Source organism: Scomber scombrus, chromosome 17 (assembly GCF_963691925.1).
Source record: "Scomber scombrus chromosome 17, fScoSco1.1, whole genome shotgun sequence".
NCBI lineage: Eukaryota > Metazoa > Chordata > Actinopteri > Scombriformes > Scombridae > Scomber > Scomber scombrus.
The window spans coordinates 18,363,396-18,477,325 of NC_084986.1; the positions used below are offsets into that span (position 1 = coordinate 18,363,396).

A 113,930-nucleotide genomic window follows, 5' to 3' on the forward strand; every position below is an offset into this window, starting at 1 on the left:
GAGACCAACAATTCTAATTAATGTCCTTGGGTGAATATCATCAATGATTCATGGGTTCAATAAATCCTCACAGTGTGCAGCTGTGTTTTATCATAAAACATGTGCTGAGGATGCTTCTCAGACAAACAAGCTGAGGGATAAAACTAGACAGTTAAGACAAAAATACAGACAAGATTACAACTCAGGTGTCATGAGGGCAGCATGTGTCATGTTGTCTCCGTGGATACAGTATTAATCCACCAGCACGGTGATAATTTATCGACCCTTTACTGCATGGTAGAGGGACAAGCAGCATTGTAATTCTCAATAAGGCCACTTTCTAAAAGGTCAAGCTGATGCAGACTGTTGTCACTGAGAACACCAGAGGTTCACCTCGAACTGTAATCCCAACCTTTATGTGAAAATAAGATTTGGATTGACTAAAAAATACCAATGCAAACAAGGACAGTAAAGCATTCGACCACCTGGGACCATTCACCTTTTCTTTCTGTGGTTTGTCTAAATTCTGTTTCCATGGTTATATTCGGCAAGACCTGTTTATTCATGTATGCAGGGGTATTCATGATTGGGGATATGAGGATGCATAAAAACAACACATCCGGAATAAAATATTGCAGCATAACAACTGTGAGATGGGGAACTACGTGCATGTAGTGTGCTGGTGAAGCAAAGGGAAACATGGGTGTGTTTGTAAGCAAAAAAGGTTATTACATTTACAAAGAAAATGTGTGTGTACATGTGTATACTGATTTTTTTTTAAGTTAATAAAGGCTCGTGGTGGCTGACTTTCTTTAACAAATAGGAGGAGAAAATATCTGTGTAAAGACACAAATGTATTGGCAATTTACACAAGCATGAATAAAATCTCTCTGATAACATCAAACATTTGCAGTATTAACCATCTAAAAAACTATTTCATAAGATGTGTGAAAGCAGGTCACCTTTGATGTGTACCTTTGTGTGAAAAAAATAGACAAAGAATCAGAACAAAAGAGAGAAAGAATACTGTTTTGTTTAATACACTTAAAAAATATTAGGAATAAAAATAAAAAAAAAGGTCTGAGGAAGAAACTGGCAAAAAAACCCTGAGCTAATCTTTTACAATATGTATCTGGTAAAGTGTGAGTGGGAGGGACAGAAAGAGAGATGTGCGGGGGCAGGGAGGAAGAAAGAATGGAAAAAGTATGACACATAGAAAGAAAAACTATTTCCAGCTATACTATGTAAGCTGCTTTGCTAATACCTGCCGTTGAATGCATAACAATTCTCCCGAATAACACTCCTGCACTCCCTTGTGTTACATCTAATGAATTTATCAGAGAGAGAGAGAGACTTATTATCCCCCCTTCTCGCTCATTCAATTACTGAAATCCCATCGCTCATGTGTTATTAGCACCAGATTCTTATCTGGCGAAGAACAAATGAGAGCAGTCTGAATTTGGATGAGGTCTTTTCTTTACACCAACGCCCTTATTTCTCATAATTGTCACGAGGCTGTAATTTCCTACAGTTTCATGAATCGCAGTGTAACATGAGAGGCAGGCAGGTTAGAGAGTCAGCCAGTGACATAAAACTCGTAACAGTGTCACTCAGGCTTATGGATGGAAAAGAAATCAATTTAAACAGACGCAGGACACATTAAAAGAGTTTATTTCCTATGTCTGTTCTCTTATCGATACACATACAATGGGCAGAGTGTTTCCATTCAAGTTTGAATTACTGGAAGATGTCAAAATGCTGTCATATCCTTCCTGTTTTATACTAATAAGAAATTCATACTATTCTATGTGCTTTACTATTTAATTCCAGTTTGTTTCATTGTTTTTTTTGTGCTCAAAGAAGCAAAAAATGGTCAAATCTGCATTTCATGCAGACAAAACATGTCTCTTGATTAAAGACTTCCAGTTCCATATTATACGTTTTGTAAGCAGATTTCAAACAATCAAGTTTATTTGTCACACACAATCATTCAGGCACACACACACACAGTGTTCCTTCAGATTGTATCATAAAAATAGGGTTAGGGTTAGATAAACAGGAATTAAGGAATTAAATAAGCAGGAATGTTCTGACTAAAAAAGTGACAACATGTCAGTATGTTCAAAGCAGTTAGGATGCACAGGAAACACTGTCAATTTTTTAACACTATTCTTGCACAATTCAATAAAGAAAGGAAATAGAGGAAAAGCTCCAGAAAGCTTTTTTGGAAAGAACTTTAAAAACTTAAAATTCCAAAGTCGCAGTTTGATTGACATGCATCAGAGCACGTAATAATTGATTCCCTGTTAATATGAATCAACAGAGTGTATTATATTCATGTGTAATTTTTGTACTAATGGCTAATACTGTATGACAGCTGGTATGTACTACATACTGTATAGAATCAGTATGCAGTATGGGTTTGGTAAGCTGTACTTATGCTGTGTTTGCTTTGACAGATGAGATGAGACTTGCGAGCATTCACCTCAAGTGAGGAAGGTTGTATGATAACTGAGTCTGGTCATATGTGTTCAAAATTACATAATATCCATTCAATTTGATGTGAGGCATCCATGTTTGCTTGGTTTTCAGGCAGAGAAAAATCCCAGTTTCTCAGTCACAACTCTGACTTTGAGGTTGGCAGGAACGATATTTACAAGCGGGAGACCTGTAATTATGGTAACTCCAATATAGCATGAATGCAGCATTAGGCACAGCAGAGCTTTGAGCTAACATAAGTGTGTTAAAAATAACAGTGCCAACTTGCTTATGATTAACAGGTGGAGCATGAATATTGACCATGTTCCCCATCTTAGTTAAAAGCTGAATGTCATTAGTTTTGCAGGTAGTGATAAATACTTAGAGTTTTAGACAAACTGTTTTTAATTTAAAAAGGTAAACATCTTTTAAAAATATGTCTTAAAAAAGAGAAATGGCTTTTTATTTGATTTTAAAAGAACTGAAAAACACACACAAGCTACAGCACAGCACGATACTATGCTGATTTATACATCTTTGTAATAAGATTGTGAACATTATGCTGCATAAGTGACCTGCTGGATTAAAGTGAAGTTCATTTCTGAGAATCTATTGCCATTATCTGCTGATTGTGTTTAACTGGGCTATGGTATAAATCAAACACTGCCCTACAGGCCAGACTGTAGTCCTTCCGCTCGAACATACAACAGGATGAGGAAGCGTCAGCAACCTCCTAAACTCTGGGTCACATGGACTTTTCCAGGACAGCTCAGTGTGCAGGCTGAGCTGGAGCAGACATAAATATGGGCGTTGCTATTTATTCCCCCAACACACGAACCCACAAGAAAACCAGAAGATTCCAGGCTGGAAGACGGAAAAGTGTCACTCTGATGTTTCAAGCTGTTCTTAGCCCAAATAAAGAGATCACTTCCAAGAAGAAATGGTTGTAATCTGGGGGTAAAAAAAAAGCGAAACTTTGTGTATTTTGGCAAAGAGATTGTTAGTTAAAATTATACAAACACACTTGTAGATTATGAGTCACACAGAGTTTTACAGATTCAATTGAACTCTGAAATATGCTCATTAATCCTATAACTTCACTGGATTCTCCGGATAAAGTACCAGCTGCAGTTACAGCTTATTCTATATTCATGTATACATTATTTACTGACTTACTTTTTAGTCAGTAAACAGAGAGAAAGTAGGATGATCTTGGAGCATTTGATCAAGCAGATTTCTGGGAAATAAATTGCAGCAAAGAAAACGTTTTAATTGACGGCTTGCCTCTGTGGCTCACTTTGTTGCTGGTGCAGAGACTGTTACTGACCTCACAACTACAGCTGTACGTTATTCTTTTTGTGCTCATAAAATGTGATATCTATATATGCACACAGGCCTGCGTTTGAGACGTCACGGGATGTTTTTTATGTTTTCGCAATGGGGGATTTTGAAATGTGGCCAGAAATAACCTCTGACATCTGTATGACCTATTTTAGCTGAGAGAGTTATACACTCCTCCTTTAACTGCTGGAGTTTCGGAAAGTTCGTAAACTGAACGCTATCGGGGAGCGTGTTCTTGATACACAACAGCCTCTCCAGATTGCCACTGTGTTTGCAATTCCCCTCGATTACACAGCACAACAGTCTGTCTCCATGTCCCCAACCCCCATAGCCATCGCTGCCTGCGCTGTATGGTCCACTTTTTCCAGTGGGTTCCCCGCCTAATGAGTCTGTTTCACATAGTGCAGCATGCATCCCCACCCCAAGGCTATAGTAGGGGTTCCTATAAACTTCTGACCAGGCAAGTTTCACTGCTCTTTGCCAAAATAGGCCCACCTCATTTCCTGGGTAATGGCTTGTCACAACAAATGAAAGCTTTATTTATTTCCCAGATGCTCGTTACTTCATCTAGAGCAAAGGACAAATTCCACAGACAGTCAGATGTAGAGAGATGAAGGGCGTGTGTGCAGTCACATACACGCAAATGAGGGGAGTTGGGTCGCCAAACTCCCAGCAGTACATCCATAAAGAAAACAAACAGCTGACAGAGAAAATGATGCTCCAGACAGAGCGTTAGTGAGTGTAGGAAACACAACATGACTTATGTCAATGTTTACATTTCAAGAGGGAACCTATATTCTTCTCTGTTGCAAACAATCTAAACAGAGCTTCTTCTTCTTCTTTTTTTATCAGTTGGATAATTTCCAAATGTTCTCCTAAAATAGAGTTGGCTCTACACTTCATGATGTCAGAGATCATAAGGAACAGTTCCCATCGTTAACCCTGTATAAACACAACGGATACAATATTTTTCATGCTGTCTGTATCGTGCCTCTTTGAATGGAATGTAAATCAAACAAATTGATATGGGTCGGCGCACAGAAAGAAAGCAGACTTCCCATTTTATTGTTGCACAGCAGCCTGAAGTGCTGCGTTCTGGTAGCTACTGTAAGACAGCATCAGGACGGCGAGGAGTTAATTGGTCCGATGTGAGAGAAGACGAAGAAAGAGAAAATGAGGTCTTCGCTTATTCTCGCTCTGAGCGCTGCTTCATGACAGTCTCTCTGAACTAGTGTCAGAGAAAATCATGCAGTGGATCAGGATGAAGTCCCCTGACACACCAGTAGTCAAGGCAACAGGATAGTAGTGCTAAAGCTTATGAGAGGGAGGCAGTGTAACTATCAATCTGGGGCACACGCAGGGCAGGAGATATATCGAGAAACAAGAACATTTTGTGCGTGTGTGTGTATGTGTGTGTGTGTGTGTATTTCTCAAATTAAAACCTTATTTCCATCCATCATCCACAATGACTTCATAAATCATTACTTTATATTTTTCAGCATACATGTTGTACTTTTATATTCTAAATGTGGGTGTTTGTGAGCAAAAGTTTACAACCAAAACAAATCATTGTTTATTTACATTTAGCAGCAGGTTTTTGCAACAGATTGGTTGGTTTATTAATTAATTGATTTTTTTATTGGAAGCACATGTTGGCTTTGGTCTTGTTACTAGAAAGTGTGTATTTTTAGGGATGCACTGTCGCACCAGAAAGAGAAGAGCTTGACATACATTTAACTTTAGATATATGTATCTTATTTACAGCACAGTGATTACTATATTGTAATTAAAAATGACAAAAAACAGTTATTGAAGTCTTTCCACATATGATGGATTTGGTCACAACACAGGTCTATTTTTTTTTTTTTTTTACACCTGATTATGCATACTTATTTTCTATATCATGATGTATAGTATAATATAATACTATTATATTTACAATTGTATCACCCAGTCCGTCTTTGTCTCAGACTAATAATATAAAACTTGGATAAATATGAATAACATTTGTTCAGAATTTGTTAACAGTTTGTTTAAAGCTACTTGCAAACTAACTTGAAAAAAAAATTATATATATATATTTATTTATTTTTTTATTTTATTTTTTTTCCTACTTTGAGACACTCATAGAAACATCTTCTCAAGTGTAGGTGAGATGTAGGCTGGTCTTGTTTGGGTGTAACCCCTTTAACAACCTCTTCTGTCTTAAAGAAACTGACACAGAAGTCCAGGGCAGACTTACCAATGGTGTATTCTTCTAACAGAGTCATGTAAACGTACCTGTTTTAGGAGTTGTTTATGCGTCTTTCGGGTGAAATGTCCACTTTGGTTAAGCCCACTTTCCCTCTTGATGTCGTCTCTAGCAGCCTAACTTCACCGTTAACTTAGCCTCACCTAACACCTCCTCCTAAGAAAACTCAATAAAGTCCAACACGACAATTTTAGATGCTGGGGCGAGTTTAACAGCCGTCAAACACTTTCAGAGAAGGAGAAAAAAGATACGGGGTTTGGTAAATACAATTTAAAATGTTTTTTTTTCAGAGCTAACGTAGTGGTCCTGCCTCCAGTTCCCGATGTAGCGACTTTATCATGCAGTGGAAGATGTGGCACAGAGCTCGGCTTTCATCCGACTCTTCCAAGTTACCTTTAAAGGGGTTCTTTTCTCTTTTAGGGCGGTTAAACGTACTTTGTCCGAGTAGTGTGGTGCATCGTAATAATTCAGAATGTGAATAAGTGTCGTAAATACATGTAACCTCAATTTAAAACGTCTTTACTATGATTGCCTGACTTTTAGTTTATAGTTCGTACTTCCAACCCCCCTACACACCGATTAGATCATTCCACACTCGCTGCTTCCATCGTAGAAACGTTTGCAGCAGCGTCCTGTGGAAAATTATCACTGGAGACTATTATTAGCCCCATATCTTAAATAAACGGTTCGTGTTCGAGGCAAAAATCTTGAAACCTGTAGAAGCACCAAGCAAATGAACCCAAAAAACATAACAGCCTGCAAAAAAAGAATTTACAAAGCCACTACTGTCGTAATTATATACCAAACTTGTGAATTAACTCAATTTATATAACATTCAATAAAAGATGATTTTCAAAAAATACTATTACTATTACGATGCCAAAAAATACCAAAAAAGTGGTTTCAAGAGATCAACCGAACGAAATCACTGCAAGCTCAACACTCAAAGGAAAAGACCATTTAAACCAATTTATTTAAGTGTATGTTACATTTAATTTCAATTTATAACCACCAGCATAATTATGTATGATATGTAAAAAAATAAAAAAATAAATGTAAGCTATTTAATTCATCACAAGTCCCTCAGATGTTGAAGTACAAGCTGCACTGGAAAGCAGTTGTATTACATAATCAAGTTATTTTCATCTTTTTTTCCAGTATGACTTCTCTCTCAGCCTCTTTTAAGACATATACTCGCCTCTCAGCACCTGTGACAGTAACTTCTCTTGTGTGTAGGCTTAAGTGACACAGCAGGCAGGGTGGTGTGTATGTCAGCATTTCAGTGAGTGGATAAATAATTAACTATGTGTGTGTGTGTGTGTGTGTGTGTGTGTGTGTGTGTGTGTGTGTGTGTGTGTGTGTGTGTGTGTGTGTGTGTGTGTGTGTGTGTGTGTGTGTGTGTGTGTGTGTGTGTGTGTGTGTGTCTTCCTGAAGCCTGACACCTGTTTCTATAAGCACATGAAGTGTTTATCTCTACCTAAGAGTGAGTACAATGAAGACTGGGGGTGGGGGGGTTTCGAGGCAGTGATAAAGTAGTCTGAGGTTGCTTCAATTGCCGTTACCAGTTTGCAACTTAATACTGTCACAAGCCTACATTGCTGAAGTAATGCAGATGAAAACATTGTTGTGATTCTCTTTAAGAAAAAGAACTACAGTCCCTTTAATATATTTTGACTTTATCGTATCATGTCACCACTCCATGTCGAATCATTCCAACTATGCAGTAGATAAAGTTAAACATGTTTGTCCAATAAGTCATACTATAAATCTGTATATCTGTGTTGTTATCAGGGCATCACAAGTACAAATCTAACATGATTAAGAGATTTCACAACATAGACTTCAATTTTAGCCTAGAAACAATTGCACAACAAAATAAACTAAAAATCCTAACTAAATCTTAACTCTTCACTTACTAGCTTTTTTCCCAAAGCATTTTCTCAGATGAATACTGTGAGATGCAGTCAATATCTCTGGCAAAAGCCAGACCTTGATGTTCTATGTGTTGATTGTTACCATTTTTCACACTCAATGGCATAAAATGTTACACTAAACAGTGAGTTATTGTAGTAATGAAAGTTACATTTGGAAATAGTGAATTTTGACACAAAACAACTGAGCAAACTCCATCTGTGGAAGAAGACTCTGAGATTTGGTTGAAAGCTCCAGAAAAAAGGGAGATGAATGAGTTTTTCTAATAGTTACTATTTTCCTCCAACAGAGGCACTGTTGCACTACACAAACTACATCTATTTTGTAATAGAAAGTTCACCAAGGAAATGCAGAAATAATGGATACTGGACCAATAACATAAACAACATATATATTAAATCAATTAACATCATATCTTATTAAATTAAATATTAAATTAAATTCACAGTTCAATATGCAGTTCAGGATGGATCAGGATGATGACTTAATCCAAGACAGATGTTTAAATCACGTGAGTAAGGATTATATTTCTTACATATTGCTCAATGACACCACAACAGAATGCAATGACTGTTGTGATTGAAGCTGAGACACTGTAGTTATGTAGGAATACTTTATGAAGCAGAGGGACGACCTCTGTGTTATCCTGCAGAAATGTATTAATCCACTAGAGGCCGCTAACAGCCCTCCAGTTTTCTGGTGCAGTATCGATGGTTGGGATTGAGCAGGCAGGCCTGTGCTAAAAGTTGAACTCTAAAGCTTTATTTGGCTCAGGAGAAAATTTAATGGAGTGAGACAGGCTTTTTTATTTGTGTTAGGGGGGTTTACGGGCACAGTCCTCTTCCAACCAATAACTAAAGAGAATTCTGTATTTGAAAGTAACATGCCATGTTATGTCATCTCTCCTTGCTGCCATGGTACATTACAGTGTATTGTTGTGCCCCCCAAAACATGTATCATACTTTTATCTACACAGACATGTTCATGCAAATACAAACACACTTACACACACTTAAATAGTCTTATACTGTTTTGAAAATGTTGTTAAAAATTATGCATCTTTCCTTAGATTCCTTAGATTAGATTTGTGTCAACCAGAATAAATCAGTCTGATTCTTATCTATTCTCCAACAAGAGTAAATGAAATGTTACTAGTCACAAATTTGTCATGTTCCCCTTAAACAAACATCAACAGGCCATGTTTTGTAAATTACCGCTGTTATGACTTAAGGCCTCACCGCCTATTTATTGGGTTTGTGCTAAAAACTTCAAAACTAATTTAAAAATACCTTAAACAAGCCAAGATTTTATCATGAGCATGGAAACACTTCAAATTCATGGGAATCTGCAAGCCTATGAACTGAGGTTATCTCTGAGTTTATCAAGTTCATTTCCCTATTAGGTGGATTAACAGGTCTGCACAGCATGTCTTCACAGGAAAAACATCACACACTATTTTTACTTCATACATCATTTTCTGGTTACTTGATTTCCATATCGACCATAATGGAAGTGACAAGTGTTATAATAGGTGAGATTTCATACTGCAAAGACGTGAAAAGATGAGATTAACAGAGGTTCAAGTCTATACATGTTGCAAAATAGCAGCACACATGGCTCAAATATTGATCTGTCTGCCTTTACATTCAACAGAGTGAGGGGCAATGATCCCTCTATAGTCCCCTGTCAATATTTAGGGAACACACAATACAGAAATCAAGGTTTAACTTGCAATAACATGCCCTTTAAATTATTTTCAATATTTGCCAAGCGTGTGTATTTTCAGTATGTTTCAGTTCACTTTATCTCTCTGGCACAAATCACACAGCAGCTGTACTACTGAGTCCTGGATATATATATAATTATGGTATTTTTATAGACTTTGTAAACACTGTTGCTTTTGGTCGTAAATCAGATGTTTTCCTTCTATTTTAAATAACTCTTTCAGATCACAGCACTTCTAATCCAATGAAAAATTCAAAACATAATTTGCATCCAAGGAAGATATCCTATAAAGTAGCCTCAACTTGACCAGTGACAAGACTTTTCTATGAGAGTGAGTCCAATGTGAGTAAGAGGACCTCTCTATCTGTCTGCCTGCCTGCCTCTCTTTCACAGTTCTGTCAGGCTGCTCTGACACCAACACACACAAAAGAAGTCAGGAACCAGCTTCTTTTATCACAAATAGTTAATATCATTAAGCTGCACTTCCAATATAAGGTTGTCAGTAGGAGAGAAATCTAGTTACATATCTGCTACTATCTAGCCACAGTCAAAAGGGCCCAGCAGCAACTTTTTTTCATAGGTGGCCTAAAAAAGGATGACTGAGCTGTTAAAATTGTTGAAACTGCAGAGGGAATTATTGGCCCTCATCTGCCCTCTGTAGAGACTCTGACCACTGTAGGAAGAAAGCACAGGCCATCCTCATATACCCCCATCACCCAGGACACTCTCTCTTCAGATGTGAAAACACAGGCTACAACCTGAGTTGCCACAGACCAAGAGAGTATCAGCTAAAACTGAACCACATTCAGCAACAGCTTCTTCCCAGCAGCAATCAGACACACACACACACACACACACACACACACACACACACACACACACACACACACACACACACACACACACACACACACACACACACACACACACACTGGACTGCGATGTGAATTACCCACATTTGGCACTCGAGGACTTTACTTGTTTATCTATGCTCATTCATTCAAAACCCTTATTTATGTACTGCTATAACATGCTGCTATACTGTGCTATTATGTTCTCACTGTGGGATATTTGTGCGATACCTCCTTCCATCTACTGCTTCCTGATTACCCATGTAACCTGGTTTCTCTAAGTAACATGATTATTTAGGTGCATGTAAATGCACTGACTATTAGGGATTTTAAACTGAAGAGATTTCTGTCCTGGATTTAGCTTCTGCCTGCATTCTTTTACATTTTTAATTATTTAAAAGAATATCAATAGTGGAGCGATAACAGGAAATGAGGGAGATTCAGATGCTCAGATTCGAACTGATGACATCACAGTCAGTAAGTTAACCCCTAACAGGGGCAACCCCTGTAGCTTCCTATCCTAATCCTATTTGTTTATGACAATTACAGCAGCATTTAAAAATAATCAATTTTAAATATTTAAACATGCAGGTTTTTAGAATGTGCTGGAACTTAAAGGACACGCTCTTGGCTGTCAACAGTAGGATTATATAAATACACTGATATACTGATAAGCCACATGTGCTGTAAAACCTAATACCTGCTTATCATATTTGCACTACTTTACCTTTTATTGTGCTGTGTTGATAGTAGCAATGCCGAGTAGACATTCCTAGAAGTTTCTGGATGTTGAGTGACTGTAAAATGGCACGGACATTAGGGTGGGCTGTTTTGTGTTTTTGAGCCAAGTGTCAGTAATGTTTCTCTTGAGAAGCAATAACCAACATGGGTAGAATTACCATGTTTCTTGTAGATAAGTAGATAATCATGTCCTAGCATTTATTAAAATGCTGACTGGACCTTTACTCCATGTTATGTCATACTATAGATTTAGTCTTATAGATTGAATCCAACACCAGTAAGCCCCTATCAATTTGTCAGAACATGTTATTGACTCTAGTTATCAGCATTTAAAAAGTAACAGTACAGTACACGCTGCTCTGAGTTGACAATATTGAACATGATGACACTTCTTGACAAGTCTTTGCAATAGATGCTGTGAGACATATCTAGCAGCATAAAAATAATATATTACTGATACATCATGTCTACATTTTGTGTGTAGAAAGGAGCAGGTCTGTTTGTTGACATGAGCATGTAGTAGCACTCGTTTCCTTTAGAATTCAAATCACACAAAAAAAGATATAAATGTACCTTTACCAATCATGTACTAGCAGTGCTTTATATTGTCATGCCTACATAGTTACTGTGGCAGCATATAGTCTGTTTCAGATATAGAACAAAGGTTGTATCCAACACATTTTTTTCAATCAAAGTCCAAACATGTGGTGTGTATATGCATATATGTCTTCTGGAAGGGAACCAAATGTGCAGTGTATATGCGTTCAGGTTCAGTATACTGCACATTCTGTACTTGTGGTGTGCTCTGTTGCAAGAATACAGTCATGTGATATGAGAGGAACTTTCAACGTTCAGCATGGTGATTAGACTACTGTATGTAAGGTCTGCAACTAATAGTTATTTTCATTAGCAATTATTCTGTGGATTCCCCCCCATCAATTCATTTTTGGATCTATAAACTATCTGAAAGATGGTGAAAAATGTAAATCATTGCATGTTTCCCAAATCCCAGTGTGACGATGGTGTCCTCACCAGCAGTCGGCAACATGAAGATATACTATTTATTTTTATAGGAGAATAAATAAACCAGAAAATATTTGCATTTGCAATCAGCAAATATTTTTCATAAAAAATATTTTAAAATTTGAATTATCAAAATAATTGGCGATTAATTGTCTAATCATTGCAGATCTAGAGTGTGTTTGTGTGTGTGTGTGTGTGTGTGTGTGTGTGTGTGTGTGTGTGTGTGTGTGTGTGTGTGTGTGTGTGTGTGCGTGTGTGCATGTGTGTGTGTGTGTTTATGTATACACATGTTGCACAGGTATTTATATGTGTGTATTAGAAACACACACACACACACACACACACACACACACACACACACACACACACACACACACACACACAGGGTGGGATATTTTGTGCTTTTGAGCCAAGTGTCAGTAATGTTTCTATCGTGAAGCAATACCCAACATGGGTGGAATGACCATGTTTCTTGTAGTTAAGTAGATAATCATGTCCTATTGTTTATTAAAATGCGGACTGGACCTTTACTCCTACTATGTTATGTCATACTATAGATTTAGTCTTATAGATTTGCAATGATTACACTGTGGATCTGCAATGATTACTAGTATTTAATATATTAGTATTAGTAATTGCAATATATTTTTAATACTTCTGAACTTAAATGAAACACATCCATACATTCTTATCACTGTATATGTCTAATGTGGTAGGCTTTTGCCTAAGTGCACCATACAAAACAATATCAGAAGTCCATTTTGTATTTTTTTGTTTGTTTTTTATGGCTGGGAAGTTTAATACACTGACCCTTTAGTAATTGTGACTCTATGCCTTGTTTTGTCATCTCAGTCAAATAGGTTACAAAAATTAAACATTGTTTATTTGACCTACTGTGAAAAAATATCTCAAAAACTAATGGGCTGAATAGAATGAGCATTGCTGTTCAGTTTTTACAGGGAGACCATGATCCAAAATATATATTTCATCTGATCATACCTCATTACCTATCACAGACACAAAACTTGGTATACATATTAATGCACAGTGCATACTACTGTATGTAGTATGATGTTGTTGTGATGTTGAGTCTGTTTTTCTTAATGTATATTGCTATTTGCAGGATGAAAACAATACAATAAATACATGCGAAACATGTAATGCAGTAACTCTCCGGTAAATTCTACCATGCTTCAATTGTATCAAAGATTTACTTGTGTCTGATATATTCTCAAAAAAATGTGTTAACCTAGTTGGATGAATGCTGATTAAATGAAAAATATAAATAAAATACAATAGTTTGACTGACTTGTTGGTCCTTAGACTCAATATTTGAACATCAGGATGTTTTTTATGGAAATGGTAGGGTACATTGTATGCTGTGCAGATTGTAAAGTCCCCTGATAAATGTGTGATTTGTGAGCTATATAAATAAAAATTGACTAGACTTGACTTCATAATTCATAAATGTAAGGATTCCTGTAAATGTGAATCTTGTAAGTGTGCATGCATGCATGTATTCTCTATGCTGTGCAGTGTGTCATAAACTTTAATCTATCTACATAGAAGGATTACATCAGTAAGGTTATTACGAGGTTGGTCTAAAGTGCTATGTGTCAGTACCTGATAAAGCTGAAGAACAATATGACTTTGAGTGGACATGGTGGTTTATGACAGTGATAACCTGTGCATGACTTCATTGTGTCTGGACTTTCAGCCAATATTTCCTCAATCAGATTGACGAATAGGTCAGTAAACTGTAGGATTACATGCAATTGCATACTGTATTTTGCAGTTAACAATGTTGCAGGTTAATGCATTAACTTGGGGTAACACGATCCAATCCAAGTATCAAAAACTGGAGTGCGTGTTAATAAATACATATTAACACATGAACAGAATGAATGAAAAGAATAGATGAATAGACAATAATATTGTTGGTTTTTTTTGGAGCATATAATAATTCTGTATTATTTAAATTAATACAGCTTTCTAAAGGGACAAGCTATGCAAAAGATAAATTGAGAACAAACTCATGAAAACTAAGTTACTGAAATTTGTATTTTACCAAAATAATGACAGTAGAAACAGACAGGACACTGAGAGAAAGAAAGGGGTGGCCACACTGCTTTTCAGTGCAAACTGCAGAGCTGACAGTAACTGTGGCCAATCACATCAGCTCCTCTCATCCATTTTAAAACAAAGGCTCTGCCCATCAGGACATGATGACAGCTTGGTTTCAACAGAAAAATATATATGACAGCACAAAAAACCTAAAGTCTGGTTATTATGTCGGTGTATGCTAATGTGTTGTCTTACTGAAGTAAAATTAAAACAAACAACAGACTTATTTGAATTGTGATTTGACAGGATACACATCTTTTAATGTGTGAACTACTCAGCACCACAATCCGCACTGTAGAGATGTGAAATGTGATTAAGAAGTCTCCAGATAAGTAGAGATCACACAGAGCAAAGCATACAGTAGATATATGCACTGTTGTCTTGTACTTCTCACGTGCCACTGTTGCACAGTTTGAGCATACACCACAACCTTTATGGACTTTTAGATTACATTTTAACAATGGCTGAATAAATCAAAGTATAAAATTGAACAGTAACTTACAAAATACCATCAGTGGTCTTGTTGCATTAAACAGTTGACCTTTACCCTGAATGATTGATTAGGCAACTGAGCCAACAGTTGCTCTGCCGCGGGAGAAGACTGCACATGTCTGTCTCCTGTGATAACAGAGTTTATAATCATGGGGGTCATCAGGTGGACAGCAATAATCATTTACTCTTCTTTGATTTGATCATGAGATGAGCGTGGTCTGTTGTGTTTGGTCACCTTCCTTTCCTTTTCTGACTACTTCTTCTTCATTTTCTTCTTTTATTCATCAGCTGATGGAATAAGGAGATGGAATAAGAATAGGATGGCTATTTATAAGATTCCCAGGGAAATGGTGCAGTTGGCTGCAGCCCACAACAACCCTCACACAGTCACAACAAAATAACTCTGAATAAAGACTAAGCTAGGTGGGGAAAAAACAGTTTACTGAAAATACACAAATGGTTACAGAATAAGGCGTTTTTACAAATCAACAATATCTACCATACTGTACTAAGTTTTTTTCAGCACAACTGAACTGGCTCACATCTACCATTGATCTCTTTTAAGTACACAGTACATCAAGAGTTAGATGTTTGATGATTTAGATTGACTTGTAAGCCCATTGTAAGTCATATAAATGAGTGTGTTAACAACAATTATGGCTATTTTACATCAAAGTATCTTCTCCCCTTTAGACCCTCTGAGATCATTGAGAGCATGCAGATGAATTGATTATATTTGAAAGCTGTTGGATGTCGGTGAGGCTTGGAGGGGGTAAACCTCAGTAAACTGGACTCTGCACAGATAGCTTACATCACCATTTAGAGGACTACAGGGATTTAACTAGTATATACATAATTATTTTGATTGTATTCTATTGTAAATAGCACATGAAAAATAATGTATTAAAATAAGACACGATGGATTAGAATGTCAGCAAAATGTCTAAAATCCAAATGAAGCATAAAGTGTTCAGAGTCTCAAGCCCCCTTTGGACTCTATCTGTGTACATGTCTGTCAGTGCAAACACTGAATATCAGACAAACCTCTAAAAAGGTGCCGATGGGGATCTATTGCAACAGGCCATTACACAATGTTCAGATGCGGTTGTGTGATTAATGTACAAAAAAAGATGGATTTTTTTCTTAAAATTTCATTCGCTCTCAAACATTGCATAGTTAATGAAGCACATTTAGAATACAACCAAATATAAGAAAAGGCTTTTGCCAGTCCAAGGTTATCAAATGTTTATTTATTTTTGTATGCGCTGTAGCTGCCATGAACTGGACCGCAGTCCCAAATTAAACATAAAATATTACACTGCATGGACCTTTGAATCTTTGTTGATCAAAGTTCATCATCTAACCTATATTGAAGTTTGGCAAATGTTTTCTCTGTTTTCATTTTGGCTTTGTGGCAGGTGAAGCAGAACAACAAGCATCTAACTTTGTTACAAGGTAATATACTGTAAGTACTAAAATTATTTTAACAGCCACATTCACATGTAAAACATTGACTACAATATAAGTGAATAGTATTATGTTTAATAAATATTTATTTCTAATATGTATTTAAATTATGTGTGTGTCCACAATTGTAACTAAAATGACCAAATCAACGTTTAGTGACTCATTCAGCATTTACATAACAGAAGACATTCTTGAAAGGTGTCGGTTTGTTTTGTGGTTGATATCATCAATGCGTAAAAGCTGATAAGTTTATCATCTTTTGTACCTCTGGGGGGACTTTGTGTTTGGAGCATGCCTTGATCACTCAGTGTTCCTTAATGAGTGCCTTTCTAGTCATATCAGTGACCTAATTTACACTGGAGCTTTTAAATGACTGACTTTGCATTTTTACAGCAGAAGTTCAAGAATATTACCGATTATGGAACAGAGCTTTGAAAATGTTGGACCTTTAATGTTTTTATTGTATTGAATAGGTCATCAGGTCTAACCATGAATCCAGTGACAGACAAACCCACTTAAACCTCTCATTCTCACATCATGAGAAATGTTTTACCCAAATTTTCAAGTCAAACCAGTACATCACAATAAATGGTTTATTTAATGAACTGCAACTTCTTTTACTGAAAAGAGTCTCCACCAAGAAAAAAGCCTAGATATGACTGAAAATGTATTGTAAACATTTTACCCACACAAATGCTCATGGATATATGAATAAATTGGAGGAAATCAAGTATTATAAGCCAAATGATATTTGTAAAGGCTGAACTTAACTTTAATAAAATAAAAATTAATTAAATTATAAAAAGTATCCTATCCAATCAAATATCCCTAATATACATTTAAAAGAAAGACATTTTGAACATTTTTGCAATATTGATCACTTTTGTAAGCGTGTGCTCTGGACAATGAGTATCTTTTTAAACCTTTTGCCTTTGTCCCTCCACACAGGAGGGTGGGGTGGACTTTGAGCATTCAAAGCACTGTCCATGCCTCCTAGTCATCTGATAGAGCCCAGCTGAGGGTATAAAAGTCTCAAGCTGAATCTGAGAAGTCAGTCTCCACTGAGTACTCGCCAACCCCAAAGGAGAGAGCTTCAACGAACCCACCATGGGGGACTCAAAGCTCTGCCTTTTGCTGCTCCTGAGCACATCTGCCTTGGCTTGTGAGTAACTCTACAGTTTGTTCATCTATGATAGCTCATTGTTTTGCTGCACATTATTTTATCAAGGATTTCCTAAATTGCATTATTTCTTCTGTTTCTTTCTACTTCTTCTACTTTTTTTAATTACAAATCCTTAGAGTATATTCCAATAACAATCTGGAATAATATGTTTGTTTGCCACCCATTATGGGAGCCATACTACAATAACTGTGTACTAAGACCTATGGATTAGTGTAGTGATTTTACAGTTTATTTTATTTTATTTCACACACATTCTGATTAATGTCAGTTACATTAGATTTACTAAATAATAAATGATCTCACTTTTGTGTTCACAGTTGCCCAAGATGAAGATCAGCCAACCTGCCTGCGTAAGTTACACCACACTACTTGCTATGATAATCTAACTGTGCAGAAACCCAGACCATACAGTTACATTCATGTTGTGGCACTAACAAAATCACTATTACATGCAAAATCTCCTCTCCACCTTGATTTTCTCTTCTAGTGGCCAAAAGATACAAGACTCTGCACAAGTATGAATACCAATATGAAGCGGAATCTCTGAATACTATCAACGGAGCCTCACAGCTCAAGAACGGACCCAAGGCCTCTTGCACGGTACAAGCAAGCTCTTTTACAAACATCCCCAGTTATCCGATTTTTCTTTCCATTTAAAAAAAGACTGTCAGACATAAGAAAAATGTATTTATCTTCTCTCACAGGTTGAAATTGAAGTGCCCCAGACTTGCAGCTTCATTGTCCGCACCACTGGCTGTAGCCTGAGCGAGGTTGTTGACATGGACACAGACAGCAACCCTGTGTTCAGTCCTGCTCCCGGCTCTGATGCCTTTGCTGCTGAAATGGAGAGGTAAGTTACTCCATGTCTGATATCTCTGATATCAAACTGCCACAACAATATCTACTTTGAAACTTCAAAACCAACTGACCACTTTTAAGATTGTGCACTGATAATTGAATTTAAATAAAATCTCTCATTTTCTTTTAGATATCCTCTGAAGGTTATGGTTGAGGGTGTGTATGATGTGAAATTGTACCCTGAGGATGGTGAGACAACAACCATCCTGAACATCAAGAGGGGTATCATCTCTGCCCTGGCTGTGCCTCTGCTGGAAGAAGACAAGAACAAGAACATGGTACACTGATTTCTCATGAAAATGGCCTGAAAAGCAAAATGTTTTAGTAGCACTTTCCAAAGACTACATTGTTTCTGATAATTAGAGAATGGCTGTCTATTATACAATCTAAATCTATATTGTTTCCTGTAATCATTCATTTAAGCCCACCATCCACGGCATGTGCAAGACCTATTACACCATCAATGCTAGAGAGGACATTGCAACTGACATCAGTCTCAACAGGGATCTGTCCAGATGTGACAAATTTGTCCCAATGAGAGATCACACCAGCCCTCTGGCGCTCATCTCTGGCATGGTAAGACATCCTACAAACAGTGGCAAGTTACAGATTTTGTGACAGCTTTTACACAAGCAACATTTGCTGTCCATCTTGATTTTCAAATGAAAAATCTCCTGGTGCACATAAAGTCATTTTATATTTGTGAGAACAGCAAAAGTCATTTGTGTAAATTAAAAACAATGGGCACTAATGTTAAGTTATAATAATAGCAATGTTAAAAGTACAAGAAAAAGCACATTTAAGCTTTATGCACAGAAATTTGACTAAAAGTACTTAACTGCAGTACAAAAACACTTTGGCAGTTAACCTCTTTAAAGTCAAACAATCCTCAACATTTACATGATGATTTGTCTACTTTCAGCACTACCCTCTTTCCCAGCTGGTCAGAAGCTCCCAGACCTGCAACTACAAGTTTGACAATGAGAAGAAACACATGACCTCTGGCTCCTGCACCGAGAACCACATCCTCATTCCCTTCTCACACAAGTAAGTCCAACCTTACATTGCACTCTATGCCAATCTATACTGATATTTGGTGCGTCTTATCCAAGTGTTATTCAGTACTTTTTAACCAGTAGTGTTTTCTTCCAACAGGGGAGAGTATGGTGTTACCAACACTGGAAAGCAAGCGCTGACCCTGGTTCAGGTTTCTCCTCACAACGACAGAGTCTTTGACCGAAGTAAGCCCACTTTTTTTAATTTTGGTTGTTTTCATTTGTGGTTAATTGTCAAGATTGTCACTAAAGATAAAATGAACTCACTACAACAATGCCGCTTGTGTATCACAGGTGACATTGCCATGGGTCTTCACATGGAAGCTGTTGAGGACAAGACTTTTGTCCAGGATACAACCGCTTGTCTGGACCTCCTGAGAGAACTGGCCACTCTGCCTGAGACCGAGGGTGAGAGGAGGGCCCACCTCTTCCACAAGATTGTCACCATGGTCCGCGGAATGAAGACTGAGACCCTGAGTCCTGCCATTCCTGAGGCTCTTGCAGTGTCCCGTGTCCTGACCTACCAGGTTCTGGCTCAGTGTGGAACTCCTGAGTGCAGCAGTGCCATCATGCAGATCCTCAGGACCTTTGACAGCTCATCTCTGGAGGTTGATGCCACTGTTTTCGCTATGGGACTTGTGTCCAATCCCTCTGCCCTCCTGATCAATGACATGCTTGAGATGGCCAAATACAAGATCAGCAAGCCCATCATGTATGCCCTGAGCAATGTTGTCAAGAGGTGAGTGAAGTTAACCATACGTCAATCAAGGTAGAGACTTACCTGAATTTTTGAGCTGTTGTTTCTAAAATCAGATACCCAGGCTTTGGATTTAAGTATCAATTTTCTCTATAACAGGTTTTACAAAACTGAAGGGAAACTGATCCCTGAGATTTACTCTGTTGCTGAGTTCATGGCAGCCCAGTTGGGAGACTGTTCTGGTGACAAAGACAACACTTTTATGACACTGAGGGTATGTATCTCACCCAAAAATATATATATTTTTAAATGACAGGCTTCATAAGCAGAAATGTAGATATCTACTATATTCAGTTTTGTGTAATTTTGTCCCCACGCATTTCCTTTAATGAATAAATCTTAAATAATTAAAAACAAGATGCATTGTATAAGAGCTTATCTTGAACTGTTTTTAAGGGGACATACATTGAAATCTAGTATAAAAGCATGTTTAAAAGTATATAATAAGAATGACAGATGTCTTATATACATTATCTTTGGAATTACTGCATTCTGAAACTGGAATCAACCATTTTGTACAATAGCAAGAAAATGAGCAAAGTAGTTTTTGATTTAAAAAAAGACTTCCATAGACCTACAAAATGGCACTGTGAAATAACACTGGTAAAAAATGATGCTCAAAGGAGCATACAATAAAGTATATTAAAATGCAGGAAGAATATTAACATTAGAAAGGATTCACATTAAATAAAAGATTCTAACCTTAGTTTAAAGGATGTATCTGACTCTTAAATAACAAGGTTGTCTGAATTTACACTCTGCTCAGTGAAGAGAATGATTATTTTTGTTTATTCTAGGTTATTGGAAACATGGCTCCAGCTGTGGTGCCAGCTAGTCCTGCACTCAGAGCTGCAGTGATCCAATGTGTGAACCAACCTGCAGCTTCCCTCGCTGTGCAGCAGGCCGCCATCCAAGTATACAGGCTGACTCCCGTGCCTGAAGAGGCAAGTCAAATTCGTTGGTTTGAAAGATTATTGTCATATATATTTTTACTATAGGCTCATTTTATTGATCTCTTTTGGTCACAGGGCAGAGAGGTTCTCATGCAGGTTGTCTTGGACAGTGCTAGCCCCATGCAAAAGCGTATTGCTGCATATCTGGTACTTATGAAGGACCCCCAGCCAAGTGAACTGGCTCAACTGACTGTTGCCTTGCCCAATGAACAAGATACACAAGTCAGGAGCTTTGTGATCTCCCACATTACCAACATTTTGTCCTCAACTCAGCCTGAAACCCAAGAGTAAGTGAAGAGCTGATGCAGCCTTATATTGTTTAAATTTGTGTTTTCACCTACCTGGTGAGTAGAATTTCTAATTTGACCACTATCACTAGGATAACTATTATATTTTGTCTTTCGTTCATGAAGGCTGAGACAGAAGATTCGTGATGCTCTGCAAGGTAATGAGATTGGACCTATCATGGACCCCACCAAGTTCTCTCGCAATTACAAGGTTGGATCTGTGGAAGGCAACATGATCTTTGAGGGCTCCAGTTACCTGCCCAAGGAAGTCATGCTTGAAATGACTCTTAAGGCATTTGGCTTTGACATTGACATGATGGAGGTAAACAATTTGGACTATTTTAAAACATGTCGTGATTGAGGTCACCTTTCAGTGAGTTAAATTGTGAATGTCACCTTTACAGATTGGTATGGAGGGCAAAGGATTTGAGCCAACTGTTGATGCCCTGTTTGGAGAGAATGGATTCTTCCCCGACACTGCCCTGAAGACAATGTACTTTGTGTCTGACAACATGCCACTCAGAGTCAATGAGATCCTGCAGAACATGCTGCCAGCTCTGAAGAAGTACAGCATGAACAGAATGGTACTAAGAGTAATCAGTCTTATGTGTGTTATATACATATATGTATAATGCATATATATCAGACTGAAAACCACTGTACTCATAAGGTAAATTGTTTTTACATAAAGGGCTATAAAGTGTGTGCACTTCTGTTTAGGCTAAACAGAACCTGATGAGGGAAGTCGGACGCAACCTCAACAAACTGGTAAAGGAACTGAGCAATGCACAGTCTCCAGAGGCCATGGTGTATTTGAGACTCTTAGGAAATGAGCTTGGATATTTGAAGACCAATGAAATGGAGGAGATGGCTTACTCTGCTGCCATGATGATTGACAGCATGTTCAAGATGGTCCCTACAGATGTAAGTGCAAGCAATTATATGAATTAATAATAACAACAGAATTGATTACATATTTATTATTTGTTTGTTTATCATTTAAATTTCACTGTTTTTTGTGTATTTTTATCTGTCAAAGCTAATGAAGGAACTGATGACTAAGGCTGACAACACAATCTTTGCCCACTACATCTTCATGGACAATGAATTCTTCCTCCCTACTGTCACTGGTGTGCCTCTGAGGGTTGCACTGTCTGGTACATTCACCCCTGGTATCAAGGGAGGACTTAAGATTGCTCGCCAGATGGTAATTGTTCAAAACATATTTTAATGTCACCTGTCATTTTTCTATTATACAGTATCAACAAAACCATTCACATTTCCTTCTATTTTTCCACACAGAGCGAAGTTGCCTTCATGCCCTCTGCTGGCATTGAGTTTGTAACTCAAATTGGCTCCCACATCCCTGAATATGTCAACTCTGGATTAGAGATGCACACCAACATTTTCCACGAGAGTGGGCTCACTGCCAAAATCTCCATGGGACAGGACCAAATCAAGTTGACTATCCCTGCTCCAATGACCCCTACCAAGCTCATCAAAATGACGTAAGCCTAAATTGAACTTCCAAATATTATGCTATTTTCTCCATCTTAAATCCAGGAAACAGGAAGCAGTATCACTAGTTAGAACAAAGCAACATGCAGAAGATGCTTTGCACTCCTTGTTGTAATGCACTTTGTTAATCTAAAAAACCTGAAATATAAAGGGAATAATGTTATTGTCAAAAAAAAGTTGAAGAAAGCAATTTAATTATTTTTTTTTTAAATAATTAAATAATTGAGGGGATTTTATGTCTGTGATTATGGCCATTTTAACTTCAAAATAATGAAAACAAAACAAAACACTCATAGCTCAATTTTAACTCATTCACAATTTATTTCAAATTTAGAAACAACCTGGTGGCAGTGACTGGATCAGAGGTGAAAACAATCCCTCCCATTGTGATGGACAAGGTTGATGTTAGTGAGTGTACTCCCTTCTTCACTGGAATGAAATACTGTACTGCTCTGAAGTACACTGATGCTTTCTCTCAAGAGACAGCCCCATACTTCCCCTTCACCGGAGACAGCAAGTAAGCAAACCATCAACAAATAATTGCCCTTCTAAAATAATTTACCTAAGAAATACTGGCTAATTTATTGAATTGTCTTCATAGATTTGCTGTGGAGCTCCACCCTACTGGTGAAGTCACTGAGTACACAGCCACCGTTGCCTATGAGCTCCTCAGGGAGGGAGAAGAAGGCAGGCAGAAGGTTGACTCTGTGAAGTTTGTTCTGAGGGCTGAAGGTAATGTACAGTACTTGAAATTCCTTAAACCTCATCACTGGCTCAATCTAGAGAAGCTTTGAAATGTAATACTACTGTCCCGGTTGGTCGGCAACAGGTGTGGAGCCCACAGAAGCCAGAGCAATCATGAAATATAACAGAAGGAAGAATGTCATCACAGCTGACTTCCAGATCCCCGACTACGATGTGGAAGCTGGATTCAGACTGGGTGTTGTTGACGGAAACACCAAGGGCAAAGGAACTCACTCCATCTCTCTTGACTTGCTTAACAAGAACATCCCTCAGCTCTCCTTGGTTGGCCGTGCCAGGTAAGAAATTAGCCATGTATCCACACAAACAACATAAATGTCACACTTATGATTTAGATTATGCTGACTCACTGGTAAATGTTTCAGTCTGAAGGCCATGAAGGAAGGTATGCTGCAAGTCCAACTTCTTGTCCCCTCAATCAAAACTGATGCCACTTTCACCGCTAACCTGAAGCGTGAAGAAGAACTGGAATTGGAGCTTGAGAGTGACATCAAGGTCATGGATGCCAAGTCTGAGCAGAAAATTGCAATGAAATATGGTAATGTAATTTTCCAGTTACTCATTTTTTCAAAATATTAATTAACAGTTCACTTAGTGGCTGCCTACTCCTCAAACAGGGGAATATGATGTTTTTAAATTACCGAATCTGGGACACAGAAGCTGGCTATAATGCTGATTAGGACCAGGAGATTCCACTACATGAATCTATAAAAAACGAATTACATGATGTTATTGATTATTTAAAGGTGTCACTCACCCGATTTCAGGGCAATCAATGAGATAGAATAAAAACAGATTTGAAACATGCCATTTTGCCTGAGGGGATAATGCCAAATTTTGTTTACAGTAAGAGTAAGTTTACCCTTAACTCTAACCTGGATTTTAAAAGGATATTTGCACATCTCTGATGATTCATTGCTCTCTATTCTTACAGATGCCAGCAAGATTGAGGTTGAGATCAAGTCTGATGTGAATACTGAGACTACCATCTTGCCAAATGCTGATGTGTTTGAGAAGTATGGCAACCAACTTCTTGACACACAGGTGGGCCAGACCGACATGAAAGTCCGTCACATCTTTAAGAAGTTTGTGGAGGTATGACTCTTAAATGCAGTAATTATTCTGATTTTCATGGATAAAATGTGAAACAAGCATAAAACAAGAATTGTCTATTTCTTAGGCCGCAAACACCTACATGGACAAGTATGGTGCTGACATCCCTTACATTCAGAACTTCAGAGTACCTGATATGCCTGAGATTTCTCTGCCGGAGAAATTGTTTATGAATACGTAAGTGTAAACAAGTTCATGGTAATTCTTTAAATTATCTCATTTTATTTCCAAAAATATTAATGCATTTTACATCTGTGATTTTAACAGTGAGGCAAAGGCTGTCTACTACTTCAACAATGAGCGCTTCACCATTACTATCCCTCTCCCACTTGGAGGAAAGTCAACAGAAGAGCTCAACTTCCCACCAGCTTTAACCACACCTCACGTGTCTCTGCCCCAGTTTGGACTGGAGATCACGTCCATGGAGATTCCAATCCCAGAGCTTTTTGTCCCTGAGAGCCTTACTCTGTCTGTTCCTCTTTTTGGCAAAGCTGAGCTTTCAACTCTGATGAAGAGCAACCTATATGACATGGAGGCCTCAATGGCTGCCGGCAAAGATGTAGTGGAAACACCTAGCTACTCAGCTAAGTTTGATGTGAAAGGAACTTCCCCAGTTGACATTCTGTCAATAAAGATTGAAGGTATTTCGCAGTAAATTTCGTAGTGTTTCACTGAGAGTTATATAGATAAACTGTTTGTGTTTTGTAATATAATTCTGCTATTGATGCAATAATCAGTTATCTTTTCTTCTTGTGTGTTTTATTTAGGCTCTGGAATGTTAGCCACCACTGATTCCATCAAGGCCCACGTGAAAAGCTCTTTGGCCCATAAATTTATTGAAGCCAGTTTTAGTATTGTTGAAGATGCAACCATCACAGACAAAATCAATTTGAGATCAAGCAGCAAGGTTGAAGCCACAAGTCCTTTCGGTCTCAACATTGCACTGGAGCACACTGGTATGACTGTAGTCAACACTGAAGAAATCTTTGCCAATAGCAAATTTGATGGAATGTTCAATGCAGGGCCCCTCTATGGCAAGACCATTTCAACCCAATCGTTTAACATCCTCCCATTCAGGCCAGAAGCAAAGATCGATTCTTCTGTTCAGTTTGACTCCACGATGGTTAAGGCCGAGAACACAATTGCAGCAACCCTTGTTAATGGTGAATTCTCAGTTGTGTCCAACACCAATGCCTTTGATAACACCTTGACCCATGTTGTTGACCTTTCCTTCAAAGACAGCAAGCTGTCACTGAAATGTGATGCCAGTGCTCTTGCTCTTGGTATGACAATCCGCAACCAGGCTGAAGCCTCTGCTGGTGCTGGTGAAGTTGTCCTTAGAATGGAGACAAATGCAGACCACTCTGAAAACCGTGTTTACTCTCTGCTGACTGCCTCTCTTGATGTCAATGGTCTGGCTGTAAACAGTGATGCCACTGTGAAGCTCCTTGAGAATGAGGGTACTCACAAGATAACTCTGACAATGAACAAGGATGGTTTGACCACAAGTGGAACAACCACCCTCCAGAGCCCCCTGTCCCTGGAAAACACCTTCAGTGCTGGGCTTGATGCTTCAAGGGCTACTCTATCCATTAACAACAAGGCTGCAATGCGTGACATCAAGGTTGATAATGCCAACACTCTGATAATTACTCTCTCTAGCCTTGACTTCAACTCAAAGGCTGAAGCCACTGCTAGTGAGTATGCCTCTTACACTCATGATATCAACATCGACCTGAAACCTTACACTGCTTCTGCCAATGTTAATAACAACTTTAAACTTCTGGCTGCCCACTTCATGAATGAGGCTCAACTGCAGGCAGAGCTTTACAAGATGGACCTGACTGGAAGCCTGAAAGCCATCTATGGTGAGGAAGAGATCAAGCACACCTATCAGGTTAACTATGCTGATATGACTGCTAACGCAAAGTGCAGCACCACTGGAAAACTCTTTGGCACCCACATGAGCCACAACACTGAGCTTGAAATTATTGGTCTTGCTGCCAGGATCACTAACGATGCCCGCTTCAACTCTCAGCCAATGCGCTTTGACCATACCATCCGTTGCAGCATTGTTCCTTTTGATTTCAACCTTGATGCCATCTTCAATGGTGATGGAGACATGACCATGTATGGAAAGCACAGTGCCCAGCTCTATGGCAAGTTCCTCGTCAAAGCACAACCCCTGGCTTTTGCTAGCTCACATGAATGCAGAGCATCAGTCACCCAGCAGCTAGATAGCGGATTTTCCCTGGAGACCACATTTGTCAACAAGATGGATACTGTTCTGTCACTTCAAGAGCAGAAGACTAGTTTTACAGTGAAGTCTAAAATGAATGAGCATGCCTTTAATCAGGACATGAGTGTTTACAACACTGATGAAAGAATTGGAATGGAAATGTCTAACACCATCCTCACAAACATTCTCAACACAGACTCCATAGACAACCAGGAATTCACCATCTCTGGCTTCCTTAAGTATGACAAGAGTACAAGCAGTCACATAATCCGCTTCCCTATAATTAAAAATTATCCTGTCATCTTGGAAACCATCAAGGATGTTGTTGTGCATATTGCAGAGGCACTGCACAACTACATCAACAAGGAGGAGATAAGGGCTAAACTTGAGGCTTTTCCCCAGTATATAAGTGAATTTGTTTCTCAATTGAATATAGATAGCAAGGTCATACAGCTTAAGCAGTATTTCAATGATTTTACCCAACAATATGTCATCTCCATGGAGGATGTAGAAGCCTCTTTGAGAAACCTGAATGCTGTTGTTGCAAAAATGCTCACTGATATCTCTATTTACATCCAAGAATTTGCTGATATGATGAAGGAGATTATTGCTCGTGGTGGCCTGCCTGAATCCCTTGATTTTGACATCAAACCTATGGTATTATATGTGATTGATACAATGATGGAGATGATCCAGCAGATTGACCTGAAGGGCTCTAGCATTACATATCTGCGTAATATTGACAACAACTACGAAATCATGTTTAAACTGCAGATGTTCCTGAAAGAGATGAAGAGCTTCATTGAGACCTTTGACATGTCCACACACATTGCTCAGCTGAAAAGTTACATTGACAAACTGGTGAGTCAGATTCCCACAGATTTATTCAGTGACACAGCAAATTATATTACCAAAACAATTCAGGACCTTGACATTGTAGACAAGATCAACACATTCTATGCCAAGATGAGAGACTTGATTGTAAAGTTTGAGGCTGACAAGAAGGTTCAAGCTTTGCTGGAAAAGGTTGTAGGGGTCATCAAGCAGTTCAAAATTGATGAAACTACTAGAGCTGTAGCCAAGATGGTGAAAGACGCAGAGATCCCTACTATATTCACAGAAGTCCTCGAGAGTACTATCTCTTATTTGAAAGGAACCAATGTGAGGGATATGATTGAACAACTGAACAACGGTATTGAATTCATTGTGGAGGAGCTGAAGTCATTGGATTATAATACATTTGTGGATTTGGCCAATCGATTTATTGCTAAGTACACAACATACATAAATGAGCTAATCAGGTCTCTTGAAATCCCTCAGAAACTAGAGGCAACAAGAGATTTAGCCAACTTTGTCCTATCCTCTGCTAGAGGCTTCATGGATCACCTGAGAGAAATCAAAGTTGCAGAAATGATGAAATCAGTAAAGGAGATGATTGACAAGGTTGTGTTTGATGACCTTAAGAAATTTGTCTCAAATCTGGATGTCAAACGTGACATTGCCGCTTATCTGGAGGTGGTGAGCATATACTACACACAGCTCATGACCACTGTCACCAATACGTTGAATTATATTGTTGACATAATTAAGAGGGTCGCACCTGAGCAAAAGTTCATCAGCGAAATTCATCAGATCTTTGATGTTCTCATTACTGAACTGAATAATGCTGAGCTGAACACACCATCCTTCATTGTTCCTCTCACTGATCTCATTGTACCTTCCATAAAGTTCAGGATGGATGAGCTTCAGCAGTTTGAAATTCCAACACAACTGGACATCCCTGAGTTCACCATCCTGGGCTTCCACACTGTGAAATCCACCACAATTTCCTATGATGACATGAAGCAGAGAATCATTGAAATAATTGATTTCATTGTAAACTTTGAGATCAAAATGGTTGATGTGGAAGCTTTCTTTGGAGACCTAACACTGAACTACCTACCTTCCTTGCCTGAAATAAACCTCCCAGAGATCACTCTTTCTGACATCTCATTCCCTACCATTCCCGAATTTCCTGTAGAAAAGTTAGTTAAGTCTCTTCAGGTTCCTGAGCTCAAACTGCCAACTATTCCAACTGAGATCACAGTCCCATGCTTTGGTAAACTCTATGGTGAGATTAATTTCCAAACTCCCATCTACACTGTCAAGGCATCTGCTGAGTTCCAAAACTCTACTGAGAACGAAATGACACCTAAGTTCACTGGATTCATTACTTCCCAGGGCATCTCCACATCTCCAAGTTTGGAAATTCTGAATTACAAACTTGACTCCACTGCTCACATTGCACTCCCCAAAATGAGCCGTGTTGTTCTTGCAGAGACTCTAAACTTCAACCATCTTGCTATTGGAGTTAAACATCGGGCATCTGTTACTCTCTATGGCCCATCAGCCCAGGCAAATGCCGAGACTGCAATCAAGGTCACCACTAAAAGTGTCACTGCTGACTTCAAGAACACAGCCTTTATTGCTATTGAAGGGGGGGTATCTGCCACTCTCGATACAACTTACCATCATTTACTTGACCTCCCATGGGACATTAGAAATGAGGCCACTCTAACCCAGAAAGTAATGGCTCGCCAAGTTGGCTACACCCTCACACTAACAGTTGACAACATAGTCAAAGTTGATAGTGACGAAAGCAACCACAAGAGCAACCTAAATTTGTCATTCACTCCTACCATTGTGACACTAACTTTCTCTAGTGACACAGACTCTACAATCTTGAAGATGAAACAGCAAATTAATGCTGAATCTGGCATCCTTACCTACTTCAAGTTTAACATCCGCAATGAGGCAGAGGCACCAATCATAAAGAACAGTCTTGTTGTGGCATCTGGACATGCTAATCTTTTCGATATGAAGGTTGAGCTGAAGGCAAACCATGATACAGAATTGTATGGTGCAGTAACTGGAGTCCTGTCCAATGAAATCAACATTGTAGTCCAACCTATCGAGTTTATCTTTGAATTCCAAAACAAAGGAAATGGCAAGGTCAATTATTTCGAAACTCTGACTGCTAAGATAGATCTGCAGAATGATTATTCAGCCATCTTCAAACCCGACAGCCAGCAGATGAACACTGTAGCTCTGGCTCGTCTTAATCAGTACAAAATGTTCTACAACTTAACTGTTGGTAATAACGAAAATGAAGCTGGTGTCTTTGTTGCCATGGAAAGTGAAGCCAACCTTGACTTCCTGAAATCCCCCATCAGCCTTCCTGAGTTTGATCTGCCTTTTATTGACTTCCATACTCCAGCTATCACTGACCTGAATTTGTATGAGCAGACCGGATTGAAGCACCTTTTGACTACCACTGAACAGACTGTTGATCTGGATGCCAAGATAGTTTACCAGAAAATAAAGGCTGCCCCCATTGTTGATATAATGGGTCTGATCCAGATTGCCCCTATGAGTAACATGATCACAGAGCTGTCCTTGAAGTCTGCCATCATTAATCTGAATGTCAATGCTGGACTGTATGCTGAGGATGATCTGGTATTCCGTCTGGGAGCTACCACCACTTCTGTATTCGAGAGCCTAAAAGCCAAACTCGATGGTACCACCAGTCTGACCACCAAGAGAGGAATCAAGTTGGCCAATTCCCTGTCCCTGGAAAATCGTCACATTGAAGGCACTCATGACAGCACGGTCAGTATGAGCACTGAAACTTTTGAAACTGCTGTCTCTGTGACTACTGTTGCGAAGATTGCCCTCCCTATACTCAACCTGGAAGCAAACCAAAATCTGGTTGCAGACACTACAACCAAAGCAAATGTTGTTTCCACCTTGACAATGAAGGGTGATTTCAACATCCCTGTGATCAAAGCTGTTGGAAATGCAGAGGCAGACCACAATCTGAAGCTGGAGGGAACAATTGAAGATGTTTCCATGGAGTCAACAACTAAGGCAAAGATGGATGGCACAGTGCTTGAAGACTACGTAGTTTTGGGAGTCCTGGGTAATGATGTCAACCTGTTCCTGAATTATGATGGCCTACGTTCCACCTCCAAGATCATTGCTGATGCCAAACTTAGCCATGCCACCATCCCAGTCATCGCCATGGATATAATGGAGAATCTTGCTGTTGAAGCCTCCCTGAGCCGTGTATATGCAGTGCTGAAGTATGCTGGCAACAATGAAGTAAACCTGTTCAATTTCAACACCAGGGGGAAGCATGTGGCCCAGGCTACCATTGATCTTGCACCAGTGTCTTCCTTGACTGCTGATATTGAAATTGATATGTCTCAGCCAAGTGACCTGGGTGATCTCACCATCTATGAGAAAACTGTTGCTGAAGTGACAGCCGCCAAGCAGAAGATCTCTACAATTACCAAGTTTATCAGCCCACTGTACACCACAAGCCAGATAGCAGAAGTTGAAGGCAATGCTCCAGTCTTCAAAGTCACCTTCAAGTCCTCTGCCACATCTGTCATTGTGTTCTTGGAATATGACATGGATGGTGAGCTGTTTAAATTATTTTACCATATTTAACTGTTTATGTTGCAAGCATTTCTGAGAACAAAATCTTACAAAAACAATTTCTTTCAAAAGCTTTTACCACAGTAAACTTTGAGAATGAAGCTCTGAGCATGAATAGCAAGGTTGTCCTGACACACGCTGACCTGACCATGGATGTCAATCATGTCATTGCCCAAGCCTTGAGGTAACATTCTGTGTTTGTTTACCAATACATTTTAAGAAATTGCCTCTCATTTTTAACGTTTAAAGTAATTGTCAATTTTTTCAAATTTTAGGAGAAAGCGCCAAGTTGATGACAGGTAAATATTTAATCTTTTTTTTCTAAATTTTCCATTTTCGATAATTTATTTAAGCATATAAATCAGATTACTTGATGTTAAATCACATATCAATAATTAATTGATAATTTAAAAAAAAATGTAATGTGTGAAATGTTCTTTCTCTCTCTCAGTGTCTCTCGGCAAACATTGAATGTGGACATCACCAGTCCAACTTTCACTGATATGAATCTTCGTTACGCTGCTCGCAGAGATGGTATCAGCGCTTCAGTATCTACTCCATCCACTGGCTTCCTCGGCCTTCAGTTCAATGGCAGAATCCCATCTCAGATGAGTGCAAGATTCTATGGTCGTTATCCTGTGAGTATCATTAACATGACCATTTTAATGGCATTACAAAGTAGATACTAAAATCCTAATCACACTAAACAACATTTTCTTGTGTCCTATTCAACAGTCTGCCCCAGAGGTTGATGTTGACATCTTGGTCATCAGATCATCTTCTAAGGATGCTGATAAGATGAACCTACAGATTTCCTACAACATGGAAGCACCCAAAGTGATTCTCTATGAACTGAAGACAAGATTCCTTTACATCATCTCTACATTCAGAGTGTTTGCTGACAAATACCAGATCACAGGGAACATGGAGGAGTTGATGAACTCTTTTGTTAACCGCATTCATGAGGTCTATAATGATGCCATCAACTATGACCTTCAAATGAGCCAGCTGTCAATTTTCTTCAGGAACATCATTGTCCAGTACCAGAAAACTGTCCAGGTCTTCCTGGATGCTGTAATCAAGATGTTGAGGGAGACCCAGTTTAAAATGCTAGGGTCTGAAGAAATGACCACTCTCCCTGAGGTCCTGAAGAAGCTGACCAGCAGCATTGCTGCTATGCTAGATAAAACTATCAAGATTATTGCTGAGAATACAGAGTTCTATTATACCTCCTTTATTGAGAATATCAGCAATGTGAAATTCCGCATGCCAGTTGGTGATGCAATTAATGGAGTCCAGATCATAGATCAGGTGAAAATAGCTTTCAAGAACACCTTTGATGAACTGGTGAACTTTGTGCAAAATATGGAGAGTCTTGATACAATGCTAGTGAAGATAGGTGACACTCTGAAGGCTATTGTTGAGAAATCTGGGGAGTTTGTTGATTCAGTTAAGTCTGACTATTTAGATGCAGTGTTCATCAACATCAATGTCCTCTATCGTAACCTTATCATAACCATAAAAAATGTTGTTGACGAGATCTCTGCCCTAAATATGGAGCAACTCAACAATGCATATGAGTACATTATTGACATGTTCATCTATGTGGTGGACCAGTTCAATAACACTGTTTATGGTTTCCTTCAGCTAGCTTCAGAGGAGGCTCAAGCCTACGTGAAAGTTAGTGATGGAAGGCTTGAGATTGACCTTCCATTTCCCTTCCAACAGTGAAGAACCCTCACAGACTGAAGCATAAGTCAATATGAAACACTACCACCTGTTCAAAATACATGCTTGGAAGGAGTATGGACAATTAACTCTTTAACCATATTTATACCAACAAGTATAACAAAGACACCTGTTGTATCTTTTTAATTTAGATATTTTATTGTGTACATACATGGAAAATGTCATCTTTTGCTAAGATTCGCCTTTCTGCAAAGAATGAAAAGCATCAATAAAATACATTAATACTATCTATAAACGTCTGATTTCCTTATTCATGTTTTTTCGAATTCAGATCCACTCAGTCTTTTATCCAAGTTAGTGGACTGTTTCCATGAATTTCCTGATTTCTTTAAGCCATAATTGTTTTGGTACCGTATCATTTAGATAATAATCTGCAGAATTGATTGAGCTGATTCAACTAGACAGTAAAGTCATTAATAAAAAGTTAATATTAATAAAGAAAATGTATATTTTTTCATCTAAATATTCAGTGGGGCATGTCAGTGCAGGAACTCCCATGTGCCAAAGACCTTTCACTGTACATATACATTGTAAAATAAGGTTTACCTAATAAGTTTGGACACATCTTCCCATTCTCTTTACTTTGAAAATGCATCCAAATATTTGACTGATACTGGACATACAAACAGTCGGGTAGGTTGCCAGTTATTCAAAGCACAAACATATGTATAAATAAACTGTAATTCATTATTATCAGGCTGTCCTAACAAGCCTCTAAAGACTCTCCAACTGGTCCATAATGCAGCTGCATGTGTACTGACAAAAACTGGAAAGAGATCATCATATCTTAAAGAGATCATAGTACCCTGTGAACCTACAAGAACACTGCACTCCCAGAATGAAGGCTTACTTGTTGGTCCTAGTATCTCCAAAAGTAGAATCGGATGCAGAATCTCCGTTATCAGGCTCCTCCCCTGTGGAACCATCTTCCAGATTCAGTCCGGGGGGCAGACACTCTCTCTATGTTGAAGAGTAGGCTAAAAATGTTCCTTCTTGATAAAGCTTATATTAAGGGCCGGCCAGGCCTGCCTTGAACCAGCTGCCTAGACTGCCAGGGGACTTCCCATGATACACTGAGCTCCTCTCTCCTTCTCCCTCTCTCTATCCATTTACATTAATGTACTATTAATTAGGGGTGTGACGAGATCTTGTGTCACGAGATCTCATGAGATTAAAATGTGACAATATTTCTCATCGAGGTAAATGCTGTCTTGCGAAGCAGTATTCAGGGGGCGGCATGAGATGCGCATGCCAACAAAAAAAAAAAGCCTTGTTGCAGTGGGCGCTCTCGGTCTAGTTTATGAACTAACAGCTTCTACCTGCTGAGATAATTGATATGATATATGATAATTCATACTTAGCAAGTAGAACTGAGGTGCCATTCATTACAAGATGATTCATTTAAACATTTCAGAATGCAGCTGCATTGTTTTGCATTTTGTGACTTTCAGTTAAATAAAGGACTATTTGTCATTGAAGTTTTCTTAAAAATAGTGTTATTATTAATAGTGTGCTGATCCCCGAAGTTCTCTGTGCTCTCTTGTCTCACAGGTAGCCTAGGGGCATCAAGACCTCGGGATGTCTGGATGTCTGATTGATATCACCACTCCTATCATTTTTAGTGTTGATTGATTGTTTTATCAATGTGCCTCTCTCTTCTCCCTCCCTCTTCTCCCTCTCTATCCCTCTCCTCTTTATTTCTCCTTGTCTCCCTCTATGTGAAAAGTGCCTTGAGAAGACTGTTGTTGTGATTTGGTGCTACATAAATAAATACTGATTGATTGATTGATTTATTGATTGATTGATTGATTGATTGATTGATTGATTGATTGATTGGTTGATTGATTGATTGATTGATTGATTGATTGATTGAAAATCCTTTACAAATGTAATACTTGGAGCCGATAACACATTAATATACTAATACTATTTCAAATTGCTATACTGGATGCAGAACTCCACCTTTCCCAGCCAGCCCAGCTTCTGCCTGCCAGCTCTCTGTACTGCCACGTAACGTGCAGTGAGGTCCATGGCTGGGTAGGCAGGATCAGCCAGAGCTTAAATCGCATACAAAAATATATATTATGTAGAACTCAATATTAAAACCACTGCAAAGTCAGTCAAAATGCTGCTGTCAAAAATGTAACTAGTTACTGACATCAGCGGATTATAGCACGCACACAATAACTGCCAATTAATTTTCTGAGACATACATTCACCTGCATTTCTACAGGATTTACAGCATAGGAGCACCCAAAGACAAGAGCACAACAAGAAATCACCTGTATCTCAACAACAGCGGTGACAACAGCATCGCGAGACCTTGGGGGGGTTCGGGAGGCCAACCCACTGTGGAGGCAGCATGGGAGCCAGAGAAGCGTTGTGCTTCAAGATGATGCCCATTGAAGACAGCGTGAGAACAGACTATGCATGCGCGAACCTCCTAAACTGTTTGCGTTCATTTCACACAAGGCAGAGAGGCAGAGGTTGAGTCTGCCTCAGCCCCCTGTATTCACATACGCCAGCTTTGAAAACAAGCTCACCTGAGTAATGGCATTCCTTATATCGTTTAAAGACTGTGTAAAGTGAATTCAGACATTTTCTTCTAAACACATTAAATAGGTCATAAATGTATTTCTAAAAAAGGTGTAAAAAGCATTTCAACCATTTAGATTTGAATTGTGGAGCTAGGCTTCACAAACTGTGTTTCAAGATTTCTGTGTCTGGATTTAATGGGCCGGTCTGAAAATCTCAGCCGGTTTACGTAACCCGGCGATTACGTAACCGGTGACCAATAGCACGGTTACACACCGGAGCATAAACCCGCCCCTGCTGCTGTAGAGGTATAAATACATTCAGTGCACACTACTACTACTACAGTCTACAGTTAGCCAGTTAGCTGAGTTAGCCGCCGAGTTAGCCACCGAGCTAGCCGCCGAGTTAGCCACCGAGCGAGCTAGCCGCCGAGTTATCAGCTGAGTTAGCCGCCGAGCTAGCAGCTGAGTTAGCAGCAGAAAGCTCTCAGGCCTAGCGTCCATGTTTCTGTTAGAGGTGGTGACTTTGATTGACAGGTGACACTTGGTAGGGGGCGGGGTTTCAGCTGACTCGGCGGGCACTCCCACAGCATTTGGGACAAGAGAAATAGGCAGACTTTTACACAACTCTGAAGCCTAATTTCATATATTTGGCGATTTTTTTAATCATTCAAATTTTGCAACACATTTTTCTGTGGCATGTCAAACTCAGAACACATTTATTTTCACTTTACACAGACTTTAAACAACACATTTCAGGTTTTCATTTTTTATTTTTACAACAATAAATCAACAATCAAAACAAAATTATAAAAAAAATATAAAAATATTTAAAAAAAATGTTAATTATAATTTGTATTTAATTTTCCTTTTTCTCATTAGCCTAGTCGAGGCACTGCCTACTCTGCCTCACCTGACTGCACACCACCGTATTCCCCCATCCATGGAACCAACTCCAGAGAATTATTTCACTCCCTGCTCAGCCACATACTGCCCCAGCTAATCTGATTATTATTCACTCAAGGACTAGTTTCTGAGTCTTGTGTCTGCATTGTGGGTTCAGTATACTACACCCTTTGTGACAACACTTTGCATTGTCTCATGTTGCCTTACAAGGACTGGAGACAACAGCCGACCAAATTCAAAAACTATATGCTCTAATCCTTCTCAGAAGAACAAACTAGGCAGTAGACTGTGTAACAATAAATAACCACTAAATGTGGAATTCAGCCTAATTCATTTTCTATGGAAGTAAACAATTCACTTTGCAAGGCATTGTGGGATTCTAAACAACACGAGACTGACCAGTGATGTAAGGTTGAAAAATTAACACTTAATGGAAATGAGGACAAAATTTGCCTGGGTATTCCATAGTGATTTGCCAAAAGTAGTGGTGGGAAGCTTAATGTTTACTTGCTGTTAATCATTTTCTGTAGAGGAGTAGATGATTGCTTTAACCTGCTATGTAGTTTATATAATTTATATTCTAAAATGTCGTTGTCAGTAAAAAGTATAAATGTTCCAACTGAAACTAACAAACTTTCATTTAGGTTAAGACTTAAGCAGAGACAGTGGTTGCAGAGTTGAGGTTCTGAGAAGTCATCCAATTGTTCAGTTTTCAAATTTCCTTTACTTAAGATATTTCAGTCGGGATCAAAGAAATGGACTGACAGACCGATCAACAGACAGACTGATCAACATACTGACATCGGCATCCATAGAGCCAGCATCTGTTTACTGTAAAAACATTCTTGCAAGGAGTGTGAGCAGTCAGCTGTTTTACCTTACAACAGCTGGTTTAACATAAACATCTTGAACACTACATAATACAAGTCTTGTTCTAGATTATCTCCAATGCTTTCATCACCATAGACAACAGAAGACGGAATAAAAAAAGCATTTAAAGTGACCAGTTGATACAATTAAGAGATTTTTGTTTGCATATCTTTGCAATCTCTGTAGTGGAAGAGGGACTGAACAGTAGAAATTAAATGTACATTTTTTTCTTGTACAGTTGCTTTTCACTTGACCACATCCAGTATGCTATGTTTGCTACAGAACTGTCCTTTGATGGTCCTTGTCCATCCTCAACACCAATTTACATAAAGGGAAGTGTAGTGTAAAATTTGATGATAATTACTAACAATGAGCAATGTTGTATCTGCTAAAAGGGTACTTGATTGTTGACTATTATTTGCTGAAGATGTTCAAATTTGAAGGCATTATGTTAAACGAAGAAGGTGTATGTGATTCTGCATTTAGTGAGTGAATAAGTACCTCATAATTGAATAAGTATGAGAAACCACAATATATGTGATTATATATACCATACTTTTATATTATTAGTATTAGTATTAGTACTATAGAAAAGAATGCAGTAATAAGAGTAATTGTGTAACATTGTACTCAAAGAAATCTGTGATGAACATTGCCCACACAGTTAATACCAGCGGAGGAAGATAGGGGGCAGCACTTAGTAAATGGAAAAGTACAGGAACTGGAGGCGGAGAATGATGTAATCCGAAATCTCCTATAGCAAAACACCTGCCAGCATAGAAACGGAAGGAAGAGCCATAAAAGGTGTTTTAGGGCGTCTTTAGGATAGGCGCCAAGAACGTGAGTTCAAGTTGAGGTGAAAGAGGGTGCGAAGAACGTGAGTACGGGTTGGGGGGAGAAAGAGGCGGATTGGTTGAAACTCACTCCACCGAGGGAGGGGGTCGAAACTTTTCTGCAAGGGTCAGCAATATAGAACAGGATAAAAGAGGCCCCGAGTTTTAGCTCTTGGTGTCATGTATGCATAGATTCTGTCTGTGTATGCTGGCTCCGGGTTTTTCTGTCGACAATAAAACTCTTAACTGCATTTCAGCTGGACGACTCCTGGTGACTTTTTGATTGAGTTTTTTTTGGAACTCCTGACTTTCTCCGAAGACGAAGTACTCAGAATGATTTAGATTTGTCAGAAGCAAGTGCACTCTGTTGTGGTTAGAGGATCCAATCAAAGGAACTTTACTGAACCATTCAAAAATTTTCTGCGATGTATAATGTGGTAAAAGTCATTCAGACTATCTGCAAGCTGCTTATCTGAATTAAAAGTACTGTGACTGGAGGGCCCCATAGCCAAGTGGTTACAGTGCATGCCACATACCTGCAATGTCTCTGTCTGGCAAGGGACCTTTGTTGCATGTCATACCCATCTCTCTCTCCCCTTGTTTCATGCTGGCTTCTATGCAACTGACTGTCTAATAAAAAAAAGAAATAAAGGATTTAAAAAGTATCTAGACTGATTGTTATCTTCTCATTGGTGTATCATGAAGAGAGCTCTGTGCTGAACGGAGAAGTTGAAAGAAGTTGAGTTATGAGAGATGACCCCAAAAATCGGAAGAATTTCACAACAGCAGAAATTGAAATAATTGTCGGAGGAAGAAGCCAGAAAAGGCTCTGACATTTTCTGTAACATGTAAAAAAGAAAAAAAAAGAAGCCTGGACTGCAATAGGAGGCCTGCGTGGTGAATACTGTGTTCCCTGAGGTTCAGACGGTGGCACAAGTAAAAATCAAAGTTGATGCCAAAACACGAATCACAGACCAGAAAAAAATAGGAAAAATGAGAAGGACAAGGAGCACCAGATCTGGCAGCCCAGAATGAGAGACTGGAAGCATTATCAGACAGTTATTATTAAGGAAATTTGTTCAAGGAATGAGGGAGAAAGTGCTGACATCACCAAGAGCCATCACCCAGAGGTCATTTACGGTATGTCATAATTGTTGAGATGACACTGGTTATTTCTTGTGTCTTTTGTAATGAATAAGTGCAATTCAATCAGAACAAAATTTTATTTAAATGAAAATAGCATTGCTGCTTGCAAAAGTGAATTAACTTGGCTCGGAATATAATTTGTAGTCACGGATGATGCAATAGAAAACATGAATGAAACCCTTAAACAGTTATTGGAAGTCCTCGCAAATAAATAAGTGGAATTTAAACTCAGCATCATTAAAGATGCTGCATTAAGGTCTAGAGCACTGCAACCCTGTCATCATTTGTGCATACCCATGGTCTGAGAAAGTTCAAAATTTGTTCGTAGATTACAAACAAATTTAGGAAAGGACATATTGATCAATATCATCTCTTGCCAGTCAGTCTCTCAGTTCCTTTTTGGGTTTCCTCTTTGGATTAATCACCTTAGGGTGTCTGTGGATCAGGAGGTACAGTGGTCATCCACTAATAAGAAGATTGGTGGTTTGATTCCCAGCTCCTCCTATCCAAATGTCAATGTGTCCTTGGGAAAGATGCTTAACCCCAAATTGCTAACGATGGCTGTGCCAATAGTGTGTGAATGTGTGAGTGAATGTTAGTCCCTTCCTGATGAGCAGGTTGGAAACCTGTGTGGTAGCCCCTGCCATCAGTTTCTGAATGTTTGTGTAATTGTGACATGTAGTGTAAAAGTGGTCAAAAAGACCAAAAAAAAGTGCTATATAAATACAGTCCATTTACCATTTTCCTTCCTTCCAGATGTTCATAGATCGTTAAATCAGGCTCTTGTTTTTAAGATATTGTTCATTAGGAAAAAAAGCAAACCTCTTTCAAAGCAGGGAGGGATGAAAATATGGGAGAAATACAATGAATTGTTAATTAATTAAATTATTTACATCAATTGCCTCCCAAGTGGTCTGTTGCTCTACGAAAATAGAGCAAGCACAAATAGATCACTGATCATTGTTTTCCATATAGTGGTGTAAACTGAGATTTATATGCCAAACTCCAATCATCCAAACATTATAAATGGGCTCATAAATAATAAAAAGCTAATGCAGTTTGACAGCCCTATTAGATTAGATAATGACATTTTCACAACTACAAGGCTAATCAGAAACTGATTATCTTCTCTTAAAGCAGTCAAATCAATCTTATGTGTATGTAGCTTTGGATAAAAACGTCTCCTAAATCAAAATGTAACACTGTAACATCTTAATTCAATCATTTTCTTCAACTGATAGTATTAATATAAACTAGGAGTATCACTCATATAGCCCCTAAAAACTTGGTTTCAAATCTCAGGTATTTATCAATAACATGAAATATTAATGACTACATAAATAACATCAAAGTTGAAGTTCTGGAGAAAAAAAATCGGAGCTATCGTTTATTAAGAGTTTAATATTTACGTCATCAGTTAATCTGTTTCATCAGTATTGGATGGGTGTTGTTTGATCAGTTTTGATTGACATATTGTGTGACATAAGTGGCTCTGCAACACAAGCAAACAACCCACATCTGTCAGCACATTTTAATTCAAATCGGTGCACAGAGATACATGACATCACCTTTTTCCAACTGAGCCCTGCCCACTTGATAGCAGAAGGAAAGTTGCAGACCAAACAAATATACATATATATACAGTACATACAGCAAAAACAACCAAAACTGATGCAACTTTGGCAAGACTGTGGTGTTCTTGTAGGACCATATCATTCAAACTAAGAATATGAGAAAATATGTTCACCAGGCCTTTAAAGTTCTGTATTATTTGGCTCAAGTTTTATATATTACAGATATCTCTTCAACAGCTGTTATGATAAGATTATTTTTAAGCAAAGGGGAAAGTCCAATGCCCCTTTGACAAGATGCTTGATAACAACCTGTTCACGTTTAGTGTTACAACTCCTTATCAATGGTTAGGGGGCAAAACCCCACAGTCTGACTTGTACTTTTGAATAAGCATTTTGACTGTAGGATTATGCAATATTCCTACATTTCACACTTTCCCATTCATTGAATGAGACAATTTTGAATGGTACTGTACATTTTAATATATTACATATATAAAAATGTAAACCAACTGAAATTCTAAATCTTCTGATTTAGTGGTCAATTTAAAATGTACTGGTATCTGGTATGTCTGCAGAGACATTTTTGACATAAACCTATAAAAAAATGTATTTTGCATTCACTATGATGAGACATTTGGAAAGAAGGTATTAAGAGGCTCTACAATTACAAATGCATGTGTCATCTGAGAAGCTAAAACAGGATATTCCTCATGTCACATTACAATCTGATATCACAACCACTGACTGGTTCAAGCCTAGTGATTAAATCATCAATATCTCAGTGTCTTAAAAACGGGATTCTTCATATGTGTTCAAATTTATAATAAATCGTGATTGTTATATGCTAAATCTAGTGACTTTAACTCTGTAATGATACCTATCAGATGTGATGTGGAATATATGAATTGCACTGCTGGTTATTTGTAACTTGGGATGGGTTCACACATTTCAACCTATTTATCTTTGAATCAAAATTCATGGAAAGCTTTACGAAACCAGTTGCCTTTGTCCCTCCACACATAGAGTGGACTTTGGAGCTGGGACAGTACTGTATGTAATTCCCACCCCCTTCGTATGGAACAGCATCGCTATAAAAAGCCTATGGGGAGAATAAGTTCTCAGTCTCACCTGAGTACTCACCAAAGGAGTCCAAAGAAGACAGTTTCAGCGAGCCCATGATGTGGGACTCAAAGCTCTTCCTTTCTGTACTCCTAATCACTCTTGCCTTGGCTTGTAAGTATGTTTTAATTTCCATCATGCTGCTTTTGATTAGGGACACCATGAATATGATAATAAAATTGAAGCAAAAACCACTGAACTCTCTTTGAAGTAAAAAGAGAGTAAAAAGAGTAAAAAGTTTTGCATCTAATTTTCTTATGATCTCTTCTACAGATGCACAGGAGGAGCATGCATCCTGCCTGTGTAAGTTCAATATGTAAATATTACACAGCCTATATGCAATGTAAATGTTATTAACTGCAACTAAATAAATTGACAACCACCAATATTTTTTAAAAGTCCAGTCATAAACTGAACTTTGGTGCTAGCACATACGTGTTCTCACATTTTGCATATGAACACTACATGACTGCATTGCATTGTCTAACTGTTCTTGTAGCATATATAACTCTAATTCAAAATAAACATATTTTCTACTAGTAAGCCAAAGATACAAAGCCTACCACAAGTATGAATACCTGTACGAAGCTGAGTCCTTGAATGCGGTCAATGGTGCTTCACATCTCAAGAATGGACCGAAGGCCACATGCAAGGTATAGTACAGGCCACTCTCTTGACAGCTAAATATCACCATTGAACATGATAATATAGGTTTTTATTCCTGCACTATATGTGGCAAGGAAAATCTAAAATAATCTTTTAAAACAGGTTGAAATTGAAGTACCTCAGGCTTGTAGTTTCAACGTTCGCACCACTGGCTGTAGCCTGAGTGAGGTGGTTGACATGGACACACAAGGCAACCCTGTGTTCAGTCCTGCGCCCAGCTCTGATGCCTTTGCCGCTGAAATGGAGAGGTAAGTTATTCCATGTCTGATATCTCTGATATCAAACTGCCATTAAGTGACAGTTTTATGAAAGAACTTATATATAGTTTCAAGATTCAAGATTCAAGATTCAAGATTCAAGAACTTTATTTAGCCATTTGTGTTTGCACACATAGGAATTTTTGTGCGGTTTGTTCAGAGAGTCAAGACAAAATTTTAAAAGACACACAAGAAAGACACATTCATAAAACACATACACATACTATAGACATAAAAAAGTGCATAAAACCCCTGTGTAAAGGGAAAGTTAGAGCATTGTTGTAAGCATAGGTATATTGCACAGGCCCAGAAGACAATATAATATAATAAAATAAATATGGTATAATATAATGTGAGGTAGTTCATTTTGTTTTGGCCAAGAGTCTCACTGTGGCCGGGAAGAAGCTGTTAAAAAAGTGTGTTCTGTTTGTGATGATGCTGTCCGCTCGTCTGTGTCTGAGGTTGTATGTGCAGTGTTTGTGTTTGAGTGTTATGTAACTGAAAACATTTAAGAAATGCCGTGGAATATATGGACAATATCCCCACTTTTCTTTTTAGATATCCTCTGAAGGTTATGGTTAAGGGTGTGTATGATGTGAAATTGTATCCTGAGGATGGCGAGACAACAACCATCCTGAACATAAAGAGGGGTATCATCTCTGCCCTGGCTGTGCCTCTGCTGGAAGAAGACAAGAACAAGAACATGGTAAATGTTCTTATTTAATACTGTAGAATTAACTTTTCACAAACACAATGAAAGATTCATATCAATATCTATGTTCATGCCGTTTTAGCCCACTATCCATGGCATGTGTAAGACCCATTACTCCATCAATGCTAGAGAGGATATTGCAACTGACGTCAGTCTCAACAGGGATCTGTCCAGATGTGACAAATTTGTCCCAATGAGAGATCACACCAGCCCTCTGGCGCTCATCTCTGGCATGGTAAGACATCCTACAAACAGTGGCAAGTTACAGATTTTGTGACAGCTTTTACACAAGCAACATTTGCTGTCCATCTTGATTTTCAAATGAAAAATCTCCTGGTGCACATAAAGTCATTTTATATTTGTGAGAACAGCAAAAGTCATTTGTGTAAATTAAAAACAATGGGCACTAATGTTAAGTTATAATAATAGAAATGTTAAAAGTACAAGAAAAAGCACATTTAAGCTTTATGCACAGAAATTTGAGTAAAAGTACTTAACTGCAGTACAAAAACACTTTGGCAGTTAACCTCTTTAAAGTCAAACAATCCTCAACATTTACATGATGATTTGTCTACTTTCAGCACTACCCTCTTTCCCAGCTGGTCAGAAGCTCCCAGACCTGCAACTACAAGTTTGACAATGAGAATAAACACATGACCTCTGGCTCCTGCACTGAGAACCACATCCTCATTCCCTTCTCACACAAGTAAGTCCAACCTTACATTGCACTCTATGTCATTCTCTACTGATATTTGGTGCGTCTTATCCAAGTGTTCTTCAGTACTTTTTAACCTGTAGTGTTTTCTTCCAACAGGGGAGAGTACGGTGTTACCAACACTGGAAAGCAAGAGCTGACCCTGGTTCAGGTTTCTCCTCACAACGACAGAGTCTTTGACCGAAGTAAGCCCACTTTTTTATTTTTGTTGTTTTCATTTGTGGTTAATTGTCAAGATTGTCACTAAAGATAAAATGAACTCACTACAACATTGCCGCTTGTGTATCACAGGTGACATTGCCATGGGTCTTCACATGGAAGCTGTTGAGGACAAGACTTTTGTCCAGGATACAACCGCTTGTCTGGACCTCCTGAGAGAACTGGCCACTCTGCCTGAGACCGAGGGTGAGAGGAGGGCCCACCTCTTCCACAAGATTGTCACCATGGTCCGCGGAATGAAGACTGAGACCCTGAGCCCTGCCATTCCTGAGGCTCTTGCAGTGTCCCGTGTCCTGACCTACCAGGTTCTGGCTCAGTGTGGAACTCCTGAGTGCAGCAGTGCCATCATGCAGATCCTCAGGACCTTTGACAGCTCATCTCTGGAGGTTGATGCCACTGTTTTCGCTATGGGACTTGTGTCCAATCCCTCTGCCCTCCTGATCAATGACATGCTTGAGATGGCCAAATACAAGATCAGCAAGCCCATCATGTATGCCCTGAGCAATGTTGTCAAGAGGTGAGTGAAGTTAACCATACGTCAATCAAGGTAGAGACTTACCTGAATTTTTGAGCTGTTGTTTCTAAAATCAGATACCCAGGCTTTGGATTTAAGTATCAATTTTCTCTATAACAGGTTTTACAAAACTGAAGGGAAACTGATCCCTGAGATTTATTCTGTTGCTGAGTTCATGGCAGCCCAGTTGGGAGACTGTTCTGGTGACAAAGACAACACTTTTATGACACTGAGGGTATGTATCTCACCCAAAAATATATATTTTTTTTAAATGACAGGCTTCATAAGCAGAAATGTAGATATCTACTATATTCGGTTTTCTGTCATTTTGTCCCCACGCATTTCCTTTAATGAAAATAATCTTAAATAATTAAAAACAAGATGCATTGTATAAGAGCTTATCTTGAGCTGTTTTTAAGGGGACATACATTGAAATCTAGTATAAAAGCATGTTTAAAAGTATATAATAAGAATGACAGATGTCTTATATACATTATCTTTGGAATTACTGCATTCTGAAACTGGAATCAACCATTTTGTACAATAGCAGGAAAATGAGCAAAGTAGTTTTTGATTTAAAAAAAGACTTCCATAGACCTACAAAATGGCACTGTGAAATAACACTGGTAAAAAATGATGCTCAAAGGAGCATACAATAAAATATATTAAAATGCAGGAAAAATATTAACATTTGAAAGGATTCACATTAAATAAAAGATTCTAACCTTAGTTTAAAGGATGTATCTGACTCTTAAATAACAAAGTTGTCTGAATTTACACTCTGCTCAGTGAAGAGAATGATTATTTTTGTTTATTCTAGGTTATTGGAAACATGGCTCCAGCTGTGGTGCCAGCTAGTCCTGCACTCAGAGCTGCAGTGATCCAATGTGTGAACCAACCTGCAGCTTCCCTCGCTGTGCAGCAGGCCGCCATCCAAGTGTACAGGCTGACTCCCGTGCCTGAAGAGGCAAGTCAAATTCGTTGGTTTGAAAGATTATTGGCATATATATTTCTACTATAGGCTCATTTTATTGATCTCTTTTGGTCACAGGGCAGAGAGGTTCTCATGCAGGTTGTCTTGGACAGTGCTAGCCCCATGCAAAAGCGTATTGCTGCATATCTGGTACTTATGAAGGACCCTCAGCCAAGTGAACTGGCTCAGCTGACTGTTGCCTTGCCCAATGAACAAGAGACACAAGTCAGGAGCTTTGTGATCTCCCACATTACCAACATTTTGTCCTCAACTGAGCTTGAAACCCAAGAGTAAGTGAAGAGCCTTATATTGTTTAAATTTGTGTTTTCACCTACCTGGTGAGTAGAATTTCTAATTTGACCACTATCACTAGGATAACTATGATATTTTGTCTTTCTTTCATGAAGGCTGAGACAGAAGATTCGTGATGCTCTGCAAGGTAATGAGATTGGACCTATCATGGACCCCACCAAGTTCTCTCGCAACTACAAGGCTGGATCTGTGGAAGGCAACATGATCTTTGAGGGCTCCAGTTACCTGCCCAAGGAAGTCATGCTTGAAATGACTCTTAAGGCATTTGGCTTTGACATTGACATGATGGAGGTAAACAATTTGGACTATTTTAAAACATGTCGTGATTGAGGTCACCTTTCAGTGAGTTAAATTGTGAATGTCACCTTTACAGATTGGTATGGAGGGCAAAGGATTTGAGCCAACTGTTGATGCCCTGTTTGGAGAGAATGGATTCTTCCCCGACACTGCCCTGAAGACAATGTACTTTGTGTCTGACAACATGCCACTCAGAGTCAATGAGATCCTGCAGAACATGCTGCCAGCTCTGAAGAAGTACAGCATGAACAGACAGGTACTAAGAGTAATCAGAAGATTCAAGACAATTTTATTAATCCCTTGGAGGGCAATTCATTTGACAGCTCGCACCACAACATACTCGTACACATAAATAACAAGATAAAAAACACAGAAGAAAGAAGAAGAGTTGGCAGCTGTGTGCAAAATTGCAAATGCAAAAGTGCAAAAATCAGTGTGCAAAGTCAGCAGGCCCTAGTCCAATGAATAGTTCATCGAGAGGTAGCCTATACAAGCGTCAAACGATAAAAAATAAAAAATGCACCACAGTATCCAGCTGCACACTGCAATAACAAACAGATACAACTGGACCTCATAAAGATTTGTTCAGCAGTCGGACAGCAGAGGGGATAAAGGACTTGGAAAGTCGGTTACCCTTACATGCGGGTTGGGCATAGCGACGCCCTGAAGGCAATAATGAAAATTCCCTTCTTAAGATATGCCCGGAAGTACTCAAAATATTGTGTGACTTCCTCATGACCTGTAGTTCCCATAAGGAACTTAGGTCTCTCTGCTTAAGTCCAATGATCTTGGAGCAGGTTCTCACGATACTGTTGAGACTGTGTCTGTCCTTGAGTGACAGATTGTTGAACCAACAGATAAAAGAGTAAGTTAAAAGACTTTCAATAAATGACTGAGACAGAGACGACAGAGAATCACTGGACTGACAGAAAAGGAGTTCAACATCCGAAGGAGATGAATCCTCTGCTGTCCACGTTTGACCAACACATATATGTTATATACATATATGTATAATGTATATATATCAGACTGAAAACCACTCTACTCATAAGGTACATTTTTTTCACATAAGGGGTTATTTTTTTAATAAAGTTTCTACACTTCTGTTTAGGCTTCACAGAACCTGATGAGGGAAGTCGGACGCAACCTCAACAAACTGGTAAAGGAACTGAGCAGTGCACAGTCTCCAGAGGCCATGGTGTATTTGAGACTCTTAGGAAATGAGCTTGGATATTTGAAAACCAATGAAATGGAGGAGATGGCTTACTCTGCTGCCATGATGATTGACAGCATGTTCAAGATGGTCCCTACAGATGTAAGTGCAAGCAATTTTATGAATTAATAATAACAACAGAATTGATTACATATTTATTATTTGTATGTTTATCATCTAAATTTCACTGTTTTTTGTGTATTTTTATCTGTCAAAGCTAATGAAGGAACTGATGACTAAGGCCGACAACACAATCTTTGCCCACTACATCTTCATGGACAATGAATTCTTCCTCCCTACTGTCACTGGTGTGCCTCTGAGGGTTGCACTGTCTGGTACATTCACCCCTGGTATCAAGGGAGGACTTAAGATTGCTCGCCACATGGTAATTGTTCAAAACATATTTTAATGTCACCTGTCATTTTTCTATTATACAGTATCAACAAAACCATTCATATTTCTTCTATTTTTCCACACAGAGCGAAGTTGCCTTCATGCCCTCTGCTGGCATTGAGTTTGTAACTCAAGTTGGCTCCCACATCCCTGAATATGTCAACTCTGGATTAGAGATGCACACCAACATTTTCCACGAGAGTGGGCTCACTGCCAAAATCTCCATGGGACAGGACCAAATCAAGTTGACTATCCCTGCTCCAATGACCCCTACCAAGCTCATCAAAATGACGTAAGCCTAAGTTGAACTTCCAAATATTATGCTATTTTCTCCATCTTAAATCCAGGAAACAGGAAGCAGTATCACTAGTTAGAACAAAGCAACATGCAGAAGATGCTTTGCACTCCTTGTTGTAATGCACTTTGTTAATCTAAAAAACCTGAAATATAAAGGGAATAATGTTATTGTCAAAAAAAAGTTGAAGAAAGCAATTTAATTTTTTTTTTTTTAAATAATTAAATAATTGAGGGGATTTTATGTCTGTGATTATGGCCATTTTAACGTCATAATAATGAAAACAAAACAAAACACTCATAGCTCAATTTTAACTCATTCACAATTCATTTCAAATTTAGAAACAACCTGGTGGCAGTGACTGGATCAGAGGTGAAAACAATCCCTCCCATGGTGATGGACAAGGTTGATGTTAGTGAGTGTACTCCCTTCTTCACTGGAATGAAATACTGCACTGCTCTGAAGTACACTGATGCTTTCTCTCAAGAGACAGCCCCATACTTCCCCTTCACCGGAGACAGCAAGTAAGCAAACCATCAACAAATAATTGCCCTTCTAAAATAAATTACCTAAGAAATACTGGCTAATTTATTGAATTGTCTTCATAGATTTGCTGTGGAGCTCCACCCTACCGGTGAAGTCACTGAGTACACAGCCACCGTTGCCTATGAGCTCCTCAGGGAGGGAGAAGAAGGCAGGCAGAAGGTTGACTCTGTGAAGTTTGTTCTGAGGGCTGAAGGTAATGTACAGTATTTGAAATTCTTTAAACCTCATCACTGGCTCAATCTAGAGAAGCTTTGAAATGTAATACTACTGTCCCGGTTGGTCGGCAACAGGTGTGGAGCCCACAGAAGCCAGAGCAATCATGAAATATAACAGAAGGAAGAATGTCATCACAGCTGACTTCCAGATCCCCGACTACGATGTGGAAGCTGGATTCAGACTGGGTGTTGTTGACGGAAACACCAAGGGCAAAGGAACTCACTCCATCTCTCTTGACTTGCTTAACAAGAACATCCCTCAGCTCTCCTTGGTTGGCCGTGCCAGGTAAGAAATTAGCCATGTATCCACGCAAACAACATAAATGTCACACTTATGATTTAGATTATGCTGACTCACTGGTAAATGTTTCAGTCTGAAGGCCATGAAGGAAGGTATGCTGCAAGTCCAACTTCTTGTCCCCTCAATCAAAACTGATGCCACTTTCACCGCTAACCTGAAGCGTGAAGAAGAACTGGAATTGGAGCTTGAGAGTGACATCAAGGTCATGGATGCCAAGTCTGAGCAGAAAATTGCAATGAAATATGGTAATGTAATTTTCCAGTTACTCATTTTTTCAAAATATTAATTAACAGTTCACTTAGTGGTTGCCTACTGATGTTGTTGTTCTTTAATTACCAAATCTGGGTCACAGCAGCTGGCTATACTGCTGATCCTTAATATTTTTTGACAATTTTGGACCAGGAGATGCCACTACATAAATCTATGTGTTATTGATTATTTAAAGGTCTCACTCACCCAATTTCAGGGCAATCAATGAGACAGAACTAAAATATTGATCACATCTAAGCAAATCAAAGGCTATCAAAGCTAAACATATTTTGGCTGATAACATGCCATTTTGCCTGGAGAAAAAAATGCAAATTTTGTTTAGAGTAAGTTTACCCTTAACTCTAACCTGGATTTTAAAAGGATATTTGCACATGTCTGATTATTCATTGCTCTCTATTGTTACAGATGCCAGCAAGATTGAGGTTGAGATCAAGTCTGATGTGAATACTGAGACTACCATCTTGCCAAATGCTGATGTGTTTGAGAAGTATGGCAACCAACTTCTTGACACACAGGTGGGCCAGACTGACATGAAAGTCCGTCACATCTTTAAGAAGTTTGTGGAGGTATGACTCTTAAATGCAGTAATTATTCTTATTTTCATGGGTAAAATGTGAAACAAACATAAAACAAGGATTGTCTATTTTTTAGGCTGCAAACAACTACATGGACAAGTATGGTGATGATATCCCTTACATTCAAAACTTCAGAGTACCTGATATGTCTGAGATTTCCCTGCCAGGGACATTGTTCATGAATACGTAAGTGTAAACAAGTTAATGGTAATTCTTTAAATTATCTCATTTTATTCCCAAAATATTAATGCATTTTACTTCTGTCATTTTAACAGTGCGGCAAAGGCTGTCTACTACTTCAACAATGAGCGCTTCACCATTACTATCCCTCTCCCTCTTGGAGGAAAGTCAACAGAAGAGCTCAACTTCCCACCAGCTTTAACCACACCTCACGTGTCTCTGCCCCAGTTTGGACTGGAGATCACGTCCATGGAGATTCCAATCCCAGAGCTTTTTGTCCCTGAGAGCCTTACTCTGTCTGTTCCTCTTTTTGGCAAAGCTGAGCTTTCAACACTGATGAAGAGCAACCTATATGACATGGAGGCCTCAATGGCTGCCGGCAAAGATGTAGTGGAAACACCTAGCTACTCAGCTAAGTTTGATGTGAAAGGAACTTCCCCAGTTGACATTCTGTCAATAAAGATTGAAGGTATTTCGCAGTAAATTTCGTAGTGTTTCACTGAGAGTTATATAGATAAACTGTTTGTGTTTTGTAATATAATTCTGCTATTGATGCAATAATCAGTTATCTTTTCTTCTTGTGTGTTTTCTTTAGGCTCTGGAATGTTAGCCACCACTGATTCCATCAAGGCCCACGTGAAAAGCTCTTTGGCCCATAAATTTATTGAAGCCAGTTTTAGTATTGTTGAAGATGCAACCATCACAGACAAAATCAATTTGAGATCAAGCAGCAAGGTTGAAGCCACAAGTCTTTTCGGTCTCAACATTGCACTGGAGCACACTGGTATAACCGTAGTCAACACTGAAGAAATCTCTGCCAATAGCAAATTTGATGGAATGTTCAATGCAGGGCCCCTCTATGGCAAGACCATTTCAACCCAATCTTTTAACATCCTCCCATTCACGCCAGAAGCAAAGATCGATTCTTCTGTTCAGTTTGACTCCACTATTGTTAAGGCCGAGAACACAATTGCAGCAACCCTTGTTAATGGGGAATTCTCAGTTGTGTCCAACACCAATGCCTTTGATAACACCTTGAACCATGTTGTTGACCTTTCCTTCAAAGACAGCAAGCTGTCACTGAAATGTGATGCCAGTGCTCTTGCTCTTGGTATGACAATCCGCAACCAGGCTGAAGCCTCTGCTGGTGCTGGTGAAGTTGTCCTAAGAATGGAGACAAATGCAGACCACTCTGAAAACCGTGTTTACTCTCTGCTGACTGCCTCTCTTGATGTCAATGGTCTGGCTGTAAACAGCGATGCCACTGTGAAGCTCCTTGAGAATGAGGGTACTCACAAGATAACTCTGACAATGAACAAGGATGGTTTGACCACAAGTGGAACAACCACCCTCCAGAGCCCCCTGTCCCTGGAAAACACCTTCAGTGCTGGGCTTGATGCTTCAAGGGCTACTCTATCCATTACCAACAAGGCTGCAATGCGTGACATCAAGGTTGATAATGCCAACACGCTGATGATTACTCTCTCTAGCCTTGACTTCAACTCAAAGGCTGAAGCCACTGCTAGTGAGTATGCCTCTTACACTCATGATATCACCATCGACATGAAACCTTACACTGCGTCTGCCAATGTTAATAACAACTTGAAACTTCTGGCTGCCCACTTCATGAATGAGGCTAAACTGCAGGCAGAGCTTTACAAGATGGACCTGACTGGAAGCCTGAACGCCATCTATGGAGAGGAAGAGATCAAGCACACCTATCAGGTTAACTATGCTGATATGACTGCTAACGCAAAGTGCAGCACCACTGGAAAACTCTTTGGAACCCACATGAGCCACAACACTGAGCTTGAAATTATTGGTCTTGCTGCCAAGATCACTAACGATGCCCGCTTCAACTCTCAGCCAATTCGCTTTGACCATACCATCCGTTGCAGCATTGTTCCTTTTGATTTCAACCTTGATGCCATCTTCAATGGTGATGGAGACATGACCATGTATGGAAAGCACAGTGCCCAGCTCTACGGCAAGTTCCTCCTCAAAGCACAACCCCTGGCTTTTGCTAGCTCACATGAATGCAGGGCATCTGCGACCCAGCAGTTTGATAATGGTTTTTCCCTTGAGACAATGATTGACAACAACTTGGATACCATTCTTTCACTCCAAGAGCAGAAGACCAATTTTAGAATGAAGTCTAAAATGAATGAGCACATCTTCCAGCAGGACATGAGTGTTTACAACACTGATGAAAGAATTGGAATGGAAATTTCTAGCACTGTCCTCACAAACATCATCAACACTGACTCTACAGAGAACCAGGAATTCACCATCTCTAGCTTTCTCAAGTATGACAAGAGTACAAGTAGTCACATAATCCAGTTCCCTCTAACTGAAAATCTTTCAGTTGTCTTAGAAAGCATCAGGGTTTGTGTTGTGCAGTTTGCAGAGACACTGAAGGACTACATTAACAATGCAGAGATAAGGGCTAAGCTTGAGGCTGTTACTCAGTATGTAGGTGACTTTGTTGCTCAATTAGATATAGAAAACAAGGCAATCCAATTGAAGCAGCACTTAAATTATTTTAGCCAAAATTATGTCATCTCCATGAATGATGTGGAAGCCTCTTTGAGGAATCTGAAGGTTTCTGTTGAGAAACTGATGGCTGATCTAACTGTTTATATCCAACACTTTGCTGGTGTGATTACGGACATTTTCGTCGATGGCACCCTCCCTGAAACCTTAATTCAGGATATCCAGTATAAGCTTAGTGTTATAAATGAAGAGTATGGTGTCAAGACTATGGTTGTGTCTATGATTGATTCCATAAAGGAGATGATAGAGGCGATTGACCTGGAAAAGCTGAGGGGCAGCAGCATTGCATTCCTGTATGATATTGATGCCAAGTATGAAATCAAATCTAAACTACATACAATAATTAGTGATATGAAACAAATAAGTGAAAACTTTGAAGTGCAGAATTTTGCCTCTGAGCTGAAAAGGTACATTTCATCCATCAATGTCAAAGCTCACATTGAACATCTAGTGAGTCAGATTCCCACAGAGATTTTAAGTGAAATGGCAGATTACTTTAGGGAAATAATGCAGGACTTTGACATTGTTGGTAGACTCAACACATTTAATGCCAAGATGAGAGTGTTGATTGTACAGTTAGAGGCCGACAAGAAGGTTCAAGCCATCCTGGAAAAAGTTGTAGAGCTCATCAAGCAATTCCGAATTGAGGAAACCATCAGGGCTGTAGCCAAATTAGTGAAGGATGCAGGTATCCCCTCCAAATTCACGCAAGCCTTCCAGGATGCTATCAGCTACATGAAAGCAACTGAGATTAGAGGAATAATTACACAACTGAATGTATATCTTGGCGTCATTGAATATAAACTGAATTCATTTGATTATAATGACTTTGTGGATCATGCCAATCGAATGATTGCTAATGTGAATGAACTCATCAGGTCTCTTGAAATCCCCCAGAAACTTGAGGCAACAAGAGATTTTGCTAACTTTGTGTTTTCCTCTATTAGAGGATCTCTGGAACAACTAAGAGAAATCAAAATTGTAGAATTTATGAGAAATGTAAGGGATATTGTTGACAATGTTGTGTTTAATAATCTGGAAGGATTGGTTGAAAATATAAAGCAGGGAATTACAAAACTGGATGTCAGAGCTGAAATAAACTCCTATCTGCAGTTGGCAAGCAAGTGCTACACAAAGTTCATTAGCATCATCTCTGATATCTTTACTAATATGGTTGAGATGATTAAGAGGGTCGCTCCTGAGCAAAAGATCATCAGTGAGATTAAGCAGATCATTGAGGGGCTCTTTGCTGGGCTGAAGAAAACTGAGCTCAACACACCATCATTCACCATCCCTCTCACTGATCTTGTTGTGCCTCCCATGAAGATCAGCATGGATGAGCTTCAACAGTTTGAAATTCCAACACAGCTGGACATCCCTGAGTTCACCATTTTGGGCTTCCACACAGTGCAAGCCAGCACCATCTCAGTTGATGATATTAAACAGATCATCATCGACTTGATTGATTTAATTATTAATATTGAGGTGAAACTGTTTGATATAGGTGCTTCATTTGGGGACCTGAGTATGACCTACCTTGCTGCACTGCCTGAGGTTTCACTTCCTGAGATTACAGTACCTGAGTTCTCTTTCCCCACCCTGCCTACTGTTCCAGCAGAGAAACTTATTGAGACTCTCCAGCTCCCAACACTTAATCTGCCAGTCATTCCTCGTGAGATTACGATTCCAGGATTTGGTAAATTGAGGTATGAGATAAAAGTCAACTCCCCCTTCTACATTATTAGGAATGCTGCTGAGGTCCAGAGCTCATTTGATGATGATACTTCCCAGCTGACAGCTTTTGTGACATCCCAAGGGACATCTCTGAACTTTGAGAGCCTTAACTTTAATCTGGATTCCACTGCTCGCATTGCTCTTCCCAAAGGGGGTCGTGTGATTGCTGCTGAAACCTTTAAATTCACCCATGCTTTTCTTGCTGTGGACCACGATGTATCTGTGACATTCTATGACTTTTCAGCCCAGGCCTCAGCCAAGAACATAGTAAAGGCCACCACAGCAGCCTACAATGCTGAGCTTTTAAACGAAGCTTTCTTAGTTACAAAGGGCGGTTTATCTGCTACTACTGACACTTCCTACAAACATGTGCTCAACCTCCCCACCATTGGCCTCACTGGTGAGACATCTGTGATTCAAAAAGTAATGGCCCGCCAGGAAAGTACCACTATTACAGTAACTGTTGGCAATCAGGGCACTTCCGCCTTCAACTCTCATGACAGTACCCACAAGAGTGATCTGCAAGTCATAGTCAATCCAGCTACAGTCAAGTTGACCTTCATTAGCGACACCGATACATTCCTTCTGAGGATGAAACAAACCCTGAGTGCTGACTCTGTCATCTTCAGCAATTTCAAGTTTGATGTTCGCTCTGAAGCAGAAGGCCCTGCCGTCAAAAACAGCCTTGTAGTTGGATCAATAAATGCTGACCTTCAAGAAATGAAGTTTGAGCTGAAGGCAACCCATAGCACAGATTTAGTTGGAATTGTTAATGGAGCTTTCAACAATGCAATCAACGTTGCTGTTTGTCCCACTGAGGTTGTGTTCAGCTTTCAGAATAAGGGAAACACAAAGTTCAATTTCAATGATGTTTTTACTGCCAAAATGGATCTGCAGAATGATTACTCTGCAACATTCAGGCCTGACACACACCATATGAATACTGTAGCTCTGGCTCGTCTCAATCAGCACAAACTGTTCTGGAACTTGACTGTAGAGAACAATGAGAGGGAGGCTGCTATTTTTACTGCCGTAGAAGGAGAAGCAAACCTTGATTTCTTAACTGGGCCTATCAGCATCCCTGAAATTAATATTCCGTTTGTTGACTTCCATACCCCGGCCATTAGTGATCTTGATTTGTATGACCAAACTGGGCTGAAAAACATTTTGACTACCACTGAACAGACTGTTAATGTGGATGTTAAAATTGTTTACCAAAAAAGCCAAACTGCACCCATTGTTGATATAATGGGTCTGATCAACATTGCCCCTATGGGTAACATGATCACAGAACTGTCTTTCAAGTCTGCCATTATTAACCTAAATGTCAATGCTGGATTGTATGCTGAGGATGATCTGGTATTCCGTCTGGGAGCTACCACCACTTCTGTATTCGAGAGCCTAAAAGCCAAACTCGATGGTACCACAAGTCTGACCACCAAGAGAGGAATCAAGTTGGCCAATTCCCTGTCCCTGGAAAATCGTCACATTGAAGGCACTCATGACAACACAGTCAGTATGAGCACTGAAACTTTTGAAACTGCTGTCTCTGTGACTACTGTTGCGAAGATTGCCCTCCCTATACTCAACCTGGAAGCAAACCAAAATCTGGTTGCAGACACTACAACCAAAGCAAATGTTGTTTCCACCTTGACAATGAAGGGTGATTTCAACATCCCTGTGATCAAAGCTGTTGGAAATGCAGAGGCAGACCACAATCTGAAGCTGGAGGGAACAATTGATGATGTTTCCATGGAGTCAACAACTAAGGCAAAGATGGATGGCACAGTGCTTGAAGACTACGTAGTTTTGGGAGTCCTGGATAATGAGGTTAATGTGTACATGAATAATAATGGCCTACGCTGCACCTCCAAGGTCATTTCTGATGCCAAACTTAACCATGCTACCATCCCAGTCATCGCCATGGATATAAATGAGAACATTGCTGTTGAAGCCTCCCTGAGCCGTGTATATGCAGTGCTGAAATATGCTGGCAACAATGAAGTAAACTTATTCAGTTTCAACACCAAGGGGAAGCATGTGGCCCAGGCTACCATTGATCTTGCACCAGTGTCTTCCTTGACTGTTGATATTGAGATTGATATGTCTCAACCAAGTAGCCTGGGTGATCTCACCATCTATGAGAAAACTGTTGCTGAAGTGACAGCTGCCAAGCAGAAGATCTCTACAATTACCAAGTTTGTCAGCCTACTGTACACCACAAACCAGCTAGCTGAGTTTGAGGGCAATGCTCCAGTCTTCAAAGTCACCTTCAAGTCCTCTGCCGCCTCTGCTATTGACTTCTTGAATTATGACCTGAACTGTAAGTTTTTTTTCTTAGCATAACACACTTTTACCCATTAAATAGAAAGTATAATTATTCATATTAACTAAGGTCAATGTGTTTCAACAGCTGCCATCACCATTAATTTTGAAGAAGCTGGAGTAAGCCTGACTGGGACAGGGATTTTCACCCATACCGATCTAACCATGGACATTCAACATGTTTTTTCCCATACTTTGAGGTAACAATTGAAACAACCATTGTGTGTCATTTTGGGGGATTTTACAGTTGTAATTTGAATAGTTACAGGTCACACACATACAGTATATCTACTCACATTTCAAGAACAGACAATATATGATGTATATTTATGAATTACCTGTAAAATAGTTTTGCTTTTTATGGGTTAAGTTTCCTTCTATACTGAATTGATACATTCCTGTCTCTACAGTGCCTCCCGTGCCTCCCTGAATGTGGACATCACCAGCCCTGCCTTCACAGATGTCAACTTGCGTTGTGCTGCCCGCAAAGATGGAATCAGTTCTAAAATTTCTATCCCCTCTGCTGGCTTGCTGGGTCTTCAGCTCAATGGCAGGGTCCCATCTCAGATGAATGCCAGGGTTTATGGCCGTTATGCTGTAAGAACCTCATTTTGGTATTGTATTTGCAAACTTAAAATTATCAATAAATACATCTCATGTTATCCTTTTTTTTTAAATGTTTAACAGTCTGATCCTGGGAAGGATGTTGAGATCTTCACCATCAAAGCTTCTGCCAAGGATGTGGATAAAATAAATCTAAAGCTGTTCTTCAACATGGATGCCCCTAACATCATGCTCAGTGGACTACAAGAAAGACTTCCTGCCATCACCTCATGTTTGTCTAGCTATGCTGAGAAACACCAGTTCTTCAGATACACTGGTCAACTAAAGATTATTATTATTGAATACATTGAGGAGGCCCACAGTATAGCAAACAACCATAGCCCACATCTGAGCCAGGTGTCTATCCTCTTTAGGAACACTGTTGTTCAGTACCAGAAGACTGTTCAAGTCTTTCTTGATTCTTCCATCAAGGTGCTGAGAGAGACCCAGGTCAAACTGCCTGGCTCTAAAGAGATGAGCTCTCTCATTGAGGTGGTCAATAAGCTGACCATCAGCATTACTACTATGGTACAGAAGGCGATGCACATGGTGGCTGTTAATGTCGAATATGCTTTCAATGTTGCATTTAACATGATCAGTAAAATTAACGTCACAATGCATGTTGGTGATGTTATGGCTGGAGCTAAAATAATAGACCAGATAAGAGACAGGGTAAAGATGGTGCTTAATCCTGTTGTGGATTTTTTGAAACAAGTTGAGAGTGTAGACATGCTTCTTGAGAAACTGGGTGACACCTTGAAATTCTTTGTTGACAAAGCTCAGGACTTTGTTGACAACAACCTGAAGTCTGATTTCCTTGGTGCCATTGCTGTCTACATGAATGCTCTCTATGACAAATATGTTAACTTTATGAAAATAATCACCAACTATGCAAACACAGCTGTCGACATTGCAACTATAAATGGCACCATTGATTACATTCTGGAAACTGTCAGATCTGTAGTGAATCAATTTAACTACACCGTTACTGACCTTCTAAAGCAGGCTCCTGCTCACTACAGATCTTACATAAAAGTTCAGGGTAAAAGGCTTGAGATTAATCTTTGATTCCACCCCCACCAATAAAATAAAAGATGGAAATGCTACAGTATTACCTAAACATATAAGTTTGAGTTTTCAAAAAATGTAAAGCTTTATTTACAAAATGTATTTCAAATTAACATAATGTACCATGTTCAGCTTGTTTAAAATAAATCATGTAAAAACAGTGGATGAATGACCAACGTCTTACATGTAACAATGGCATATATTTATCTGTATATCACCATATGTGTTGCAAAATTTCTATCTTTCAGTTTTTTTTGTGAAATAAAGTGTTTAATAATGTTTATTCAATATCATTGTGCAGCAGTCCTTTACTTTCTTCATTCAATAACACTGCCATAGTTGCTACAGCTTGATCATCAGCAGTAAGTTTCAGTTTATGTCTATGAACCAAAACCTATGAATGCATATTCCAGATATAGTATTATTATTGTCTAATCTCTAACATTTCATTTCAAATGCAAAGTGTCCCCAGAATTAAATAAACTGCCATAGAGTCAAATATAAAAAGGACATTTCTATGCTAATATTGTAATTATGTGAACCCCAATATAACAGAAATGCAGAGCATGGCCTCTTGTCTTGCCTCCAGATGCAAACATGTACTGTCTTTCAGCAACCAGAGGGGGGCACTGGAACATTTTCTGTATTATGTACAGTGTCATATACTACTATGTTGTTTGTTTTCCAACTGACCTTACCTCAAATACAGATGAAGCACCATGTTTTTATTTCCTTCAACAGAGTCTAAATAAATATATTAATATATAAACAATAATATATAATATTTGTAATGTGTTATGTAATATTATATTATTTATTAACATTAAACTATTATTAAAAAGATGTTTAAAAAGACTAGGTAAGCCTTGTTCCGCTGGCTACCTGATTGAGCCTTTGAGGAATATTGTCAAAAACTGAAACCTTTGATCCATGACTGTATCTTTAACAGTACTGGAACACTTTATCAGGTAGCTCCTGTAGGTACAGTAAGATACTGAACAGTGAGATGGCAGTTTTGGAATGGTGCTGCCCTTTGCCCCAAAGCAGGTGAAGTGTAATCCAAACTACACTTGGAATAACAGTTCCCACATACAGTTTCAACAATTCCAAACATTTTTCTGCTGTGCTTTTATGTAAGACACCTACCCGCTGGCCAGCCAGCTCTTCTTATGTAATATTAACATGCAGTAAATGAAAACCTACTAAACAACAGCCAGCTTCAACATGTTTGATGACTTATGGCTTCTCAAGATGCTACACCAACTAATATGGGTTTATTGCTAATTTATGTTTTAAGTCTTTCTGTTGGTCAACTACAGTCACACGTACAGTATACCATGTGTCATGTGTACAAAATGGAATGTACTGTATAAACAAGCATTACTTCACTCATAATCACCTGTCTCAATACACTGTTTAATAGGTACAATTACTTATAAGCTGACGGGAATCAGCAACTAAGGTAACTCAACAACATGCCCATCTGGTTTTACTTTGCACCACCTGCTGCATACTCTGTTTCTGTGTTAGAGTGGCTGTCCCGACTACTATTCCCCACAAGTTCAGCCTCAACTGTTTCCATAGTTTCAAAAACTTTATCATTAAAGTTATTCTAGATTGAGATGAGATGAGATGAGGACCATTCCTCAAATTTGGAAAGCGTTCTAACCCAAACCTGAAACACATTTTTTTTAATTGTAAAGTTAGGCTTTTTACCACCTTCAGGAACGTACTTACACCCAAATCAATTACAAATCAATTAGTCTAGCCTTATTCATTTCTGCTGCAGAATGCTACAATACATCAAGATTAACTTGTTTAATTATTATTCTTTTAAACAATGCCCTGATTGGGATGGGGATCTTAAGATGCCATGCAATTCATTTCTCACACACCCAGCTGGAGCGCAAACACACAGAAAAAGAAGTAACAAGAACAATGACTAATAGCTATGTGTGTTAATTGCAAAAGCACATTTAAATGTTCCAAATTATCATGGATAACTGTGTAATAGCTGAACTTCCAGCTATTAGACTATAGTTGGTGGGGGGCATTCAGCTGGTTGCAATCTGCAACCTCACTGCTAAATGACACTAATCCTTCTCACTGGTCCTTAAAGTCCTTGAAATTAAACCTTCTTATAAGATGCTAGCATGTAGAGATATGTCAATTTAGTTAACGTGACACAACACCTCAGCAAATTCAGTTGTTTTGTTTGCATGGTGTAACAACTCACAGAGACTGAAACACATGACACATTCAGCAATTTAACAGTACCAATATTGAAACTTCAGCTCTTGGCAACACAAATTTGAACACAAAAGTGTTTAGTTAAAATAGTGAAAAACCTACTAAGCTTCGGACTCCAACAAGACCAGCTTTAGAAGAACAGGAAATGTCAGATGAGGTAGGAGCTTAATTCATAATACCATTGACTGTGTACAAATATGGAGGACTTGTCTCCACTTCCTATCGCTATCATAATACATCCAAAATTGCTATGCAAAAGTGAAGCAAAAAGCTCTCCTATCCAGGAGCTGCCATCTTGCTTGTGTGACATCATTTGGAGGCAGAGGGTGATGGCCCACAGGACACGGCCGTCAGTCATCCTATTGCCTGACGGAGGTTTGTCCATCACACCCCGTTTTATATTCTCAAATAACTAATTAAAAACAAACTTACCAGACAAATGAGCCCTTTGACAAACATCAGCATGATGAGAACTACCTAAAATGACCAAAAAAAACATTTTTTTGAGAAAAATGTATTTGAAGTGTACTTTGATTTTTTAGTTTGCCTCATTTCCCATCTGCTAACATTGAGGGGACAGGATTTATGACCTATACTGCAGCCAGCCACCAGGGGTTCGATCAAGATGTTTTTGGCTTCAATTTTGACGAGCTGTCATGACGTCCAACTTTATATCCCTCTAGCTTTGATTTATTGTAAGAGCTGGATAGGGTGACTCAGCTCAGCCTGCTCAGCTCCCCTTGTGGCCAAAAAGCATTTTCCCTATAGATGACGATTGTAAATGAGATGTCTGTAAAAATGCTGATAGTACACCTCAAAAAAGACAATGTCAATTATGACTCTTTCTATTATGAATGCTTGATCCATGGAGGTTTTATATTTGTAAAATCTTCCTTGAGCTGAAAGCTATTTAAAAATCTGTGACATTATCACGATGTAAAGTCTATGGGCCAAGGGGGAAGTTATGGACAGGGCCAGCAGGGGAAACACTTCTGCATATATTCAGTGGGCAGCATAACATGGCAATAAACTCAGTAGCGATAAACTCTTTTTGGCGTAGGCGCCAGCCAAACAATTCTTAATGGACTGAATGGGCACCATTTTTGGTTCAGTATCCAGCTTTTATAATTCATCCATGCCCTGTTGTTGTCTGATTCAAATGATTATTGATTTTGTACTGACTGGCTGACTTTCACTGACTTTCTACTACTGCACAGCTCACGTATAAAATACACTGAACAAAAATATAAACGCAGCACTTTTGTTTTTGCTCCCATTTTTTATGAGCTGAACTCAAAGATCTAAAGCATTTTCTATATACATAAAAGACCTATTTCTCTCAAACATTGTTCACAAATCTGTCTAAATCTGTGTTAGTGAGCACTTCTCCTTTGCCGAGATAATCCATCCCACCTCACAGGCCTCACAGGTGTGGCATATCAAGATACTGATTAGACAGCATGAATATTGCACAGGTGTGCCTTAGGCTGGCCACAATAAAGCTATATATATTGTTGAGTTGATCAGGTTGTTGATTGTGGCCAGTTCCTTCCAATATCCAGCAACTTCGCACAGCCATTGAGGAGGAGTGGACCAACATTCCACAGGCCACAATCAACAACCTGATCAACTCTATGCGAAGGAGATGTGTTGCACTGCGTGAGGCAAATGGTGGTCACACCAGACACTGACTGGTTTTCTGACCCCCCCATACCCCTTCAATGAAGCAAAACTGCACATTTCAGAGTGGCCTGTCTGGCTTTGTAGACAGTTGGGTGTTTTGTTTTGAGTAATGTTGTCTAAATTAACCTCAGAATAATACAATTATAATGATTATTTCCATTATTGATTAATCTGATTATTATTTTCTCAATTAATCAATCAGTTGTTTGGTGTATAAAATTCCATAAAATGGTCATACATATAGACTACCATTGCCCAAAGCCCAAAATGACAACTTCATATATCTTGTTTTATCCACAACATTCCATTACCCTAAGATATACAGTTCAGTGTCATAGAAGACTAAAGAAACCAGGAAGTATTCACATTTCATAAACTTGAATCAGATTATTTGGATATTTCTTCTTCTTTTTTAAAATCAATTATCTGAATCAATTATCAACATAGTTGTGGGCTAATTTAGTAGTGGCAACTAATCAGTGAGTTGAATAATTTTTACAGCTCTAAATTCTATATCACATTGAACATGAGCCCATCTTTTACAAAACACACTAATTTGCCATATTATTAGGCACACCTAGCCAAAACTAACCATAGTAGTTTTATACAAAAGCCCTGCAAAACTCCCTACATTAAAGTAATAATGTTCACTTGTTCTTGTATGATGTTGCCCTATTATGTGTATATTAAACACGGTCGCCCATAAAGTTGGAATCAAATATTTTTTACCTCTTTCCATGAAATGATTGTGAAAATGTGATTTTCTCTTGATAGATAAAGTGTATATATTCTCAAAATTGTATTGATCAATCTCATTGCACCTGGTCAAAGGTGATTACTGATGTGTATAAATAGAAAATAAAAAGAGGTATGTGTCTGAAAACAAAATTATTCCAACTTTATGGGCGACCGTGTATTTATGTGTATATGACTATATGTATATATTACATTTAATTCACTGAATATTAGAAACAGTTCAACAACACCACAAAATACTGCTGAATTTGAATTAACATTACAATAATTTATTGCGTTAGACTGCATTAGGCTTAGCTAGGTGTATAGCTGCACCTGGTGATTATTTTCATCATTATCAATGTATCTATCTGTTATAACTACATGTTTCACTCATATATATTTTTTTTTTTTAAACAGTGAATGAAATTAGACTTTCATTCAGTGAATTTATGTATTTTACCTCTTAAAGCTCTATCCAGTAATGATCTGAATGTACAGTATAATTTACAATTTTATCTCTTCTTGTTGCAATTCTGTTTTTCAGTCAGAAACATCTTATCTATCATTTGTACCATGTGCTGTATAGTTATGACTCCTACTGCATCAGCAAGGCAAGACTCTATCACCACAACTACAGAGGTGAGTTGATTAGCTGAGCACACTTAAAACAATGATTGGTCTGCCTGCAACTCATTTTGTAAGGGTCCAGAGTGATACAAAACCAGATTATAAGCAAGGCCTTATATAGTTCACTGAGTTTAGAATTATCTGCATATTAAACAACTAAGTCCCTTTTAGAGGTGTTGATGTTTTTGCTGAACATAACTTTTGCTTGTATGTTTTTTATTGGTTTCTTTTAAATAATAATACATTACCCTTGAACTTTAAGCACCTATTACCACTTTTCCCCCCATTCATTATTTTGACACCTGGATCTTACGTCAGAAGTGCTGCATCCACACTGGTTTTGAGGACCACTGAGAACATTTTGAGTATACTGATTAGTAGACTGTAGCCATATAATGCTGTCATGTGTAAGCTATTGAACCACATTGATTTAATGAGTTATCTCTCTTTCACCACCACACTGAGTGATCAGTGTCATTAAAGTACAACATATCAGCTTCACAGAATGAACTTTGACTTGAGCTCAGAAGTCCAGCAGACAAAGGGTTGGCAAAAATTAATTTGGATATTTTATTGATCGGCATTGGTGGACATGTCTGAACATTGGTGAACACATTTTGATGTGACAGAAAGGGTTGGATACCATTATCATTTCCTCAAATTGTGTCTGTGTTTTTGTGCTAACCAGGCAGGTTAGCCTACCTGAATGGTAGATTATTCTACAAAACAGGTTTCAAGAAATTAAAACCTGATCGTTAATTATTCAAGCAGGTGTGGCTAGTTTTACAGGATATCTATAGGATCAAAGGATATTTTATGTTTTGCAAGAACTTCTCTATATTAACTGATTGAATAATTTACATCAACATTGGGAATGCTGTTACATCTCAACAATCCCACCAAAGGAGAGTTCAGCAAAATCTGCAACTGCTTTTTCAATTGTCACACTCTAACTTTTAATTATGGCTATTTGCTTCGGGCGCAGTGATATATTTTCTATGTAATTACTGTGAACAGCACTGTCTTTACTGACTGTTATGCAACACCAGACTGTCTTCCTCTGCCTCACTGACTTATCTTGAGTTCACTACTGTTGTAATCCAGATAAAACAGCTTTCATAGAATTCCCTTATCAGGTAAAAGGTTCGCAAAGACAAAAATGATAAGACACCAATCTTTCAACCAGACTAACTTAATCAACAAAGTTTAAGAGACAAATGTATTGTTCTTTAATGTCTTATTTAAACAAATCCGCTGTGATGGAAGGTAGTCTATTAACGTACATGTTCCATATTGTTTAACACTATGGGACAGAGTCACAGACAGTTAGTTATTGAGCCAATCTTAATAAAGACTTATGAATAGTTGAATAATGGTTAAATACAATGTCACAACCATGGTTCAGTAAAAACTCAAGACTTAACACTCACAACAAGTGGATAATGGATAATAACCAAAGTCAGCTCAGTAATGGCAAAGATTTCTTGAAAAGCCTGTACAGTTTGAATTGTCATACATGAAAAGCAAAGGCTGGTAATAACATTAATAATGGCTCCACTCCATTCATGTTTCCAGTAAACTATGCAGGTTACATAATGTGCAAAATCTCAGAGTCAAAGAACTGACATACCTAAATGGAAAGAAGCCATTATTTATGCCAAGTAGCCACTGTCTCTTAGACCTGTTCTTTTAATACTATGAAAATAATAATAATAAGATATAAATAGATATACAGTATAAAAGAATCAATGCTACAGATTTAAGACAAGCTCTGATATGTGGTCTCAACACACTCCAAGTAACAAAAGCAGCAGGTGACTCAGGTTTCGATTCTCCGTCGTTATGATTCATATTGTAAAAAGGTTGTGGGGCAAAGGTTGACTCTCTGTAAGAGACTTACATGTATTAATGGATGTTTGAGGGATACTATGATAAAATCTTTGTGCTCAAAAGGTTTAAATGAAAAACTGCCTGTATTGACCTCCTTTTGATTAGGTTGAACACGTGTACAATTACACCTTGAGAAAAGTCAAAACTATAACAATCAATTGAACTTTCAGATAATACTTTTGAGCATCCAGAATGAAAAACGAAATGGCCCACACAGATGCACGTACTAACAAATTAGTTTATTTGTGTGTTGCCCTTTGAACACTACAAACAAGCAATCAAGGTTAGTGACTGAGATTATATTTTATGACAGCGATGTTATTGCAAGCAGCTTTTTTTTAGATAAAGGTATGTATTAGATCATGAAAAACACAAATCTATTAACTTCTTGCTTCAAAACTGAATTCAATTTGAGCTTTGAGTCTAAAGAACACAACCCCAAACACTAAACAAAAGCCAAATAAGCATAACATTATCACACAGACCACCCTCACCCAGTGCTGACAGACAAGTCTTGCTTTGTGAAACATGTTTACCTTTGGCCTGCCACAAGGACTGCTCAGACTTTGGAACGAGGGCAACACATTTGCAAGTCCTGGTGATCACATACAGTAAGACTGGAGGACTATAAAAGCCAAAAGACTGAGGCAAAGGATTAGTCTTCACTGAAAGAGGAGGGCTCTCTCTATCTTAGGCTTCAAGGAGCTTTACTAAACCCATCATGGGGAGTACCAAGCTTTGCCTTTTGCTGCTGTTGGGCACTTACACCCTAGCCCGTAAGTATTACGATTTTTATTTCAAAGCTAATGGAATTTAAGGGTATTTTATAAATCTAAATCTATTTCAGAAAAACGTGAAAGACGTTTATTTCTTAGTATTTAAAAAAGCAGATAATTACACTCTAAGTTTTGTTTGTGCCAAATTAATAATTCCAGTAGTATATAATATCATGCTTTATATTTTTAGTAATAGTATTTTTTTTTCATTATTGTTACATTCATTGTCATGCTACTCAAATAGAGGATCATTTTTTAAATCACTGACAAGCAAAATTCAACACTCAGTAATGAGTTAATGAGAAATGTAAATGTAAATGTAATTTGAACTATTTATTTTTGAGCAGGATGTGGGTTTTTTAAAAGTCAAGCAAACACTTTTTTATCTTTTACAGAGCAAGATGTGGGAAGTGTTGATGAACAATCCCCAGGATGCTTTTGTAAGTTGCTTCTTCATTGTTATTTTCATTAATTATTGTAATGTTCGGCTGTTACTTAACTTGAAATATACCGGTACATCACCACAAGAGATTAGTTCACCGCCTTTGAATCCTTACTGATGAGCTCACCTGCCAGTGTGTCTATGATTTTTACCATCAATTTAAAGTAGACAAAAGTATATAAAGCCTGTTATATTGTATATTAGTGTAAAAGAATGTACAGTGTTTAAATCATTAATGTTACAATTTTCTAAATGGTGTTTCAAATACTTTTTAGTGTCCAAAAGATTCAAGAACTTCAGGGGGTTTGTGTATGACTACGAAGCTGAGACCTTTAACGGCATGACCGGAGCCACTGACAACAAGAGCAGCCCCAAAGTCTCCTGCAAAGTATGTCTCACAGCCCTGATCATTACCACACACTTGACAATCCTCTGACCCTGAATGGAAAACAGTGGTTCTAAAAACAATATTTAATCTGCTGCACAGGTTGAGGTTGATGTGCCCCAGACCTGTAGTTTCATCATCCGCACAACAGAATGCTCTCTGAGTGAGATTTCTGAGGTGGAAAGAGACGGGAGCACAGTGTATCGTCCTGTTGAGGGAACCGAGGCTTTCCAAGCTGCCATGGCCAAGTAAGTATCTCTTTATTCTTCCAGAAAAGATTCAGTCATCTTCACTGTTCAGTTTTAAAACTGAAGTCTATGTGGTCAGAAAAATGATACAAATTGAGTAAGTACATGGAGGTGATGAACTAAATCAGTTTGTAAATGATCATGGTTTTCTGCCCATGTCAACAGGAACGTTTTGAAGATCACAGTTGAAGGACAGACTGATGTCAAACTCTTCCCTGAGGATGATGAGCCTGTCAACATCTTGAACATCAAGAGGGGAATCGTCTCTGCTCTCATGGTGCCAGTAATGGAAGAGGAGAGGAACAAAGAAATGGTATGAACTGCTCCCCTGCCTGTTTATTACTGATTTTTTATTTTTTATTTTATCAGTGCACACAGTTATAAATCAATGCAGGCCAGAGTCACCAAGTATAGAGTTGGATCCTATTTGTGGTGTGGAGTCATGAAAAGATAAACAAGTTGCACAATGAATAGATAAGATGCCCCAGTCACAGGTGATAAATGCATGCCTGTAACATCATGTTCTCACAAATGACAATCTTCAGCTGCAGGTCAAAGTCCTAGATAGGTTTATCTTGTTAATGGCATCACCTGCTCTCAAAATAGAGGGCAATCTTTCAGATCAATTGATAATCTGATTCAGCTAAAGTGCTATAGGATAGAACGCATGTCACCACTTCAGCTGTGGCAACTTTGTTCCTTTGAATTCTTTCCAACCTTTTCAGTATTAATGATTCTCTAATCATTTTTTTCAGGCCACCGTGCATGGAGTCTGTCCCACTGACTTCACCGTCAACTCCAGAGAGGACATTGCCACAGATGTCACTGTCAGCAGGGATCTTTCCAAATGTGACTGGTTCATGGCCCGCAGGCAGGACACCAGTCCCCTGGCACTCATCTCTGGCGTGGTAAGCTTAATCAAAAACTAAACTTAAGGCGCAATGATATGTTTTAAATCCTTTTAACCAACTTGAATCTTATGTTTTTCAAGACACTATTTTTTTCACTTTATATATCAACAAAAACACTAAAAACCAAAGATGGCCAAGTGAAGCTGAAAAAAGTCAAAAATCTGATATTTTCCAAGAAGTCTGCTCTTCTGCAAATCTAACAAAACATGGATGTTTTCTTGTTGTCTCTCTCCCATCAGAACTATCCTCTGTCCAAGATGATTAAAAGCACCCAGACTTGCAACTACCAGTTTGACAACCAGAAGAAGCACATGACCAGTGGAACTTGCACAGAGAAACACATCTACATGCCCTTCTCCCACGGGTAATTTTTACAAAAACTAAGCACCGACAAAATCTTAGAGTATCTAATTTACCCAGTATGTTAGGCCTTCAAATTGATCCAAGTCCAGAGTGAGCAGGGGATGCCTATTCTAAAGAGTAAAACATATAAATTTGAACTCTGGGTTTCTCTACTCATAAATGTCTTTAAAAGATATTAACATTGGTATATTTATGAGTTATTTTGTTCTGGGTATGAACATTTTGTTGTTTAATATTAAGCACTGACTCATATTTATAACAGTTTTAACAAATGTCGACAATTTGAATAAAATAAAATAATTACTGACCAAATGTAATCATTTTTCTAATGTTATGCATTTGTTGCAATTAACTTTTCTGAAAACAGGGGTGAATATGGAATTTCTACTGTGGTAAAGCAAACTGTGACTCTGAGAGAGACCGCCAAGATCAATGACAGAGTCTTTGACCGCAGTAAGTACTTTTGTTTTACGAATATGTTCTAAAACATCAAATATTTGCTCAGTATCTCAAATGTTTCATAATTTCTTGCATTTACTCACTATTTGTGTTATAATTCTGCACAGATCAGGACAACCTCAAGTTCTTGCCTATGGATGTTGCTGACAACAAGTCCCCTGTGCAAACCAAGGATGCTGCCATTACCACACTGCAGGAACTGAACACCCTGACACAGCGCCCTACTGATGCCAAGCAGCGAGCCAGCCTCTTCCATAAGCTGGTGTCTGAGCTCCGTGGCCTGAAGGTTGATGTCCTAGGATCTGCTGCTCTTGAGATGACTGACATTTCCAAGTCTCTGGCATGGCAAGCTCTGGTTCAGTGCGGCACCCCAGAGTGTACCAGCGCTATCCTGAAGGTCCTCAGAACCTTTGACGAAGCTGCTGTTCTTGAAGTTGATGCTACTGTCTATGCCCTGGGACTGCTGCCTAACCCCTCCCGCCTCATGGTCAATGACATGCTGGCAATGGCTCAGAACAAGCAGAGCAGACCCATCATGTATGCCCTGAGCAATGCAGTCAGGAAGTAAGTACACCTATATATCATCTTTTTAAAATTAGGAAAATTGTATTTTAGACGTAAGCAGTTCCTGTTGTAACTAATGACTGTCTTCATTACTAGACTGTACCAGGCTGAGGGCAAAGTCACCCCTGAGATCACTGCTGTTTCTGAGTTCATGGCTTCCATTCTGGGCGCAGACTGCGCTGGGGAGAAAGATCTGACTTTCCTGACCTTGAGGGTAAAGCGACGAGCTTTGAATTGAGACCTCATTTAAAAACGCAATCTTATATGGCAATTTCCAATTCCATGTTTTTTTCTGATTTTCTTTACTATTCCATCCAGGTTATTGGAAACATGGGAGATGCAATGGAAGCTGCTGATCCAGCTATGAAGTCCATTATGCTGAAGTGCATGAGACAGCCTGCAACCACTCTGTCTGTGCAGCTCGCCGCCATCCAGGCTTTCAGACGCATGTCTGTGACAGATGAGGTAACTAACAGCCTCCTCCATGGAAAATCTGTACCCATTTATCAGCTTCAGAGTGACGAGTTTCTTGAAACATAGTGACAAACATATTACTCTTCTTTTCCTATCCAGGTTCGTTCTAATCTCCAGAGGGTCTGCCAGTACCCCAAGGGTGCTGTACAGAAGCGCCTGGCAGCCTACCTGATTCTGATGAGGAATCCCAAGGACAGTGACATTGAGATGGTGAAGAAGCTGTTTAATCAGGAGCAAAACACTCAGGTCAAGGCCTTTGTGACCTCCCACATCTACAATATCATTTCCTCCACCGATTCAGAGACCCAGAAGTAAGAATGGAGTGCCACTACATTACATCATGCCTTAATTCATGGAAATACTGTGCTGATTTAACAACCCAAAGACATATATTCAAGTAATTGTTATGATTTGTTTTTTTACCTCAGGCTTGGTGAGAAGATAAAGGATGCCCTTCAGGGCACAGATGTTGCCACACACAATGACTACACCACACTGTCTCGCAACTACAAACTGGGCATGGCACATGAAAACATGCAGGCCGGCATTCAGGGGAACATTGTCTTTGATCCCAATAGCCAGTTGCCCAGAGAGGTCTTGCTGGAAACTACCCTGAAAGCTTTTGGTTACAATATGGATCTTTGGGAGGTATGTAATACTGTAGGTCATAATAGTCAGTATTTTCTTGTTGTTTCATATGTAGTTTTACCGTTTCAAGCAATGCAAGTAGAGAACATTTTAATACTAACATTAGAAAACAAAGTTCATCCCATACTGCGTGGAACTTTTTCCAGTTTGTTTAACCCTACTTATCTGCCACAGAAATTAAACCTAAATAGCATTTGTAAGATCTTTATTCGTCCAAGATTCAGACTTTAACACACCTAACTCCTTTTCAACTGTTTTTGAATCAAATTATCTTTTTTCCTCTGGTAGGTTGGCATGGATGGAAGAGGCTTCGAGCCAGCCATTGATGCTTTGTTTGGAAAGAATGGGTTCTTCCCAGACACTGTGTCCAAGGCACTGTACTGGGCTGAGGATAAGATGCCAATTAAGATCAAAGAAGTTCTGGACAAATGGGTTGCTCCCCTGAAATCAGAAGGACAGCAGGTATATTATGTGATGCATTATTTCAGTTAAACACTCTAACTTTTAATTTATCAATTTCTGCTGATATCATCACCACTAATGCTAATTAGAATTCAATGGAAATCTTTCCTAAGGTTCCCAAAAATCTTCTGAGAGATATTGAGCGCAGTTTCACCAAGCTGGTTAAAGATCTGCAGAGTCAAGAGTCCCCAGAGTCCATGGCCTACCTTAGGATCATGGAAGCTGAGCTTGGCTTCATCAAGGGCAGCGATCTGAGGGATATTGCTAATAACATAAGGATGTATACAGAGGTTTTCCTCAGGATCCTTCCCACTGAGGTATTGTTCATTATTCCTTTTAACCATTTCATAAAATGTCTGCCCAGAAAAAACATTTTTTCTTTAACACAGCAAGAAAGCATTCAAATTGACTGTTCATTCTGTTTTTCAGATCATGGCTAAACTGATGTCCAGCACTGACAATGAGTTCTTTGCCCATTACATTTTCATGGACAACAAATTCATCTTGCCAACAGCATCTGGCTTACCTCTGACATTTGCTCTGTCTGGTACCTTTACTCCTGGTGCAAAGGGCGGCCTTAACATAACTCCAAACATGGTAAATAATTCAAATCTAAAGTATTATTAAAATCTATAATGACAATAGTAGTAGTATTCCCTGTTGTCTGAGATTTTAGTAGTAGTTATTTGATTGTAGAGGAATTATTTGGTATTTTTTCATCACCCTGCAGCCTTCCTCATTTCATTTCATGTGATCTGTTATGTTCACAGAAGGAACTGCTCTTCAAGCCCTCTGTTGGAGTTGAGTTTGTGACTCAAATGGGAGTCCATGTCCCTGAATTTGTTGTCTCCGCTATTGAGATGCACACCAACATGTACCATGAGAGCACAGTCAATGCCAAGATCACCATGGAGCAGAACCAGGTCAAGTTCTCCATCCCTGTTCCACAGAGCAACACAAAGCTCTTCAGTATCAGGTAACAAATAACACTAAATAATTAATAAAAATGTTTTTATACTTGAAAGCTAATCAGCCATAAAACAAAGCCACTAGTAAGGTTTTTAATGATACAGTATCCCATTGTGTGATGCCATAGCACATTGCAGATCTTAATTGCAGCACATTCAACAAAGGTATAAGAGGATAGACACTGATTTTGCTGTTCTTTCTTTAAAATAGCAATCAAGTGATGACTGTGGGTGCTGGATATGCTGCAAAGATCCCACACAGACTGGGTGAACGCAACTGCGACCAACTATTCTCTAATGTCAGATTATGCACCAGAAGAACATATGCTGATGCTGGTGATAAAAGTACTTTCTTCCCTGCGGATGGAGAGACAACGTAAGTTTTAGCTTGAAGACTGATTATTTTGTCAAAGTAATAACAATATACTGAATTATTATTATTCATTCACTCGCAAGGATATGGCAGTTTAATGGTGACTCATCTTTGTAATGGGACATAGTTCAGTTTGATAGAGAATGTTGTATGGGTATGCCATAATGTGGTGAGGGTTAATTGTCTTTCATGTCACTTTGAAAGTTAAGAAATAATGGTAATAACAAGGCAAGTATGGACGGGGAAATAAATTCAAAAAGCTGAGGTGATATTATCAGTTATATTTGTATGTGTACATGTACTGGTAAGGAATAAAAACTAAGTAAAGGTAGTCCAATTTTGGTACAAACATACCACACAAGAAATGTCCTTTTGTGGTTTTCTTGACACGAAGAACAATAGCGTAGACAATTTATATAAAAACACATCAGATTTAATCTTTGTTCTTTTACCCCTAGGTTTACTGTAGACTTAATGCCTCCCAGAGGAGTCACTGAATACACAGCTACCATCGCCTATAATCTCCTTAATGAAGGAAAGGACGGCCGCCAGAAGGTTGATTCACTGAAGATGATCCTGAGAGCTGAGGGTATGAGCATCATATATAAAAAAGGTTTTTCTATGAGTCAATCTCTCCAATTTAATTGTGTAGGGTTACATACATCAGTAACAAAGTAATATATTTTTCCATCTAGGCACTCAACCTACTGAGGCTACAGCCACCCTAAAATACAACAGGAACAGGAATGTATTCACCACCCAAATCCAGATACCTGACTTCGATGTTGAGGCTGGTGTCAAGGTTGGCATGACTGACAGCAATACCAAAGGCAAATCCATTACTCTTGAGATCACCAACAAGAATGTCCCACAGCTCTCTCTGATTGGCCGTGCCCAGTAAGTCAAGCATGCTGCAATCTTTGTTTAAACACACTAATAAATAAATATTATATATGATTTAAAGCTAGGTAACACACCTCATGCCCACTTTTAACAGTCTTTAAGTTTTTTGATATGCAGGCATTGATTAGATCATGTTTCTTTTCATCACAGGCTTCAGGCCATGACTGATGGCATGGTGCAGGTTCGGCTGTTAGTCCCCTCACTCAAGACTGATGCTGCCATCACTGCGACCATGAAGAATGCTGACGATATCACCATGGAGATCAAGAGTGATATCAAGCTTCCAGAGACCTCATCCATTCAGGCAGTCACATTTAAATATGGTACATCTGTTAATAAAACTGCTAATGAACTTCAAACATTGACTATTTCAGGGATTTTTCAAACACTGTTTCAAATGTAAAATTTAAATTCTAAATGCTTTGTATATCAGGTAAAGATCAGGCTGAGGTTCAGCTGAAGTCCAACATGAATGCTGATACTACGATCCTGGTGCCTTACAATGATGCCCTCCAGGCCTGGGTCAGGCAGATTGTGGAGGATGTCATGGACCAGCAGATTGTCAAGACTGACATGAAACTGCGTCACATCTTCAACAAGGCAGTTGAGGTGAAAAGAATAGAATAATTTTAACTATTTTAACAGACCTTGACTTACCTGACAATAGTTCTTCCTGATTCAGTTCTTCCGATCTAAAGCATGAAAAATGTGGTGTTCTTTCACCAGGCCAGCAATATCTGGATGGACAAGATCTCAACTGATGTTCCCTATGTTAACACTCTGAGAGACAATATAGCAATGGTGGAGATGCCCTCCATGCCTGCCAAACTATTCATGGACCTGTAAGTAAAACTTGTTCAAAAACTCAACATAGGATTTACATCATTGTATATGGATTATGAGTAAATGTACAGCTTTGCCCTAATTCAAGATTAAACTAAGCATATTTACTCTCAAGTTAAATGTCTGTTTTAAATTTAACAAATGTTCTGTTTTCATCTTTTCACCAGTGAAAGCATAGTCAGATACAGGTTCAACCAGGACCGTTTGACCATCAGTGTCCCTCTGCCCCTTGGAGGCAAATCATCTGAGGAGCTAAGGATACCTTCCACAGTCACCTCTCCACGCATCTCCATGCCTCAGCTGGGTGTAGAGTTTGACCCACAGGAGATCCAAATCCCCACTTTTAACATTCCTTCTGAATATGAGATCACCCTGCCTCTGATGGGAATGGTGGAAGCATCTGCCAAGGTCAACAGCAACTACTATAACTGGGAGACAATTGTGTCTGCTGGCAACAACACTGCAGAGTCTCCTAGCTACTTGGCCAAATTCAAAGTCATGGCTGACAGTCCAATCAAACTCCTCTCTTTCACAACGGAGGGTAATTTCATCATGATTTCATGATTATTTTCTTAAATGAGAAAAAATATGCATTTGTTATTTAACAGAACAGAAAGAAAATAATAGTTGATACTAACTAATATTTTACTGATTTTGTTTTAAAGGAACTACAGAGATTTCCGAAACAGCAGAAACCATGAAATTCACCATGGATGCTTCCCTGGACCATGAACTCATAAGAACAAATTTTAATGTGATGGAAACCATTGCTGTGTCAGACAAAGTCATGTCATCAGGAAGATACAACATGCTTGCCAGTGCCCCTCTGGGTCTGGAGACTTCCCTGACTATTACCAACCAGTTCAACCTAGACTCAAACAAGCTCTTTGGAGATGTCAACACAGATGGAAGTGTGTCCATTGGACCCATGACTGCTAGCACCACTTATCTCCACACCTTTTCTGTTGAGCCAGTGAAAAAAGAAGCAAGAATGGAAAGTACACTGAGTGTGACCTCTGAAATCCTGAAGGTTGTAAACAAGATCAAGGCATCATATGAAAATGACGAACTTCTGGTTGAGTCTAACACCAACATGAACAGTGGCCCCATCAAGCACACCACCAAAATTGACCTTAACTACAAGGATGTCACACTTACCATCCAGTCTGACTCCGTGACCAAGTCTGCTGAGAGAATCCTTCGTAGCCAGGTGGAGTTCTCTGCCTCTGGAGCACAGGCCAGCCTCAGAATTGAGAATCAAGCTGATGATACAGAGAACCGGGCCTATTCTCTGCTTACTGGGTCCATGAGTCCTTCTGGCTTGGAGCTCAATGCCGATGCTTCCATTAACATCTTTGCAAGCCTTGCCTCTCACAAAGCAACCTTGACCCTGAACATGAATGGCCTGACCACCAGCTCTACAACAACTGCTCAGCACAGCCCAATGACCTTTGAGAATGTTTTCCAAGGTGGACTTGACACTTCTGGTGCCACCATGTCTCTCACCACAAAGGGAGGCATTAAGGAGAACAAAGCTGAGCTCAATGTTGACGGAAAGATTGCAAGCACAGAAGTTTATCTCAACAGCATCTTTAAGGGTAACCTCTTTGACATGAACACCAGGAACAGAGTGAACCTCAGAGTGAATGAAGATGGCTTAGTGTTCTCCAACAACATGGTTGGATCTTTCAACGAGATGAGGACTGAAAACACACACTCACTGTCTCTGACAATGAGATCTTTTACCCTCAGCTCCAAGACTGACAACGTCCTTGACAAGAAAAACTCCTACATGCATGACATCACAGTAAACATGGAGCGTTTCACAGCCTCAGTTATGATGAAAAACGACCTGAAGATCATGGAGATTAACTTTGTGAATGATGCCCAGTTCAAGGCAGAGCGCTACAACATGGAGCTGACTGGAATGATGATGGGAGCCTTCTCAGAGGAGGAGCTCAAGCACACCTATGAAATCAAGTTTGTTGACATGGTCCTGTCTACTAAGTCCAATACCAATGGTAAACTTCTAGGATCTCAAATGACACATGGCACTGATATGGAAGTTGCTGGTCTGACCATGAAGTTTAACAATGTTGCCAACTTCAAATCACAAACTCTTCGTTTGGACAGCACAATCAAAACTGTTGCTGAACCCTTCACTCTGAATATTGATGCCATTTTCAACTCAAATGGTGCAATGTATCTGTATGGACAGCAGAGCGGCGAACTATACAGCAAGTTCCTCCTGAAAGCAGAACCCCTAGTCTTCACACATTCATTTGAGTCCAGAGCCTCAACCACTCATGAACTGGAAGGCAGAGCCACTATCAACACCAATATGGACAACAAGTTCAACAGCATGCTCAGTCTCCAAGAGCAAAGTGTCACACTGAAGATGACATCTAATGTGAATGACCACAGATTTGAACAAGAAATGGGTGCCTTTAACAATGCAGAGAGAATGGGTATCGAGATGAAAGGAGCAGTCTCCACCACCCTCTTCAGTGAAGCTAGTCAAGATTATGCCATCTCTGGATTTGTGAAATATGACAAGAACAGTGACAGCCACTTCATCCAGATCCCTTTCATTGAGCAACTACCTGCAGTCTTTGAAAATGTAAAGGCCACAATGATGATGCTGATGGACCAGAGCATTGAGATGCTGAAAGACATCAACACCAAATATGACATCAGTGCCAAGTTTCAGAACAAGGTGTCAGAACTGAAAGAGGTCATTGACAACTTTGACTTCAACCTCTTTGTCGAAGATCTGGGAAAGTATATCAACTCAATGGAAAATGTCATGACCAACCTGGCAGCAAAGTTCCCAACTGACAAAGTCATGAATGTGCTGAAATCAATGAAAGATGCTATCATGGCTTGGATGAAGAAGCATAACATTGCTAACAAGTTCAATGTAATGTATGGCAAAATAGAAGAGATCCTCTCCAACTATGAGGTTGAGAAGATGGTTGAGGCTGTAATGGATGAGGCTGTTCAAATCATGAAGCAGTTTCAGGTGAGGGAAAAGATTCAGTCTGCATTTGCTGCTCTCAGATCAATTGACATCCAGCCTTTGATCAAAAAGCTTATGGTACCTGCTCAGGAGCTTGTGAATGAACTGTATTCCTTTGACTTTAAACAGCTGATTGATGACATGAGTGACTATTTCATGAGAATGATCCAGAAAATCAAATCGTTCGATTATGACACATTCACTATGGAGTTGAAAGAGAAAGTGACAGATATGAGCAAGATTCCCTGTTTTGGAAAACTCTATGGAGAGTTCAGTGTAATCTCACCTCATTATAACCTCAGGACCACTGCTGACCTGGAAAACACCACCACTACATCACTCACACCAGAGTTCAAAATTAACCTTAACTCAAAGGCCACATCTACCTTGAAAGTCCTTGACTTCACTGTGGATGCCAGTGCACATTTTGCTTTGCCCAAGATGAGTCGCCTGTCAATCACTGAGGACATCAAGGTTGACCAGTCATGTATTACACTCGACCACAAGGGGACAGTGATTTTCTATGGCCTGTCAGTTCAAGCATCTGCTGAAACTACTGCAAAGGTCACAAGTGAGATCTATGTCGCAGAGCTTGTCAATAGTGCATTCTTTGCTATGGAAAATGGAGTGTCTGCCACAGTAGATACTAGCTATAAACATGATGTCAACATGCCAGCCCTCAACATCTTCAGTGATTCATCAATGAGTCAAAAGACAGTTTTCAAGTTTGAAGATGGTTCTGCCAGTCTGAACATTAACAATCTTGCCAATGGAAAATATGCAGTTCAGGAATTTGCAGATGAGGTAACCCACAAGAGTGACATGGAGATGGTCATGGATCTCCATACAGCCAAAGTTACTTTCACAGGAGCAACAGGCTGCAGCCATGCCAAAGCTAATCAAAATGTGGTTGCTGATATTTGCCTTTTCCGCCATGTAATTGTTGATGCCAAGTTTGAGACAGAAACACCCTTCATGAGAGACAGCATCGCAGAGGTGAAGTTCCAGGCTAAGGTTGAAGATATGAAAATTGATTTTACTGCCTCTCATAATGCAGAGCTGGTTGGAATGGTTGAGGGAACTCTTTCAATCTCTGCTATTGCTTTGGTCACACCAAATGAGCTTATGTTTGACACCAAGAATAAGGGAAATGCCAAGGTTGTCCTTCCATTCAAGCTGTCCGGAAAGGTAGATCTCCAGAATGACATCGCTCTTACCCTGAACTCCGAAGTGCAGCAAACCAGCTGGAACGGTGTGGCTAGATTCAACCAGTACAAATACTCCCATTCCATCACCATGGATAATGGTGAACAGGAAATTAACATATATTCCCAGATTAATGGAGAAGCAAATCTTGATGTACTGACAACACCTATCACCATTCCTGAAATGACTGTGCCATTTTTTGGTATAAGAACACCAAGAGTGGAAGACTACTCACTGTGGAAAGACACTGGCCTTCACAATCTCCTCATCACAACCCAGCAGACATTTGACATGAACTCCAAAATGAGGTACATGAAGAACTTTGATGTGATCAACATTGACATTATTATGGATCCAGTCATCAATGCCATTAATGCCAATGTCAAGACTCTGCATAAGAATGTTCTCATCGGCAAGGATAAGGCTGCAGACATCTTTGTTACATCTTATGCCAAAGCAAAGGCAGAGTATGAAAAATATAGTATTGAATTGCCTAAAACCATTACAGTCCCTGCCTACAAAGTCCCAGTGATGAATGTTGAGGTGTCTACATTCACCATTCCAGTGCCTGACTTGAGTCTCTTCACAATGCCATCTCTGCATGTTCCTTCTGCTCTAAGCAAGCTGACAATCCCAAAAATCACTCTGCCCAAAATTCAGAGCATTAACATCCCAGTAATGGGTGATCTGACCTATGAGTTCTCTATGAAAACAGCAATGCTCACACTCAAAACTGATGCCAGCATCCTTAACCAGGACGGGATCATCATGAAACTTGATGCTTCCTCATCCTCTGAATGTGAGCTTCTGAATGGAAAGATTGAGGGCAACACCAATGTGAACATGGTTGATGGATTCAAAATGGCCTCTGTCCTGGCTGTAAAACATTCAATGGTAGAGGGAAACCATGACAGCAACATCATCATAAGTTATGAAAATGTGGGAACCTCCATCACCAACTCAGCAAAAGTAAATCTGCCCAATCTGTCAATGGAAATCGACCAGCATATTACTGGAAATCCAGTGGATGGCCTTGTTGTCTCTATGTCCACTCCATCTGCCGGACTCATTGCAGTTCAAATGCAGACTAAGCGCCCAGCACAAGTGAAAGCAAGACTCTATGGTAGCTACCCGGTAAGATAACTTTTGTCTATTTATTTGCCTACAAATTAATTATTGACGGTTAATTTCAGTGCAAACTGTTGTCATTTTTATTTTTGTAGTAAAATCTTTTATGTTTTATGTTTTCCCCACAGTCTGAGCCAACTACAGACGTTGACATCTTGGGTCTGAAGATGTCTGTGAGGAACTCTGAGATGCTGAACCTTCAGACAACCTGGAATATGGAGATGCCCTATGAGATGATGCTGGGACTGAAGAACCAGGTTCCCGCAGTCGTGGAAATGGTCTCTGTCCATGGTGGCAGGACATATGATGCAATCTATGACCAGGCTAGAAACATTGGGGATTCCTTTGAACAGGCTGGAAAGCAGGGTAAAGTGATGTTTAAGAGGGCTGTTGACAAACTTGCAGCAGTATATCCTTCTAACACTATGGCAACTGTCACAGATAAGACCATTTTGCTCCTGAAAGAGTACCAAAAGAAAGTTGAGATTGTTCTTGATGCTGTTGTTAAATTCCTGAGAGAGACCAAGTTCCAGATCCCTGGCTTTGAAAAGAGGCTGTCTGGGCTTGAGGTCTACCAGAAATTGAGTGCCTTTGTTGCCGATGTATCTGAGGAGGCTATTGAAAAGATTCCAGAGTACTTCTCTTCCATGTTTACAGCAGGCCTTGATTATTTTAAAGCCATTGAATTCACCCTTCCTGGCTCTAGCTATGTTGTCAGTGGAAGAGAAATTCTTGATGATTTGTTGGTAGCTTTGAGGAGAATCCAGCACCAAGTGATTGTCACTGTGAGGAAAGTGGGAGATATCAAATTGGAAGATATCATTAGTAAATTCTCTGAATTCGTGCAGTTTACCACTGAACAAAGTGAGAGGCTCCTTCAAACCCTAAAATCTCAGAATGTTGAGAAGCTCTCAGCTTTTGTGACTGATGTATACAATGATGCCATCAACTCTCGTGTCCTGGCTGATGTTTCCATGCAGGTCGAACAGGCCCACAGAATTGTTTTGGAGTATTTAGAAGCTGTGAAAGCTAAACTCCAGAATATTTTGTCTGACATGTCTAGTGAACAGCTTAAAGCTGACATCCAGTCCTGGATTGCCTCAATGGTAAAACGTGTGAATGCTTTCCACAACAATGTCATCAGGACCCTTAAGGAAAAAAGCAAAAATGTTGAGCAATTTGTGAGAGTAAGTGACAGACAGATTGAGGTCGACATTCCTTTACCATTTGTTGCCAAATTCAACTAAGTAACCACGGCTAACAAGGATATAAATTGTATGTGTTGACTGTATCTATTGTGTAACCAAGAACAGTGTATTCTCATATCAACAGAATAAAAAAAACTGTATGTTAACAAATATTGTTTGTACTTATGCTTTTCTCTGTATTCTGTTTTTCTAATTATTAATTTTGTTTATTATTTTACAGTAGACTCCCAGTTGTTCTAATCCTACTGTGCTCCCTCTCTGTCTTGTTTTATTTAAAAACAATATGTGGGCTTCAATAAAGATAGTTTATACTGCATACATTTCTTTGTATTTCTTAAATATAATTTAACATAAATGTCTATGTGTAGCTTTTTGGAAGGCTTATAGAAGTAAGAATGCAAGCAAAAGCTCTATGATATATTTTTACACACTGTATGTGTAATGTAAATGGCTATTTCTTCAAGAGAGTGTTTTGAGGGATTAATAGACATTTTCTTGGGCAAATTGATTTTTTCCATCATCTATTATTCTGCTAATTATTTTCTGAATAATTTGATTAATTGTTTGGTTGTAAATTGTAAAAAAAAAAAAAAAAAAGAAAGGGAAATATTGCCCATTAAATGCTTGTTTTGTCTGATCAACAATCCAGGACTTACATTACTATCATATAAGAAAAAGAACCCCTCACAATTAAGAGGCTGGAAGTAAGGAATATTTGGTATTTAGACTCTATTAAGGGGACTTAAAACTTTTACAGACAATTAAAATTTTATCAAAATGGTTACTCATTCTTTTTCTATTTGTTCAAAAAATCCATTGACTAATTACAAATTAGTCATAAAATGACTGTTTTTGTCAGATATGCTTCCCACATATAATCAAGATGCTCAAAAAACAACTTAACTGGATACAGTCACAATATGGTGTCATTTTAAAAAGCCCACTATACTTCCCTGTCATACGCTCATGAGTCATTTGTATCATCAGATCTAAATTTAGTCAAGACAAAAATAAATTCTTTGACACAGACACAGCGTGACACTGTCTTGTCATTAAACAATGATAATGAGTACAGGTACAGAGTCAGTTTGACAGTTGCTGTTAATAACAGTAAAACTTAAAACCCTTAAAATGTATCCACTCTTTTAAATACATGAATAAAGTTTTCCAGTGATAACTATAGGCAATGTGTTATCATAAGCAGTGGTGAAAGTGAAAATAATCAGATTTTTTTAAATGAGTAAAAGTAATGATACAAATTCTCCATTAGAAGTATAAGTCCTAAATGTAAAATACTATTTGAGTAATAGTATGGATATCTTATCAGTACCTAAAGTATCAAAAGAAATCAAAAATGCAATTGAAAACTGACCGTATTTTAGAAGCTCATCATCTGTTTTGTATGTAAAACATAAATGGTAAAATATTGACCAGCTGTCATATAAATGTAGTGGAGAAAAAGTAAAATCCCTCTGAGATGTAGTAAAACTGAAGTATAAAGTATCAATAATGTAAATACTCAAACTGAAAACATAATATACCATCATAAGGACTATATTCAAGTTATGGGTGACTGTGTCTTTCCAAAACCAGAAAAAAATAGATGATGGAATATCATAAAATAAAATATAAAAATCAGCATCATATGTTTGTCAATAAATATTTTTATTTTATTTTAAGTATAATGGAACTAATGCCAGCTAAAAGACTCAAGTAAGTATTTGTTTTTAGTGTGAGAAAATGAGGCTAAAGAATGGAAAAGTAGAGATGGTGACACACATTGATTTTTTTTATTGACTTCCCCAGAACAGTGCTGCTTGTTCCCTTACATACCGTGTTGTTTTTCCTCACAAAAATTTCCATTGTTGTTTCTGATCTACCATTCAAACCTGCAAATTATGTCATTACATGAATGTGGTCATAATTTGAAAAACTCTTACAAACAGATAAGTTTGGCACATTTTCAGCATTTTTGTTATCCATCATTTCATTGTTTCTTTGTTTTTTTACTTTACTAAAAAGTAAAATAAAGAAAAGATGAAAACTGCACTGTCTGATCAGTGAAAAATAACCTAACAACACGGGAAATCAGAGGCACAAGAGGGGGGCCAGTGTGGGAAAATTAACCAGTCCATCACAATGCATTCCTGTCCTGTAAGTCAGCAAAAAGCCCAGCAACAGAGGGCAGGGAGGAATGTGACTTTTATACCATTGTAACTCTGAGTGGATTCAGATAAACTCTGATTTATCTTTACTATAGTTGCTTATTGAACCATGGAAAAATGACACGTTTCGTGCAAAATGAATTTTTTTTCTCTCAAGTAACCATTAGAAGAATAACCAGCATAGTAAATCAGCCAGGGTTTTCCCTAGATTCCCAGTGTAGCAACAGTCTCTGTAATTGATGTTCATTGCTGTCATTTGAACAAGCACTCCCACAATCGTCTAAGAGGACAGTTACACAACACTTGTGTGTACGCACAGATCAAACATGAGCTGAATTTATTCCACAAGTATGGGAAATTAATTCAGACAAATGGATTTCTGTCACATACTTCATAGCCTCAAAAATATTTTATACTCAATAAACTTGAGGTACATTCACGGTCATAATGAAAGACAATGCATTTTAAAATTAGTACTTGTGTATTTAACACCCAATCATCATTCAGTTTTACTGCTGTAAACAAACATTTTACAGCTTTAGAAAACATTACTACTTCACATTAGTTCTTTGTCTAGTGTCTCAGTCAAAGGGATATTTGCTTAAATTAATGTAATTATTTTATGGTTATGATATCATACCATTTCATGATACATTTCCATCAAAGTTGTCAATGGCCATCAAATAACTTAATCCCATGTGAGTTTTTGTGCTACTGGCTCATAGAGCTGTGACATAGCCCACTCTTATCACAACTCTTTCTAGGACAACTTGTTTCATTGAGCAGAGCACTCACACACCAGTGTTCAGTCTTGTCTGGAAATATCACCCACATAACTGGAAATGAAGCTGTACCTAAATAGAAGATGTCAAGCAGGTCTTCCAACTCTTTGAAACAGCTGAGATATGTCAGCCTCTGAAATAGCTAGACCTGGAGTGCAGAGTTCATGAACAGTATGTGCTTCAATAAAACCATTATTTCATAAGCCATATTTAAAAAGCAGCTACTTCATCAATGTCCTCCCAAAATTAGTTACTGTGTAGAAACCAACAGGCATTAAATGTGTAATAGAGGCATGCTAAGCTAACTTTAAAAAGATATTTCTGGTGACGTATACTGTTTGCACACTGAACTGAAACCTTGCAAAACAACTATTAAACTAGGCAGTTAATACTGTGGAATCAAAAACATACTTTTTGGATGGGCCTCCAGCTGACAAACTTCGGACATTAACTGTAAACTTAATGCATTACCAAAAAAATAAACAAACGAAATGTGTAAAACATCAGAGGAAACTATACAGAACCCCATTGGCATCCTTGCTTGGACTCACAATTTTATAAAAAAAGAAAAAAAAACAAAAAAACAAACAAACTGTGAATTACTGTGGTGTTCAGATGCTGTGCAATTTTCCAAACTTAATACAGTCCTTTTACAATACAATGTGGACATAAATAACGAGTGCAATTTCACTGCTTTGCTTATTACAAAGTATAACCTTGGCAGAAAGGCAGTGGCCTATGCAAACACAAAAAGTGAGCAATTGAAATGTTGCCTTGAAAGCAGGCCTTTGGAAAGGCCTTGGCCACATTAGGGGGGAGTGAATAAGGCCTCCACTGAAATGTAGTGGTTTGTCCTTTTTACCCCTCCACCAGTCAGACTAGGATCATGTGACCTAAGAACATGCTGTAATCAGTGCATTTTCACACACCCCGATATCAGATGATTACGGTCTGTGTGTTCAGCAGAACTCCTTAGCAGTCATTCGTTTTGGTTGAACCAAGGTCGTCTGAACGCAAGGAGGGAGTATCCAAACCATGGTCACTGCCCGTACATGTTCAGACAATATCCCGGCGGTGGAAACGTCTTGGCTGTGCGCGTTATACAGTTCTCTAGACAGCGTCGATTCACATCATAACACAGCATTTGAGGCAACTACCTGATGGCGTTTTTCGTTTTTGTAAAGCTGCCCGTGTTGCAGTTTCAAACACTTCCCAGATGCCCTCCTTGGTTTTGGCAGAGCACTCCAAATAGTCATATGCGCCAATGCGCATGGCCATGGCCCGGCCATCCTCTGCTTTCACTGGCTCCAGCTTCAGCCGGGACAGCTCGTTCTTCACGTTCTCGTCGTTGCGCAGATCTTTCTTGTTGGCCACTAATATAATAGGTACATTGGGACAAAAGTGTTTGACTTCAGGGACCCACTTTTCGGGGATGTTTTCCAATGAGTCCGGGCTGTCGACGGAGAAGCACATCAGAATGACATCGGTGTCCGGATAGGACAGGGGGCGCAGCCGGTCGTAGTCCTCTTGCCCAGCTGTGTCCCACAAAGCCAGCTGGACCTGCTTGTTATCCACTTCTATGTCCGCCACATATGTCTCAAACACAGTCGGAACATACACCTCGGGGAATTCGTCTTTGCTGAATAAAATCAGTAGACATGTTTTCCCACATGCGCCGTCCCCCACCACGACAAGTTTCTTACGTATGTCTGTCATGTCTGCCTTTTACCCAGAGCCTCTCGCTCACATGTAGTCTCCAAAATACAAAAATGCCAGCTGTGTCCGCTCCCTCAGTGTATATGCTCAAACAGAGACTAAACAGGCTTGTCCCCGAAAGCCGCTCCCGATTCCCAACTACAAAAACCTTAACCAGAAACCACTGCGATCTCTTTATAAAGCGCAGGGTGGTTTCCTAAATATAGCAATCCAATCGGAAATAGGGAGGTGAGATCACAGTCTGAAAAGGAAGAGGTGATTGGATCTCATCGGTTTTCCTTATGCAGAGGAGGGTCATGGACCACGAGGACCCACCCGACCCAGGATCAGCCCAAACCAACCAAATCTAACTGTATAGTGATGCATTTCGGGAGATTTTTTGTTTTTGTAATTCCACTGTAACATAGGCTCTGATAAAGGATATGATTCATATAGGGGCCATTAAAACGTAATACCCACACCCTGGGCACTGTTTTCGCCTTTGCCACGTATCATTACTGAGTCAACGTTGTCCACAATATTGAATTAGCAAGCATCCAATGAAGACTCATTCAGAATAATCTTTATTGGCCAAGTATGTTAAGGCGTACAAGGAATTTGACTTCGGTTTAGTGCCTCTCAATGAGTTAACACACAATAGCAACACAACAACCTTCTGAAATACACACAATGAATGAATATAAACACTGTAAACAGGGTACAATGCTGAAAACAAGTGAAAAATAGCTACATGGAGTGCTGAAATTAGTGAAATGTACTGTACATTTTGTAATTTTAAACTAAATAAGCATGTATAATTGGGTCAATCAACTTAGACATATTTTATACCAGCATTATGTAAATGCTTGTTTTTGAAATTATTATTTTTATTTTATATTTCCATTTATAAGATATCGGATGGCCGGTGCTCAAGGAAATAAAAAAAAACACTGAAGCAGATTTACCATCCATGATGCACAAAAGGTACGTCTGGGAAGGCATACATTGCATGTCTACGTAGTTCACGCTATTTACAGGGAGGGGGCACCAGCGAAGGCAAACTCTTAGCTTTGACCATCCAGCCTTGCTAAATCACCGCTCTCTCTGCAAGGAAACAAAACAATATAGATTCAGGTTGACGGCGTGCAACAAGCAGAGCCCCTCTCTCGACACGACAGCGCGTAAGTATCTCCTCTTTATTTGTTCACATCGGAAGCAAAAGGTTGTGTAACGCGAATGTGTTAGTCGCGACTGCCGTGCTGTGAGTATTTCCCCTTTTGTTTAGCGGTAAAGGCCCCTCTGTTTGTAACTTGAAGGGGGGCCATGTTGTTCAGCCGCTCAGTGTTTGGTTGGTGTTTCAGGCTCACACAGCACACCAACTTGGCAAATAGCGTCGGCTAGCTCTTACGTTAGGTATGTTGCCGTGTTTTGTTTTGTTGCATGTAACCAATTTGGTATTTAGAGCGAAGAGAGCCAGCTTGCTTTCTACCTAACAACACAAACGCCACGAGCTAGTCTTAAAAACAATGGTCAAACAATACATTTATCTATGATGTCTAGCGTAGCCGACCAATAATAAACAGAAGGCCTGCTGCGTTTAGCGATAGCTACTTAGCTAAGGAGCTTGCTATCGCTAATGCTATCTCCAGTCAAATAACGGTAAACATGTCCGAATTCCGCCAGATAAATTAAACGAATTGACGAAAAAGAAAACTATAATAGACCACATAAATACCAACTGCTACAACAACAAACATTTTTTTTTTAAAAAGGCTGGCGCAAAATGTCCACCCAAGCCGTTAAGTTGGCTAGCTAGCTTGCTCATTAGCAACATACTTGCTGGCTAGGTTAGCGTCCTAGCTAGCTTGCTAAAAGGCACGTCGCTTTGCCAAAACGACCGGTAATGTTAAATGTGTAGTTGTAGCTAGGAACATATTCATAAGCTAACTACAATTCTCATCGTGGTATTAATAAGTCATTTCCATTTTGAGTGTCTTTTTCATCAGCAGTCACTTTGCATCAATGGTGATGTTACGTTAGCTCTGTGGTCTCCAGCTAACACTAGGCTAACGGTAACTTTAGCATACATGTAATTTCAAGCTATCAACATCTTTCTCAGCCACTTGTTTTGTTCTTTTCCTGTTCATTCGTGAATAAGCAAACCGGTAATTTAGACTTCTCACATACTGTTAATGCGCAGTTGTTAACCAAGCAATGTAATTTTTTTATTCAGGGTAACATTGACAATCGTTACAATCTACAGTCATGGCATGGAGTCAAGTTAGCTATTCGGGAATTAGTCATGTCCCGGCCAAGATATTTGAGTTGTACCATTATTCTATTTATTTTTCCATTTGGAGCATCCTTTACCTGAACAACATTTGAAAAGTTAATCTCAAGGGTCACAGAGTAGTGAGAATTAAGGCTATATGCTGTAACTTATAGTTTTCATTACTTAAACGATCACCAGGATACAGTAACTGTCACCTTACAATGGGAGCTACATTGACTTATGGTGGTTATATAAATAAATAAAACTACTTAAATCAGACAGCTAAATACTTTTATCACACAATCAGTCTGGTAGATTTACTCAGTGATATGTAATCATGTGGAGATGCGCAAAAGGGCTATGTCCTCTAATATGATTGCTTTTCATGTCACTATCAATACCCATGGATTTGATAGTTTAACTTGAATTATGAATTTTTATTATGTACTGACTAAATCATCATGTTATGTTTGTTTAGGCTTTCCCGTGGAATGAGCGTTCCATGCAGCATCCTAGGTATGAATGACGTGGCCTGGCAGGAGACGAGAGGTGGGATGCTGCATGCAAATGGCGCTCCTGAGACTGGAGTTGTCAGAGTGCATGGTGGAGGGCCCCTAGCCACAGTTGGGGTAGCTGGTCAAGCTCCTGGAGGCCCACATTTACAGGGCATGGACAGGGGTGCTAACCCAGGTACCCCGCAGCCTCCGCTGAGTGGACGATCTCAGGATGATGCCACAGTTGGATACTTCTTTCAGAGGCAGCCTGGGGAGCAGCTTGGAGGTTGCACACCCAGCAAGCATCGCTGGCCAACTGGAGATGCCAATCATATTGATCAGGTAAAGAGCCTTTATTCAGAGAACAGTTACTGAAATTATATCCAATTTAGTGTGGGTTTGATGGACAGACAGCAATATTTTGCATCATATGAGGTCTGAACTTTCACTGAATGTTGTATCAATATTAGACATATTGCATATTGTTCAAATACTTTACTTTACGAAGAGATGTGGTATGGCAGAGGATTTGTCAAATTTTCCTAAACTGCAGAACTGACTATACTAGAGATATTGACAGTGTCATTGGAAAAACAAAACAAAACATAATCACATGCTAATAATATGTACTGGTTCATTTGTAGAGAGCACACTCTTTTTCATTAACCAGAACAATGCCCATTAGACATACCATAAAAGTGTTTGTTAATGATAGACCTTAATGGCATGTGGTGACAGCAATTCTAAATACAAGACATTCATTTAGCATAGAAAAATGAATGTATATGATTTCCTGATTTATTCATTTTTAAACAAATGACTCATTCAAGGTGAAAATGTGGGTTGCCAAGGTTCATTTTAATCCAGTTTATGATAGGAAGGTATAATGTGTATAAATCATTTAGTAGCATAACCACATTGGGGAAGAAAAATTAAAATGGACCTTCTCACTACAACTTGTATTCTTTTGCTCCCTGATGCTAAGTGGTTATTCCACTGTGGCTAAATGTAAATGACACCAGCATGCAGTTCAAATGTTTGTTTGTTGCTAAAGCTAACCAGCAGATATGAGGCAGCAGTTACAACAGCTATAATAATTAAAGTCTGAAGGTTAATTACCATATTTTCCTCAAATAGTGGCCAGCACCTTTTATTTACCTCAACTGAACAGGCTACCAGACCTCTATTGGAATCAGGCTTATGTTAGAGAAGGGCCTTGATTTCTCATTCCCTCTGTTTGATAAGTATATTTGATCATATTTTAGTATGAAGCCTCCTTGTTTTCTGAGCTGCTTTCGTTTGCTCTGTTAAATATTTGTTAGTGCGTTACTGGGAGTCAACTTACTCTAATATGAGGAACAGTAACTCTTGATATTGCGTCTCCTTTGTCCTCCTCCCCTCTCACTCATGGTTGGCTGGAGGCCTTCATATGTAATAATACAATTGTTACATCCATGTAACTACTGTTTATGCTTAACGGGCACCAGGAGTTTATCTGCCGTCGTTTTTTGGGCCAGCCTTTATTGGTTTGTCAGCCACTCCCCGGGGCCATTATCGGAGACTCAGCTTTTAATCGACTACAGTCTTGTATTTGAGGAAATAAGGTAATCAATATTCATTTATTAAAATCCAGAGAATGTGACTTCTATTGGCCACTCCTGAGTTAGTGCTTTATTGGTTGACACCAATAACACATTTTTATTTGGTGGCAGCATCCAGTTTACATTCCCATCCAATAAGACTTCTTGTGTAGGATGCTCTTGTTCCTTTTTCAAGCATGTTACTCCCCCCGCGCGCGTGCGCAGCAGTGTCCCGCATATTGATAGCGTCTCCATGACGCCCGCAAATTAGACGTATTCTCCCGGAATCTGGAGTGAACGAGCAAGAGCGCGCACTAGAGTGACAGTGCGTGTGTGTTTGTGTGACTGTGTGAAGTTTTCCTATTTTTCAAACATGTTATTGTTTCCTACTGTTTATATCATTGGGTGTTCATAGCGCTTTAGCAGCAGCAGTACACTTTGTATTTCTTCTTCGGTGGTTATGCTTATTGTGACTCGGTTTTTGACCGGTGAAGTTGAGCTGGTGAGTTGATATACAATGTGATTGTAACTTGTGTTAAATATCATAAATATGTCCGTGCCATTAACGTAGTTATGTTTATATGTTATGTTTTTCAGTTGATTACCTGCTGACGGCACGATCACTGTTTAAGTACTGAAAGAAAAGCATGTGTGGAGTTGCTAATGAAGAGAAATAAACACGTGAAAAAGACAGAGACTGAGTGTCGGAGCTGAGTGTGACACTGTTTCGCCGGTCAAACACACCCTGTGCGGTGGGATTTGTTAGTTAAACACAGTTAAGTTAATAAAAACCGCACAGTGACTATAAATGCAGCGCGTGCGAGAGCAAAGCTCTGTGTTGCCGCTTAGTCTCACTTGAGACTAGTGGTCTCAAGTGACCACTAGTGATTGGATCTCACCTTCTAGCGCTATATGCAAATAAATGCGCACATCATTTTCATTTGCAAAGACCAAATGCGCTGTTGTTTTTTTAACCAGCGGAAAGCAGCGATGCACCTCCCGTGCCAAGTGTGCTTGAAAATTAAGAAAAAGAAGAGATTTCCAAAGATCAAAATCTAACTTTTTGGCCCAGATGGAAATCAGGCGGTGAGATTCGTCTGCACTCCATCCACTAGAATCCATTTTAGGGCTGAAACGATTATTCGAATAATTCGATTACAAAAAATGGTCGAGGCATTTTTTCATGAATCGAAGCTTTGTTTAATTAATTTCACTCGTTTATTTGACCTGCCCTGCTTGTGTTTTACACGGATGGTTATTACTGACGCACATCGCGTCACTCGCTATGTTGCGGAGCAGTTTACTAGAGAGTGAAAACTACAAAGTGTGTGCGGCATCTAGTCGGGGGCGACAAGGGGCGTGCGCGCACACACACATACACCCAAACCGATCGGTTTTCTATTGTTTATTTGCCCGTCATGTCTTCTATTTATAACGTCACCCTGTGGATCATTGAGCTTGTTGTTCTAGTTAGTGAACTATCAGTTTCTACCAGCTGAGAAGATCTCAATCAGCCAGTCAGCAGTAGGAGATGAGGAGAGGAGCAGGGAGGTTGATCTCAGATCTCTACACTGAAAACCTGAGGTAGGAGGAGCGGGGCAATCTAGTGCATTTAATTGCATGGTAGCCTAATGATGCAAAAATTAAAATCAGTCACACTAAAAGTAAGTAAGTTCATGTATTTGTTTCAGAAGGCATTGAATTTAAATGCAATAAATTGTCTAAGTTATAAATCTTAAATATGTCTTGTTTCAAAGTCATTTGACTTTACTGCATTATTATTTTCATTTATTTGTTTAAGAAGGTACTGAAGTTAAATGCAATAAGTGGGTTTAGTTTTAGAATAAAACCCACTTGATTGTTCATTTTCAGAGACTCTTTTTTTGTCCTTATCTTTACTTTCGCTATTTAATATGGCAAAATAATTTATTCGATTAATCGATGAAATAATTGATAGAATAATCGATTACACAAATAATCGATAGCTGCAGCCATAATCCATTTAGTCTGTTGTTGTGGCTGCTTCTTGTTGTTTCATACTTTAATATGACACAGATGGTTCGTGAATTAGTATGTACTTCCACCTTATGCAGAGGATGTCAGTTGAGTAGCCAGTTCTTCAATATGGCCCAGGACACATTCGCGCACACACTGCTAAAGAATGTGGCCATATGTGACCCAGATCACCGCTGAATGTGGCTTGAGCGATCAGATCTCAATGCATCTTGGGTACATTCACACCTGTACTTAGAGCTGTCCACTTGTGATTAGATCACATAAAAACGCTTTTATATTTTCAAAATGTAAATATTTCAGGTTTCTGGTTTTTAACTTATCTCAGTTAACCCACGTTTTTTAAATTTAATGCTTCCAAGTGAAATTTGCCAACAGAGCTGATTTATGGTTAATACATAATCTATAAATAGTAGACGTGCATTATTTTAATGGATACTCTCAAGAAAGTAATAGAACTCAAGATTATTATTATTATGGTAGTGATCTTAATATGGGTTTTATGTAGTTAAATAGGTTAGATAATAATCTTCCACCACACCAGACTGGTTTTGTCTCATCTACACCAATTAGGTAGCCAATTTTAACAGCCACCCCTTTTTTATAATTTCAGCATAAAAGAGCTGTTCTGTTTTGGGGTGGGGTTTTTTTTCAGTATCTTTTACAAATCGTCAGTTGGGAATTGGTGCAAATTGTTCCTCTTTAATTTCCTGGTTTAGGGCAACCATTCTAACCTTTTGAATTGGGAGGAGACATGGCATCTAAATCATTTACTGAGCAAAGGTTCTTCACTTTTATATCCCCACGTATGACCTTTGTTCAACCAGGCCCCCATGTGAACAGTGGACTAACCATGGGGTTATCAGTCGGCCTGATGAAATGAAAGGTAGCGGTTTATGCCAAAGATCTCTAGACTCAACAGTCAAGTCAGGTTGAAGTTTTGTATTGGGACAACTATACATTTCACATGTAAACATTATGTTTCCATAAAGATCCATTAAAAAATCTATTGTGGTGATTATTAACAAACTTAATGTAAAATGCTTCTGTATTGAACAACAATCTTTAATTGGTTGAAGGACCTTTTTGAACTGATGCTAAGGCCATTTGTAGTTGGCTTGTTTATTTCACAGAACCAAAATGTTTTCAAGTGAGCAATTTAGTTAGTACAAATTCAGAGCAAAACAAACGTATCTCTATTTTGTGGTCTCCGCTAGGTAGTATTACTTGGATATTGTTGAATCAAAATTTGGTGTGTTAAATTATATTCTTTGTCCTCCCCTTTGTTTCAGGTCCGTGCTGTGGATGAAATGAACTATGATTTTCAAGCTCTTGCGTTGGAGTCAAGGGGGATGGGAGAGGTAAGCAAGATCCGTCAGTTCCCAATTTTTATACATTTTAAAGTCAAAATGAAAATAAGAGATAAAAACACAAAGTGTGATTGGTTATTTCCATTGTTTCCATTGAGATATTCTTATAGTATTTGGGTTTTTTCCTACCATTAAAACATATTGTAGGATACTTGAAATGCACATAATCTGTTCTTTATGAAGTTAGCTAACTACAGTCTCTCTACAGCCACCTTCAAATCTATAGGAAAAACAGTTTGGAGTGATCATACTTACAGATAGATTTTTGATTTAGTGCCACTTTAAGTTAGAAAAGGGTTTGCTAACCAAGACAACAGTAAATAAGCCAAGTGGAGCTGCAACTAAGGATTATTTTGATTATTGATTAATCTGGTGATCACTTTCTCAATTGTTGGAGCTACAGAATGTAATAGAGGATGATAATAGAGGAAAAATGGCTGTTTTCAGTTTGCTGTTTTGGTTGACAAGGAAAATCATTAAATCGAGAGTTTTTGCTTTAAAAATTACTAAAATTATTAGTCAATTATCATAATAGATGATAATTCATTTTTTATTAATGGAATAATTGTTGCAGCTCTGAGGCCATGTTAATAGTAACATCTTTCAAATACAACACTGCACTTACACATACATCTTACAGATCCTCATAAAATGTGTTTTTTCATCTATAGCTTTTGCCAGCAAAAAAGCTATGGGATTCTGATGAGTTGGCTAAGGATGGAAGGAAAGGGATGCTTCTTGGAGAGGAGTGGAGGGACAATGCATGGGGATCATCTCGTGAGTTACTCCTTTTAAATTACTTCTCCGTGGCTGTTACTATTTAGATATTTCATCACAACTTTTCATTTAGATCATTCAGTGTCTCAGCCAATCATGGTGCAGCGGCGACCAGGCCAGAGTTTCCATGGGAATGGTGATGCCAATTCTGTGCTTTCACCTCGCTCAGAAGGTGGAGGCCTGGGGGTGAGCATGGTGGAGTATGTCCTGAGCTCCTCTCCTGGTGACAAGATGGACGGTCGCTACAGGAATGGTGGCTATGTAAGTCAAACGCCTCAATCTCATTATTTCTCACTCAGTTGCTTGTTCTACCCCTGTTCCCATGGGTGGCACATAGTCTTACTCAGAATTATTATTAATATAGGGTGGAGGAGATACTGACCAAGATGGTAGAGAGAAGAGTGATGCCCAAGAGAACGTGTCCCCGTTTGAAGAGGATAAGAGTCCAGAGATGAAGGTGGGAGAGGAGAGTGATCCTGCTAAAGCCAATGGAAGAGGTCTGCTAAATGGCATGGACAGAGACTGCAAAGATTTCAAGTAGGTGTTCTTTTTTAGAGTAACATGAAGGAAAAAAAATAAGTATTTGCTGTTTTATAATAGGCTGTGAGCTATAATTTAATTTCTTAATCCCTCTCCTACACCCTTATTTAATCCTTCAGTTTTACAAATGCTGGAGGCTATTTTAACTCATCACTGTCCTGATATTTGTTGTTTTGATGCTCCAATTGGCACAGATTATATATTGATGATTGCAGAGATGATTGATAATTGTTTTTCCTACCCTAATAATGTGATTTTAAGTAAATTACTATCACTACTAAAATGTGTTATACCAGTACTGTAGCTCCTTTTAAAGGATATCTCAGTGCGCAGGTTGTGCGCGTAATAAATGAGCAGTGGAGAGAGAGCGGGTGTGTTACAGTGAGGCAGTATAGCTGTGAACATAGCAGTGCACTGTTTGTACAGTCCAAGCTATTTGTTGGTAAATAAATATTACAACTCCTCAAGACCCAAGCCAAGTGCCCTTGTCTTGCTTGCCTCCTGCTGATCCCTTGTCTTGCTTGCCACCTAACTTCTTGGCACACCCAGTCCAACCCCTGGAAGCCGTCAAGCTTCTCCCACTGAGGCTGTGGAGAGGATGGGTCCCAGTCAGACAGGTTTGGAGATGATCAGCCAGCACCACGCCCATGTCCTCCAACAACAGAACCCAGCTCAGAACAAGGCCCCAACTGAGGACTTTCAGAACCAAGAGGCCCACAACATGGGAGGTATGGAGCAACAGGCTGGGGTGGAGTCCCTCCAGTTTGACTATGCTGGTAACCAGATTCAAGTGGACTCCTCGGGAACTCCAGTAGGATTGTTTGACTACAACTCTCAACAGCAGGTCTGTTTAACCCCAAACCATTTCTACTAATAGTTCTTATTGAACATTTGTAAAACAGATTGTGAACTTTTGTTTTGTTTGTTTGTTTCCAGTTGTTCCAGAGATCTAATCCCCTGACTGTTCAGCAGCTCACAGCAGCTCAGCAGCAACAATATGCCCTGGCTGCAGCCCAGCAGCAGCATCTCGGTAAGACAGGCTGTGTTTTACTCGGTATGTAGCGTGAGTGTTCTGTAATACAGTTGAACTATATGTGTCTGAATTTGCCTCATGAACAGCTTTTACTGTTTTACTGGAGTCATTTGAATGAGATTTGATATGGAAATGTGAATTACATGGCTGTTCATCATTTTACTCAGCTGGCCTCACTCCTGCATTTGTGCCAAACCCTTACATCATTAATGCGGGCCCCCCTGGAACCGATCCGTACACTGCCGCTGGGTTGGCAGCAGCAGCCACGCTTGCAGGTGATCATATAGCATATTTATATCACTTTTATGCAGCAGTGTTTGATACATGATATTGTTGTGCCAACATGATAAGTTGCACCAACATGTTTTCCTCAGGCCCCACAGTGGTTCCACCACAGTATTATGGTGTTCCTTGGGGTGTGTATCCAGCCAATCTTTTTCAGCAACAGGCTGCATCTACTGCCAATCACTCAGCTAATCAGCAAGCATCCAATCAGGGACCAGGGCCAGGCCAACCACAGGTAAGAACGCATAATTTAGTTCATATACTTTTAGCCTGGCTGATTCTCCCTGATTTAAATAATGTTCATTCCATCTCCATTTGATCTGTACAGTGTATATGTTAGAAAAGTATATTGTGCTTGGGATTTATTTCTATTTAATTTGTATAAAGAGCAGGTTTTTACTTGCAAAATGTTTGGAAGGCCTGAAAACTTGTATTCTTATACAGCTTCTAACTATGGGCATTGAGTGTATATGTGAACACACTCATTTTGTGTTAGATTTAGGACTGTTTCTGACACAACATTTTTGTAAGTATTGCTTAATCTGCAGCATTTGAATCCAAGCACACAGCAGTTGTTGGGTTGATTGCTAATGTTTCCAAGTCACAATTAATAAAATCTATCAAACCACTTGAATTTGGATTGTTACTCATTTGAAAATGTAGATTTGATACTAAGTTTTCGGGGCCTAAAGTGCACAATATGTTGGAAAGGTTTTATCCAGTACTTTGGCAGTCTGTGGGTATGACAATGTCCTTGACATCTTCTTCAGGTTATGCGCACAGGAAACAACCAGCGTCCTCTTACGCCTGGGCAAAGCCAGCAGAGTCAGCAGGAATCTCTAGCTGCTGCAGCTGCTGCAAACCCTGCATTGGCATACGCAGGAATGTCCGGTGGGTAGACTTCATACAGCTGCTATACCATCATTTTACCCAAAGGCATTAATAGCCAAACAGTCATCTTCCCTACAAAATGTTCTGTGAGCAGGATTTTTGAATTGTGATAACCACATAATTATCTGACATTGTAAATTGTGTTTTCTCCTGTGAAGATCACAATTTATTAAGGAATGTCTTTTTAAGAAATGGTTTTATATTCATCTCTAATTGCTGTTCTCCTCATCATCTCAGGTTATCAGGTGTTGGCCCCTGCAGCGTACTATGACCAGAATGGGACCCTGGTGATGGGCCCGGGTGCCCGTACTGGTCTAGGTGGGCCAGTTCGTCTAGTCCAGACTCCTCTCCTCATCAACCCTGCTGCAGCACAGGCTGGTTAGTAGTGTAGTTGCAGATCATTTTCAGTATCTTGAAACAAGGCATAGGTGATAGACCAAAACTAATTTCAACTTCTTACACATTTAAAATCTTCAATTTCAAATATTTAAGTACCTGGTGGAAAAGATGTTGGACATATATCATCACACCAAACACATGTAGACTTAAACTATGTCTCTTTGATCCACAGTGATTTCCAATGTCAGTTCTGCCTTTTAGAACTAACCCCATACTCATTTCATAGTAAATTTAACTGCTTTTTACATTGTTACCTTAACAAAGCCACATGTTGACTTCTCCCTGTTCTTACTTCATTTATACTACTCTGCGCCGTGTTGACCTCTGCTCTCCTTTTATTCCTCATACTGCCCTGTCTCCCTTCACCAGCAGCTGCGGTGTCAGCATCTGGCTCTGGTAACAACATGTCTGGTCCTCCAGCCAACGGGTTGTACCGCTCCATGCCTCAACCTCAACCCCAGCCACAGCAGCAACAGGCTCCCCCACCCAGCAGCGGCCTGCCATCTAGCTCGTTCTACGGCTCTGGATCAGTCCCTAACACCTCTCAGAGCAGCTCCCTTTTCTCACACACCTCTGCTGCCCAGCAACCACCAAGCTCCTCCCTGGGCTTCAGCAGCACCGGTGGCTCCCTTGGTGTCGGCCTGGGCTCTGCTCTCGGAGGCTTTGGCTCTTCAGGTCAGTGACTAAAGTACAAGTAAAAAAGAAAGTGTTTTTTGGTTCTCGGATCATCTTTATGTTTAATTTGTTACTGTTTTACGATTAGATTTTTCAGTAATATAACAATATCTCTGTGATATTTCCACAATTGCTTGTTGGTATATTACATTTCTCCTCTTTTTCTTTTATCTGTTTCAGTTTCCAGCTCTACTAGTAGCAGCGTATCTCGCAGGGACTCCTTATTGGCAAGCTCTGACTTATACAAACGAGGCGGCAGCAGTTTAACTCCCATCGGCCAGCCCTTTTACAATAGCCTGGGTTACTCCTCTTCACCCAGCCCCATTGGTCTCACACCAGGCCACTCCCCACTCACTCCTCCACCATCTCTGCCCTCTTCTCATGGATCCTCTTCCAGCCTTCACCTCGGTAAGTCTAATATTAATGGGAACAATCTACACAATACAATTGTACGTACATTTGGTCTTCTGTAAGAGTATTATGTAAATAATAACTTATATTTAAGTTCCCTCACTATGTTGTACCAGAAACAAATATTTTTGTATTATGTTCAACTAATGTCACTATTATCAGTGATAACAGTGTCCGGTCATGATTATCACCCCGTAATCCTAGGTGGCCTGACGAATGGTAGCGGGCGTTACATTTCTGCAGCACCCGGTGCTGAAGCCAAGTACCGGAGCACCGGCGGGACATCCAGTCTGTTCAATTCCAGCAGCCAGCTGTTCCCTCCATCTCGGCCCCGTTACAGCCGCTCAGATGTAATGCCATCTGGGCGCAGCCGCCTACTGGAAGACTTCAGGAACAACCGTTTCCCAAACCTCCAGCTCCGTGACCTGCCAGGACACATGGTGGAGTTCTCTCAAGATCAACATGGATCCAGGTGGCTGAGAGATGTTTTCTGACTTGAACCGCAGCTTCATTCTGGCACTTTGAAATATCTTTTTAAATTTTGGATCTCATCAGTTTAAATCGTAACATAAGAAAGATGTATTGGTAAAATTTGATTTCTTTATATTCTATCTCAACTCGTTCTAATCTTGTCGATCTAGATTTATCCAGCAGAAGCTTGAGCGGGCCACTCCTGCTGAGAGGCAGATGGTATTTGGAGAGATTCTGCAGGCAGCATACCAGCTGATGACTGATGTCTTTGGGAACTATGTCATCCAAAAGTTCTTTGAGGTGGGGACAGTTTAAGTGTATCCTGGTGTCATTCCAGTAACCAATTAACTAAAAAGGCGAGTGTCTTTGTAGCATGTCTGCAATAGTTTTTTTGTGTGTGTTGCAGTTTGGAAGTGCAGACCAAAAGTTGGCCTTGGCAACACGTATCCGTGGACATGTCCTCCCTCTGGCGTTGCAGATGTATGGTTGCAGGGTCATTCAGAAAGCCCTGGAGTCCATTTCCTCTGACCAGCAGGTAATTGTAAGTGAGATTTCACTTTTTTAAAAGTTTTTTCAAACCTTGTTTTATTGGGGGTTTTTATCCAACATACTGCAATCTTAAATTTTGGCAGTGACATTTAGTAAAAAATTCCCCTGTACCCTGTATTCTTCATTTCAGAGCGACATTGTCCGTGAGCTGGATGGCCATGTGTTGAAGTGTGTGAAGGACCAGAATGGCAACCATGTGGTGCAGAAGTGCATCGAATGTGTGCAGCCTCAAGCCCTGCAGTTCATTATTGATGCCTTCCAGGGCCAGGTGGGTGGTTGTTGTTATTATCATAAGTTCTTGCACATTCATTGTCCATATAATCTACTTTTGAGTTAGAAGAAATGGGAATGTAACCCCATTGAGTCTTCCATCAGCTTTCAGTTTTGAAGTGGATCATCTATTTTCTTTAACCAGTTGCACTGTTTTATGTAAATACAAGAATGTAAAAAGAAACAACCAGATCAGTGGTCAGAAACATGACCCAAATACAGAAAAAAGAATCAAACACAGGACAGTTGCATCAAATTAGTTTTATTCAGGTTATCAAAAGCATGTGACCTAATAATAAAAAGGACAAGCTGAACTGAAACTGAAATGTCTTTTGGAGTTAAAAGTAATTAATGGTAAAACAACAAAGAGCACAGTGTTGTGCAGTCGTGGCTGAACAACAAGGCTGACTTCAGATTTCTACAACTACTGAAAGTGTTGTGATGAGATACTAGAAATTAAAAGGCAGTACAAGAATCTGTGAACAAGCCAAGTTAAGATTTTCCATAGATTAAAGAAACAGCCTAAGGATAAAAACTGAGCAAAGAACCATCTTAACGGTCCCTTTTACTCCAGTTTAGTGCAGCTATAATATTGTAGTTCTGGTGTAATATTTGTGCTACTACATACCAACTGTTCTCCTCTTGTTTTTGCAGGTGTTTGTGCTGTCTACACACCCTTATGGTTGCAGAGTTATCCAAAGGATTTTGGAGCACTGCACCCAGGAGCAGACTCTGCCCATCCTGGAAGAGCTGCACCAGCACTCTGAACAGCTGGGCCAGGTGAGCACATCTGTCTCCAATCTTTTTTCATTTTTCAGAGGCCAAATTTATTGCAGATGCAACGTTTGTTTTGCTAGATGTGACTGATCATTGTTGAGATGTGTGCTTGTCTTGTGTATTTGCATGTCTCCTCTGTGTTTGAACATTTCATATTTTTAGCCTGTCATTGTTCCTGTGTAGTTGTGGTCTGCTAAATGTAAAGTGTAAGAATGAATGTATTTGTACTGTTAGCTGTCATTACATCTGACATATGTGATTATTTAAACATCCACCCTGCCCCCTCACTTATTCCATCTAGAAATATCAAGGCGTATCATTGGAGATGACACCCAAAACATATTATACAGTGTCCCGTGATGCACTGTTCAAGGTCAGAGCAATTTGCCTCTCTCTCGCGGATGTCTCCGTGCTTCCTTCCTCTTTCCCTTTTTATCTCTTTTTTTTAAATTTATTATAAAATAATCTGATTTAACGTTTAGATAGTTATTCAAATCCCACCTTTTTATAGGCCTTCTCCTAACCCACTGAGCTTTTTTCTTGCCTCCCCTCCCCCTTCTTGCTTTATGCCACAGAGGATTCACAAGACTTCCCTGCTGTCTGATGATTCCTCTTGTTTGCCTACAGCATTTCCTGATCAATCTGATTTTCTTTGTCTATCTTCTCAATGTTTTTTTTTTTGTTTGTTTGTTTTTGTTTTATTTATTTTTTCTCTTGAACTGTTTGATAGAAGATCCCCAAGAGTATGAAACTCTTTGGACCACTAAGTTGCACATATGTAGTCCTCAGAATACTTATGTTGAGCTTGAATACTTGACTTAAAGTCAAATCCAAGCACAAATTGATACAGGTTCGTCTTAAAACAGATTGACAGGAAATGCATTTGAAGGCAAATAGTGTAAAATTGAAGGTGGAGATCACATTACCTACCCAACAAATTACTACTTTTAACAAGATCTTTTCAGAGTGGTTTTATTTGTTGCTTGGTCAGGTGAGGTTTTTTTTTGTCTCCATCTTGTCACACTAAAACTACACCCATAACTGTCTATCACCCATTTCTGAAGGGGCAAAGATGCTATTGGTTGTGTTGTTTGGTCAGCAACACTCCAAACCAGCAGCATCTGTTTTGTCTGACCTTCCGCAGTGATGACGTAAGGGTATTTGTAAGACTACAAATGGGGGTGTCACTCATTCGTCTACCTATCATCGTAGAGATGCATGATTTTTTTTCACACTGATTAAGACGAATGGTGAGAAGTAGTGCATGAGTATCAGAGTTAAGGGTGTCTCACTGATTCTATGTGATGAATAAATATTGAGATCGCTGTTTGCGTTGTGCTTACAACCTCCACTGCCTCCTACAGGATCAGTACGGTAACTACGTCATTCAGCATGTTTTGGAGCACGGCAGACCTGAGGATAAGAGCAAGATAGTCACAGAGGTCCGTGGAAAGGTTCTTATTCTGAGCCAACACAAATTTGCAAGGTAAGCCATGTTTTTTATTTAGCAGCAGAAGACTATCTGGGTTGACAAGATTGCCAGATTTTCCCTCTGACCTTACAATGTTTCATAAAACTCATTCAGATTTTTATCCCCCCCAAAAATATGTTCAATTACCAGGGACTTACTGCTATGGCTATATGTTTTTGTTGTTTCTTTTCCCCTTTAAGTTTCATCAACAACCTTAACACTGTCCACTGTCTTTGCTATTCACACACCAGTTTTCTTCTTTTGCTGATGGAATAAATGCACAGCTAATCCAATAAAGGAAACCATAATCAAATGGGTCAATTGTATCACAAGTTAATCATTTCATTCACTGTAAGATTCATTTGCCAGTGCCTCTTCTTTCAGTGAACCGAACAATCATAGCTGTACTGGAAATACAGGCTGTAAACGTCAACCCAGTTAGCAGCCCTGCTTCAGGCAGAACAATATTATTACATACTGCAGGTTGACCACAAGCACATTGCAGGAACCAGTCCGATAATCAGCTGTTGACTAAAGATCAGTGAGGCAAGACTGTTAAATGACATCATGTGCCCAAGCCCTATGGAGAGGGAAAAAAAAATGTAGTCTTATTTCTCAAAATGATTCCTGAATTATAGTTTTTGCTCTATCAGAGCCCCTTTACACTGTTGAATGATTTAAGTATGTAAAACTGTATATTTTGATTTTTTTTTAAAGTGTATCATGACCTATACTAAAAGGCATTAACAACTTGTTACCTACCCTTAAATTTAATTTAATGGAATGTCTCATAACCACAGACACTTGTAAATTGTAGGTCAGCGAGAGATTCGTAAATTATGTGGTTGGAAAGTGTTCTACCCAGCGTTACTGTTTGTTTGTTGCCTATGAGTCATGCCACAAATAATGGCAAGAGAAAATGGTTTTAACATCACAGCGAGCCTGAACAATAAATAAAGCATCTTCCCTGACTGGTCGTCACTATGACTCCTTCACAGTTATGAATCTGTTTGTAAAAGAATCTTCTGTCTGTTTTTCATCAGTAATGTTGTTGAGAAATGTGTGATCCACTCTTCGCGTGCTGAGAGAGCTCTGCTCATAGATGAAGTGTGCTGCCAGAAAGATGGCCCCCACAGCGCCCTATACACCATGATGAAGGACCAGTACGCCAACTATGTTGTCCAAAGAATGATTGACATGGCAGAACCTGCTCAGCGTAAAATCATCATGCACAAGGTTGGTAAACTACTGAATGTTCAGATATTGTGGTAGAGTGAGACTGTATGCAGAGCAAGATGGTGCACAGCTTTGTTCTAGTGAATTCATATCATTTGGACCAAATGAAAAAAGTGCAGTTTCTGGATTCAAATTCCAAAAGTGATGTTAAACTTTTTAAAATCATCAGAAAGTCCAGACTTTGATTTAGTGGTTGTGAAAATACTTTTTTATTTCATTAATTTCAAAGTGATAACAGAAGAACAAGTGATACATTCTGAACATTTTGCCTTTTTATACCAACTTGAGTGCTTGAGCGAGTAGTGACACTATTTATTTTGTAATTTTTTTGTAGTTATGCAAAAATTGAGTATTTGACTTGGGAATGTTGATGTATCTTGATTTTCTTGTTTCTCCTATATTCTTATGTGTTGGACTTGGTGAAATTAGGTTGCAACTAATTTTATCAATTAATCTGCCCATTTTACTTGTTTTTGTTTAGTTTTTTTGTGTTATGACCATCAGTACAAAACCTTAAGATATATAACTTTCATTCATTGAAAACTATAAAATTTGCAAATTTTCACATTTTAGAAGCAGGAATCTATGAATTGTTGGATGTTTTGCAGCTAGAATGACTTTTACTTTCTGTTGCTAAATAATTTTCTGTCAGCTAATTGCTTGATTATTGCCCTCGCTGCATTTTCAGATCCGGCCTCACATTGCCACTTTGCGCAAGTACACCTATGGGAAACACATTCTTGCCAAGCTAGAAAAGTACTACATGAAGAGTGGATCTGAACTGGGCCCCATCGGTGGCCCCACGAACGGCCTCATGTAGTCGCATTGACACCCTGGATCCCCTGAAGAAGTGGAGGAGGAGTAGGAGCCCCAAACCCCCTGTTCTGTGAGAGAGATGCTCCTTAGCCATAGGGGTTTAGCCTTTAACACCCTCTGTCATCCCACTTTTTGGGAATTACCAAAAAAAAAAAAGGAGAAAAAAAAGACATGTCAACTTCACCTAAGAACGCTGTGACAACTGACCCCTGCCACTCTGCCACCCCTGGTGCAGGTCCTCAGCATGGCCCCCAGGGGACGCACAGTCAGCAGGCCGTTTTTCCTGGGTAAAGCACAAGCCCATTGTTAATGATGTAATTGATGTATTTGACTGGTTTTCATATTATCTTGTACATTTAGTTTTTTACCTTGTAAATTCTGTGTAGAAAAAAAAAAACTTATACACATTTGCTGAAATTTACAATTCTTACAATTAACACCAGCAAGTGACTTTATAAGGCTAAACTGAGTGATCCTTTTAACAAAAATTCCATTTGTTTTTGTAACCAGACTTATTATGTCAGCTGTTCTAATTAAGTCTAGGCAATTGAATATTATATTTGTATATTATCCCATGCACAGTAAAAATGTTTTTCCCATGCCAAAGCAGCTGATGGATTAGTTTTCAAATAGCACTACATAGTATGGATGGATATAAACGCCTCCGTCCACAGGTGAGGACTATGTGTCAGGTGCCACAGTCACCCAGAGGTCTCGGCGACCAGTTTGCGAACTTGGCTTTGGGGATTGGTGCTTTAGTCTAGGGTAGTGTTTTCCAATGGTGGGTTTTTCTTGCCTTTTTCATTGCCTCGTTTTTCCAGGCAAAGCGGCTCAAGCGTTTACCCCGTTGACAAGCAGCTAGTGGTCTGAAAAGTTTCGGTACTAAATCCTACAGGAAAACGTGAGCTGCTTGCATCCACTGAGCCCCATTTTGAGCTGTATTACTTTCCCTCATCCAGGTGATCACTCTGGGTTTATGCAAGATAAAACGTTACCATTAACTTATAGAAGCAGAGCATGAGGTTTGGTTGTACAGTGGGCGTGTAACCTGGTATAATCTTCACGTGAAATTACCGTAGTGGGGGGCTTTTTGTGGGATAGTGGGTGGGAGTGGGGTATGCATTGGCATGCTGTGACAGGTTTTAATCCTTGGAATGATTTTTTTCTTTATCATGTTTTGTGTAACATCTTATCTGTCTTGTAGTTTTGAGATGAACACTGCCCTAGAAAACGGTATCTTTATGTACTGAATAATCATCTCTTGCGTAGAAGTAGTTTAGCAATGTATAGCATCTTTATGTATGAGTAAATTGTTGCTTTTGGGTAGGGGGCTTGCAGCAATGATGGGACCCCCACCGCCTGAAGGTCAGAGTATGTTTAAAAAAAAAAAAAGTTGTGACAAGGAGCTTATCCCGGCTTTTGTACATCAGAGATGAAATGAACCAGAATTAGTGGGATAAATTGAAGAAAGGGATTTTCAAAAGAACCTTTTTTTTAATGGTTCTGTTTTTTGTTTTTTTAAAGTTTCTTTTTTCATTTGGTTGGGTGTGCAAGTGCATTGGTGGAGGCTGGTGGGGCCATCGGAAGCTTTACAAGTCACCTGTAATGCTTGTAGTGACAGCTTCTTTGCTTCATATGAATAATTGTAGAATACATGTAGTATATGTGCAGTTAATAAGTGTAAGATTATTAGTTCAATTGAAAAATGTCTAGTCGTGGTGTTTGACAGGCCTTGCTAAATTTGTAGTGATGCTTTTATTTCGTCTGTACAGTTGTACATTTGTAAACGTTTATGCTGTAAATGGGATGTCTTTTACACTTTGGGGGAAAAAGGCAAAATTGTGCATTTTGATGTGTGTATATTCATCACTCCTTTCCCCTTGAATATAATGTATACAGTTTTATTTGATCAAGTGTTATTTTAAAGAAGAAGAAAAACTTTATGAATTTACAATCTGGCATGGTTTTTATTTTTAATCTGTTATGGGAAAGGCCAGCCTCTATTTGTACTGGAGCTGTAACATCCACTGTTGATAGTCTTTCTGATGTGTGACAGTTTAAAAAAGGAAAAAAAGTACTAAAACTGAGGCTGCATTTAGTCCTCTCTGCTACCATGGAAACTTCACAGGATATGACATGAATTATTTTTGTACAGAAGAGTGCTGTATTTTGGAACAGCTACTACCTTGTAAGCAAAAGCAATGTAAAATATTGTCAATTATATAAATATGAACATATGAGTTTTGTCACACTGTCAAAGTCATGTACATTTTCAGGTGGCCTTATGTACATTTCCAGATGTTAGATGAAGAAAACAAACTCATTTTTGGAAGCAGAATTGTGACTATGTATGATTAAACCGTTCTTCTAACATTTGACCTGCATTGTTGTGGTTTTTCCTCGTTTGGTTTTCTAAAATTATGAGTAAAACTTGTAAAAATTACAATTTTCTGAAGCAAACACTGAACCAATGCAGTAATCTGAGTCCAAAATTAGGGATGCACGATAATAATGGTATGTCATCTGTATCGGCTGATAAACACTTTAATATTAAGTATCTGCTTGAAATGAACATTTCTGCCAATATGACCAATTTATCACCTTCTCTGCCACATACCTGTGCTTCTCACTATGGACTTTTTCACCCTGACAGTCCTGGCGCTTTCCCCTCAGGCCCCACTTCTGTCAGCTGCTTCTCACTTTAACCCGAATAACAAACTTGGGATCAGAGCTCCAGTTGGATCCACACAGAGAGCCAGGGTAACTGGCCTTCCAGCTAGCCTACAAGCCAGTCTGCTTAATTTGTAATTTGAATACTTGGAAGTACATTTTCTGTTTTGTTTTGTTTTTTTTAAATAACATTTTGAATTCACGACTTTTACTTGTAATGGAATACCCTCAGACTACAGTATTTTAATGTAATAATAATAAATATATATCATTCATTAAAACACAAACTGGTTTTCAGTTGGGTTTTTTTAGGTCAAGGACCCCTGAAGTGACATAAATTAGCCTACAGCCCCCATCTGATAAGAATTTGTTTAGATGTTTTATTACAGAAAGTGGCCAAAATAGTCAAATATTCTATCATTGTGAGACTTGTGATGTAATTAAAGTGAAAATAAATGATTCCCCTCTTTTTGCTGGGGACCCCCTGGAACATCCTCAAGGGCTCCTCTTTAAGAACCACTGCTTCTAAAAGGGGCAATTCTGTATATCACATATTTTTTGTACTTAATATTTCTTTGTAGATATTACTATAAATAATTCATGGTATTAAATCAACGACATTTTTCCACCACTGATGTATAACTTCTGTAATATAGAAGCTAAGACGGTTCGGCTTTGTGATCACTGGTGCACCTGTGGCACTGCAGAGCTGACAGTGAGGGCAGGTTCTCCAGGTTATATAGGTAGGCGGGGTTTCTACAGCCCTTCTGAGGCTTGATATTTAATCGGAACACCTGCTGAGATCCTGAAGAGGAAGCTGGACAAAATACACTGAACACCAGCTCATTTGAAACATGAGGATATTTCTAACTGCGTTTTTGTTCGTAGTGTTGGGCTTCATGTGTCCTGTCCACATGTCGGTGAGTCATTTGTAATCTTTTTTTGTTCTTCCTCTCGGAGCTCACCTTTCTCACTTCCTGATTAAGACGAGGGTTTTACTACCGTTCAAAGTGGCTCTGATGATAACGTCAGCGTGTTTACTGTTTATCGGAGTTTACTTAAAATAAACCAATTAGATTTCGATACAGTCATCTGAAATTAAATCATTTTGTAGGCTTCTTCGTGTCTCTCATGGCTTGTTTAACATTCATTAGTTGTCACATGGGATGATTTCCCCAAGAAAAATATGATATTCAGTACAATTAATAATGACAAAGTGTTATTGAGCTGATAAACTCACACTTCCCATTTTATGGATTTTACACCTCTTGCTGAAATCACTTGATATCTTTTGAAATTATTTTATAACAGGCCATTCAGCACAAATATCTGATATTTTATTATAGTCCTGTTGGCAGTTACTGAGGTCACAGTGGAAATACCACTATAGAATATAGCTTAATCCATCACAACTAGATGTAATGCAGTCAAATGCGTGCTTAATTGAAAAAAAATGCATGTTTTAATACACAATATCCCTGCTCCAAATTATAATCTATATATTATATTATTGTTTAATTATTACTAACTCAATAGTGTGCAAACATCAATTAAATGCTGTAGTTCTTCAGGCTCCTTTTAACTCCTTTATATACTATTACATAGTTGAATCTGTAACCATGCAGCAGTATTTAAGTAGGCAACCTGCCTGTTTGCTAGTGGTGAGTAATATGATGATACACACCCTGCTCTTTCATGAGAGTTTCTATCCTATAGTGAGGTATCTTTTTGTTAAATGTTTTGGTTGCATTAGGAGATTTTGCAAAGCATTCAGAAGGACTACCTAGTGGTAATATAGCTTTACAGATTTAGTATGATGATTGATCTTTCAGGTGTTCAATTCACTAAATTCGTCAGGAAAAGGCATTCCCATCTTGTGAATTTGATCTATAAATGGGTTTTCAGTTGAAATTCCAGAAAACATACTATATCAAAATACTGTATACATCAACTATATAGAAACTTACATATACTATGGTACTAGACTTTATCAACACGGCTTCCCCCTATGATTGGATGCAGCCATTCCTCATCTGCATCAATAACAAATTAAAATCTAAATCATCCATCTGTCCTCCACACACACACACGCACACGCACACGCACACGCACACAGACATGCACACACACAGAAAACATTGGGATTTTGGGAAAATGCACCCACTGTTCACCCAGCTTTAATGTGTTTATACTGTAGCATGAAAGCCATACGTGACCTTTGGGAGAAACAAACAAACCAGAGACATTTCTCATGAGGAATAGAAACTAGAATATGGTTTGGCCTGATGGTCATAAAGCTCTGTGTTCAGCTTTGAAACTGCCCAAAACTTGTGGTTTAATCTGGAATGTATCACTAATTTTGTTATTGGTCCGTTATGATCAGTCACAAGTTAAAAAGAGCATTTCTTAAATTAACACTGTTTCCAGAAATAAACATTAATAGCATGGTTGAAAAAACAATCTCATTATGAGGTCCATTTGGTCATTTTCATTCTTGACCTTAGAAACAGAGGAACATCTCTCCACAAAGTTCATCTTGTAGCTCTTCTGATGAGTTTGTTTTATTAGGACTTCATTTTCTTCTGATGATTTTTGATCATAATCTGCCCCATCATTTCCTCAGCAGCTGTTTATCACAGTCACTGTTTTCTGTATCACACAGCTGGATGGACTTACAGGCAAGAAGGAATAATCATTTAAAATAAATCATAAATCTCTCCCATTGATGCTTCCACACTATCTCACATCTTTTGAAACATGTAAATCTAATAACTACAGTATACCATCCACTAACCTTTTTGATATTTCATATGAAATGCACTAGTGTTGGCCAGCTTTTAAATGGAATGAACTGGAGACTGCCCTCAAACTAAAGTCTTTCACACCTCATAGAGATTTTATGGCTTTATTAGCTTTATTAGCTTATGACTTTTGTAACAGTTTTTATTAATTGGTTGTTGTTTTGATTTTCTTGCTCTCAGGTCTCTCTTGAAAAAGAGATCTCAATCTATACGTAATGATGTTTCTTATTCCAGGAAGTAACATTTTATTTTCTGCCAGCGTTCATACAGAGTGACTCTTCAGGTCTTTCCAAGATACACAGATTCTTTTACGACTGAGCAATCAGCCGTACTTTATTCCAAAGCAAACTTTTTATTCTTTATTGATTATTCACCTTGTTTAGCACTAAAATGTGGCTGTAAAAAACCTTGAAGTAATGTGTGCTGGTTACAATGGATTCAGGCCATTTAGTCCTCACCACTGAGTTCAGCTTGTCATCGCCTGCGCCTTCAAATGTCACAAAGGTCAAAGTCATTCATGGATTATGGATCATTAACTAATAGAGCCGTGTTATCTGGAAGAGAGAGGAAGAGCTTTCTAACTTTATGTTACGCTCCTACAGTTCTGCTCCAACACTCAAACCACCACATATGTCAAATGAGAGAAGCTCTTTTCACATTTTGTTCTTTGTTTTGTATTGAAAGTGTTCATCTCAATACAAAATATGTGCTCTGCTACTTTGACTTCCATGCCAAATGGATGGAGTGCCATGATCATTTATGTCGAGCTTTATTCTTACTTGTGATTTTTTTATTGGTGATAAAAATGTGATCACTTGCATCATCCTGGGTTTGTGAGCCACAGTGTGCTTTTGAGACTTCCAATAGGACTTTGTATCTGAGACATGATTCATGTCTTTATTGCTCTTCTAAGAAGAACCTCTTGATAAGTTTCCTTCTCTTGTTCTTGTCTGTTTTTATGTGTTGACGATAAACAGTCTTGTTGTGATGTTGTTTTCTAAATATCATCATCCTTCCTTTTTTCTTCATTTAGTTTCCTGCCCTTAAAGAAGACTCTGAGGGTTCAGGATATGACCTGGAAACCTCTGGTTCAGGGGATTGGTCAGACCAAGGTAATGCTTGGTAATGTTCAGTGATTTATAAAATGCTTATGATCCACTTCACTAAAGATCTCTTGTTTATTTAGTGTTTATTTCAGAAACCCTACACAATATTTTTCATCCTTTCTCTTCTCCGCAATCTCACCAGGTACAATTAACAAAATCAAGGATCATCCCAACAGCAAAGATGTCCTAGTATTTGGAGGTGGAACCAAAAATACTTTAAATGTACGACACATGACTTCCTGTGACGATTCAAACTATTTGTCTGTAATCTAGATGGTAGCGAAGGAAATTGTTATGCAACAGTTTTTTGTTTTTTTTGTCTTCAGGATCATTCAGAATTGCCCTTTGATAGTGAAGACTGGCTTGTAAAACACAGCGGATCAGGATATGTTTTTCTGCCAAATGGCAAGAGCTTCTTGGAGAACAAAGAAATTGTTGCAGGTACTTTGCAGTATGTTACACAGACTTCGACAAAGTAATACACTGAATTTTTATTTTAGCTAATTTATTTATGTCCATGTATGCAGGTATTATTGCAGGAGGAGTAATAGGCGTGGCAGCGGCTGCTGCAGTGGGAGCAATATTAATCTACAATTGGCAGAAGAAAGATGGAGGATACATTCTGGGCCAGCAGACGGCTTCAGGTGATTATCACTAACCTGACATGGAAGTGGTTTTTGTCGTCCACATGATTGAAAACTGTCACACCAGCACTTGTTTTTTAGGGTAAACTATTGTTGTGCTAATTACCTCAAACTTTGCACAATCTGTGCTGTATGTCCCTTCGTCACTTGTTGTCACGACCCCAACAACACTTATTTTTGATCAAGGTAGGGCATCAGTAGGTCCTATGGAAGGTTACAAATCAGACATCACCACCTCTCAGCATTCAGCAGTGTATGAAATATGTGTGACTGTACCACCTGACTGTTGATGTGAGGTTTATCTGACTTTACTTCAATTAAGTAAGTCACCACAATTAAACACTAGCAGTTTTGATTTCTGTTTAGTTCAGTTTTAAGCTTGCCCTCTCTCTTCCTTTTTAAGTATGTATCAGGGCTTATATTTGATTTATGAATCAACATTTGGTCAGCAGTGTATAGTGCAGACAAGGTTGGGATCCTCAAGACAGTGAGGCCAGTATCTTTTTATTTTTTTTATTTTAACTTGATATTATGTCACTTGAAAATGTTGTCTGTTGTTTTTGAATGATGATTTATTTATGTCTATGCAGAAATATGAAGAATTGTCTGCATTTCATGATTTAGTGGATTTCCTGTTTTACAAAGATTTTAGATTAATTTCTACTCAGGGCAGTAGCTGCTGTTGAGGACACTGAGGTCATGTTTTGCATGTATATAACTGCAGGAGCCTGCCAGGATAATGAATGAAATTATATCGGAAATGTACACAACATTTAAGTTGGGCAACAGTTGCCAGATTTGATTTGTCACTTTAATTTGTCTTAAGTGGCTCCTTTCTTAGTTTACATGGAAACATTTTGTAACATTTGAATTAAAAAAAGAACTTATGATCAAATTGTGCAGTAAAGTTACTATAATATAGTAAGAGATTAAAGATTTTATTTTTATAGATATACCAGGCAAACTTGTTTTAGATAGGCCCAACTCCTCTGTGGCACACATATTTTTCCTGATTACGCCTCTTGACAGGATTGTGCGGGCATGTACAGATCATGCCTGATTGACATCTCCTTCCTGTTACACCTTCCTGTTAGGTGGCATAATTTACATACAGTACGCGTATGTGTGCAGGGCCTTTCAGAGCAACATGTAGGACAAATGACCTCAGTATTTCTCTGCTCTCTGTCACAGCTCTGGTTGTAGTTAAAATATTTCACCCACTGTGTGAAGTAGTGAAACCTCAGGAGGATAACTCCATTACTGTAAGCTAAATATTTCATGTGATCTGAAATAAGAATCTAAAATAATCATGTAATGAATTAAGTACAAATACTCTTTCCTCTACATGATTGCAATTAAAAATATGTACCCTTTCTGTTTTTTTTGTGCTTTACTGAACAATATGTTGACAATGGTATTACATGTTACATGGTACTCGGCACGTGTCTGGTAAAGTAATAACATTTAAAAAACAAAACAAATCAAGAATAAGGAAATTAAAGAAACAAATGTTATTATGTTAATAATGTTAAATGAATAAAAAAAATGTTAAACTGGTCTTCAGTTTTAAGGTTGTACAATTTTACACATTCCAACAGAAAAACTATTTACATTTAATGCAATACTAAAAAAAGGAGGGGAAAAAATAATTGAAAGCAAGTATCTATCTATCTATCTAACTTTATTTATATAGCACCTTTCATACAGGCTAGTGTAGGTCAAAGTACTTTACAGTTGATTGACAAGCTGATAAGACAGAACAAGTGACAATATAAACAAAAAGGAATAAAATGACAAATTGAAAGGCAAAAATCAAGAGAGATCAATGCACGCAAGAGACAATAAGGATGATAAAAAAGTTTAGAAAATTGAAATAAAATAAGAGAGAATAACA

The 113,930-nt window shown here is 38.9% G+C and overlaps 3 protein-coding genes and 1 pseudogene across 4 annotated transcripts in view; 3 read left to right on the forward strand and 1 right to left on the reverse strand.

The window, feature by feature from the left end:
- hpcal1 (hippocalcin-like 1) overlaps positions 1-6,375 on the reverse strand; it is a 10,450-nt gene extending 4,075 nt beyond the window's left edge. The window contains exon 1 of the mRNA XM_062436922.1: positions 6,079-6,375. The gene's annotated coding sequence lies outside the window, so the exon portion shown is untranslated. The remainder of the gene's footprint in view (positions 1-6,078) is intronic.
- A 9,930-nt stretch (positions 6,376-16,305) lies between these two features.
- apobb.1 (apolipoprotein Bb, tandem duplicate 1) lies at positions 16,306-33,584 on the forward strand. Of its 2 annotated transcripts, none has more exons than XM_062437439.1 (30): positions 16,306-16,392; positions 17,353-17,566; positions 17,905-17,937; positions 18,075-18,187; positions 18,292-18,437; positions 18,576-18,723; positions 18,869-19,021; positions 19,368-19,492; positions 19,601-19,686; positions 19,795-20,239; positions 20,357-20,471; positions 21,055-21,201; positions 21,286-21,497; positions 21,624-21,819; positions 21,902-22,081; positions 22,218-22,421; positions 22,537-22,704; positions 22,800-23,005; positions 23,350-23,532; positions 23,617-23,747; positions 23,845-24,055; positions 24,143-24,315; positions 24,712-24,872; positions 24,958-25,067; positions 25,158-25,531; positions 25,658-31,588; positions 31,681-31,792; positions 31,884-31,907; positions 32,060-32,246; positions 32,344-33,584. In XM_062437439.1, exons 2-30 carry the CDS (start codon positions 17,512-17,514, stop codon positions 33,337-33,339), a joined length of 11,325 nt encoding a protein of 3,774 aa, XP_062293423.1. In that variant the 5' UTR covers positions 16,306-16,392; positions 17,353-17,511; the 3' UTR covers positions 33,340-33,584. The 2 variants fall into 2 exon arrangements, with proteins under 2 accessions (XP_062293423.1, XP_062293424.1); XM_062437440.1 differs by having other exon boundaries at positions 16,333-16,402.
- An 8,814-nt stretch (positions 33,585-42,398) lies between these two features.
- Positions 42,399-59,275, forward strand: LOC133997288 (apolipoprotein B-100-like). The gene is given in 30 exon segments (XM_062436851.1): positions 42,399-42,453; positions 42,613-42,642; positions 42,880-42,992; positions 43,108-43,253; positions 43,821-43,968; positions 44,057-44,209; positions 44,556-44,680; positions 44,789-44,874; positions 44,981-45,425; positions 45,543-45,657; positions 46,243-46,389; positions 46,474-46,685; positions 46,803-46,998; positions 47,081-47,260; positions 48,116-48,315; positions 48,422-48,602; positions 48,697-48,902; positions 49,247-49,429; positions 49,514-49,644; positions 49,742-49,952; positions 50,040-50,212; positions 50,643-50,803; positions 50,889-50,998; positions 51,088-51,183; positions 51,295-51,461; positions 51,588-54,556; positions 54,992-57,602; positions 57,693-57,825; positions 58,015-58,201; positions 58,292-59,275. Coding segments are annotated over 30 exon segments (10,854 nt in total).
- Positions 59,276-67,082: 7,807 nt separating this feature from the next.
- Positions 67,083-107,191, forward strand: LOC133997373 (apolipoprotein B-100-like; annotated as a pseudogene).
- Positions 107,192-113,930: the final 6,739 nt, after the last annotated feature.

What these genes read in the sequence shown, in the direction of transcription:
- apobb.1 (XM_062437439.1), top strand. Translation starts at nt 17,512, where the DNA reads ATGGGGGACTCAAAGCTCTGCCTTTTGCTGCTCCTGAGCACATCTGCC. An exon ending in CGACAGAGTCTTTGACCGAA is followed by an intron (nt 19,687 to 19,794) that starts GTAAGCCCACTT and finishes TGTGTATCACAG; the next exon opens with GTGACATTGCCATGGGTCTT. An exon ending in TCCTTGGTTGGCCGTGCCAG is followed by an intron (nt 24,056 to 24,142) that starts GTAAGAAATTAG and finishes TAAATGTTTCAG; the next exon opens with TCTGAAGGCCATGAAGGAAG.